This window comes from Patiria miniata, unplaced genomic scaffold, assembly GCF_015706575.1.
Source record: "Patiria miniata isolate m_02_andy unplaced genomic scaffold, ASM1570657v1 HiC_scaffold_17, whole genome shotgun sequence".
NCBI lineage: Eukaryota > Metazoa > Echinodermata > Asteroidea > Valvatida > Asterinidae > Patiria > Patiria miniata.
This window is the reverse complement of record NW_024037055.1, coordinates 4,460,705-4,561,798: the sequence shown is the minus strand read 5'-3', so window position 1 is coordinate 4,561,798 and position 101,094 is coordinate 4,460,705. Positions and strand designations below refer to the sequence as shown.

Here is a 101,094-nt window from a genome sequence, read left to right as displayed (position 1 = left end):
GATTCGCTCCTAAAAGGCCAACTTTCGTCAATAACACTGACTTCCATATTGGGGTTCAATCATTAAAAGAAACAAAAGATGCCTGATATATTGAAAGACAAAAGCAGTAAAATAAAAGCAATAAAAAAAGAACAAAAACACTGCGCCAAACTGCGCTATAACGATACACTATACATATTTATAAAACATCAACGGTCTAGAAGTATACCAAGTTACACTAAACACGAGTGTGGTTCTGTTTTTGTTGCATATGGGGGAACAAAAACAGCTCCAATTTTATAGCATGTCCTGTTGTAACTGGAAGAGTAACAACGTTCTGTTATTCTTTAAAAACAGAAGTGTTTAAACATTTTAATATATACATTAAAAAATGTAATAAAAAAAACCAGAAGAATGAAACAGAAAGGCTTTGATTCTTAAAATACAGAATAAAATTAGATGAAAAACAAATTGCAGCACCCTTGTTTGTGAACTTCTTGTTTTACATTCGCCACCAACCCTATCATCTTGAACATAACCAAGTTCATCTGGACTTTTTAAGTTCCTTTTTTGTGGCAAACATGTTGGTCTTGTACCCAACAGACACAGTGGTAAATGTTAGGATGTATGGCACCAGTCTTCTAGGTGTCAGACTTGCGTGGCCTCAGCCTCATTGTAAGTTAATGTGAAATTTAGGAGTGATTTTATTAAACTAAAAACAACAATCAAATTAAGTTTAAATAATATAAATTTGGCAGCCATTTTGGCACTTGGTTCCCTAGCAACCATTTCTCTTAACCCCCCTGGAGCCATCTTTGTTTTATTCTGTAAATATTACAAAATATGACAAAGCCAAGAGTGTGCGAAAATGCGGGCTGGTTCATAAAATGTGTTTCTGCACTTTGTGAATGACATGTCCTCGGGGTACAAGACAATGGCGCTTCTGCCTGTTATAACAATAGTTATAACAATATACATGTATAAGGGAGTACCCTATCCCCCTATTCCTCATTTCGACGGAGCAGGTTAACGCAAACATACGCAGTCTATAGCCAATTTCGTGGAATTCCAAGACCAAACCACCTTGCAGCTGAATACCAGCCACAAGCAGTTTGCATTACTTGTCCTTTTTGGCTGGTGACCCGTTTTGCCCAGCAAACGTGTGTACATTCAGCAGCATCATAAATCAGCTCTTGGCATAATATACTGGCTCACCACACACCTCTGCGATTGTGAGACAAACTACATGTACATGGCTGCTTTCGAGTGAGTCCGAGCACACAGACAGCAAGAGAATGACCCGTAGGTACGGGAGGGTTTACTCTCGGTCGGAGCGGGAGTACACTCCTGCAACCGGTGAAATCAGGTGATTTCAAGATGGCGGAAGGGTGAACATGATGTACAGTTGTTGTTTTTTCCTGATGAATTCTTGTTAAATTATTACGATAAATAACAAAAAATCTGAAACAGTATTCACATTTGTCCGAATTACAACTATGTTCTTTCACGAAGAATTAGTTTCCGCCATTCGTCAGCCATTTTGTGCATGTTTAAAAACATTAACCTTTTTGAGCAACGTGACCACGAGTGCAGTGCCCACGCAACATTTTCCTAGTCTCTCGAGTATCAAGAATGACCCACATGAACGCAGCAAAACTGACTGACCATAACTCCCTTGGCTATTTTTTTTCAATAGGATTCTTCCTGAATCCTACAAAATCCACGATTATGTGGGAAACCACTGGCACATTCTCTGTACACGTAAAAATGTACTTGAAACTTGCAAGAGACATCAACCCTCACATAATGCCATAGTGGCTGGGCTTTACCTTCCTCCACCCTGTAAAATCTTTCAAACCCTCTGATGGCTCTTGAAGGATCTGGTATGGGAGGGTTAGAGTCGGACATGGGAGAAGAGAGGGGTGGGGCTTGACAGAGAAAAAAGGGGAGGTTCCTACTACCAATTGCCGAGACCTGCTCGCAGTGTCAGGAAGTACACTTGAGAATTGGAGGGCCGAATCGAGGCAAAGAACACCTGTTGGGGAAAAAAAAAGGATGAATCAAATGCTGGCTTTATTGGATATTCGCACATGAAGAGGCGTCAGTGAAAAAAAAAGGTGACACTTGCATTTGAAAAGACAATCCAAGATGGTTTAAAGGGGGTAGGGGGTCGGTTAGGAGGTGGGAAGCCCCCCGTTATCGTTTCCTATCATAGGGGGGAGGGGGAGGGGGCGGATGGGGTAGGGGTGGCAGTAGGGGGTCGGTAAGGAAGTCGGGAGCCCTACCTTGTCATTGCGTTCACACAGGAACCTCAGCTGTTGGCTGCGTTTGTGCATGAAAACACCATCCAAGTGGCCGGTCTCTGCTGAGCGTATCTCAATGGCTTTGTTGCCCCAGCCCATGATCTGGCCCGTACTGATGTAAGCTGGCCAACGAACAAGAGAAAAGACAAGGTGTGTAACGTAACAATCAAGCTTGTATTTATTAATATCATTCAAGCTGACAAGGGGGTTCTCAATGTCTTGTTGTTTATGAGGGTTAGTGCTGCAGCCGAACCGCCGAACCGAACTTGGCCTTCCGAACCGCACTCAAACCGAACCCAAATGCACGTGTGGGAATATTTTATCATAGTTGCCGGGCCGGATAGGGCTGCGATAGGTAACACGGTAGCAATTAACGATGTTCATTTCTCAACGTCATCAAGTCAAATTATAACAGTATTTTGTTTACACAACAAAAATAAGATTCATCCTTCAACTTGTGTTGAATAGCATGTGGAAATTGTGGTGCCTATTTCTGTCAGACGTGCGCGGTACACACGTGTTTGTTCGAACAGGGGAACGGCTTTTCATTGTAGCCCAATACATTGTACCATGGACAAATGGACATGTACATTATGTATGCACTTCCGAAGCCGAACCGAACCGAACCGAAGTTCGGAGAAGAAAATAGAACAGCAACTGAACCGAACCGAACTTTGCAGCAGCACTAATGAGGGTCATCAGTTGTTTTCCTCAAGACGAGATTAAGATAAAGGATATTTTAAATCTTGGCTGTCTGAGTGTACTTTACAGTTGACGGTACCAGAATCAAACACAAGGTATCCAGTCTCTATTCAAGTCAAAAGTTATTCATTCAAATGAACTGTGACAAAAGCATTCTTTTGTCATTGTTTATCCCCTAAACTTGTGACGACTTGTTTATTTATGTATCAGATCCACTTCCAAAGTTTAAAAGAATGGGATCTGGTCATAATTTTCTCGAAATAGTTAGTGAACACAAATGCGGTGTAGGTTGTGGATCACAGCTTCTGCAATGAGCTGTCATAACAGAGCTGTAGAAATTGTTCAGTAATGGCAATTCATAAAATCTCTTTTCCGCGCAGGACACACTTTGATAACTGCAAGTTGAGAAATTAAAATAGTTTTGAGGTTGGAAGAGTGGAGTATCATCTAAAATTAGAACATTATCAAAAACAGTAGTGACAGACACCTCTAATCAAATCCCAAATGAGTGCTTAAACAAACAATGATTTGCCCCGACTTACCCACGGAAGTCGGCAGCTCTCCCCATTGCAGAGTCACGTCCTTGACTGCGGCACCGTTCGTATCGACAAACACTCCCTCATCTGTAAAAACATCACACAAGCATTCAAATCACATCTTTATATTTCCCACGGATACTTATGTCCCCACTCCATCAAAAGGAGGAATAAGAGGTTTAACTCATGTTTTGAATTGTGTATTAAAGGAAAAACACAACATTTGCAAACATCAAAAAATAAAACTACCAAATCATTTTGAAATACCTTGCTGGACTATTAGTGAATGACAGTGTAAAGCATCCTGTAAAATCATGGCACCTGGTATACTGCCATTTTCAAGAAAAGTGGTACTTTTGTATCAATTTCCAACACTGGTCGGCCGACCAGCGTTGGAAAAAACTGGCTTTTTTTCAAATACTGGCCCCAATTGACCATCGCACTTGTTTGCAATCGATTACACACCTATGGACGGGTACAAGCCAGCTAGACTGGTTCCCTGACCTTACAATTCCCCAATGTATGTAAACTGCTCTGTTTCTTCTTATATGGAGTCAGGGAACCAGACTACAGGAAAATGATTGTTTTTCTTGCTTTTTATAGCATTTTCGAACCCAAAACCTCAAAAAAGTCAGTGTAACTATGTTTGCTATATATTTCCAACCCCCCAATTCCATCCATTTCTGAAAATTACAGCAAAAGCAAATGATGTATATTCCCTTTAATACTAATACATTGATTTTCCGTTTTGCTTGTTATTATTCTTTTTTTTTTCAATTGTGGAAAAACTGAAAGTAGCGCTTGTCTTCCAAGTAACTATCCCCCAATTTGATAGAGCAAATTGCATTATTTTTATCATGAACTATTCTGCACAATTTCGTTTACATTTAAATCAATGTGTGCAAATTCGTTATCGATACGGATTTCTTATACATGTCCATGTAAGTACTGGCAATGTGAAAAGCATCGGTAAAAGTTAAAAAAAAGGATACAAATAATGAAAGCGACTTACTGTTGAAACATAGCAAGAGGTTCTTTCCTTGGTTGTTGGGCAAGATCACTATACAGTGGGGGATGATGGTTCCAATATCCTGGAGGGGGAAACACAAACCAACAATAAATATAAACTGAGAATAAAGCTAAAATTCTGTTCGAAATCGAGATTTTAATGATGCTGAATTGTGCGGGAGAGAGTTTACTCCTTTGCAAATGGTCATTCCATAAATTTGAGGTCCACTTTTTTTCCTGTTCCTGTTCCTTTGCAAATGGTCATTCCATAAATGTGAGGTCCACTTTTTTTCCTGTTCCTGTTCCTTTGCAAATGGTCATTCCATAAATTTGAGGTCCACTTTTTTTCCTGTTCCTGTTCCTTTGCAAATGGTCATTCCATAAATTTGAGGTCCACTTTTTTTCCTGTTCCTGTTCCAAGTGACATGTACGGAAAGAGAAGAGAAAAGCTATGCATATTTCTGCATGTTAGCAATGATAGAGTCAGACTTTTCTGTTTTGTTTTTATACTGCCAGAAATGAGTTCCAGAGGGCGCTAACACACAGGGAACCACCACTTACTAATGACGGGATGTGAATGTCCTGCACGGAGGCCGAGTCCAGGTCGATGGCATGGAAGCCAGCTGATGACCCGTAGATGACCTTTAACCTCTGGTTGTCCTCCACGGTCAGGTCCACGATCTGGGGCCGGTGGGTCAGGTTGGGAAACGTCTGGCAGGAGAAGACAGGGTACAAGACTTTGTGTAAGAGTGCCCTCAACTAGTATGCAATGCGCGAATATTACAATACATATTTGTTTGTCTACATGAGTTTTAAGTTAAAGGTAGAGCAGATCATTTGCAGTGATCCAAAGACAGTAACTGACAAAATTATTGTTGAAAAAGTTACTCGGTTTAAAGATAGTAATGGCACTAAACTCCCTGTGAAATAATTCTTTCTGGCATGCTCTCATTTGGAAGAAAACAATAAATCAACGCCATTTCTAAAGATGCGTTGAGTGACGCATTTTTGGAAATTTCTGTTAGTAGTTAAGAAATAATTTGGTAAATCCATCATAAGTATTCAATAAAATGGGGGGGGGGGGGGGGGGAGGGATGAACCCGTACCTTGAAAGCCATGAATTTGTGGTAGGGCTTGGGTGCCCATGCGTAGATCTCAATGCTCTCCTTCAGAGCGATCACCAGGAATTTGATCTTCTCGTACTTGACCACCTTGTAGTGAATACAACCCTCCAGATCGCCCACCGAGACAAAACCAATCTTACGCTTGTCCATCGTCTGCTGCTGTAGAATAAAGGTACATACAAGAATTTTAAACCATGTTCACACTTTTTTGGGTTGGTAAAACTCACCAAGACGGTGGTTACTTTTGCCATTTTAAGCCCAGTGCAAACAGCCCGAACAGTTTTCTCTCAATTTCTTTTCCCCATTTGTTGCTACTTTCACTGACCAAAATTTTGCTCAGGTAACATTGACTCGGTTAATTTTTCCAAGATGACAAATCCAGTGAAGACAGTGTGAGTCATAGAATCCAGCATCCAAACCACAGAACTACACGTAGTGACCACTAATAGCCCTTCTTCAATCCCAAAAAACAACAGAAAAGTGAAAATCGGAATTCAAAATAACACAACAGGCAAATGTTTGCATTCCACTTACGACATTGCTCCTGACCAAAATTTGACGAACATAATTTTTCAATGTATAGACTTGTCCAGTCTATATACCAGGCCAAAACCCTACAAGAAGAAAACCGAAAGTATGGCTGACAGATGATTTGCAAGATTTTCTGACTTACTGACTGGATGTGACTGTTGTCCTCGTTCTTTACGATCTTCTGTTTCAGCCATGACAAGAAATATGCACGTAGCTTAGCCTTCTTCCCTGAAATGATAAAGCATTAAAATTATGAGTGATGAGTTGCAGGGACTTGTGAGAAGTGGGGACTTGTGAGGACTTGCGATCACTACAGAGGAGTTGTGAGGACCTGTGAAGGCTAATAAGGACTTGTGAGTACTTTCCTTGATTGTGAGGACTTGTAAGGACTTGTGTGGCCTTGAGACGCCTTGAGAGGATTTACATGTATGGAGAAATGTCAGGACTTGTGAGGACTTATGAAAAATTGTGCCGACTGGTAAGGATTTTTAATGGCTTTTGAGGACCTCTGAGGACGTTTGAGGACTGTGATGGCTTGTGAGGACTTGTTATAACTTCAGGAGAGTTGTGATGGCTCATGAGGACTTGTACGGATTTGTGCGCACTTGTGAGACCTTGCAAGGCCTTTAGAAGACTTATGAGGTCTTGTCGGGATTTTTTAGGACTTACGAGGACTTATGAGAAATTGTTTAGACTTGTGAGGACGTTTGATGGCTTGCGAGGACAAATGAGGTTAAGTGAATATAACTCTGAACTCAAGACCATCATCTCTTACCTGATATGCAGACCAGTATGTTCTGGCTTTCCAGGACGTCCATCTGCTCAAATCGCTTGCGCGATAGCAGCGGATAGACCTTCCCTTCGCCCGACCTGTCCAACAACATCAGTCCGCTGTCGGTGCCTATTAAGAGATTTACACCTGGCGAGAGCAAAACCAAGAAACAACCCATTTTTAGTCTGGTTTTGTTCTTTGCTGGCGTTATTTTGTTTAATCACTGTACAGGGAATGCTGTCTGAGTGCTTGCAGCCTATTTTTATTTCTCTGTGACGTAAGTTGGTCAGCAACTTGGTCTATTGCAGGACGATAGGCTAACCCTTTACTTTCAACAAAATGACAAAATTTAGCTGAAGGGAAAAGTTGCCTGACTGCGTACAGCACTATTCCCCTCCATAAAATTACTTCGGCTAAATTGTTTGTTTTTAATTTCTTGGTACTTACCCCACAGTGACGCACACAGGATCTCTGAGTTGAACTTCTTGCGGTACTTGCGGATCTCCGGCATGTCGTTGAGGCTGTCCGGGGTGGTGGGCTTGACGTTGACCGAGATGTTGGAGCCTCGGCGCATGGGGACGAAGCCTGGCGCGGTGGGCGTGGTCGGGCTGGCCCCAAAGCCGAACGCAGAGAAGGAGGTCTGCTTGCGCATCGGGGATTTGACATTGCTGACAGGATTCTTGGGGTTATTGCTGATTGCTAGGCGATACTAGGGGAGGAGAAGGGAAGGGGGGGGGGAAGTCAGACTATTAAATTTGGTCTGGCTCTTGTCTCAACAAACGGTCAATTCAAACTCAACGTGGAACAATAAGCAGGAACAACAGCAGAGTTCTTCCCAGCACTTTATGACAATATTCCTTGAAGTTTTTCATGAAATTTCCCTGAGAAATTTCCAAAATTCCAGGAGAAAGATTTTCACTTTTGAAGTTGCTGGGAAGTCAAGAGGTGATGTAGCACAGCTAATTGTTATCGTCTGGAGAGGTGCGTTATATTAAGCCACCATAGCCAGTCAATGGCCATAACTGGGTCACATGGCACAAGACGCACATGCGCCAAACTGGGAAAACCCCTTCCCTTCTGGGTCACTGTCAAATTCCCTGAGTTTTGGTGTGTTTTTTTCCATCAAATTCTGTGAGTTTTCCCCGACTTGAAAATGGAAACTCATTTCGGTTTTCTCCGATTTCCAGAGTGGCTGGGAACCCAGAACAGAGAGGGCTGTGTGGCCTTCCCCTGAGATCCTCTAATGAACATGTGAATGACGCGTACATGCCGAGCCATTATTTCTACGTACTGTAGCAGATCCATAAGATGACACTACAGGGCCCAATTTCATAGCACTGCTTAACAGCCCACTTTGTGCTTACCGAGCCTCCATCTATTTCATAGGGACCGTTAAGCAGTAAGCACAGCAAAAGCACGCTTAACCACAAAAGAAAATTGTGCTTAAATCAGTGACGTAACAATAGAAATCTCCATGCGCGCAACCATTAACCCTCCCTTTGCTTAAGAGGTCACCAATGGTCAAAATTGTCTTCCTCACCTCCTGGCCTACTGTGTACAAACCAATGGGGGTCTTGACCAATATTGACCTAAGTAATAAGCAGGCAGACAATGCATGTTACCATAGGAGGGTTAATGAAAAAGTGCTTAAGCAGCAGTATAAATTTCTGCTATAGTAAGCACAACTTTTCTGCTTACTGTTAAGCAGTGCTATGAGATTGGGCCCATGTACTATCACGATTCCATATTTCTGCTACTTCAGCGGAATTCAGAGGAAAAATTAAAACAACACAAAACCTATGGACCAGCCAATGCAGCAAACACTTTTGGGGAGTTTTTCATAACATCATGGCTGGAAAACAAGCATCAAAACAGGAAAACTAAAACTGCTTATGCCTGAAAACAAATTTAAGCTCAAATCATTATGCTACTAAAGCTCTGTCAACGGAATCAGCCCAGTGTCTTATCACACACCACTGTAAAATTCAACATTGTGAATTAACAAAATACCACATCAAATTTGCAAGACAAAAGTTTCTTACAAGCCTTTTTTAAATATTTTTTTTTCAATTTCATCATGCTCCAGAGATAGCTGGCTCCACCCAAAATAGTTCTCGTTTGGATGCAACTGAACTCTGCCTCTGGAGCTACCCGTACCTCCGGAGCTATCCTAGCCCCCAAAATTTGTGGGGCTAGATCCACTTTCAGCTCAGCGGGGCTTCTTTTATGACCTGGCTCAAGCGTTATTTGTCATGTGGACGCAGCTGACCTAGCTCTACGCTGATGCATCTGTTCATTGATTATTTCTCTGACCAATATTGCGTAACCTATTTGGCGACCTTTTAGCTCCACTTTAACTCCAGCTCTGGAGATAATCATCATTGTATGAACGTGAGCACATTTTATTTATCACTAGCTCCACCGAACCCCCGTTGAGTTCATTAAATTTAAAAAGAGCTACATGTAGGTCCAGAACTGCCCTCCGTCTGAACATACCCAATGAAATGAACAATTTACAAATTTACGTTTAGATGTAGATCAACAAAAGAAAACTTAGACAAAGAAACTAATAAAACAAAAAGTCAAAAAAAAAAAATCATTTATGCTGATAAGTAAATCTGCAGTTTTGAACTAATAATAATCATAAGGGGAAAAAGCTCTGAAATAAAACAACCGTTTCATAAATTACGTTATACTTGTTAAAAAAAAAAAATCTACAGCTCTTCTGTAAATTATGCATAAATTGAATTAGTAAACTTAACGCAACAAATATTTAACATGCTTTGGAAACAAAATGAATCATATAGTTCAGGCAGATATCTTTATTAAATCAAATACATGGCAACGTGGTGGGAAAATATCTTCATCTACATTCTGTTAAGAATTGACATGCTCTATTTTGTATTAACAAAAAAACAAAATCATTGCAGTCGGGGGAAAAAAATAAACACTTGATGCAATTTCAGGGAGGAGTTGTCGGGATTAATGCCGGAGGAAATCTGGAGTCATACCTGGGCGTGAATTGAGCTCGACGAATCACTGACGCCCGTCTGGGCATGCTCAGTGAACACGTCGTCATCGGGCCCCTCAACCTACACACATACACACACACGCACAAATATATGAACGGCAGGGCACTGACGAATGCAGAAAGAACATGCCACACTAAGGTTACGCAAGCTACATTTTATGCCTGGTGCCCTCTGCCCACCTAGTCTTTCCAGTGATAAACCACTGGGTGTTCTGACTAATTTGGGTCATTCTAGAAATTTAGGGTCTATTTTTTCCGGTTCCTCCTGCACACATCTACCGGTATAATTCGGATGCACTCCTTAATGCAGTCGTCCTCCAAGAGTGATTATGAATAGCTAACTACCTACCCCACAAATAAAAAAATCTTGTGAGGTCATTCTTAATGATACTTGAATGGAAAACTACCAAGTACCAAGGTAACAGGGACAGGAAAAAGGTAACGCCTGGTTTAAAGTTGGTCGCGTGATGATAAACGCTGATGGTCGCTGAATGCTAAGCCCTTTTCGGAGAGTTCGTCGAGCGACGGTTGTAAGAATACGCGCTACGGTTGGAAGCATACGCACATCACAAACCCTACGCGCGCACAATTCAATTACCTACCGGTATGAAGTGTGACGATCAAGCATCCTAACAAAATTTCACCATTTCTCGCACCGGCAGTTGTTGTTTCATGTTACATTTGTTAAAAATGCAGATAAATAACAGTTTTTTAGTAGCGCGAACATCGCGCGACTGACTATCAACCGGGCTTAAATTTATTGAATGACTCTTATTGAAACCTTATCGTTTCCTTTAACCCAAACCCTCCCACACCTATCAAAAGCTGCCTGGATGTTTGAAGGACTGGGCAGGATTTAGTAAAATAGAGCACAGTCGACTTCACCTTATCTAACATGGGGCTTTATGCCCCTTCAAAGTTTAAGCACAAAGAATGTGCGATTAGCTTCTTGCAGGTTCTTGGGAGGATACGACAAGACGCCTTATAAAAATGCCTAGGGGGGGTAGGTTAACCCATCTGCAACTGTACTACATTGTATTACATATTGTGTTACATTGTATTACATATTGTGTTACATTGTATTACATTGTGTTTATTCGCTGAAGAATCAATAAAATCATGGAGAGCTCAGGCGGTTTGGGGCGCTACAGTGAGTAATAGGCAGGGCGGTTTCGGGCGCTACAGTAACTAAAGGGATAAATGATTTGCGGCTATAAGCCAAATCAGTATTCCAACTGCGCATGTACACAACAAGATTCCACGATTTTTACTTCGGAATAAACAAGGCAGATAAATACACACGAGTCTATCGGGGGCATGGTAGCCAAATCTGTATTCTGCAATTGTTCATACAATCAAACAGATGAAGTTGGGCATACAAAACAGCTAAAAACACTTCAATGTCCAAACTGTTTTGAAATTTTGTGCCTACTTTCGAACAAGACAATTTCTTAAATTTCCCGGTTCCCGTTATGATTTCGCTAGTACAGGGTGAATTGTTTATCCCGAAAGGAAAAACGTCAAATTTTGATGCGCACCTGTGCTGCTGGAACACCGAACTGGCTTATTCGCAAATCCTTGGTTTAAACTAAAGATTTTATGTCATCTCTTCAGAGAAATTCCCCCCAAAAAACTCACCTCATCTGAGGAAGCTTTGTCCTGCGGTGCCTGGGCCTTCCCGGCGCCGATAGGGCTCTGCTGCTGCATGAGAAGGTCTGGTAGGACATCGCTGCCAACTTCCAGATTGCTTGGTCGTGACTGGCCGTTAGAAATCTGATTGGGCAATCAGACAAAAACCAACAATTGGCATGAAATAGATTGCAGTTTGTCAGGTCCAGAGCGCTAACGGCAAAAATACATCGGTGCAGACGGCCCAATATTTATGGCACTGCTTCGCACACCGATTGCTCCTGATACAGCTTTCGTTCACTTCACGGAGAACGTAAGCAAGAAGTACAGGGTACCCAGCAATTCATGAAAACAAAATTCCCCAAATTTTCCCTGAATTTTTTTCCTAAGAAATTTCGAAATTCGATGAGATTTTTTCACTTTAACAAGGTTGCTTGGAAGCCAAGAGGTGGTTGCAGCAAAACAACTCAGATACTGATAATATTCACAATGCACATTCACTGGTTAGGGTTCGTGACTCATGATCAGAGGGTCCGGGGTTCGAATCCAGCCGCTGGTCATATATTGTGTCCTTGGGCAAGGCACTTCACCCCCACTTGATCCTCTCCACCCAGGAGTATAAATGGGTACAGGCATTAGCTGGGGAGTAACCTGCGATGGACTAGCATCCCATCCAGGGGGAGTAGAAATATTCTCAGTCGTTTCATGCTACTGAAACCGGAGATAAACGCCGGCCTGATGAGCCACATTGGCTCGGGACAGACTTTACTTTACTACATTCACTAAAAAGCCATCATATAACGTAGCCAGTCAGTCAAAAAACACAACTTGGACACATGACACAAGACGTAAACCCTTTCCGTTCTGGGTCAATGTCAAATTCCCTGAGTTACCGGCACCAGACAAAATCTTGTTACTGCCTGGGACCGATTCTCAGCTGATTTTTGCTTAGCACAAAAATCTGCTAAGCTGTATTGTTTTTGCTATTAAGTAGCAGCTTCGTGCAAGTGGGCCCTGGTCTTACCCTTCTCTGTTGGTTAGGGCTCTCCGTCTTCCTCTGGTTGGCCGGGGAGCCTGAGTGGGGTCTGCCTTGCCCGCTTCCCCCGGCCTGGTTGCTGGCTGGAGGAGCCCCTTGCCTGGTAGGACCCACGTCAATCTGAAAGGAAAGCACACGGTGGCCTCACAGTTCAAGAACTAACCATACCACCTCAAACTTCTCACTGTCCCTCTTGCTGTGTAGTCAATGCTTGGCTAAGCCAGCACATTTGTGACTCAAGCCAACCACAAGTCCAATTGTACAAGTACGTCAAATCACAAGTCATGTCACAGGTGCAGTGTAACAAGGGATGACCAATGACAAATGACGTAGAAATGCCCTTGTAACAGTTCATTTGCATGGGCAGTTACCGAACTTGGGACGGGACAACTAGTGGTTGACTTGTGAGGAATGACAGTACATTTTTCATTCCTCCATTAAAAAAAAATTAACCATCCTTTTTATTAAAAATCCTCTTGAACAACTCTTACCCATGACCCCTCTCATAAAAACCCTACTCCCTTTTTGTAACTTTCAACATCCATGAAGTTTTTAAAAGCCTCGTTCTGAGCCTCATAGACTTGTGTTAGTATATTAGCAAGGCAAACAGCAATGTCAGACGTCTCGTACCGGTACCTGTGTCCGCCCTGGTCCCGAGGGCTGCGGCACAAAGCTTGATGAGCTCTCGGAACTGATGTTACTCTCATTAGGATCTAGAAGAAGAAGACATAAAAAACAATGAAATATTTACTGTCAGCAACTTCAATCAGATTAACCCTAACGATCCCTATCCAGTCAAACTCCAACACCTGGGCCCAATTTCATAGAGCTGCTTAAGCAGAAAATTTGCTTAAGCACGAAAAAAAATTGCTTAGCAAAATTAGGTCACCGGCCAAAACTCCATGTGATGTACATTGCTTGTGACTGGTATTTAGCTGTTGTTTACTTAGCATAACAATCGCATGGAGTTTTGACCGGTAACCTGATTTTATTAAGCAAGACGTTTTTGTGCTTAAGCAAATTTTGTGCTTAAGCAGCTCTATGAAATTGGCCCCTGGGTTTGTTGGGATCTGTTAAGATGAGTACTGCACAAGTAAACTGATCATGCTTTACATGGGGTTAGGCAGACCACAAATAATCAGAGTCCAACTGTTTATGTGTACAGTTTACCAAATGGTGTTGGGATTTGCAAGGATGAGGAAGGTTCCTAGTAAATCACCCTAGGGCGTTAGGGTTAAAGATAATACTATCATTGCATAGAATTCTGCCATCAGCCCGGCACATAATTATTTTTTTTAACAAATTGATATTGGATATGTTTTTTCCTCACCTTCGTGGACTACAAATGTTGCTAAAGTATCTGCATCATATCCTTCTGGTTCGGGTCTGTGAAAGAAAAAACAACAAAGGGACAAACACTTTAAAGTGTGCAGACACCGAAACAGCAAAAAGAGTGATAAATTCATAATAAAATAAAACCTAACTTTGAAATTTTAAAATTTGTTGAAGAGAAGACCAACTTTAACTGGCACCTTTGAACTGTTTTCTTTATTCTGGTTCTGTGTGTCTTATGAGTGCTTTGCATTGTTGTTATTGTTACGACTTGATACTCACAGTGGCATGGGAGCATCTGAGGCCAGTACTGTGCCGTCAGCTCCACCCTCTGGCACCTCATCCTCCTCATCTTCATCATCCAGGCTACCTCCCTCGCTACCTCCGTCACCTTGACCTCCCATAGCGCTTAGCTGGGCTGCAAGGGCATCCAAGTCCTGCAACAAAAAGAATTACACCATGAATAATAATAATGATTTGGGAGGCTGATCACTGTAACTCGCAGCTGAGAATCTGAATTGCGAAGGACGTGGCTACATTGTGGTCGAGCCGCAGGCATGTATTCGCGCCTTTGGCAGCCGCCATACGACAAATATGTGACCAAAGAGCACCGCCAGAAAGCGATAGTGTTTTATTTCTTTGGAGGGTAGGAAAACAAGAGGGCCCGGAGACAAACTCTTGCAGCACAGGAGAGAACCAACGTACAACGCAACACTTCATATCCCTTCACCTGAAACTGACCTGCAGGGTTTGAAAGAGTTTGACATTATTGCTCTGAATACTGACTTCCCACGAGGAGGGTTAACACTGAATTTTATGTTAAGCACAGTCATAACATTGAGCCATTCTCACTAAGGCTGGCATGGGTACACAGGTACTTGTGACCTGTTCTGTCAAAAGCAGACGCTTCTGGGCAGAGGCTGAAATTGAGATATGGCCAAAACATGCTGTGGGGTGATTTTTTTGATTTTCAAATTTTTACATCTTTGTAATCCTGAACATGTCTAAAATATGCTATAAAAGTTTTTGACACCCTAATTTGAACTCTTAATATACTATTTTTGATGATTTGTAAAGGGATTTCAGTTAAAGAAATGTCTGTTTTGTGACGTTTGTGGCCATTTTCTCCGTTTTCTACTTTTCGACTCAATGAACTTCAAAATAGCATAACTCTGCCCAGGAATGACCGGTTTCAAAAATTAAACCACCTATTAAAATGAAAAAGAACGTATTTTAACAATATGCAAAAATCTCGTTTTTTACCTTATGCCCAGAAAAGTCTGATTTTGACAGAACAGGTATCCTGACTGAAGATGCTGGTTACCCAATACAATTTTTCAGTATTATTCACCAAGGCCGACAACAACTACCCGTAAAATCACACCACTGGTGCTCACGACGGAACTTACCGCCGGATTCTTGGGCCTTCCCTGGTTGTTGACCTGCTTGGGTGGTTGTTGTTGTTCCTTCCTGGCTGGGTCTACCCTCACCTCGCTAACCTGAGCTACTTGGGGTCGGTTGGCTGCAGCAAATCAAAATAAAAAATTCTTCAATTTTTAGAATTGTGGTTCACATTTTTCCTTTTTTTTTTCAGAGATGAATTGTGGAAATAAATACATCAGAGAAGTTTTCATTGCTGAACCATTTTGAATAAAAAGTGCATTTACTCTATTGCAAATTGAAAAAAAAAGCCAGATTCATACATTATGGGAATAAATCAGGCAAGTTATTCCGACGGAAAAAAAAACACCTCGGTGCATTTCTTTCACTAGAAATGGAAAGTAAGCCAGATTAAAATCTGAAGTGAATTTTAGTAAGGAGCCAACTGTTTAGATACAGCAATGGACAAGAACAGAGGAATGGAATTTATATGGCATTCTTGCACATGTTCATTTAGCAGGAAATGGCCTCTACTTTAATAAGCAAAAGGCTGAAATTATAGAGAACCGATCAAATTTGCCAACATCAAATGGAAGAGTCCGTAAAATACATGTCGTTTTAATACCAATCGACCATTATTTAACAATATACCGGTATTGTAACGAAAAAATACATTAAATGTGCGCGTACCGGTACATGTAAGAGCACATAGAGAAGATATGGCAATTACTGAAATATTATTAAATACGATTTGAAACTTTTAAAAACATTGCAAGAACAGTATTAGTAGTTTTGGTGCAAAAATGTTAGAATGTCAGTGTAGCTGTGAACACAAAATGAACGTTAATGAAACGGACAAAAACAAATAATACATGTAATTAGTGAAAAAAAGGTAGTTTTTCATAAGGTTGTTGTATTGGCATACATATACATGTAGTAATCAAACAGTATTTTTAAATTGAATGATCGAAATTTACAGACTTTCCATTGTTGAAATGATGTGCTATTACAATGTAATTTTGGGTAACATCAGCTGTAAGAAGAACTTAGAAAGAGGTTATATTTTTGAATGTGATAAGTTTTGCATTCATCCATTTGGACACAGCCCAACCTCTTGTGTTGATTTCAGTTTTCTTTTCATTACAAATAGAAATCCACCCTATACTTTTTAACATGAGGAGGTTCCATAGAGCTGGGGATTTCGTCATTCTGAAATAGACAATCCCTTCCTCTTGCAACAGTCCACGTAGAATAAAAAATCTTGTTGACGCACCCCTGAATCCTTGTGAGAAGTGAGAGAGTTCATCGACTGTGATTGAAAAGATGACAAGCTAATAATGACTGCACTACCAATAAATTTGGGGATATCGGAGGGTTCAAACTTTGAAACATGGCGGAAATCTCACTTAAAACTTTAATACTGATGCTCTTTGAAGTGATGTTGAGGGTCACTGTTGTTCCAATGAAAGTCTATGGAACCACCATGAAAACAAGCTGGTCGCGGGACAAAAATCACTTGTCATTCCAAGAGGTTTAATCTGTAAAGCTACTGAACTGCTAGCAGAGAAGCTGTTGCAAATGTTGCTGAAAAGTTGCGTTTACCTAAAAAGCTGATGTCCTGACCACAGCAAGTACATGAAAAAGCGTGGAGAACAATGATAGTGCTTTTGTTGTTGGACTATTTTTGAGATCGCACACTACAATGAGAGCTTTACAGTTGAAAGCATGAGAAGAAAAACTCTACAAGGAATTTCCAAACAAATGTAGCTTCAGAAAGAACAGGAATGAATACGTGTGTATATAGCAATTGGGGTAATATTTCCACACAGGGTAGCAGGATTGTTTAGTTTAGGTAGAGCCATCAATACATAATTTAGGTTAAGGCAGAAATAAATATATCACAGCAATTTTTAGGCTTCATGGAGTTACTTCAGGAACTTCAACGCGGTTGTCACTGCAAAGAAGTTACAGCAGCATCTGCATGTTATGCAAATCAACTGCAATTACAAGCATCAAGCGTGCTCAATATTAGTCTACATATAAGTTTGGGGGTAGGGGTGGGGGCGGGAAACGTAGTTTCGGATAGGGTGTTCCGTCAATAGCAGGGTGCAACTGCAATTTAGAGTGACTCCTACATTGAGAGAAATATGCATTGCTATTACTGCACCACACCAAGAAAGGACGTTGCTTCAAATGCACGGCACTTTGGAAAGATGCGTTGAAGTCCTCGCTAACTGCACTTGTAAACTGCATTTTCAACTGCAAATGCCAGCCGGCCAAGTCAGCAGAGGGCGCTATGCTACGGTAACTTTGGCAGTAAAAAGTAAGAGGGGCAAGAACTGCAAATCTGATGGATGCCAACAGGTATCGCAGCCTTTAGTAGATATGCTTGCAGATGGAGCAAAAGTTACACACAAGATCAGATACTGTATGTTACATTTTTTGTATGCTTCCCTCAGATGCAATTGGGGAAAATTCTGATTCAAAATTGGCCCACGTGTCTCAAAATGGATACCCACTTTTTGTGGGGGGGGGGGGGGGGGGGGGGGAGGGAGAGAGGGAGGGGAGGGGAGGGGGAGAAAGTGTACATGTATGCATATCTTGTACATGTACATGTACATGTATATATGTACGCATATCTTGTACATGTAGGTCTTCATATTTTGCTTTTTACAGTGAAACTTGGTCTAATCTTTTTATCGACGATCTGAATTACATCTGAAGTACTTTGTGGCTTCCTGGTTCCAATTTGAACATTACGGGCAGCTTGGACGATATTCAACCTACATGTACGTAAAATGTGCATTCATCTTTACAATCCCGGGTACATACATGTACCTTATTCAGAGTGGCCTTCTATCTACATGTACCATGCATGCATCCTAGGCCGAGTACCTACATGTACATGTAGTTTGGCCTCTAATCATGCTAATGTGGCCACTTGGGTACCTTAGATTTCCACCCAGTGTGGCCCCATGCGGTACATGTATATATACATGTACATGTACATGTATGTACATTGTGTATAATGTACATGTAGTCCATAAACATGGGTGGCCTTATGGATGTAACCACCAGAATTGGCCACCAAAAGTGGCCACCAAAATTGGCCACCAAAAGTGGCCTTCAAAGATTGCCAGCCATTTCGATCCATCCCCAACTCCACTTACCGTATCTACCGGTATTGTGGCCACCTAAACGCTGTGTACAAATCTTAATTTTCATGCAGCCGCTGTTTTCTTTAAACTTGGTTTGGCAGTAATTATGTAACCAAAGCAAAATAAAAGGACAGAAACTAAAGAAACCACAGTACGTTTCTATCAAATTTTTTAAGTTATCCCATCCCTACTATCTCAACCTAAGGTATACACACAATGGTTGATGGGCAAGCAGTGAAAGTGACAACTGAAGCAGAAACAGCGTATCATGCCACGCATGCTAAATATCCACATCACATGCATTTAAAGTTGGCCGCCAAAAAAAATAAATAAGATAAAAAGCATGCAGTAAAAGGTGCAGCTCTGCCAGGCCTCGGTAGACGGATTACAACCTCGACCCCAAATGTCTCCGTCCTCGTGATACTCACCCATGTGTTGCGTAATTACCGGCTGTGCCCTGGGGGCCTCGACCCTGACCGGAGTTTTGGGCGTAGGGGGCGGGGTATGCTCCTCTGCGTGTGGTGACAAGGCAAACGGGTCATGCACAACGAAATAAGTGGCACAACAACAAGACTCTTGTCTAAGATTTGAGGCTTTGCATGGTGGGGTATCGGTATCGTTTCGGTTTTGCGGTAACACCATGTGGTAATAACTACTGCTTAGAAGGTATTAGTTCTGAGAAGAACTTGTCCTGCTTATTATCAACTTGCTAAGTAGTTTTTGTTCTGTTTAGAACAGTCCTGCTGTAAGTTCTAAAAGAACTTGTCTTTGGTCTCAACGTTTCGACTAGCCTGCTCTAGTCATCGTCAGGAGACTGAAGATAGTTGGAGATGCTACTCCTTAAGTAGGATTTGTTAGGATTAGGAGTGCTTGCTGTTCTAAACAGAACAAAAACTACTTAGCAAGTTGATAATAAGCAGGACAAGTTCTTCTCAGAACTAATATCTTCTAAGACTCTTGTCACTGATACTTTTTTTGGGTCAAACCACAGACTGGTACAAGTCTAATTAAAAAAAAAAAAAAATGGCCGCCTAGCAACAACTTTCGGAGGTCTATGGAAGAGATTTTAAACAATGTCGGGCATGTGTTTGAAAAGGAATGGAAGAGTGGAATGCAACATTTGGAGTAGAAAATATGAAACTTATTCCGGAAGGAAAGGGTGTGAAAAAGGAAAAATATCTCATCAACTAATATTTGTAAACATAAATTTGAAGAAAAAAATGTGCGGAGTTAATTTTTAAATAGTCCATCACCAACCAATTTTTGTGAAAAGATACCTGAACAAAGTGAAATTAAAACAGCAATGTGGCAAAAACGGACAGTTTAAAAATAAATGAAAAGCATTCAAAAATACACCATACTGCACAACATGCTTATCAAATGCACAATTGCAGACAAGACCACATTGAACGTGGATAACTCTAAAAATGGAAAACAAAATGAGGACCACATTTTGTCGGATTCATTGCAGCGTTGAACTAACATGCCACAACAGATTCCTAAAATTTAACTAACTTTGCTACGGATGTGAACGCACACTTTAAAAATAAAATTGCCTCGCCCCGCCAACAATTGTCCCTCTCCTCTTCAAAGTTGCTTTGACAAACTTTTTTTTTTTTAAAACAGCATTGCAAACTTTCGCTGCAAAGATTAATTCATTGCATCACTGCAAAAAAAAGTTTTACCAACATCTGAAACCTTCCCATTTCCAATTGTTTTGAATAGGGTCGGGTTTTGGGGAAAATCTAGGGAAATCTTGCACTGATGTAATGAGGCGTGCTTATCATAATACATGTACATGTACATACGACAAACTGGCCCGAAAAAAAGGAGGCACTAAAATTACTGTATGCCAAATTTCTCAAACGGGACGCACAAATCTCAGTTTGAAAATAACAATGTACATTGGCTGGGTCTGAGGAAATATGCCAAGTGTCACATTTAAAATGATTTATTTGGTTACCGACGGTTTTTCATAATGGGATCTTTTCCCAAATCAGTATTGTTGTATGAAAGGGATAATAATAATTTCTGAATGAAATTGTATTTTGCGCTGATAAAGTTACCACCAAAAAAACCCAACTTTTAATTACAGTCCCCCTGTTAAGTCTCCCTTTTTCCTTTTTTTTTTCTTTATTGGACCCAGTCCTGTCTGTTCCCTGAGTTCTATGAAAACATATAGAAGGGGAAACAAACGTTTTCAGAACAAAACTAAACATCATCCCGTCAGTGCAACAAGGTTTATTTTATCTACACAATTCTGCATGTTTCACATCAATGAAACTTTGCACGGTGCCTCAAAAGTTTAACACTGGAATTACTTGAGATGAGAGAATTCCGAGTTACGACCTTGTTGCGCGAACGTGATGATATACGCACACTGCAACCTTGCTTCGAAACCTCATAACTGCTTTTTTTAGTTCAGTAATGAACTTCTACGGGCTTGATTATAGTAAATCTAATGAACACATAATGAATTGTAGAAAGAGTTTAGTAAAGTGAACGGACAAGTACACAAAATGTAGTAACTAAACCAGCAAACAGGACTCAAAAACTTGTGAAGCAATGAAAACAAATCATTCAGTCTGTTTTATTTTGTTTTTACTGATCTTTGTTGATTAACCAAAACCCTCCAAGATCATTGAAAATCCACCAGACGGTTTTGCAAGTAAAGTCTTAGTACGAGCAAAAAATGCGCCCTTGGGGTTTCTGCACTGTGGAGGATTTTTTGCCACAGCTGTTGTCGAGTCCATCACGAGTCAGACCCAAGTCAAATCCCAAATCAATCAAAAGTCACATGACGTGTCAGGTGGCAAGTAACAGGTGATGAACAAAGACAAGGTTTGTGTTGTTCATTTTTTTTGTTCAATTGAATAACTTTTTCAACTTGACGTTACACTGGAGGACTTGTGATTGCCATACGGTAGATTTGTAAGGACTGAACTTCAACTCTGTTTTTGGCGAATTTAAGAAGTTTCCCAGCAAAAAATGAAAAAAAAACAACAACAACAAAACCTGAAACAAACAAACAAACAAACATATTAGACCCTGGGCCACCAAAACCTTCCGTTACTCCCTGTACCACCCAAATCTGTCCCACTACTCTACGGTTTGATGGATTTATCAGGGCATAAATAGCATGTCAAAGAACGTAGTAAAGGTGCTGCTAATGGGTTAATGCTGCCATTTTGTCGTGCCTGAAAAGAGCGATTCAACTCACCCACGGCCTGGCTCAGCCTAGCCTGCTGCCTGTTCTGCACTGCGGCTTGCGGCAGTTGGGCGCTGAGCGGCCTGCCCTGCTGTCTCGGGGGCTGTTGCTGTGGCTGGGGCTGCCTGGCAGGGGGCTGATACTGTTGCTGTGGCTGTTGGGGCTGCCGGATTGGCTGGGGTGCCTGGTTGGGGATCGGGCGTAGGTTATCCGGGGGCCGGTAGCGGGGGGCGGGGGATTCCCGTCTCCGCCCCTCCTCTGCCTGCAGGCGCTGGAAGTTCTTGCGGAGGGTTGCCTCGCTCGGGCCCGGCAGCATGGAACTGAATTGGATTTACAAATTTGAATTTCATTTCCAGCCTGATCCACTTACCCTAAAGCATCCAATTTCTCCATGAACATGCTGAAAGCCAATACCTTATATTTTTCATGGGGAACCGCCAACATAGATTCCATAGATTCCGGTAGCTCAGTTGGTAGAGCACCGGAGCAGTGCTCCAGATCTCACAGCTTCAAACCCCTCAGCAGTCAAATTATTTGTTCAACTTTTGAATTAATTTGACAGACTGGGTAATGTGAGCTTCCTCACAATCTGGCCTTGAAGTCCTTATTCCTTCTATATAGAACATCAGGAAAGCGTTCAAATTGTGCAAATGTTGCCAACATTTGAATACATATATCAACATCCCTTACGGAACACATGCCAGTACTAAAAATGCTTACAAATGTTGGAAAGTTTGAATCGAATGCTGTTGAAAGTGAAGCATGCTAAATACATTTGTACATTTGTGCGAATAGGAAGATTGCCCACTGCATCACTATTTCAGGCAAATTCTGCCTCTCAAGTTCAAATGCATTTTGCTACGCTTATTGTTCACAGTCTTAGAGATAGAGGCTTAAGGCGGATTCATACTTCACGCAAATGCGACTGTGAAGCAACTTTGACTTCAGGGAAAGTTCACTACAAAATTCGCCAGAGTTTAAACATGTTTAACTTTTGCAACAGACTCAGTGACAGAGGCTTATCAAAGCCTCTTCACACTTCACACAAATGCAAATTTGTGAAGCCAAATTTGATGTCACGGAATATTCTCTGCGAAATTTGCCGGAGTTGAAACATGTTCAACGCCTGCAAATTTGCGGATGCTAGAAAATTTGCAGACGCTTACAGATTTGCAGCACGAATAACTTGCTATCGTGTCACAAATTTGCATAAATTTGCATTCACGAGTGGCACTGAGCATGAACAAGCCTTCAGCTTTTATAAGCAGACAATTGTGTGCTTAGGAATGCCAATAAAAACAAAAAGAAGGAATGGTCCCAGCTTAGCTTACTGAGTAAGTTGCTGGTTAATTAATTAGGTGACTGCAATTGCTAGTTACCTTGGTTCTCCTTCATCTTCGATCTCCCCGTCTTCCTCGCTCTCGTTACTGTTGTAGTCATAGTCAGTGGCTGAATCCTCCACTGGCAAAGTCATGGAGAGAAAACAAAACAATCTTGTAAATCTGAAGTCATTCTCATGTCTTCAATTTCAATTAAATCAAAGGAGGGGGGGGGGGTGTGATTACCAGATGACAAACGACATGTAAAATTCTTCAGTTTATTGTTCCCAGACTGAATAAACGGCAACCAATGCCCAAAAATCTGAATGTTATTTGAATAGATTATTTTTCACTTATTTGTGAGGTTTTGGAGTGCTTTTTTGTAATTCTGTCCAAAATCTCTCTGGGAATCTGCACAGATCAGGAGACAATAATTTCGGTTTCAACTCAGCAGGAAGAAGAAAAATCCTTGTAAAGAAACCACATGTACAATACATATAGCACAACATTTTATGTCATTTTTTTGTTAAAAACACTCATTCATGCTTGTACAGAAAGAAAACAGAATAAACAGAAACCAGACAACACACTGTAAAAATGTCAACAAGACAGGACTTTAAATATTCTTCTGAATCGGCGAACGTGTATCAAACACACATTTCATAAATACCTGGTACCTAAAGCCCGGTTCATACTCCATGCGAATGCGAATGCGAAGCGAATTTGTCGTCATGAAACATTCGCTGCGAAATTCGCCCGAGTTGAAATATGTTCAACTTTTACGAATTCGCAGTGCAAATACTTGCCACGCCGTCACAAATTTGAGTTCGCTTTCGCTTTCGCGCAGCGTATGAACCGGGCTTAAGACCGTTTACCCATTCCTATTGGTCGGGAGCCTGTCACGGGTGGGTGGCTTTAAACAGCTGATAAAACACCGACTGGTTTTAAACACTTTTTCCAACCGGCACCACTGCGTTCTGGCCCACATCACGCAGTATGCGCCACATGTGTGCCAATCTCCACATAAGGATAGTTTTAGCACTACGTTACTCGCGCGAGGCACATACCATAAACATAGATAGAGGGGTGTTTCACAAAACATGAAGTAAAACTGTTGAACAAAACCGTTGGAAATTTACATATTTTTGTTTACTTGTTTTGACTTTTTTGACCGAAAGGTATTTATGAATGGGAATAAATGTGTGCTTAATTGGCAGGTATTAAACAAGTACGTTTAAAACCGGCTAGGAGTCTGGACACGGATTAGCGTACAGGCTCCTATCCGGTTTCAAACTTGTTTAAAACAGGCCAAGCACATATTTATTCCCTTATTAACAGTCTGTGATACAACCAACATTACACATTCACAGAACCTCCCATGAACCCAAAAGGCAAGCATAAAAAGGATTTTTTTAAATTTTTTACTATAAATTAGACAATATAAAGGGGATAAAAAAAAATGGGTTCACATTCTTCCACCAATGGAGGATGACATGCAAAAATATTGAGGTAAGGAGAAAAATCTTAAAAGTAACTCATTTGGCAATATCAAACCAAAATGTGCAAAACTTTCATACAAAACTACACCAAAATGTGAAAATTATAAACTTCTTTAAATACTGGTAGCAAAAAGGTTGCAAAACGTAATTTTTCAACAAAATGTCCCCTTCAAAAGAATTTTTTTTCAGAAAGGGGAGATGAGTTGCATTTACCGTGTATAGGGACCGTGATACCCTGTCCTATGGCGGCAGGAAAATGTCATGACACAAAACGTTAGGCATGAAGAATCACAACACGATTGTTTTCTATTTTTGGATTGTGATTTGGAAAACATCTATCAGATTTGACTGACGTGGTCTTGACAAATATTTATGCAGGGTACAAAAGCAATCACCAAATTTCATTATGTGAAGGTTTTACACAAAACACATTACACATGTACATGTACATGAAAACTACTTCACCTGTGGTTGTCCAACTAGTCCGAGGATCAAATATTCACGTGTGCAGAGCCACGCAATGAACGTCTGGTATGGCCGAGCATGCGAATTTTATGCGACCCCGCATTTAGAAATGGTGACGTCATTTTGATCAGAAACGTACGTGGATTGGTCAATTTGGCTGCCATGTTTTTGTAATACAATAACGGGTTACGGGAGACCCGATAGAAGGGGCCCGCTGAATGGTCAGAATCTGGAGGTCAGGATGCAGTCTCTGCGCAAATACCGTATCATAGATGCTTGGTGCAAGCAGCCATTCCATAGACTACAGTCCAACCATGTCTTGGGAAGAAAATCTTTCTAGACCTTAAGCCAATACTTTGATTTTAGGTTATGACTTCATTTACATGTACATGTAAAGTGATAACAATTTCATTCACGTTTCTTTCCCAATTTTACTTCCATGTCACAGAGCACTGAGTCTTTAAAGAAGTGAGTTACAGGTGATTTAGAGAAATGGTTGAAATTTTGACGAAGCTTTCTCGAAGGGAACATGAACCCTAAAAAATTTCATGCCAAATGTTAATTTTCCTCAAAACCTCTCAGAGACAATAAACCTAAAATTTGTATTTAAGGTTCGCCACAATTTTTGTTTTCATTTTTGAAAACTTAATCATTCCTATATCAAAATATTCACTGTTGAAGTCTAGTCCATGACAAGTCCATCACAAATCCTCCCTTCTAAAGTCAAGTCACAAGTTATTCAAATGAACTGTGACAAAAGCAGTCCTCAGTTGTTGTTCATCCACTGTTTACTTACATGTAAGACTGGAATCACGACAGGTCTTGTGATTTACTTTTGACTAGACTTGTGATGGGCTTGATTACAACATGGACACTACAGATTTTTATGAATGACGGGGCCTTTTTATTCTTTTGTTCCCCCCCCCAAAAAAAAGGCACAAACTGGATTCTCACCTCTCTTCTTCTTGGTGCGGTCGATGTGGTCCTTGAGTTGAATTCGAACCTGCCTCTCATTGGGCAGGTCCTTGATGTAAGGGTGCTTCAGCAGCTGTGTGGTGTTGGGCCGATCGTGGTAGTTCTTCACCAGACACTTCTCCACAAAGTTGGAGAATTTCTTACTCCTGCGTTGAAGGGAGGGGGAAAATGAGATCACTCAGCCAGTTCAAAACAAAGTTTCAGAATAATTGTTTAAGTCAACATGTGTATGTTTCAGACAAGTGCATAATTTCCCAATTGCATTGCATATTTCTGCTGGACATCAATCAATGCTGTGGTTAGCCCAAAATAACAAATAGACGGCACATGGGGGGGGACACCTTTTCTACAACTGTATTTGCTTCTTTGGAAAGTATTTGTGCATTTCTGTTGGTCTCTACGCAAATGTAACATTGAAATTATGTAAAGATACCTATATTTTTCAAACAATTTTCTACCGTTGTTTCAAGTTTTTAAATGAAAACACTAGTGTTGAGAATATCCGTTTATTGCGGGAAAACATTATTTTGTCTGTGTACATTTTACAAACTTTTTATCAGATGGGGAGATGTTCATTTTACATTGGGTTTTGCCCTTTGCTGACATATTTATAAACAAAGTAAACTCAGTGTTGTCTGATGGCTTGTGAGAAAAAAATCACAAGCTTACTCGGGTGGGACTCGAACCCAGGACCTTCTGCTGACTAGTGTGGACATCTTGCCACACTCCACCACCAAGCCAGCGTCGGCAAAAGGCAAAGCCCAAAATAAAAGTTAACATTTTCCAAGTTGCAATGCTTTCTTCAGACAACCCTGTCTCTCACCATTTTTTGCTTTTCATCCTAGGTGGCGGATTCCGAGGGATGAGAAATAGCGCCCTCATGGGGTGCATGTCGCAAAGAGCTGCAAAAACAGATGGGGAAAAGAAAAACCACAATGTAAAAGTCGTTCCTCAAACAAAATAAGATGATCTGTGGAAATCAATCACACACTGAATGGTTGTGAATACAAGGTTTCCGTAACCACACAATGAAATTCATGAAAGTAAAACTATGATGGGTGTCTATATATACATGTACACTGCAGCATCATTTATTTTAATAACCTTGATTTGACAAAGAAGATTTGAAATTGAAAGTTTTTAATTCATATCACGACAAGGAAGTGAAGGTCGATGACATTTATAGGGAAAGTTAAAGAAGAGGAACAATAAGTAACGTGTCTGTGACACGTTGTACGTTGAACATGACTAGCACCGTCAGTCATTGCAACTTTTTTTTGCAAAGTTTTGCTTTTATTTTTGGGATATGAGTCTTATTAGCTTTCACTTGAGTCGAGTCGAGTTTTTTGATGAGGGACTCGAGTCAAGTCGAGTCACTTGCTCCCAGTGACTCCGTTGAGTCACTTGCTCGCAGTGACTCCAGTCGAGGTGAGTCATTTACCCATAGGAACTCGTGTCGAGTCGAGTCACCAAAAATTGTGACTCGAGTTGGACTCCAGTTGAGTCATTGACGCGAGTCATTACAAATCTTAGTGCGATACGGACCAATTACACCACACTGTTGTTGCCATGCATTGACCAATTAGGATCGAGAATTCAGGTTTGCTTGAAGATGAGATTTTATGCATTTACACATGCCGAAATTCCTCGCTAGCCTCTGCAATACATTTTCTGTTAACACAGAACTTTCTGATATTTAGTAGAAATTCTGCGCTTATGCTAAGAGGAGCAATGAAATGGACCCAGAGGATTTGTATAATCAGCTATTAAGGGACCTTCTCAATATCGTTTTGTTTTGGATATGCTTAATGACATCATGGTTTAATGCAGACTCTGAACTTACGAGGCTGTCCCTCAGCCATCTCCAGCGCGGTGATCCCCAGGGACCACAGGTCGCTGCGATTATCGTACGTCGCGTCGGGATTCTCGTCGCAGGCGATGACCTCGGGCGCCATCCAGTACGGGGTACCGATGAAGGTGTTACGGCGACCGATAGTCTTGTCCAGTTGGGCACTCACGCCGAAGTCAACTGGAGGAAGACATGTATGGACAAATTCATAAAGACTATGTATAGGGTGTAAGGTTAACTTACTGATGATATGTTACTAACCTAAATACTAAGGTCACGATATATGATAAAATGTATCACAATACATATCATAAATTTAAGGCATGATAATTTAGTTTTGATACATATGTACATGTACTGTTATATATCATTCATGAGTTGAAAGTTCTTAACTTTCTTTTTGGTGTCAAATCTTTCAATTAAACGTAAAGGTTGTGTAACATTTTGTACTTTACAAAAAAACAAAAAAATTCTGGTACCTGAAAAAGCTTCAAAGTCTGAATATGCATAACTCTAGTCAATTTTCACAAGTGCAGGGCCCAATTTCATAGCGCTGCTTAACAGTAAGCAGAAAAGTTGTGCTTACTATAGCAGAAAATCATGCTGCTGCTTAAGCACTATTTCATGCTAATGGTTGCGCGCGAATGAAGATTTCTATTGTTACGTCACTGATTTAAGCAAAGTTTTCTTCTGGGTTTAAGCGTGCTTTTGCTGTGCTTACTGCTTAACGGTCCCTGATGAAATAGATGGAGGCTCGGTAAGCACAAAGTCGGCTGTTAAGCAGCGCTATGAAATTGGGCCCAGATTGTACACTTGAAATATAACTTGATTTCAAGTGAAAGAGGCTGACCCAGTTTGACCTCTGCATCCTCTGTCAGCAAAACATTCTGCCCCCTTGATGTCTGCTCCCACATTCAACTAAACTGTGTCAAAGACTCTCCTTTCGCTGTTAAGTTGTGATTATGTTTATACAGTGTAATTTGAATTGTGATTCCCATTTTTTTCACTTATCATTTGAAAGGGAATTGAAATTTGTGATAGAAAGGACCATAGTTCGGAGCCCATGGGCTAACTTGTACACACTGGGGCGATAACCCATCCCAAGCACTAAAAATGACAACAGCAGATTATAAACTTGCAATATATAACTTAATTTCAAGTGAAAGAGGCTGACCTAGTTTGACCTCTGCATCCTCTGTCAGCAACACATTCTGCCCCTTGATGTCTCTGTGGATGACATGGTTGGCATGGAGATGACTTAGTCCCTGCAAGAGAAAAAAAACATGCGAACAATTACATGTATTAACAATTGAAATTGATCACACTTTTGAGGTCACAATGAAAAATTTGAACATTATTTTATTCAACCTTTTTTTCATCAGAGAGTAAAAATTGAAGGCAAAACGAGATTTGCACATTTTTATTTTTAAGACCGACAATCTAGTAGTCTGGTGGCAAGACTTATGGAGAGAATGTATGGAAAGAGAGACTTGTTCTTCTTGGATCCAGATGCTCCTTTTTATAACTTTTGTACTTGCAAATATTAAGTTGCAGTAATTATTATTAATCATTTTTGGTAATGAAACCAAGGCTTCCTCAAAAGCGCCCTAGTCACTGTAGCTCGCAAGCCTGAAGTAACCTGTGGAGAGAAGACAATGAGAAGAAATTACAGTTTTAGAGGTGGGAGGAAAAGCCCAGAAGAATATTCTGAGGAAAACCCACGGAATCAGGCAGGGACTGAAAACCCAATCCACATATTGGCCCAGGCGGGATTCGAACCCGGGTCACAGCGGTGGAAGGCGAGGAAAGTACCGCTACGCCAACCTGACTCCTAATGAAGTGGTGTTGGCCTGATTTGACATGCTTTCTTTTTTATAGTGCATATTGTCACTCCCTATCATATCAGCTATTGAACTTTCACATGTTGGACATTTTGTTGAGAATCCCGAAGTTTTTTTTTCAGAATTGCGCAACTCTAGCATGTGATGGGTTGTCACGATGGTGTAATGACCAAAACAACAAGAAAACAGTATTTTCCATAACATCCTCATTATGTGTACTGCCCATACTCTCACTCTTTCTTTTACTTTTGTAATTGTTTTAGTGTAAGAACTTAAAAACTAAACTGTACTCGTACCGAACAGAAACCGAAAACAGAAATTTGCACACGTACCAGTAGATGTCATGTTCTTGTGAGAAATATGTACATGTACACGTACACAAATACACATTTTGACAATGATAAACGAGCCAGTAGTCCTATAAAACTGCATGTAAGCCGATCACCACTGTCATCATACACGTAATCATTCACTGTGGCACAGTGTTTAATTTGTTGAATGCGTACATGTACATGCAGGCCCTTGTTTGATTCAAAACCTAAGAACGGCAACTTCAGCATTTTTCAAGATCGATTGATTTTTGGGGTCATCCGAAAACAATGCAATACAGGTACACTGCTTTCCTAACAATCACAGCTTTGCTGTTTACTTTCTTCATGATCAGAGCCCCAACAGAGGGCAAACTGCCTCCGGTTGAAAATATCAATGCAACAGAGGGAAGTGATGCCTCCTTTACATGTAACCGTTTATGCAAGAGTAAACGGAAACCCGCCAACGAGACTTCAAAGTGGTTCTCGATTTCCACAATCGGAGAGAAGTATCCAAGAAAGATTAGCAATGACACCGCGCACTTGATAACTTGGAACAAAAAATCCACAACTCTTCGCTTGTCCAACGTCACTCCGGACGATGCGGGTGTGTACTTGTACATGTACCAATGCAAAGCCCCAACACCAGTGAAGTACATGTACATGTATTACATCCTTCAAGTAGATGTGGTCAACCCTCCAAATGAAAAGCCTGGCATGATGCCCACAACAGAAGGTAGAACGCATAGAGCACAAGGTGAAGATTTGACCACGTCACCGCGGACTGCTCTTCCCAATGGACAGCCATGCCCAACAGCGCCAATAGGGCGTCCCGAAGATTCAATCCCTCCCACGGCAACTGATAATCGTTTCTCCGGGCAGCCGCATCTCGTGATTGGCATCTACGTGAGCCTTCTGCTTAATGTCATCATAACGCTGATGGTGGTCTATCTTTGCATCAAGAGAGGGAGCCCTACCAATACGCAGACATCCAACATCGCAGCAGTCTCACAAGAGGCGGAGCCTCCCGAAAACCAAGAGGATCTGGTGACACGGATGAGGAGGGATAAGGAGAATCCAGAACTAACCAGTGAGATCTGGATGGGATGACCATGCCCCATTACTACCGGTAGCAGACTTGATCATATTGGAATTTTTTTTTTTTTTTAGTAGTGATCAACATGCAAAATGACTCTATCCACAAAATTTGTGCTCAATATTGTCTGCTACTCTGTGCTAATCATGTCAGCACACTATCCTTAGTTGCAGGATATGTACAAATGCAAAGATTCTTCGCTTATGATAAACAGAGCCATTACTCAGTTTGCTATTTATTTTGGATGAAAGTGTGACTTGTGTGTATAATCCCATGCATCTGAGATAGTAAGCATGTATTTTATGGCCTATATACATACGTGTACATGTACCGGTAGATGCAACTCTTACCATAATTACTGAATAATCTGTTGTCTCCCTGGTTTTACGGCAAAAGATACTTAAATGTATGTGGGCAGTATATGGTACATGTACATCTTAAGGTTCACAAACTTTCAATGCAACTTCGTGGGCCCGTACATTGTAATGTCATATTATGGTTTCTATAGTCCGTAGCCCCTTTGAGTTTTTGTCTCAGGTGGTACGATACTGAATTGAAGAAGTACACATACCCGTACATTTGTACGTACATTGTACATACGCACAGAACAAAATGACTTGCATAGAACAACAAATAGGCAAATGAAACTATTAACGGGATTGCCAAAAGGATTAATATCAGTAAAAAAAATTCTTGTATTGCAAATTTACATATGTATGTATACACAATGCATACTAATACTGGTATGTGTACAAAGTGCATCCACTTTATATAAATTCAGGGACTACCGGTAATTTACAATGTAAGTAGCAAAAACTAAGACCGTCATATAAATAAGGGCTTCATCTCAATAAAAAAACCCACATCTGAGTAGACCAAATATATCCCCACTCAACATGCATGCACCTTCCAACACCTCCCATCAGTTCACACACCATAAGGAAGGCAAATCCAATCAGAGTTAACCCCCAACATTGTTCATGGTTCGCCGCTCCAAAGTTGTTCCTCTGTCCTCTGCCACCGCCTCAGCCCCTTTCTTTTGCTCCAGGGAAAGAAACCTTTTCACATCCAGCTTCTTTTCATTTCCTTGAAGCAGCAGCTGCAGGGAATAGATTACCACACGGTCGACCTGCATGCTTAACCGCTTGGAAACAAATGCCTCTGTTGCTGAGTATTCCAGAGCCAAAGTGGCCACAGGTAAAAAAAAAAAAAAAGACTGTAGACAAATGCAGATTATCCGGATTTCCAGCTCAAATAAAGATATTATAAGGGCCTGCAGGTTAAAAATAAGGGAAGTACAGTAGCAGTATTTAAATTCTTATGAAGGTTTTTTTTAACTTCAGCTGTATCATGGATTTTAATGATTTAAAGGTAATTTGCTTTTGCTGTAAATGTTCAGAAATGGATGGACTTGAGGGAAAGTATTAAACTATTATATACCGGTAGCAAATATTGTTACACTGACCTGTTTAAAGTTCGATTTGGTAATTTGGGGGCAGTCGAGTGTTTGAAAAAAAATCACCATTTTTTCCCAAAGATGGTCGGCTGACCATCGTTGGAAATTGATACAAAAATTCCACTTTTCTTGAAAATGAGAGCACACCAGGTGCCATGATTTCACAGGATGATTGAGACGTAACGTATATTTCATAATGATTTAGTAGTTTTGTTTTTAATGTTTGCAAATGTTGTATATTACAGATACCTTTAACTTGAGGTGTATCATGAATTTTAATGATTTACATGTAACTTCCAATTTTTGACATCAGCTTACTCCTTACACATTGTGTACATTAAAACTATTTTAAGCAATTATGATTATAAAGTGTCTGTTTAATGCTCTTACCGTACTTCAACTCTGAAATAAAAAAAGTGGGCCATATTTAATCATTTTAATAGCCAAGGCCAAAACAAAAGTTGTAAATAAATCTCAAAGAAGATGCAACACAGAAATTGTATACTGTACATACACATGTACATAGCCTCCTGTCATTTTCCATAAACTTTAGATGATTAAATATTTGTCTGTATGCATGAGCACCATTAAACATGATTGTACATGTTACAATCCAGGGCAGACATGTACATGTACATGTACTGGTATGTACACAAAATGTATGTAAATGCTGGCTCATACACATGTACATGTAGTCCACGCGAATGCAAATTTATGTGAAGCGAATATGTCATAAAACATTCGCTGCGAAGTTCCCCAGAGATGAAATGTGTTCAACGTTTGCAAATTCGCAGCGTGAAAGCATGCCGTACGTCATAAATGTGAGGCTATCTGGAAAAAGTGAGACAAAACTGAGCAGAAATTAAGATAATGCCTTACAATACTGTTTGATGCACTCCATTCGGACATTCCGTGGACAAGTTGTGGCTCTTTTAAACTTCGCATTTATTGGCATTTAAAAAAAAAAGTAATATACTGAGAAAAAAGCCTTTAAAGTTTGCGTTTTGTGGCCTTGAAAATGAAAGATGCCAATTTTGTTTCCCCTGAAGAACACTTTAATTCAACGATTTTTATACTATTTATATCAAAGGTTACAAATAGTAAAATTTGAAAATCGAAAAAAAAATCACCTCCATTCATTTTGTTTTCATTTTTGTCCACTAGGGCCTGTGCCAGGCCCGTCTCATTTTGGGGTACATATTGTACTACATGGATGTATTTGTGATGTCAGTTTACATATTTACCGGTATGTAATAATAATAATACCGAAGTCTTATATAGCGCACGTATCTACCAACAATTAGGTACTCAAGGCGCTGGAAATTATGTCTATTATTAGAGACAGGTAAATGAAGTATATGTACATGAGAAATATGAGAACCATTACATAGCACCTTTATAATGGTTTACAAGGTGCTGTGTACATGTACAAGTATTGACGTGCTTTTACTTGTAAAATTACAAATTATACACGGTAAGTGTTTGTTTGACCTCTTGTTATTTCAATCCTGTTCACAAGACCATAACAATAGACATGCAGAATTTGACCAGTCATGGGCTCGCCAAGTTGAACAATCAAAACACCTATTGGGTCAGTCACACAATTCACCATACATGTACTACTAGTATCTGACAGTGCAAATTCTTCCCAGTCTTTGCCTTCAGAGATCAGGCTACATGTATTTATGCTGACCTTTTCAACTCTAGTGTCCAGCTATTTTGATTGCAAGATCAACAAACGATAATATTTTTATAAGCTCTGTGAGGCATTTATGTACAGACTTGCACAAGTCATCAGATTTTCCTTCGTACTTTCTTTCCAAGTTTGACGAAGGTTGATGGCTTCTGCCATACGTGCATTAAAGGGAATGTACATCATTGGCTTTTGCTGAAATTTTCAGAAATTTGAGGGGTTAGTATAATATATCAAATATTGTTACACTGACAAGTTTGAAGTTTTGTGTTCGAAAATGCTGGAAAAACCAACAAAAACAAAAATGTTCAAGTAGTCTGGTTCCCTGACTCCACCAGAGATGAAATGAATCAATTTATAGATGCCGGAAAATTGTAAGGTAAGGAAACCAGTCTAGCTGGCCTGCACCCGTTCATGAACATGTAAATCAATAGCAAACAAAATTTGGACTGAAAAAAAAAAATGGTAAATTTGGAGCAGTAGTTGAAAAATAGTTAGGTTTTTCAAACGGTGGTCGGACGACCACTGTTGGAAATTTATACAAAATACCACTTTTCTTGAAAATGACTTCACACCAGGTGCCATAATTTTACAGGATGCTTTAGACTTTCATTTACCAACATCCTAGTAAGCTATTTCGTAAAAATTTGGTAGTTTTGTTTTCCAATGTTTGCAAATGTTGTATATTCCCTTTAATTGTACAAATGTACGTGCATGTTGCTGCGCGGTACAGAATTGTATACATTATGTGGCCATTGACATTATGTATGTGCGTATGCACACTGTAATGAATACATGTACCGGTATGTTCACAACATTTACGTGTACACACATAACCTCATTGTAAGAAATTGTACTTTCAGTTTGCCCGCAGGATCATGAGGTATGATTATTCAGGCAAACTGGTGTCAATGACCTCTACAATCTCCCCACAGTGGTCAATATGCATTTGTACAGTGAACAGTATGTATCCTACCGTCCATGAACAACTAAGTGCATGCATATGGTACAGTATGTACATTGTAAAACATGTGTGAGCATATCACAAGTGCGGTTTTGCTGAAATCTTAGGTGGGAAAAATAATTCTGATAGAAAAATATTTGACCCAAAGTTCAAATTGTTCAATATTTTTTTAAACATATTATTCTTTTAGAAATTTTCAAATGATTACCGGAAGGATTTCAAAATCCAACTGCCCCCACAAAAACCCCTTTCTGATAATTCTGATAGAAAAATATTTGACCCAAAGTTCAAATTGTTCAATATTTTGAAGATATTATTCTTTTAGAAATTTTCAAATGATTACTGGAAGGATTTCAAAATCCAACTGCCCCCACAAAAACCCCTTTCTGATAGAAAAATATTTGACCCAAAGTTCAAATTGTTCAATATTTTAAAGGTATTATTCTTTTAGAAATTTTCAAATGATTACTGGAAGGACTTCAAAATCCGACTGCCCCCACAAAAAAAACCTTTCTGCCCTTACACTAATCTCTCACATTGGTCACCCTGGTTAGTACTATCAATGCAAAAAACTGATTTCATTAAAAACTGCCTCAGTGTCAACAAGGTAGGTGTAGGTGTGAAAACGTAAAATTCTATTGCTCATAACTCCAATAAAAGTACCAGGTAATTTGCAATTTTTAAACACACATCCTGAATTACAATTATTAATACTTCCGGTGGTACAAACTCCATCCTTCAGGCCCCCCCCCCCCCCAAAAGTCTCCGGTTTCTGGTATGGAGCTTGCCCAAAAAGTGGTGCGGCGACGCAGCTTTTTTTTTTTTTTACCTGTTTTTTTTACTTCAAATGTCGGCTGATGACTGCAAATGGTGCCCGACTAAACTTACTGCCAATACGGTATTAAGGGAGACCAGGGCCAAATAAAGCTTATTCTCGATCATAACCCCATCTAAAAACACATTAAAATTGTGCAACAGCAGGATTCCAGTCAAACCAGTGAGTTTGGCGGTTTTGAGACATCATCTTTCATTGAAAAAAAAACTTTTTCATTTTGCCGACGCGCATGGCTACGGCGACGCGCGCGCATACCAGAAACCGGAGACTTTTTTTTTTTTGGCCTAACCTTCATATATTTTGTTGGAAATTCACATCTACCGGTAGAGATTTCCAAGTAAAATGGTTGAGTTCACATAACCCAATTATTTGTTAACGGGCAATATCCTCATTATTGTATTAATCTTCATATATAATTTGTCGGAAATTCACACCTTCACCTACAGTTTTCCAAGTAAATGGTTGAGTTCACAAAACCCCATGTTTTGTTAATGGACAATGTCCTGGGTTTTGTGTCAATCTCTGCTTTTGATACAGCCACTTGGGGTTTGCCAATGAAAAGGGAATTGTTTGATCTGTGTGTGAAAAACCACACAAAGTGTGAAAAGCAGGGAAGTCAATGAGTCACCCGTGGACCGGCCAAACAATAACTTGTGTGTACAATAAACTCAACCTACAAAGTGGGAACCAGTTCATGCATTCTCTTAGGCCAAAAAAAAAAGTCTCCAGTTTCTGGTATGGAACTTGCCCAAAAAGTGGTGCGGCGATGCGGCTTTTTTTACCTGATTTTTTTGCTTCAAATGTCGGCTGATGACTGCAAATGGTGCCCGACTAAACTTAGTGCAAATATATGGGCGTCCAGAGAGGCCACATAAAGCTTATTCTCGACCATAACCCAATCTAAAAACAGGTTCAAATTGTGCAGCAGCAGGATTCTAGTCAAACCAGTGAGTTTGGCGGTTTTGAGACATTATCTTTCATTGAAAAAAAAAAACTTTTTCATTTAGCCGACGCGCATGGCTACGGCGACGCACGCGCATACCAGAAACTTTTTTTTGGCCTTATAGTTGATCAGTACAGAAAATGAACATTTATTTTCTACAGCAATTTACATCAAATCATAGAGAATGGACATGTGTCACACTGAGAAAATTTGTAGCCCCTTTATGGTTCCAATGTTTATAAAACACAGAGGGCTTTGTAGGAAAAAAAATACTCTGTGTATATTTATTCTATCTGGGTATACTAGAAAACCAAATAAACTTGAAATCTGATAGGGGCCAATACAGTTTAATGTTCACTGTTCAGACAGCAGCGAGTGGTGATGTATGTACTCTGTTAACAGCCTGTGTATTTTTTTTCTTTTTGAATGTTTGTGTCCCATTGGCAAGCGGTATCAACAACCGGCAGTCTCACCAGGCACTTGCACTTCTTCCACACTTGTGGAAGAACTGAGAATGCTTCCATTGACACTGAACAAAAAAATGAAAAACTTTTTGCCACTTTGAAAATTAGTGCCATGCTCAAAATGAGTAGTGAGTTGCGTACATTGTACATGTATGTCACCACAATGCACAGAAAGTATTAAAAAAAAAAAACCATGATAATGTGATGGTGCTCGGAGTTCCTCCCTGCATTGGCCATACTCCATGTATGCAAGACCACGATTTTGTACCATGATGGAATACTGCAGCCGCATCTGGAGTGGTGCTCTGGCGTGTTACCTATCCCTCTTAGATAAAATTCAGCGACACATCTCCAAGCTGGTGGTTGAGGACCTGGCATCTTTCCCGGAACCTCTTCACGTCCAACGATCTGAAGCTTCTCTACATCCTTATTTTTTTTTAAGAAACCACCACGGGAGTGTTCCGGCGGCCTTTCTTGACCTGTTCCCCCTGACCGTTCTTTCTAGCAATCCATGCGCTTCGCTGCCTAATTCACACCCTTTTACTGCCATAGTTTCTAAGACTAGTTATGGAAAGTGCATGTATTCCTCTAGTTTCTTTTATGCTGCCTCTTTGCAACTCTTTACCAGAATCATGCTTCCTTTCTACATTCACTCTTTTAAGATACCTTCTTTCACTGTGACTTCTTTCTTTCTCTATTCTTTCTAGTTTGTAGCCCAAACCTTTGAGTGTCCTTCGCCTTAATGTTTAGGCGATACCCATTCAAAACAAACACAAACAAAAAACTCCTCCCCCCTGCATCTTGAACTTTGTTAAAAGCCGCCATTTTGAATTTCCCCCCCAACCCTGAATGAAAAACCCTGGTCAACCTGCCGAGGCTTTTTCCAGACTCACCCTCAGGATTTCTCTGCAGATGTACGCGATCCACTCTTCCTTCAGAGCGTTGCCCTTCGTGGCTTTGACCAGATCTGTCACGGATCCCGCTCCGCAAAACTCCATCACCAACTGCAAATGGGGATGTGAATTCACGCTACAATTGTAATTTGGTATTTAAACGTTCACTGAAACTTTCATGCAGGTGCCATTAAACAGTTGATACTTTACAAAAGCTGTCTCCTATCTCCTACATGTAAGGGTGTGCATCGAAACAAGATACCTGAGTACCAGACTGCAGACGTCAGGAACCAGTTCCAGATTATGGGATCGGGTACCCGTACCCAATTTTACAAATTTAACAACTTCTAAGACAAAAGCAAGATTTTGAATGTCATTTGTGGGGAATTTTCAAAATGAAGACCAGGCTGCATGGAAAACCAAAACAGATTTCACGTTTATGCGCATTTTAATGCATGACAGATGATGCTCGCAAAAGTTGCAGTTTACGGTACACTGCAAAGCTTCAGACGACTTCCGAGATTTGAACTTTGGGGTTGGGTTTCTTTTACGGGTACCCGGGTATCCGTGTTTTACTTCAATAGGGTAGCCGGTTCCCGGTTCCAGTACTTTTTTTTGCACACCTCTACTTTCTCCTGCACATGTTGCACATGTACATGCACACATACTGAAATTTGTATTCTTGTGGAGACATTTCTTTGTTCTCGTGTAGTAAAGTTTTCGAGTTTGAAAGTGAAGTTTCAAAATTTCCTTGGCTGAAATTCGGACTTAATATCCCTTTTCTAAAACTCTTCCATTTGCGACAGATCAACCCACCTTGGAAATTCCTAGTTTTTGAGTAAAATCCATTTATCTATTTCGTGAAAATCTTGTGGAGACGTATTCATCTATAGAAATTGTCCTGTGGAGACGTATACAATCTTTTGTTCCCTATTGTACACACGTCTCCAGAGGGCACGGTGTATCAGATCATACGTACATACATGTACCATGTGGGAAAGGCACAACAGAGACTACATGTACATACATAATCAAATAACAACATACATATTTTTAATGGGCAATTGTCTTGACTAATTCTTGTACATGTATGTATGCTGTCAGCATTATGGTGCAAATTCAGCTTGCATACGTACATGTACACATGTACATACCCATAATTGGTCGTCGGTCCCTCGTAGTCCTTTCTTGATGAACGCCCCGTAGTACGTGGCGATGTTTCTGTGATGTGAATACTGTGTGGTGAAAGAAAGGGGGAGCATTCGCATTATAAACCAATTAGGTTTAAATCCAAAAACAAACATTTTGTCTGCTGTATACATACATGGAGTGTCAGTAGAGAGATCAGGTGACTATTAGAATTCTGGCAATTATTATTGAGTATATTTTTACCCTTTAATTAATTATCACTTTGTTTATTTAACTTTGAAGGTTTATTTTTTAGTATAATAAATTTCTGATGTTTAAAATCTGAGGTTTAGTCTTAATCCTAACCCCTTGAGCACTTTTACTAGAAACTATCCTGAATCCGCCAAAAACCATCAATTTTGTCATGTAAAAGAATGTTGTCCTGAGTCCATCAGAATCCACCAGTGAGTCCATCAGAATCCACCAGTGTAGTACATACATGTACCGGTACCTCATACACACCAAACATATAGCCATGGAGTTAAACTGTTGAGATCCTGAATCCATCAAAGTCCCCCAACTGCTCAATATAGAGGTATCCTGAATCCATCAAAATCCTGCAGTACCACTAGGCTTACTGTCCTGAATCCATCAAAATCCCCCAACTTTTTCACAATGGAAGTACCCTCAATCCGCTGAAATCCTCCAGAACAGGGTGAGCATTTTGATGGATTCAGGTACCTTGTAATTGTACGCACTTTGAAATGTGCCATGTACACAAACTTGGAAAACTTGCCCAGGTTTTTTTTTAATAAAATAATTAATATTACATTAGTTATTTATTCAGTCTGAGATAATTACCCAAGCTAGAATGTTCCTGTAAGATTTAGAAGGATCCGGGAAAGTTATGTCAAATTCATTTTCTGCTCTCTTTCAAAGTGATCAAAAATCTAAAAGTTAATACATGTAAGTGACTTTCTCTCTTGCTATGTGTCAGCAGGTAACAATCATATTTTTTCTAATTTTTCCGAGAACCTTAAAGACGTTAAATACATTTGTACTTTTTTTTCTAATGCCAAACCATACACGATAACGAAAGGGAAAATGGAGTTTGGTTGTGACGCAAGTTTTCTTTGACTGACAGCAAACAGGCAAGAACTTCCTGCACAAACCAATGTCATTTCCTGTATTGATACCCGTTGCCATAGTTATTGGTAAATAGGAAACACTCAGAATAGGAAGCTATTCAGTTCAAAAAATTCAAACCAATGTAAATCTGATTTTTTTTTGCATGTGATAAGACGTTAGGCCTATGCAATGTGCACAGATTAAAATGGAAACACAGGGAATACATGCATGGGCAAATACGTTTGCCATTGGACACTCTACTGGTACACGAGTTGAGAAAACCTCCCAAATAACTATTATTTATCCACAATCAAACATTTTATTCATTTAAAAAAGTGCTGTGTCAAAATTGATAATTGTCAGCTACTGGTAGGATTCTTAGAGGATGAAAGTGTCTCACAATTTTTCATTTGTTTCATTGAAATTGCGCAATTAAACACATAATTATGAATTTTATTAGGATTTTGGTTGCCTATGCAATGTAAATAATGATTGATAACAATGAGAAAAAGGCCTTTAACCCAGATGCGAACATCCATTCTGTGCCAAGTCGTCCTTTCAGTCAAAATCAATCAAGTGACTGTTTTCGACAGTTAAGAGCTCCCAGCCTACCTGTACTTAAAGCAGGATTGACTGGCTGTGACTGTTAACATACCGGTACATGTAAATTCTATAGATGCTTGACTTAGGCGATTGATAAGTTATATGTAATCATGTTGTACTTTTGTTGGCCGAATAAATAATATTAATAATAATAATAATAATTAAAATAATGCTTGTGCCTCCCAAAATAATCAGACTACAGTACTAGTACTACAGTGCCCATTGCAACAGTGCCTGTTGTTACAGTAGAAAAAGGGTGGCCGTAAAAAAAATAAAATTACTAAGGATCAAGCACACTTGGGTTACAATAATACAAACAGCCTACTGTATATATGGCCTTTCCTGCCCACTTTACATCTACCGAAACTGACCTAAATGTACTACGGTAGCTCTCAACAACACCCACCCAGAATAAAAAAAGAAAGAAAGAAGCCAAGCTCAATCAGAGAGCCAAACCCATTAGTTATAATTAATAACCCTCCTTCTAATTCCAAAAGCCCTTTGAAGATTACGGGTATAAATCCTGCACTATTGACTCTGACCCTCCAACCACAATATTAATGTGTGTATACCCGTATATATCACTCATTGTTGTGACAGTGTGTGAGGTCAAGGGAGAAGTAATTGAAAATGTAACCAATGTAGTCAACACCATTAACATTTGTCCTTGTAAGTAAAATGCATCTTCAAAGGAATTTGAGCAAAATAACGTCTGATGGTTAACAAGTTTTGACTCGCGTTGATATAGTCGAGTTTAAATAGTTTTTTACTCAGGAAGGGGCAGGGTAATTTTGAAGAAAAACATGTTTTTTTCTGATAGTTCCTGATACCAGAATTGTTAAACCGTAGCAAGTACAACATTGATGCAATCAATAAGAAACCACTCACATTGTTCTAATTTAGAGATCAACTTTTCTGTACCAAAAGCCAAAAGCCATATTAATTAAACTTGTGAAAATGCAAAATTTAATTATTTACATGCAATTAATTTAATTTACAAATCAATAGCGTTTTGCTCACAAAATTATTAACTAGAATGTTTTCTTGAAATAAGGGGGGGGGGGGGGATCTAAACCGAGAAAAACAATATTCAGGACACTGACAAACTGCACTCTAATACTATTTGAATTGATGATAATATGCCTAAATGTTGCATAATATAATCATATTTATTACCTTTTTAAGAACATTGATCTCCAACTTGATTTCCTCTTCCTCTTCCTGCAAAAAAAGGAAAGAGGAAAAACAAAAAAAATTAAACAAATTGCACAAACGTAATGTTCAGAATTATTGATTGGCCGCTTGATCTCTACATTTTGTACCATACATGCTGCACAATTGACTTAAAAATATTATCCTTTATACAACACCTGAATAAATCCCCGTCATCTGATTGGAGGATCGTTGATCACATGTCATTGAATTATTCGTACCAACGCACGGCGCGCGCGTGGCGCGCAGCGCACAGTGCAATGGAAGTTCTATTGCACTGTGAATAGAACTTCCATTGCACGCTGTCACTGCTGCTGGTGGCGCTGTTTTAAATCGAGATAAATTGATAAATTGAATATGATTGTTCTCAACCTGTCGAATAGTTTGCATTAATATAAGTATGATGAACTTGTCGAACTTTTAAATAGTTTTCAACCTGAATAAATTGGCTATTAAAAGTCAACCAATCAGATGACAAGGATTTATACAGGTGTTATATAAAACAAATAATGAATGTTTCACATTCGTGCAATGGTAAGAATAATTTCATGAGGTGACAGATGAAATGTTCCATTCCACTCGGCTTCGCCTCGTGGAATGGAACATTTCATCTGTCACCTCATGAAATTATTCTTACCATTGCACTCACAAACATTCATTATTTGTATAATTGACAACTGGAGCACACATGAAACTGTTAAGAAAGTATTTGGTTCCATGTAGGAACTGTCTTCATAATAATTACAGGGTGTAACTGCAAACAGATAGTGATATCATGGAGCCCAATGGTAATATTAACCGGTAAACAAATTAAGGTCTGTTATTCTTGAGACATCTACAAGGGGAAATGGCATGATTAAATGTCAGTGTCGTACAGTGTAAGTGAAATACATACATGTACTGTTACATGAGTATAGGCAACGTGTGCACGCACACATTCTCAAATTTGTATCCTTGTGGAGACATTTCTTTGTTCTCGTGTAGTAAAGTTTTCGAGTTTGAAAGTGAAGTTTCAAAATGCTCTTATTTTAACCAGAATTAATTTCCTTGACTGAAATTCGGACTTAATATCCCTTTTCTAAAACTCTTCCATTTGCGACAGATCAACCCACAGGTCTTGGAAATTCCTAGTTTTTGAGTAAAATCCATATACATGTATCTATTTCGTGAAAACCTTGTGGAGACCTATTCATCTATAGAAATTGCCCTGTGGAGACCTATACAATCTTTTGTTCCCTATTGTGGAAATGTCTCCACAAGGATACAAATTTGCGCTCACACGTACAAGACATAATGTGTATTTTGTTCACACTTTTTTTTTGTACATGATCTTCATTTTCAGGTCACCGCTTATCTGCTCATAACATTCTTGTTGGCGTTCAACAACCCAAGAATTTCTCTTTAATATCGACTGCCTGGCAACTGCCCTTTGCCACGTGTGCGCAAAGCCTTCGATTAATTGACAATGTCTGTTGCGACACTCAATGTAGTAAATTACATTATTAACCACATCTCATCCCTCACCCCGACCTTGCAAGCAATGCAGGCAAATGCTCTGTCAAAATAGGAGCGTCGTCGCACTGCATGCTTCAGTACAAAGATGACGTGAAGACTGAAGAATTTTTTTTTTTTTACCCGAGACAGGCTTTTCTAGTCTATGGAATAGCCAATTCCACATTTTGAAGTATGATATTTGTGCAGATTTGGCAATGAATTATGAAAAACAAGACTGCGTCTGGACCTTTTTGAATACTTCACAGAACATGATTGCATGGAGAAAAATATTAAGTTCTTAAGAACAAGTTGTATTGATTTAATGAAACACTGAACAAACGTACTGCATTTGATCAAAACAAAAACTATCCAAAGAAATACCGGTACGTGGATAATTGATTCGCTTCACTTTGCTTGATCCTATCCCGGGCCATATGGGCAAAGGATTAGAGGAAACGACCCCAGATTGAACCCCGGAGAAAAGGGCAACCAACTTAATTTTGGATACCGGCCAAATTGCCTGCAATTTTCCAAATACGTGGGGCGGGCTTCAAATAGCTCAATCGTTTTTAAAATTAGACCCACTTCGGGCAGTAATGACTGGCACTGCATGGTACATTTTTGTGCATGTACATGTCCGGTACATAAAATACATATTCAAGGTACAATACACATGTACAGAATGTACATGTACATGGCAGAGTTGCTGAGTTAACGGTACAGCAACTTAAGTGTGTAAATTATAGTATTGCATGTAAATGATGTATGATGACAAATATTGTGCTGATGACGTGACCTAATGACGTGACCTAATGACGTCACGCTTTGTTTGTGCGCTTTCCTATGTGGTAGACGGTCCCTTCTTTGTCTGGCGTTCCGACTTCACTCCCATAAGAAAACCGCATACGATGTACGTAAACAAAGCCATTACGTCATTAGGTCTCAGGTCTATTACATAGGCCTACAAGTATACATTCAACATTTTAGCCAGCCCAACAAAAGGTTTTTAAGCTTTTGCTTTAAAATGAATGGTGCAAGTAAAACTTTGGAAAACTTAAATGAATGAAATCGTCTTCCATACATGTACAACCATACAACTTTAATACATGTACTATGTACTTACCGGTATTGTAAGTGACAGCGTTTGTAAGTACAATGTACATGTAAAATGTATGTTTTTAACACTGTTTTGTACAAGCTAGTGTGCAACATACCGGAACAAACACCCACTTTTTCATATTACATGCACATATAATTTCCCCTTTTATACTTGAACAAACAGCTGAAATATTTGTGTCTGGTGAATCTCCAAATGATGAGGTCACCATCTGTAACCACAGGGAGACTGCATATGGCACAGCATGTACGGGCAGACATGTCGACATGTACAGATCATGAACATCTCTTTGTACTGAAAGTGCTGACATACATTGTAGACTTGCTTTGTGAGAAATCAGTCTACAGCAATATAATGTGGTTCACTTCTGGAAAAATCAGCGACTAATTTAGCATTTAAGAGTCCCTTTTCACTATGATCAGACTAGTACTGGGTAACTGAAATGATTATCACCCAATAGGATCCGAGCATAATTAAAGCATTGTACATGTACATGTACATACCTTGTACTGTATACAATACTGCACATTATTTATCCACATACGATTATCCAGGTACCGGTACTGGTAACTGTTTTTCAACACTAAAATATTGTCAGTAAATCACTAAAAAAACCACTCCAGTATTTTGCATTTCATATTAAATATATAGTCCATCATTTGTAATTTGTGCATTTTGTTCGTTTGAAGCAATAAAAGAGTTCAAAATCTAATGAAGGATACTGAGCAACTAACCTGATGAACTTACAGCTCAGCTTCAGCTGTATATTCCGAGAAAACCAGCATTCTAGGATCTCAATTTCAAATCAAAAGTTGCCGAGTCACGTTTTGAATTGTTTTGAATTGCAGCTATACGCGATGTCGTGCACTGATCCGACGAATTATAGCAACCGCGCGCGCCTGTGCGTCGTGCCAATGCTTGCGCGCGCTGCGCTGAATAACAAAACGAACTACTAATTTAAATTTTCCTACGGTGCGTCTTAAGGCGCACCGTTGGAAAGGCGTTCTTTCGTTGATTACTTCAAAATGATAGCTTGCCAGAAAGATTAATTTCACAGGGAGTTTAGTCCACTTACTATCTTTCAACCAAGTATGTTTTTCAACAATAATACGCCATTAATTTTTCGGATGGCTGCAAATGATGGACTATAGCTTTAAACAAAAACCCTGTCCATGCAAGATCTATGAAAAATCACAGCTTGTTATACATGTAGCCATGCCTAGCTGTATGTACACATTTACAATGAACATACAAACATGATTCATGCGTCTCTTGCTCGCGCGTTATCGTGACCCAAATCTTGCAGACTAATCAACTGAAATTTCATCACTGCCAAAGCGCTCCGTTTACTTATTTCCCTGGGTACGCCAATCCTTCATGATCAGCCATACTGGCATAAGAATAACATTCTTTTTGGCCAAAAAAAAAAAAAAAAAGGAGAGAAAAATTGCAGTCTACTTTCCGACATGAATCATATGCCCTCTGGTGTTTATTCCATAAACAGCCCAGCTTAGATCAATCATGCAGTTTAGACTGATTGCCCTAAATTGCCTGATTTCTTTTCTTCTCTATTACTTTTTTTTGGCAAGGGGAATTGGGATCAGGGGAGGGGAAGTGGGATCAGGGGAGGGGGAGGAGGAGGAGTTGGGGGGGGGGGGAGTACATGTTACTTATACAGTACAAGGCAAAATAGACTCCTCTCATAGACAGCTATCTTCGTAGGAAAATTACAACTGCGTACACTCAATGCCATCAAGTATGTGAACGCGCAGTGTGCAAACTGTTTTTAACATGCACGCATGTTGCTCGAAACTTCTTCGAAATACGGCACAGACGATGCCGTCATGAAAAATTTGACTCCCAAAATGCAGATGAATGTGGCAATCTGTAGGCAGTGATGACATTTGAGAGAGATCTAGTATACACATGTACATATGTGGCAATGTGTGTAGAAATGCCCCGCAAATCAACGACGTAACAATGGAAGTACATATGTACCAGACGAATGTTGCAGAGCCACACAACAAATGTCTGCTCCATGCATGTAAAATTTATGCCATCCCGCACGCCAGCCAGTCGGAGCCGTCTTTAGAATTTGTGACATCACTTCCAGCAGAAATTCGGCAAAAGCTGTTGATTGGCCAATAGCTGCCATGTTTTTGTCATAAAACACTGAAGTTACCGAAGACACGATAGAAGGCGCCCGCTGAATGGTCAGAATCTGGAGGTCAAGATGCAGTATTTCTTTGCATATCAAAGACGCTAGCCATGCAAGCGTCTATTCCATAGACTACAACTGTAGCTCCTCACATCAAGCAGGGAAGCTGAAGGAAATGTAAGGTTCTGGTGTGATGATTTACCTTGTAATTCACAACATTTCTGTGTTTGCCTTAAAGAAAAGACATTTAACAGAAAATGTTGTTGAATGCAGCCATGTAGGACATAATAAACCCTGTGTTTACACTGAGTGTTTACAATGCGCGATGCATACATTTGTTTTGTAAATCGTGAACATTCATGCCTCAGGGTCATGATAAACTTAAGAGCTTATAGTGACCAGAGCAATTTTTCCAAATCACCTTGCAACAAGTTCATCACCTTAAGGAGCTTGGCTATGACTGAGTTCACCCAGTAAATCTCTCACTAATTTGCATAAATTGACATAATTTTCACCTTTTTCCCGTCATGGTCACTACTGGTACTGCTTGATAAGCCGCTTTTTGTTACCACTTCCTGTAACCATGCTTCTTTGTAAATTTGTATGTCATTAAAGTTTACAGACACACCACGTGAAGTGAATTTTTCTGGGAAATAAATTATTCGTAGAACAAGAGGTGTTAACTCGTCATTCCAATCAGTATACATTTGTATGCTCTGACAATCATCAGAATGCCTAGTGATGTACAAATTGTATGTTACAACTTACATGCATGCACAAAAATGAACTACATTCCCAATACGTATTTGTTTATGTACATACATACACATTCAGTAAATTCAAAGCATAATGCAATATATCAGAATGATTGATAACCAAGCACATGACCTGGACAGAGCAATCCATCAATATGGTTATCATGTCCAGTAAGACCACGCAGGAAATGAGAATGCACGGAGACTGCACTCTGATCTACCAGCATTGCCATTCTAACCTCATAACGACCTGAGGCTCATCAATAACTTAGTCTTGTTTACCCTCCCTTGCCATCAAAACAATGCATTGTGGATGGATTTTGTCCCACAAAAAAACACATGTACCGTATGTATTCAACCTCACTGATTCATGACTCAAACGTGCACTGGTACCACACTGGTACATGTACGGTACATGTGACACTGGGACAGCCAATAAAATACAAATGTAGTCTAGCTTATAACCCCTTGCTCAGCCCCACAATTAAAAAGGTCAATGGCATGGCTTAATCTCACACATGTACAGGTACATATGTACTGTACATGTATGCGTACGTGTTCTACATCCCTCCCCCTGTACATGCAAACATTGCATGTACAGCTTTAATCCTGCAAAATTCTCCAGCAATCACTGTCAATATGTTGAGGCAGAGCCAATGACATCCTGGAGCAGTGTGGATGATTTTAAATATAATCTTGGCCTAAATTTATGCACGGCTGGGCATAAACAACAGAAGGTCCGGCCCAATTAGAACATGATACAGTGCGTCCTCCAAAATCAGCCACACATTTGTAAGGTACCATGTAGCCTCAATCCTGCAAAATCCTCCATTCTACAAAGAGTATTTTGCCGGCTTTGGGAAGATTAAGGTTGACACATCAGTTAGTTCAGGCTAAAAAAAAAAAGTCTCTGGTTTCTGGTATGCGCGCGCGTCGCCGTAGCCATGCGGCAAAATGAAAGATGAAGCAAAATTTTTTTTTCAGTGAAAGATGATGTCTCAAAACCGCCAAACTCACTGGTTTGACTGGAATCCTGCTGCTGCACAATTTTAACGTGTTTTTAGATGGGGTTATGGTCAAGAAAAACAAGCTTTATGTGGCCTCTCTGGACTCCCATATATTTGCACTAAGTTTAGTCGGGCACCATTTGCAGTCATCAGCCGACATTTGAAGCAAAAAAATCAGGTAAAAAAAAAAAAAGCCGCGTCGCCGCACAACTTTTTGGGCAAGCTCCATACCAGAAACCGGAGGCTTTTTTTTATTGGCCTAACACATGCAGTACTGCATAGGTGTGTGCTGTGCCTGATCTTTGCATAATTTTCCTTTTAGCTCACCAGAATAATTTTCGAAATGTTAACAATCAACAAGACTTTTTTGTACAACTGGCCTTAGGATGCCACTGATGCTGTCTCCCCCCCCCCCCAAAAAAAAAACCTCAATGCCATTCACCTAATGACCATCATCGCAGTATAGATTACCAGCAAGTGTTGTTCTATGTGGATGACTCATAACTCGACTTCAACCCTAATGGGAAAAGCCTCCCTTAAACACAATGCATTTATATTGACATTTGAATATCGGCTACTGGTTTTAAAAACAACAACTGTGGTTGAAATTGGACTGGGTGATAAACATGAATTATCAGTGTTTATGTGAATAGTGCCTCATTGATGTCATTGACACCTGGTTCATGAAAGAGTCATCTCTGAAATATGTACCGGTTTTTTATGGCCTGAAAAGTGAATGAATTTTAGCCTCTGATTCCGTTGGGATTGAGAACATTTGGGCTTTTGGGGTTAGATGCAAATATGAGTCGGAATTTATTTAGTTGAAATGTGTATGTACACAGCCTTCTTAAAGGTGTCACTGTTGCACGTTTTCACATAATTACAACATCATATCTTATTGAACTATTACTTTACAATTTTGAATAACATGTAATGGCTGCAAGTGCCAGACAATAATTCCTTTCTCGCTGGGTAGGCTGGTTCCCGCCCCACAATCAGTATCAATACATACGTGTATGTACTGACAGGGAGCCAGTCTGCTCGTAAATATCTGTTTGTGTTCAAAACAAAACCTTTTTTCCCAGACGATGTAGACATCCAAACTAAGGGGGAAAAAAAGTGGGTTTTTTTTTGTTGGAATAAAACAATCAAGTTGGAAATCTCTTAATAGAATTATTTTTTTAATTTGTTGAAGAGCACTAGGGAATGCACCTTTAAGTGTCATGTACACGTACATGTACATTGTACAGTACATGTACATGTACATGTACGTGCACTCCCATGAAGACAAAATATACCACACTGCATATGGTACAGAAATCATAGCTCTGGGATCATGTACATGTAGAATTATTGATGGCTTTAACATTCATTTTGTCTGGGCCATGTTCCGGTGGCAAATCTTCTGTTCATTTCAACTGCCACGCTTGTCCATCACTCACTACATGAATGCGCTAGCTGGCAGTTTCCTCGCTTCTCTTGCAGTTGCAAAAAGCGTCTGATAATACTTGGGGGATATAAACACTTGCACGGTCCAGCGAAGCGAGACCCGTCCGCTATTAATGGAAAGGATCCTACCACAATGAATGGAAGGATTCAATGATTAAAACAAGAGTTGCTTATTAATAACTACTGGAATTAACTGAAATTTATAAGATGTTCATGTACATGTACATTAAGTACATTTTACATGTACACATGTATGATGTACATGTATATGTAATTTTTTTACATAAAAATTACATATATGTACATGTACATGTACAGTACATGTACTGTACATGTACTGTACATGTACATGTATTTGAATAAAATGTTCAGATTCGGTATTGTTCTAACTCTAAGCTGGCGTGCACACCTTTATGTGTACAGTCGAGTCTCGTTAATACAAACTCGTTCGGACCTAGCCAAATTGTTTGTTATATCAGAATTTTGTATTAAGAGGAACATCAGTCCCATTAATTGTGCACATACAGTCAGGACCAAGGCTTTATGTTTGTAATAACCAGAATTTGTCAGAGTTTGTACTAACGAGAGTCGACTGTATTTTGCAGTATAGGAAGCTACCGGAACATTCATAATGACCATCTGTGCAATAACAATGTGGGTCAGAATCAATCATTGCCCTTAACTATTTGTAACCCAATCCTGGGCTCTCTGCTAAGGCCCTTAATATTATGTAGGACAGCCTGTTCACTCTACATGTAATTCCCAGAACAACAGACAATAGCCTGAAGATGAATATTGCATGTGGTAGGGTACATGTAATTACTGCACAGATGCTTTGCATACGAATCATCTGGTACATGCACGTACGTTACATGTACGTATACCTGGTACAGTGCATTCGACTTTTCCTTGTGCCTTAGGCCCAATAAAAAAAAAACATGTTTCTCGTCCGGGTTTTTTTTAAAAAAGGAGGAAGCGGGGCTTTTTATTTTCTATTTTAAATTTTTTTTCAAGATGGCCGCCATTTTAAAATTTCCTTCAACCGTTGGTGTTCTACTGCTCAAAGACACTTTTAAAATGAAAGACAAGTTGGACAAGAGAACTGAACATATTTTCAGTGTCATTTAGAGTTGTATTGGTATTGGTATTTATTTTCCGATGAATTTGTGGACTTTTTCGGTGTTTTTTACTGCATTTTTGAAAAATAAAAAAATAATAAAAAATTCCAGGCGGCCTCCAAAAAGGAAGCGGGCGGGGACGAGAAACATGTTTTTTTTTTACTTCGCCTTACATGTACATTTACATGTACATGTACTGTATGTACAGTTTACATGCAAGTACGTACATGTACTGGTACTGTTATTGACCCCTTGACAAGGAGCCCCACTCATCGGATGAACTAAAAACATTTAAGTTGGATATCTGCACATGAACCCATACAAGGACATGTACGTGTACTGATCTTTGAGTTCACGATGGAACTCAGTCATCAGACGATGCCCAATTGTACATTTATGTACAGTGCATGAATTTTTGCAGACTTGTGGAAAATCTGCTCAGTACAAACATGTACCGGCATACATATCATCTTGTACATAATCATTTACATACATACATGTACACATACAAAACAGCGAGTTAGTCTGGCATCTGAGACCTGAGGTACGATCTTGTGTCATATCACATTCCAACGAAGGCATCAACTTTCTGGCTGCATTTCCTGTAACTATAGACCTTCCTTATTGCACTGGCAGTGATGCCGAGCTATTTTATCAGGGCAGAACAGACAACTCCTGTGTCGTATTAAAGTTCTGCGCTATCGCACCAGCCAATCAAAGAGCCACATTTAACTTTTTTAATAGGCCTGTCCCGAATATATACAGAATTTGGTTTGATTATTTGGGAATAAAAACTAAGCACACGACTGTGATGTTATTCTAATCGTTAAGTTGCAGCACTTTATTGTTTAAGTACTTGACAGAAAAATACTTAGGCATACATGTACTGCAGAACACTCTAGTCTCTAGCGGCCGACAGCATCGATTGTGGCACACAAATTTTAACTGGCGCGCTTTACATGCAACTTTTCACCGGTGCGGCACAGCACGCTGTTGCAGCTGGCACATGTAGCCTAAAACTTGGTCGGCGAGTTTTGAACACTCGAAGATTTGGTCAAACGCCACTACTGGGTCTGTTTTGAATAATGGTATACTAAATTATTTGGAAGTGGACAGCCAGGTACACACGTACCAGTACTTTTTAATAATTTTTAATCACCAAAAGTACTATCCACTCCGTTCTCAAGTACCCCCTCACCGGCAAAGAGAGAACAGTTGGGGGTGACCAACCGACGCCATCTTGCCTGACAAGCTCAGCCACTGTGTGGACATAGTACAAATCCCCTGGTGTACGTGCGTCACACACAAGGAACAATGCGCATTAACCAGCGAAATGTCCCACCCATGGGACGTTGTTGCTAGGTAAAAGGGCGCCCTCTTTCGTCGGCGCACAGAGCCCATAGCTGTCCTAACGTTTCGGTCTTAAAATTTAAAGCAAGTTTTAATGTTTGATATTGCCTTTCCAAAGTTTGTAACACTAACAGCACTGTGTTGACATACAGTGCCCATCCAGGGGAACCTGATGACCTCTCATGACCCAACATGACCTTGGCTGACCCACCCATTGTTTTGACTGGGTCTCTCCCATCCATCAACAGGAAATTCCAGGAGCTGGGGAGACCCAAGGTCACAGCACATGTGTGGGCTACTGCAGGAAGATCCCCTAGGTGAAGGAACTTCTGTGCCAATCTTTTGGCTGTCAGCCAGATCGTGGCCAGATAAAACATTTGTGGGCCTTCAATGTGGAGTGCAAAAAGACTCCAAATGGAGCGATTTGGAGGATGCTCATTTGCTTATCAGAGGATTTGCATTCTTTAGTGCTGCTGCTTACCCCACATGCCGCAGTCGTAATATCCATGCAGTACAGTGAACATAGACAAAGCGAATATTGACTGTTTTGTAGTGAGCAGAAAGCTTAAAGTGCAACCTTTGAGCTGCTTTGCGATAATGACCTGGATGTACATGTACATGTAATCAGCTATGCACAAAACAATTGCCAAGCACACATGTACGGTACATGTACGTGTACATGTAAGCACACCATTTTCTGAGCCTCCATCTACTTCACGGAGACCATAAGCAGTATAAACACAGCAAAAGGCATGCTTGAAGGTATCTCAGAGGAAAAGTTGCTTAAAATTTAAGCAACTATTGCATCGAAGATTAAACTTAAATCGTCGATGCAACAATGGAAATCTCCATGCACGCAGCAACTGTTAGTACCGTACATGATCCACGCCATGAAATGGTGCTAGGTTAGCACAATTTTCTGCTATGCACATGTAGCTCAACTATACTGTTAAGCAGCATCATGAAATTGGTCACCAGCCAAAAAGTCATAGGGCAAATGCTGTGTGTGACTGGTTCCCACACAAATTTGTTAAGCACAAAAACGCTCTGCTCAGCAATAACAGCTTCACACCAACGTGCACAGACCTGTCACTGCTGTTTTGCAAATTCCAGCTGCCGTAAGGCCTAGGCCGGTTCATATTATAATTCACACGCAAATCTCAGTGCGAAGTGACTTCGTTTGGGTAACGGCAAATGTCACAATGTTGACTTCATGAAATTCGCTTCGCTTTTGCTTGAAGTGCATACCGGTAGGAACCAGTCTCCAATCTTGCCAAAAACAAATTCTCAGCAATATAATTTATAAAGAGCAGCCCTGCCTTGTTTTGTCTATTGTTTAAATTATGCCCCCTCCTGGACCAGCTCCAAAAATGGAGTCCCCTGTTCCACCGAGCCAACAATTTCAAATTGCCTTTTTCCTCCAGAACAATGCAAACTTGCTAACCACAATGATGAATGAAAAAAAAAAAATTGGCTCCACCTTCAACAACCTTGGAAACTTTCCCAATTGTTATCCAACAATCAAACACATGTGTCATCAAACTCAGCTATGGGTATTTTTCCCAGACTGACTACATGTACATGTACATGATCCACTGCACAAGGGCCAATGGGTTACATCAAGAACTAGTCCGAAAATTTGGGACTCTCAATACTGTGTATGAGAGTCCCAAAACTTAAGGTACTGGAAACATGCAAAACAAGAAAATAGACTGGCGCCTAAAACAACCAACTGGTCCAACACAGCTTCAGTACTGCATCAATCAACCATGCCAAAAGAATTTAAGAAACCTGTGGCATGAAGTGGGAACTAGTCTCAATTTACTACACATTTCTCCATAGTTAAGCCACCAGACTATTGACACTGAAAAGAAGTCAGTCTTTTCAAATAGTTGGACCATGGTTGGACATGTACAAGTCTAGTATTTAGCCCCATTTTGAAATCACTTGACTTCCCTCTCATGTGCAAAATATTGAAGAAAAGTCTCCTTTAAAAATTGAATTGAGTCTGCAAACTTGGTTGGTGAAATACTGAGGACATATTGTGTAGGCCTTATGTCTTTGCCCCAGTGGAATTTTTTGAGAAATTTGCTGGCTAAACTGTGAGTAAAGTGGGCCTGATTTAGTTTTGCACGTTTCAGAGCACTCCAGAGCCCTGTCTGATCAAGAACATGCAATCATTTCCCTTAAACTAGACAACCGGGAGGTATTGAACCACACCACAAATGCAACATTGCATTTGACCCACCTCTGTGACATCCATGACCTTGATTGCTGCCAGTTGACCTGTCTTGACATGGCGACCCTGGGAAAGACAAACAAAGAATCACACACAATCAGTACATTATAAAATATACAGCGTAGGGTATGCAGTTTACTTGTTTAAAGGGAATGTACATCGTTGGCTTTTGCTTTAATTTTCAGAAATGAACTATTTGAGGGGTTAGTATAATAGATCAAATTATTGTTACACTGACATGTTTGAAGTTTTGTTTTCGAAAATGCTGCAAAAACCAAGAAAAACAAAATTTTTTCAAGTAGTCTGGTTCCCTGACTCCACTAAAGATGAAATAGATCAATATTTATAGATGCCGGAAAATTGTAAGGTAAGGGAACCAGTCTAGCCTGCCTGCACCCGTTCATGAACATGTAACCAATAGCAAACAAAATTTGGACTAAAAAATGGTAAATTTGGATCAGTAGTTGAAAAATAGTTAGGTTTTCCAACGGTGGTCGGCCGACCACCGTTGGAAATGTATACAAAAATAAAATTTTCTTGAAAATGACTTCACACCAGGTGCCATAATTTTACAGGATGCTTGAGACTGTCATTTACCAACATCCTAGTAAAGTACTTCTTAAAACTTGGCAGTTTTATTTTTCGATGTTTGCAAATGTTGTATATTCCCTTTAAAACCTAGGCTACATTTATACTTTTTTTTGTCTGTTTCCAACTTCTTGAAACAGTAAAGGGGAATTTGTATACTGTTTCAAATTAAAACTGATGTTTGTGTTCAGCCATTAGGCCAAGCATGCCATGTTTGGCCTGAACTTAAGTTTAAACTAATTCTGGCAAATGTAGCACGATATGAGAATGAGGGACCCCCCCCCCTCCTTTGTGTTGGTCATTGTGTTACCACAATCTCAGAAATTCTGTTGAGATATCTAGGGGGCACCAGTATGCATTAGGTAACATTAGTCTAGGGTTTGCATGGGGTATAGCGAGATTGGGGGGGGGGGTACCCCTTTGTCTCAAATTGTGCTGGGTATAATTTCTGGTTCAGGAAAGGGCTCTGGAAAAACACTATGGAATACTTATTTCTGCATTTGATTTTAAAAGAATGCAGAATAAAAAAAAATAGAATATTTTGAGTTGGGGAGGGGCAGGGTGGGGGGGGGGGGGGGGGGGTGCGTGCGCACCTCTTATAATATCCATTGTAATAACACCACACTGTAAATGCACACCTCATACTGTGATGTTCTTCTAGTATTTGACCCTAACAAGCTGATGTTGTGTTGTCATTATTCTCACACTCTGTTGCGATTTCCATTTAATCCTTCATGGCGTGTTAGCCCAGGGTCAGACTTGTGTTGTCTGCAAACACCCTTGTTAGACTAATGCTGTATTGTTATGATACAATGCAATTGCCCCTTGCACACACATGTACATGTACAGTACATGTAGCGATGTGCCATCATTCCTTTCTACCACCACAGCTGCACTCTGAGTGCTAACACAAAACATACATAATGTACATGTACCGGTAGGCCTACATTTGTATTTGTCACAGGGATGACATTGTCAATTTCAAAAAAAGTCTGAAAATTGGGTGAAGGGTCTGAATGATGTTTTTCTATACTGTCTTTCTCTCAGATTCCAAAAAAATCTGAATTCAGACAAAAGACTGAAAAATCTCGTGCCTGCTGTCACCAAATTATCAAACCAAATTATCTATCCACTAGGCTAGGTCTCAGGGTTGCAACTTACAAACCTTTTGTAGGGGAGGGGGGCAAACCACATGTATGACACAATAACTCACTGTTGTCAAGGCACCCCCCCCCCCCATCACAGCTTGATGACATTTAAACCCACCACAATTATCATCCAGGTAACACAAAGCTCCTGCTGCCTGTTCAGTGTTAACACAATTTCCGATCCAAGGCACGTAGCAGATTTTTTTTTTTATCCATGAAAGGGTTCTTTCACGACTTCCCTTCCACGTACAAAAAAATCCCCTGCCTGGAATATAACGCAGTACACTTACACATGTCAAAGGGATTTGGAAAATGTTGACCTCTCGTAAACCCAGATGTGTGTGTATTTCATGCAGGAATTTAAAAGTACTGTCAACACCGCCAAAAAAGAAGAAGAAAAGTCCCCCACACTCATTGGAGGGGTCATTTTTTTAAACTCTAATTGTCTTATAACATCATGTAGAATGTTGTGCTCTACATTTTGATACCGTTTGCTACATGTACCAAAGACTGTAAATCGTCCAACATTGACAACATTGAAATATGATGCAGTTTGAAAAGTTGCAATTTTTAAAGAGTGCGCGAGTGGAAATTGCTGTGTGACAACGTCACGTTGTCTGCAACCAATGTCAGGGAATATCGATGGCACATTTATGCGAAATTGAATAACCCGCGCTTTGTTTGGGCATTGTGCAGTCAATAGGGGTCAATTACGGGCATGTGTGTTTGCGCTAAGCAATTTCTCCTCAAGTAATCTTTAAATTTACAACCTTTCAAAGCGCATCATTTTTCATATAAACCATTGTCAATCTTGGACAAAAGTACCGGTGCGGTACATCCCATGTCACAAGTTATGGGGCAGTATCGAATGGTTCACTCTTTATTCTGATTCAGATCAACCCTACTATTTTTTCCCCAATTTTTTACTAGCTGACACCAGGTGAAACCAAGTTCCCACCAGATGACAATGGCTCCGTGTGGTAAAAGATGGAATAACAATGCAAATTGCAAAATGCATACAAACGGATTCTGTTGCAACAAAAATGCTTTCAACCCGTACCGTACATGTCCACCATTTTGACCTTGCATGGATTGGGAACCCACCATAATCTTTTGTGCTCGCCTAAGGGATGACGACTACCAATTATATTTATCAAATTTTACGGGTGGGTTTATAACGTGTATGAAGAAGAGCAACAAAAGAGGCATGCATTGTCAGCAGCTGTTGGATAGCTTGAGCAAAGATTTAAGGCTCAGAGACTAAAGGCCTTAGTGAGGCCAGCAGACATGTTAAGCATTTGGCATGTTTATGATGTTGTACACCTATGTATCAAAGGGCTTATTGTCTGGTTGTTAGCTGTACAATATTTATGATGAATTTGTACATGATCCGTGTACATGTGTACAAATGTACAAATGTACAAATGTACACTGTATGTATATAATTGTGATGCGAGCTGTTTTTAAATGTACCTTTCACTCATGTTCTTTCTCAATACAGTGTACATGTACATGAATACAAGTATGTCATTGTGGGTACCGTGTATGTGCTGAACTAATTTAGTGCAAAATTAATTGTTTGGCTACAGAATAAGCTGCATTACATTGAACTTGTACCGGAACATTGTAAACAGAAAGGCAATGAAAGTGATAGGCATCAGTTCATTATAAACTATCATAGGACAATGCACAATGCAAAGGGTTAACATTCTCATGTGTTTGTGTACATCAGAGTTGATAGAGTACGGGCCTGACTAAATTGTGAATTCCCATTGCAGTTTTGGGGTTTTTTTTTCTGTATTTTGTTTTTGCTAGACCCTGCTGAATACAGCAAAATCTTACAAATTTATGTAAGTGTGGAAGCCAGCTGAATTTTGTGGAACATGGCGACTATTTACTGCCCACTGTTGGTTGTGTATTGTTTTAGGAGGATTGGGGGGGGGGACCCAAATATTTAGTAAATTGAAGTCCCCTTTCATGTATCCACTTTAACTTCCTTGCACACTGTACATGAGGAAATGGGGTGATGATTCAAAGCAAATCATTGATCCCAAGTGGAATCTGAAACCCCTCATTGGAAAATAATTGAACTTTGCCTCTGGGCCACACAAAGGGATACTTTACACAGGGTTTGTTGTTTGCACTCATGTCAAGTTGGGTTTCAATATCTGGACTTCATCACGTAAAATAGGGGCCAGATTACTACATGTTACTTGCAGAGTTTGTTTATTGACCCAAATCACAGCACCCCAGACTTGCTATTGTCTGCTAATCTTTACAGATTTGTAGCTGACAACACAAGCTTGCCAAAAAAAGAAGGTTAAACACAAAGTTATTAAGGGGCAGAGAGTACAATTTTAAGCACATACATACGTGTACACACCCATGTTTGTTTTACATACGCTATGTGGACATTCCTTTGTTTTCGTGTAGTTAAGAAAACTCGCTACAAAAAATAACTTTACTTAAACTGTGAAAACTCTTTCAACCCAATTTTTTTCTATGATTCCCTATAGTGTTTCTCTTCATTCTGCAACAGATAAACCTAACCCAATAATGCCTCTAAACCTGTTTTTCAGAGAGGGCGAAACGTTATGTGGACACGGCTTAGTCCACATAACATCAACACAACCTGCACTATGTGGACATCTTTTGTTCACAAGTCCACATAGTGAATGTAATGCCTACCCACTGGTACATGTAATGGAAGGTAACATACTGGTACACACATGTACTTCACATTTAGGCCCTGTGCGTATTGTCATGCAACATTAATGTTCACATGATGCGCCAAGAATTTGACACAGAGAATTTGGATGAGTCATATATGTACTTGTATGTGCCTTTTTTACTTTCGACTTGTGTGGAGATGGCGTCTGAAGGGTCACAAACTACCAGTAACGGTACATCATGTCTTCACGTATGTACAAATGTACTGTACATTGTCCCGGTATGTCAATCCACGTTGAAAATCATTGAAACAGTGACATGACATGTACACAGAGCTCTGTGAATAGAATCATTTGAAACTCCAGGCTCGTACAGTATCCCAAGTGTTTCAGTCTGTAAATTTCACAAAAAGGCAGGCCTCCTTGTCATGCTTGTTGTCAAACATGTCCCGTACATTGTACATGTGACCTGGCATATCCTGAGCTACAAATGTCACACACCTTCAGTTCCTGTGGCCAGGATATCCCAAGCCAGTGTGGATAACGCATGCCGGAAATGTGGGCATCTGACACTAGTCAACTGTTTTGTTATGATGTACACTGTCCACAATGTACATTGTTGTGTACATGTACATATATATATGTATGTAATTCTGAATCTTGTTCTGTGACTGTGATTTACACACAATTGAAACCTATACAGGCAGAATTTCGCTACACATGTAGAACATCTACCGTTACCGTTGTGGAGTGTCATGGCCTAGCGGTTGAGAACACCGGACTCATGCCCTGGTGTTTCAGAGGCAACAGTGGCGTGGGTTCAAGCCCGGGCCCGGACACTTGTGCCCTTAAGCAAGGCACTTAACCATTATTGCTTCGTCTTTCGGATGGGACGTTAAGCCGGAGGTCCCGTGTGTGTTGTATAAGGCCTAACGCACATAAAAGAACCCAGTAACACTCATCGCTTAGAGAAGGGGTTTGCCCGGTGTTTCTGACCTCCTAGTTATACTCCCTTGTGGAAGTTTTTAGGAGAAGAACCAACCAAGTACCAAGTAACAGTGCTACCGTACCTTTCTGAATCCTACCAAATCCCCTGTCGAATATTTTATGTGTACCAAATGTACTACATGTACAATACATTTACATGTGCTTTCATTTGGCCTCCACTCTCCAGTGCGTTGTGATACGTGGCTGGGCTGTGCAGTACAAAACCTTTTGGCTGATTTTGAAGTATCTAGGATGGGTAGCAGCCATCTTAGAGGGCAATGCCTTTGTTTTTTCTGGAATTTGCATGAGTGAACCTTTTGCACATTTATTGTTACTGAATAAAAATAACAAGATGCCCTCTAAAATGGCCACTTTGTATGAAAGGTCTATTGTAAATTATGCTCGCCTGTTTTTTGGGCTGAAAATCTTCCTACCGGTCGGTATATCATTAACCCTAACTCCCTAGGCCTTTTTGCTAGGATGTTGCCTCAATCCTGCAAAATCCTCCAATTGGCCTCATGGAAAAATAACATATAGCCTGAATCCTGCAAAATCCTCCGGCTATGACTGTCAATAGGCTGAGGCAGAGGCAGTGACATCCTGGAGCAGTGCGGAGGATGTCAAGTATAATCAAGGGCTAAATTTATACACGGCTGAGCATAAACAACACAAGGTCCGGCCCAAGACCTTGACACAGTGCGTACTCCGAAATCAGCAACCCACTTTTGCCATGTACATGTAACCTCAATCCTGCAAATTCCTCCAATTTGCAAAAATGATTTTGGAGGATTCAGGGCGGTTAGGGTTAAGTACCGGTACATACCGGTACATACATGTATACTTATGTGGGTTTGAAGCCCATGCTCGTGAGCATGCAAGCACACGAGGACCCCATCCTGTAAAATCTCCCAAAACCTTAGTGGATTTTGCAGGATAATGGGCAGTCCAGTAAACATTCCTGCATGTGCGTGCATGCATTCACTGCCATCATCTCACTTCCTGCACACACCGAGGGGGAAATACCCAAGGGTGTGAACCCAAAGTGAGATTTTATTTGCCCTCGGATCTGGAGGCAGTGGAGTGTGTTTGCTGGAGAAACACAAGGCCGCGGAACGCATCACATCCAGGCAAAACTGGTTGTGATTGGATGACAGGGTGCCATCCGGGAAGAAAAAACGGGAAGCTGTATTGAATGTGTGAAGAAAAAAAATTGTCCTAGAAATTCAAGTACACGCCTTTGTGTGCATGTATGTACTTAAAGGGGCATGCAGCTGTTAGGCAGGGTTCGACTTTAGCGGTAGCCCGCTAGCCAAATGCTAGTCAAAACAGCGGTGGGCTAGTCAAACTATTCCTTAAGTAGCCCGGCTGGCGAGTCAAAAATGATTGGGCTACGGCAAAGATGAAAGGACAGGAAGAAATAAATCATGAAATTCAGAAAGCAAACCAAGCGAAATCGTCCTTCCGTGACAAAGACTGAACATTGCCTTACCGTGTGATAAGTATTCACATATCAAGCTTTCTTGAACATGTTGAAATCTGCTTTTACGCCAAATCTGGCATTTAAACGAAATTCGAGGTAAAATCTGGCAAGATCTCAACGTCCTGCAACCTCCTCCTGATGCATGTGATTTACTACGTGATAAATGCTGCGGATAATTTGGTATCGCACTGACGCTCCGGGCATTCCTTTTGTCCGGATCATAAGTGCGATTCCAAATTATTAGCTGCGTTTATCACGTGGTCTCGTTATTGCCCAATCAGACGCCCCCTATCATATGCGCCACATGAAGCAGACGGGTAGCTCGGAGGGCTCCGATAATTTTGCACGCAAATGACCCTGGGTACTCGTCCAGGGTCATTTGTCAGGGTCACTTGTCAGGTTAAAATCTAATTTCTACACGTTCGTATGGGTCTTCATTGATGGCAAGTTTCGTCGAAATGACACATCCTGAACACGCGGACAGGCACATTTAGATTTCTAGGTGAGTACTCAACATCCATACGGAATTATGTATGGCAGATCGATTTCGAAGGTTTGAAAATACACAACAGCGTGGCGTTGTATACAACGCCACGTTCACGGGTCTACATATATGGTAAACTGTACACATACATGTAAACAGTTGGACTCTGTTTATTTGTGGTATTCCTAACCCAATGTGAAGCATAATTTAGTTTACTAGTGCAGTACATGTACTCATCCTAACAGATTCCAACAAAGCCTGATGTTGGAGTCTGGCTGGTTAGGGATCGTTAGGATTAAAGATGAACAGTAATTGGGTAAAAAAAGCCTACAGCACAGCACAGCACAAAGCTTGATCGATGTGTTTCAACTAATCATTTGACTGAAACCAAGTTAGAAATACATACAAAATTATTTGAAAGTGCGCAGTCCTAGATCCAATTTTCATTTTCCAAAGCACAGGCATATTTGTGCCATACTCACCTTGTATACTTGGCCGTAGGTTCCATTGCCAACAACTTCCATCAAATCAAAGATTCCGGCAGGATCCTGGGGTTTAAAAAGATCAAAAATGTCGCTGAAATTAGTAAAGGATCGTCCGATTGAAAGATTGATTACTCACGACTAATAAAGCAATACGTTAAAAGGTATGTGGCTACAATGAAACACGTATGACTGAAAAGTATTTAATAATAATAATAATGAAGTCTTATATAGCGCACGTATCTACCAACAATTACGGTACTCAAGGCGCTGGAAATTATGTGTATCATTAAGGAAAGGTAAATAAAGTTTATGAGAAATATGAGACCCATTATGTAGCACCTAATAAGGGTTTACAAGGTGCTGAGAAAGTATGTACTGATACTGATGTACTCACATTAAACAAGCGCACTTTCTCCCTTAACTTTTGATTATTGTTGGACATGTATACCAACAATAAAAAAAATTATTCAACATTTTATCAAAAACATGAATGGAAAGACTGTGGATATCGTCTGACCCCTTTAAAAAGTATGTGACCCTACATCTACATGTAAGCACTCACTTTTAATTTGGGTTTGACAACGTGCGTGTGTTGCAAAGCCTTAGGGCTTTAGGCCTAATTTTCTGCGCCGATTTAGGAAGTCGAGGATAGGGCCTACCTTTATTTTTACTTCATTTAGCATGATACGATTGTGAATATTAATAGCCTACAGTCATGACAGTACAAACTACATGTATATTGAATTATATTTATATTTAAAAAACAAACAAACAAACAAACATTTCCAAAAGGGAAAATGCAATCTATCTGTGTATGACTATGACTATGTGATGAGTATGATATGAGATTCACACTTGCAGACTTTACTCTTTTGTCTTCTACAATGTATGTGTTGCACTGAAGTCTGCAACTGCTTGTTCATCCCATTGTTCAATAAGCACACATTGTACAACACAGATACACATTGTACTGACATACTTTGACCATGATGCAAACACATGCAGTATATCAATGATCTAGTTGGCATGGTTGGGTAGACCACTTCATTCCATTATTTACTAAGGGGAAAAAAATCAAAATACATTATTTCCTGGGAACGTCAATTGATGTGAAACAAAATCTTACCCTCAAGCTTGACAGATCAATGTCGTCCAAACTTCGCATCGACGCCATGGCTAATAAAAAAGGTAATTTTTTTTAACAGATTCTGCGAGTTCTTCAAGTGACGACCATTGCCTTATTTTGTACACTAAGCAGCGGAGGTCCGGACCTTTCCAAGATCATTAACAATATTCGTGGTATCCCTCTGCTCTTGATAATCTTCGATCGCTCTCCCAGCCTGCTTACAAATCCATCAACACGACAAAGTCGCCAACAAGCGAATGTGTACTCTAGCCCGAAAGTGGGCCAGCTTTTTCGGGGGTGACTAACCATCCACTTCCGCTTAGGAATTCCGATCGAATCCAGAGTGATTCACGGCAAAAAATTCTCCGTGGCCAACACAGTAAACCATTATTGCATTGTGCGATCGTCGTACAGTAGTCAGTACATGTCGTTGAAAAGAATATAATGATGCATGTAAATATTGACGGTCGACACTGGTACCCGGCTATGCCGTCGTGTACGTTAACTGTTTACACGCCCCAAAAGGGAACCGCTGCTTCTGGATTGAGGGCGGGCTTTACTAAGTTCGGATCACCATTGCTTGCCAAAGAATCGTTTAGGGGTGCAGACCAGTAAATCGGTCCGAAATTGCCTATACTACATGGATTTTTAGAGAAAAATAAATCCTCATTTTTCACCGATTTCACCCCAAATGTTCGTCCAAATTTCATTTTGAAAAGCACATCTGTCCAGAAATCGAATGGAAATGTGTTCTAGGGTCCTATGGGCATCTTTCCAGCAAGTTTGAAGAAATTTGATTTTTTGGCCAAAATTGGAAAAAATGCAGCTGCGGCTGTTTTAAGGGTTGAGGCAGTAAAATGGGTCCGAAGTAGCATGCGCCGGCCAAATCACGATTTGCATGCCCTCAAAATCTTCAGTATTTCAGCATGCTGTGGGCCATGAACTTGAGGGTTTGTAAAAAATATGGGTGGAAGCCGTGCACAGGACTGGGAACAAACATATCCAGCTAGTTTGCAGGCCTTCACACAGTTTGAAAAGTTGGTTTTAAATTGCGCGCTCCAGTTTTGAAATTGCGCACACTATTCAAAACGAATAAGGATCCGAGCATCACTCTCTTAATTCGAAAATCCAAATTAATTAATTGTCTATGAACCAAAAAAATCAGCTCATGTCGATGTCAAGTATTAAAAAGTATTAATATTCATAGATTCACGACGTATACCTTTGATTCCTTTTTAAATACTACCGGAGACCTGCCGGGCAGATGTAAATATCCAACTAAAGCAAAGTTAAAAAAAAAAAAAAAAAAAAAAAAGATTTAAAAAAAATCAAAAAGTTATGTGCTAGCCAAGCTTTCAGGGATCGGTCTGAGCCATAACAATGCCCCAGCCAACCCCTTAGTTCTCTTCCAGTGTCTCGGCGTCCCCGACCAATACACACTTCCTTCCCTGTCCATCCATGTAACCCCGGAGGGCCAGGCACCATGTAAAAGCAAAGAGCTAAGGGAGGAACAGGGCGGCACCCTAAGCCCTGATCCTCCGAGTGGACCACATGCCCTTAACCTGTACGAAGACGCCAACCTGGAGCTCACGGACAGTACCAGCCGCAGAGCTTACCGATTAAGCTAAGGTACCGTTGGTATTTGACGACGGGAAATTAAACATCTTGTGCTTAAATGTACTTAGAGTTACGCAACAGTGAACACTATTATTATGCAGGCTTTTTTGTGCTATCGGGTGCGTTCAGGGGCGGATCCAGGATTTTTTGCGGGGGATGTCCGGGCACCTTAGATATTTAAATCCGATTATTGAGGACAGGCGGACCGTGTCATTATTATATTTGATTAAAAATTATTTATTTTTCGTGTGTGTCTGACCGGTGGGGGGGGGGGGGGGGGGGGTGTTTCGTCTCCCTCTGGATCCGCGCCTGACTTCTACTATTTGTATTTGGACAGCTACCGATTTTCAACTCCGTCACTACTATTTCAACATTATCACGTCTTTAGAAAATGAAACGATAATTTGTTTTTACGGATTTGTTTCCTCAAAAATAATGTGAACAGTACGTTCTCATCCTTAATTCTATAAACAACCAAAAACAAACATTTAAACGTAGATGAAAACAACATTAACCAGGACACCACATTACACTGGGGGGCCCTGTTCATGACGTCCATATTTTATGTTTCGTACAATAACGCTTCGCTCGTAACCCCGCCCTGCAAGCAGGGGCTAGGGCGCTGAGCCGGGAATTAAGGGCTGATGCCATTCACAGAATCTTGTGAAGGAAGTGGGGATGGCATTCTGGGTAACATATCATGACCTACATAGCCTTACTTTTTTGATGAACTAATTGGCCAAAAAATGACTTTTCTCAAAACGATGCAAACATTTCTTTAGAGGTAAGAGGAGTATTAATCAACCTTCAAACACCCAATATTTTGCAGATTTGGGCAAAAATCATGGATATTTAGAGAAAAAAATCCGCTAATTTTTAACCGATTTCACCCCAAATTTTCGCCCAAATTTCATTTTGAAAAGCACATCTTTCCAGCAAGTTTGAAGAAATTTGATTTTTTTGGGCCAAACTTGGAAAAAATGCAAGGGTTAAAAGACAAAATTATAGCTGCGGCTGTTTAAAGGGTTGAGGCAGTAAAATGGGTCCGAAGTAGCATACGCCGGCCAAATCACGATTTGCATGCCCTCAAATTCTTAAGTACTTGAGCATATTGTGGGCCATGCACTTGAGGGTTCGTAAACAGTGAGGATGGAAGCCGTGCACAGGAACGTGAGCTTGTATTTCTGTGCAATTCGCATGAAATTGGGGCTGTAAAAGCGCTCTATTTTGCATTTGGAGTGTAGGCGTCGTTTTTCAAAATGGCGATGGGTGATCATATTCGGATGGAAATTTCTCCCAACTTACAATCAGATTACCACCAAAAAATTGAGGAAAAATAGAAAGACGATTAAACTAAGCTTTAATTTTAATGGCTGAGAGATGGTCAAAATAACCCGGCCCTTTTAGGGTTAACAAACATATTTTGAGACACTTTTTTTAAAATTCTTTCTTTTCCATCTCTTTCATTTCTTGAAACCTTATTTCCATCGTCGGAAAAAAAATACAATTGAACTGCTTGAGCTTGCATATTCAATGGTCATTGAGGAACTTTACCCATTGAATTACCCTACATCTTTTCCCAGCTTTCGAGACAGAAAAGTTGACAATTACACACCAAACACATTGGTGGCGCTGTTCACGGTCTCCAATGACATCAAAAAAAATCACAACCCTCTGTTTCCTACCTATACCTCCATGCTCTACCGTACCGGTGGTAGTTGAGTCTCTTTAACGTTAGTTGAGGAAACCTTGTCTCAGTAATTTAGGAAAGTGTTTGTCCTACTCCCATTACCTTGAGAGTATTTGGAATAAGTAGAACAATCATCAGCAACAACAACACTTTGAAGTCATCGTGACAAGCTGTGAGTGTGAGTAGATTACAGCATTTGTTTTGCTCTGTTTGTACACTACACGGCCGGACGCCGCCTAGTTTTTTTTAGTTTGCCTGTGCATACTTGATGATTATCGTGCGCGTGCTTGACTTCACGGCATCCATTGAAAGGTCAATCGAACATGTCGGCGGGCACTTCTGTATTTCCATTAATATCACATTTCCATTAATATCACCCTGTTGACCGTGTCCATGTAGGCCAGGGTGTCGTGACCAAAAGTATTTTCCAACAAAATCTGAAATGTTTAAACTAATATTATAAACTGAATATAAGCGTGATCGATGGCCTATTGTAGTTCTTATTTTTTTTTTTTGGGGGGGGGGGAATTCATGACTGAATGTTCATCATTTTGGGGGATATTGATATGGTGAAAAAAGTGGTTTGTAAATTGTAGGGTTCTGTGTTCTTTCCACGTAATAACTCATCACAAATGTTGCATTGGATGGTTTTTAAAACCAAAACAATTGCATGAAGGGGAGCATTTTTTGGGGGGAGGGGGGTAGATGGTTGGGTGGATTGCAATTTCGTACAATTTAACATAAAACTTTAAGACCAAAGTGTTGGGCTATTACAATTACAATTAGGTGCTGTTCAACAAGTTCATTTTTTCTCCTAACAAATGTCCTATTACTATTTATAGGCCCTATTTGTTTTAGGCCTTATATAAAAAAATTAGTTTCTCACCTGGGCTTTTTTTTAATGAAGGAGGGGGGTAATTTTTAATTTTTTGTTTCCAATATGGCAGATTTTCCTAGATGGCGGATGTACCGGCATTCTTCCCTTTTCTCAACTTTTTTGCTGATAAATATACAATTTATGTCCAATGGAGCCATAGGCCTAACCCTTTCTACATCTAACACTACAATACTGACACTATATATATTTACAAAGTATATTACAAACATGTAAGAAATGAAAAAAAACAGGAGCCGGAAAGATTTCCATACGAAGTTCACTCAACACCCTATGTACAAACCCTATGAGATTGGACTGAAAAATTCTAAGTGTTTTCTAAGAAAATGTTTGTATTTTCTCACTGCTCAAATTGACTTTGATGACATGAAATTGCTATCTGGGGGCTTGTTAGTCAATACAGAGGAAAATTAGTGAACTTCTTATATGGAAATCTTTCCCAGGAGCCGGGCAGGCAGGGATGAGAAACTTGGCCTTATATTGCTACCTCGCCTGTTAGCTATAAAATCTATGCTGCATTTGTGCCACTTTTTAAACCAAAAAATTCAATTATTTTGCGTAGGCCTAAAGCCAAAAATATTTTGTACAAATTTGTCAGGAAACAATTTTACTTAGGCCAAGGAAAAAAAAACCCAAAACACCAAGTTTCTCGTCTGGACTCGAGGGAAGAGGAGGCCGTGTTGTTATTGTTTTTTTTTTCTTCAAGATGTTATGATTCAAATGAGCCATAACGCCTTAAAACAGATCCTAAACTTGCATACATGTAATGTACGCAAAGCTACAATTTTGCTGGAGGGACTTGTATACAAAAAAAAATGTATATTGCCAATGATTTAATTAAAATTTAAAAAAAAAAGGAGACAGCCGGGAAAAAAGGCAGTGGGTAAGTTGAGAAACGGGTTTATTTTTGTACTTGGCCTTTAACTGAAACTGCAAGATTTTTTTTTCATTCTATGTCTCATTCAAAGGTGAATAAACTTTTGTGTTAGCTAGAAAAATAGCAATCCACATTTTTGCAAAATATTTTTTGGGGTAGAAAGCATGGGGAGAATTACTTCTAGACTGGTGCAGCCTTAAATTCACTGGTCGGCCATATTAATTTGAAAGCGATTTAAAATCTCAATTTTTGGAACTTGCGAATAGAAATGAAAGCAGTGACGTAAAGTTAATTACAAATTAATATCAGTCTGCTCTGATGAATAATTTAAAATGATTAATTAATTATGCTATTCTCTAATGCATTTTTACAAAAATGGAAAGTGAGGTTTGGAACGCAAAGTCTGGCACAATCCTATTTGCGCATCATGTTTGTATACATGTTTTTGTCGTAACGACTATATTGCCCAGCATGGGGTGTTGATCTGATACACCGTGCCCTCTGGAGACGTGCGCACAATAGGGAACAAAAGATTGTATACGTCTGAGTGCTCTCCACAGGGCAATTTCTATAGATGAATAGGTCTCCACAAAATAGATTTCGTTTTCACGAAATAGATGGATTTTACTCAAAAACTAGGAATTTCCAAGGTGGGTTGATCTGTCGCAAATATTTTACAAAAGGGAAATTAAGTCCAAATTTCAGCCAAGGAAATTAATTCTGGTTAAAATAAGAGCATTTTGAAACTTCACTTTCACACTCGAAAACTTTACTACACGAGAACAAAGAAATGTCTCCACAGTGATACAAATTTCAGTATGCGTGTAAGAATATATGTTGCGGAATTTTTGAAATTAGCGCAATTTAACATGTTTAAGTCGCAAGACTGTGTCGCCTTATACATGTATGTAAACGCGCTCTTTTTTTTGTGCATATAAATACGCGCGACAGTATTGTGCGACAAAATTGCGTAGGTGTTTCAGGGAACACGATAAAAAATGTCTTCCCTGTGAACAAGGCCTATTGATAAAATTTGCTCTTTGCTTTGAAGTTTTATTCTTTACTCTATGATTGATGTTAATTGAATGCATAGCACTTTGGCTTATTGCATCTTAAGTTGAAAACAAATGAGAGTACACTTCTTGGCTGTACGCGGTAATTCAAGGGGACATATGCAGCATAGCACGATGGAGTTATAAATGGATTTTTGCAGGATGGAGTTAATGTGTAATATTAATAATGGAACATGCTGATGGTCGTAATGTATATTTTACATAATTCCTTTCCTTCGTTACCATTCATTACAAGTGTTTACTCGGGTGTACAAGTGACGCACAATGTAATTGATTGTTCATGCATCGTTGCCCAACCATAAAATCCCTGAAAAAAAAAGTTGTTTAAGCCAAAAAAAAAAAAAAGCTTTGTTTCCGGTAAGCCAAGTTTACCCGACTGACCCTAAAATTGTAGGTGTACGTAAGATCGGCAGTTGAATTTTTTGTTTCAATTTTGTAATTAATATAAAAAAAAAAAATTGTATGTTTTTTGGGAAGTAAAAAAATACCCCAAATACAAGCCTGATATATTTTTTTTAAAGTAGGCCCCTATGCAAGTACCGATGTAGCATGAATTTAGGTTTTATGAAATACGGACTCATTGGTGGTATTGCGCATGCTCATGCATAGATAATTAGGAGAGGGACCGGTCACGTGAGAAGGTTTAACCAATAAAAGAGTCCGATTTTCATATGAGTCCGATTTTCATACGACACCGGTATACATCTACTTGTCCAATTGACCCTCAAATTGGCATTGTGCTAAGTAGTTGCCAAGCCTACTGGTATACGTACAAGTTGAAGGCAGGTGGCACACAGAGATTTTTGTATGCACAGCCTTATAGCAAATACATCAACTTGGTTAAAATGCACCCCGAGTATAATTAATTTCCCGTATCTGGACCCAAGCCATTAGCAAAATTGGGCCATTAATCTGGAGAAGTCACAAAGACCATAATTTGTGTGGATAGTTACGGTAAAAGGCCATGCCACACAAGGCTAGGAAGTACCGTAATCATGGAATTTCAGAGAGAATGGGCCAAGTTGATCATGAATTTTTCATAAACTTTTAATAGTAGAATTGTTCTGTACGTCTGTGTCCATGGCCGTTCGTTTGGAGACTTTATTGACCATGCTCTTGCTTGCCAAACGAGTTTTTTTTTTTATAGATATCTGCCTGTTTAGAATAATGTTGGCATATCAGTTTCAGACTTAAATTATCGTGCTGGACTTTCGGCCTTGCATGTACATTGTACAATGTACATTTGCCAGGCTATCCCCAATTAAAACTAAAATGTCAACGGTTTGGTTCCCATGGCAATATTTCGTGAATCCTTGAGAGAGAATTGTGCTCAGACTTAAATTATCACTAAACTTTTGGCCTTGCATACATTTGCCAAGCTATCCTCAATTAAAACTAAACTCCCTCTGTTGAGCAAGGAACAATCTGTGCCGTTACGCAAACGGTCAACGGTTTGGTTACCATGGCAATATTCGGGGAATCCTTGAGAGAGAACTGCGCTCACCTGTTTACCGTACCCTTGCTCAGCGTGATTGCTGAAGTTGGACAGTTCGCAATCAAAGTGAGTCGGTGTGTGTTAATAATGCGGTCTCTTCCAGTACATTAGACAATATCATATTGCTTCTGTTGAAGCATGTACACGGAACCATGTACACAGAAGGGGGGGGGGGGGGGGGGGTGGTGGTGGTATCTGTTGCACAAGCATGACGGTATTGGTGGGGGGGGGGGGGGAAAGACCTTCACATCCAGCCCCAACTCCACCAGTGGCAGTGTCCGTTTCAGTACATAGTGTACATGTACACATATCACACATATTTCCTTCACCCAAAAATATGTATGTACCGGTACAGGTAATTCAAACTGGACAAAGATAATTTACTTCGTAGTTCAACCGTCCCCCCCCCCCCCCCCCAAAAAAAAAAAAAAAAAAATAGAAGGTAACACAGCCACTCTTGTTAAAATATAAATTTAGCAGGAACTTGATAACCACTTGGAATGGAGGACAAATCACAAATTGTTACCACACCGGTGTCATATGAAAATCGAACTCGTATGAAAATCAGATTCTTTTCCCCTTTTATTGGTTAAACCCTCTCACGTGACCGGTCCCTCTCCTAATTATAGATGCATGAGCATACATACCACTAATGAGTCCGTATTTCATAAAACCTAAATTTATGCTACGGCGGTACTACAAAAGTTAACAAATAACATACACTTTTAGTGTACACAAAACAAACTTAGTAATGCACCAAATGTCTGTTTAATAATAATACTATCGGAGTCTTTAAAGCGCACGTATCTACCAACTATAAGGTACTCAAGGCGCTGGAGATATGTCTATTATTAAAGAAAGGTAAATAAAGTTTATGAGAGATATGAGACCCATTATGTAGCACCTTATAAGGGTGTACTAAGGTGCTGTTTTTGCTGTTTTTGTACTCCCACAACTCTTATTGGGGCAGGACAATAATATTGTACATTTTGAATTGTACATTTTGAATAAAATATTTCTTGAATAAAACACTGTAGGCCCTAATTAATGTATCCCTAACAGTCCTGAATCCTCCAATTCTAATACAATTTTGCACACCCCCTAGGGAGTTGGGGTTGTAAAATACAATTTTTTTTACAATTTTCTTTTTTTGGCCACTCCATGCTCCTCTTTTAGGAAATTAGGTTGTACCGTGGTTGCACTTATTTAAATTTGTATTTGACGTTGATTCCATTAAGTGAAGTGCTGATGTACGAGTACATTTGCACTCTAGTACAAGTCCGAGCCCCAGCCAAACCACTTCCCTCACTTGCAAATTTGTCGTCCGATGATCCCAACAAAGTAACATTGCCACTTAAATTTATTGCAATGTGACCAACAATACAAAAATGGAAACCTTTTTTCCATAATTGATTTGGCCCGCAACCTTTGCCACTTAGATTTATTGCAATGTGACCAACAATACAAAATGGAAAGCTTTTCTCCATAATTTATTGGCCCGCAACCTTTTGTAGACCGTGCGCGCAAATAAATTTAACATTTGTGATGATCAATGCACAATAGTGAGGCCTAAACATATCAGACCGCCACTATGTTATTCCAGTTCCAGCTGTGCAATTATCGAAATGTCATTGGGCCTGTCTTTGTTATCACAGGGATAACGACAGTCACGGGAGAGAGAGTGCTCTTTTTGAAGCCAAACGGAACCCAATTAAGCAACTGCCATCCTTTGAAGAGTTTGCAAGTGGATAGTCCAACTGCGAACTGCAATACTGCATGTCACCTGCCAGAAAAAAAATTCCCCTCGGAAGATATGTTGAAAGGCTTTTATATTGAACGTCAGCCACCAGAAATGTTTTAAGGTAAGTTACCGGTACATGTACCGTAGCTGTTCATTCCCATTGAATTAAATTTGGTAAATTTGGGGCAGAATTTGAAGGAGAAAAAAGTCACTTGTTTTCCAACGATTGTCAGACAACCATCATTGAAAATTGATACAAAAATTCAAATTTTCTTGAAAATGACAGCACACAACGTGCCATGATTTCACAGGATGCTTGAGACTATTATTCACTTACAGTCAAGCAAGGTATTTCATAATAATTTGGTAGTTATTATTTTTTGATGTTTGCAACTGTTGTATGCATGTACCTTTAAATTCCAAGGTTGACAAGTTATAGCTGTTCATTCCCCGTGAATTATTAACTAATACGAAGGGCCCGCACAGTTGCCTGCTAAGAAATGCCGTTTGCTTGGATGATATGCGGAAAGGAGGATGTATTGCGTGTGCCTAAAGGCTGAAACTAGCCACCAGAAACAAATATAGGCTGGGAAGTTAGACGTTCGTGTCTGTTGAATGATTAACTACTACGAAGGGCCCTCGCGCTGATCAATTCACATGGGTGGCACGCGTGGCGCTTTTGATATGTACACAAGTATACAAAGCCAGCAGTCGATAGTCACACTGAGCAAGGTCTAACTCGGTTGTAGCAAGACTTAACGAGCCTTTGGAAAATTGTAATGTGCAGCAAAGCAGCATTTATTGCAAAAAGTCTTTTACATTTGTTGTACATGAACATCAGGGAGTTTTTTGAGGGGGCACATTTTTTTTTATGAAGGCATTGAAACGACACATCAGTGACAACATGAGAAAACATGAAATGGCAACAGACACTGATAATGTTGTGAAGATAGCTTTTATCAGCAGCATACATAGCATACATTATGGCAAGGTCTGCAAAGAGCTATTATTTGATTTGCTGTTAAAGTTAAATAAAGAATGAGTACCTTACATGTACATTTAAGTAAATAAAGTTAGATCACAAAAGTTTGAACGCAAGTTTCATAAGAAATTATATTTTACCTTCTTGAAGGCATTGTGTCCCCCTAAGAAAGGTTTTCAAAGGCAAAATAAATTAGTTGGAAAAAAACCTTCCAAGATAATGATGGCCGATTTAGGCAAATACAGTGAGTGACCCCACCCCCTTGATTTGCATTGCAAATTGCATTGCAGTTTTAACTTTGTGCTGCACAGAATTTCACAGATTACTATAAAAATGTACTTTTGCTATGCAAAGTAGGCTATGCAGAGCTGTTAATTTTTACCTAAAGCTCTCATTCAAAATAAAAACTGTTAAACAAACATTTGTAATTTGTAACCTGATTTGGGAGCATTACAACAACCATTTTTTTCGTAGCTATCAAGATTAAATCTGATAAAACAGAAACCCTGTGACCCAATTGATAAACCACCATAAGTATGTTGTCATCCTCAGAAGTTAAATACTAAAACTGATGAAACGATCGTAACCCGGGTTGAAGTGAAGATGATCGCCACGTCTACTTGCCTATCAACTGTGTCATTGAAACAGATTGTAGAATTGTTGGGATTTTATCGGCGATTGTTTACTGATCATAACAATACCTTGTATTGACTGCTTTTGTCAACAGCTTGACCGATGGAACAGTGCTTGTCCATCACTAGGTGAATGGGACCGGTCCATCACTACAGAGGTTTGTGCAGCTCGCTGTCATTAGCTGTTGGGAACTACAGGGCTCTGGAAGCTCCGAGATGGGGGACCGTCGGTATTTTGTCGGCCGTAGTCCAGATGATCAGTTGAGGGAGAAAGCCCGGGCCTTACAGCTTCTGAGGGAGACTAATCCGGAGTTCAGCCCCAGAAAACAGGTCTGTATACATGTAGACTTGCTATACGTGAACTGCATGAGGTCAAAACACATGTTCAGAGTCGAGTTGTGCCCAGCCAAATTATACCAAAGATTTGGATTAGGAACATAATAATAATATGTTACCCTGGATTGGACATTTGGGAGACATCCCCGTAGACTTGTGCACACAATTTTTCAAACTTCAATGTGCCCTAACCCAATATTCCCTTGTCCTTTTTCCACGAATTTCGGTATGTTTACTAATTACACCACTCGTAATTGCGACCATAAAATTGTGCCTCTAAAGGGGGGCTGTAACATTAGGGAGACATGAAAATGTCTCCCTAATGACCGATGTCTCCCATCGTTCGAAGAAATTACGATACCGTGTCTTCTTAATGGTACCATTACACGTATAATAAATTTGGGAAGCTAATCAGCCTAACTGGCAGCTGAGAAGCAGAATTGCGAATGCGAAGGATGTGGCTACAACGTGGTCGAGCCGTACTTAATACCAGTACTTCATGCGCAGGTTGTCAAAGAATCAACTGTTAAGACTCAATTTAGGACAATTTTCGTTAGAACAAGTTCATTTCTAATTTGGCGAAGCTGTGAGTGGGTGCACGCAAGCATTGAAACAAGCACACGTACGCGCGTGTGGCTTCGAATTTGAAACAAGCACACGCGCGTGTGGCTGCTATGATTCGTTGGATCACTGTGTGTGACATCGCGTAGCTGCAATCGGCTGAATTTAGAACGTGTCCCGTAAGTTGATTTCGGGCGCAGTTCAAAACGTGACCTTGCAACTTTTGAATTGAAATCAAGATCCTAGAAATTTGTTCACTGAGCTAACACTTGTTAAGCACCCGCCTTTAAATTTTAAACCCCTTGTTGCTTCAAACGGAAAAAAAATGCACAAATGACAAACAAAACCTTTAATTGAACCGCATACATCGTAGGGCAAAAGGCATTCCCTTTTCATTTTTTGTCCCCCCCCCCCCCTTGCTACTTATGATCTGACAGCTCATTACAACTTTGGAAGCTGCAGCCCCCCCCCCCCCCACCACCACAAGTGTCTCTTCCATAATGTAGGACTAGGTCATCAAACCTCAGTTTGCAGAATTCTCAATAACACACACTTGGTGTGTTTCTCCATGGACGCCGGTTGCCACTTCATCACACAGATCAATAAACAAGGGCAGCCGCTGATTGCTTGTTGGCCTAAATCACCCAGCACATCGATCTTAGGCAGGTTGCAGCCACCACAGCCGACAATATGTACAGCCGAGCTCTCAATCGATATCCCATTGTTGATGAGAACCCTCCACGGAAATCAGATAGTACGGCCTGATATTAAGACAACCCTTGTGCAGCAAATGCTTATTGTGTAGAGAGTCAACAACTGCGCTGCTATTTATAGTTTGATTTAGGGCATCAAAATAAACACATTTGTTGAACAGAGCTCTGTTTATTTTGAGCTGTTTAAAGCTATTTTTTGAAGACTCTGTGGGGAATTTTTCAAGGTATAAGCTCCTAGAATGCATTTTATGGAAGCTGAAACAGCTGTGTACAGAATGCACAGTGTGCTGTGGAGGTGTTTCGAAAAATGATGCCTTGGTGGAGACTAGGGTATAATACGGAACAAAAGATTGTAAGGGTCTCCACATGGCAATCTCTAAAGGTGAATATGTCTCCACCAGGATTTCACGAAATATTTGGATTTAACTCCAAAACTAGGAATTTCGAAGGTACATGTACATTTGATCATGTACAATATATACTCATCCGTTGCAAATTAAAATATTTTATGTAAAGGATATTTTGTCGGAATTCCAACTTTTTAGGTTATTGTTTTTATTTACGTCCATGACCAAAACAAATTCTTCAGAATAACAGAAATGTCTTCTTTTTTTGGCAGATGTACATATGTAATTTATAAATTGTTTAATTTATTACAAAATTTCATGCTCAATTATAAATGGTTGATTAAGATTTTAACAGAAAGATTTCCTTCCAATGTTTAGAAGATTGCAGGTTTAAATGTTTGTAAAGCAAGCCTTAATTTGGATGACCCTTTTGATCTGAAGTTGATTAAAACCTTCGGCTGTTTCTATTTTTACATGATCTATCTAGGGTTACAGCAGTCCTGCGTCCATCAAGCATAATGACATCCTCACCAAACCTTACTCCCCTGCAAGCCAGGGTCCTCCCCAGAGACTAACGTGGTCTCAGGAGAGACACCGACTGGCCAGGGAGAAACAGAAACTACAGGAAGAGCAAGAGAGAGTCATGCAGGCCAAGAAAAGATGGAGCATACCGTCACATTATAATGTGTTAGGTAAGGAAAGGAATGAATAGAAAAAACTAACAGACTGACAGACAGCTGGCCTAACCATGCTAACTGACAAACAAACAGACTGACCAAGGAGAAACAGAAACTACAGGAAGAGCAAGATAGAGTCATGCAGGCCAAGAAAAGATGGAGCATACCGTCACATTGTAATGTGTTAGGTAAGGAATAGTCGGGTCAAAGACTGACTGAATTTGGATATTTGCTTCCTAATGCATTTTTGCTCCCTAAAACCAGTTCCGTTTTTCCAGTCCGAACTCGGAAATTTGGGAAAAACATAAAACTTTTGGGCCAAGACTATGGTAGGTTAGGAAAGGCATGGGGAGAAATATGAACAGACAGAAAGACAGCTGGCCTTTCTGACAAACTGACAGACAGAATGGTCAAGAAGTAAGTCGGTATAGGCCAAGTCGTAGACAATATAGGTATGCTGGTAGAAAAAAAAAAATATACGTGTACCGTACATATTTGTTTTACAGACACAGTTACATGTACACGTAGTGTGAAGTTGTTGTGTTGTGTAGAAAAATGTTAACTAGATGTGGACAAAAACGCAAGAAAACGAAATTTTTTCAACAATTTTTTTTATTGATACCGAAGTGTAATTTTGAAACCAGCAGACTTTCTGTCGTTTTTGTTGTTCCTCCAGATCCTATAGAGAAGCGACCCCACAGTAACGAGGAACGTTGGAAGTCGGACATTGCCGACCTCATCCTGAAAACACAGGAGCAGATACCACAGATGATAGTCAACCTGCAGAAGATGAAGTAAGCCTAGGATACAAGGAATCGTGAATGATAGACCATCAGCTTGTTTTCAAGCCTCCAGTACAGTACTCCCACGAGGATGGTTTTTTTGGAGGTATATTCTACCAGGTACAATTCGGGTGTGGTTTGCAAGATTCAATGTCACCAACTCTTATGTTGTTTGTTATCTTACTTGAAGGGAGGAGCTTGACAAGGACAAGAAGGCAGTGGAAAATCACGACTTTCTCCTGGCAGCACCCAAATCTTACAAACCCTGGCAGATGGCTGATTATTACCTGGTAAGATGGAGTTTTTGGAATCACATGTCCATGAGAGTCAGTGGTTGTCATGAAAGTTTGCTCTTGTGGCCGCTACCGTTGCCATTTTAACAGGCTTTCTCCCTAGTTTTCCCAGTTTTTTTTACCTTCCTCCTATTTTTCCTATTTTTTTCTTCAAATTCCCAATTTTTCCTACTTGTTTTGTCTCTCAATTCTGAAAAAAATGAAAGCGCATCGAATACTTTTCGTAAAAATGTAAATCACACAATGAAGAGCTTGGGCGCAGGAGTACTGCAACTGTACTTCCAACAGCTTAGTTGAGGATGGAGCACATGTGTGGTGAGTACAGAACATGCAAAATGAGGCTTATGATGCTGCGGACATGGGCGAGTATCAACGAAAACTACTCCTGAAAGCCCGCAAAAGTCCTACTTTTGTCCTGATTTTGTCCTCCACAAGGTCCTACTTTTTTCTTCTTTTTTTTTGGATCCTCCTACTTTTTCACCTGGGTCTGCATTTTTTTGTACCACTTCAACAGGTGAGGGATGTGTTGTTGGATCTTGTCGATGATGCGGTGGAGATAAGCGAGAGCAAACCCAAGCCCCAGCCCTTCCAAGACAAACTCCAAGAGTATCCTCTGATGAGTCGAAAAAAATGTGTCTAGATTACTTGGCCGTGGCCAAAGCCGCTAGCCCCAGTAACAGTTATAATAATATTAATTAATATACAATTATTGCCTTTGTTCATCAGGCCATGAGACCATCTTTTCTGCATCAGCTCGAGATCTGTGCAGTCAGGTCTCTAACTTCACAGGTACCCATTTATACTCCTGTGTGGAGAGAGGCAATTGTAGTAAAGTGTCTTGCCCAAGAACACAAGCACCATGTTCCCTCCCAGGATATATACCGTGTACTGTAATACAGATTTCAGCCTCGGGGCTTGTTCATTCTGGGCGGATTTGTGATGATGTCACGTCAAGATTTTTTGCACTGTGAATTCATAAGGGTTGAACTCGGGCAAGGTTTCTAGCCTAAATTGTACAATAGAAGCTGCCAGAAAGGGGCTCATGGTGGATATAAGTTCAGTACATAATACCATGCATGCACATATCACCACTGAATTATTAAACAGCATGTGGGCTCTTTGTGCGAACAAGACGGGACACTTTTTGAGGATTTCATTCACCAGCCCCGTGGGCGGGACACACTGGGTACGTGTGCGTCCTGGTTCTTACGCGTATGGGGCGAAGTCTGCATGATTAATTTTATTCTAAATGTGCACAAAGGCATAGCGTCATCGTGTGAACGCCAGGCGTTATCGGCAAAGCTTTCAATGTCCTTCCGGTAGTCTCTCCAACTCTTCCTTTATTACCATTGAGGAGCCCACACGCAGATTTATTTATATCCTGCGGGCTTATCTAACACAATTTACATCTGGTGCTCATTTTCCGGTCGGAAACACTTCTGCCCCTGACCTTTAGAAAATCAAGGTTTAGCAGTTAGCACTAATCAATCCTATTCACCAGAAATGAAAACGGATCAATAAAGAGGCTTTTCTCGCTCTGACCACTGCCTGCAATAGCTCACACAAATATAGAGTCAAAGAACGCCAGGCACATTATTGTGTTTATGGCCTGATAAAGAGTTAACTAATTTAATGTTTTTATGCATGTACAAATCGACACTGTGTGCTCCATGTGTGTGTTTATTTGAGAACTAGGTCAATTAGACTACGGACAAGGTGAACCGTAAAGATGGTTTCGCAAACTATAGTTTTAGAGGCTCACATTCGTGAATCTACAGTTGTAGCCTAATATGAACATAATAGCAGAAATAATGCTCGGAAATTATGCTGAGCAAAAATCAGCTGGGAAATGATCACCAGCAATACTCATAGCATGACATTTTGACTAGTAACCTTTTAGCTCATCAAGCCTTTTCTTTGCAATTTTAATTGGAAAACTTAAAAAAAAACCAAAACAACAATAAGCCCTGCATGAAGTGCTTCCCATGTCACACGAGCGAGTTTGCGTTCATTAGCTAGGCCCTGAAAATGTACCAAACCGCAAATGGAACCACAATGTCATCCGAAAAATTGTTGTTTGGCAAAATGGTGGCACCCATATGTCAGTCGTATAAGTGTCACTGCTTTGAAATCCTCATAAATTAATTGCGACTGGAATTGAATTTTTCCAGTATATGAACTTACTTGGGATGTTGAAAACAGAAAGTTACAGCTCAGACAGAACTTAATTTATAGTTTGTGTCTGCCGGTTTTTTTGGAAACAAATATTTTCGGCTTTGTTTTCGCCCACTTGTTGGAACCTGGCAAACGTTGGCAAATGATATAACATTGTTCACGTAAGTGGAACACACAAGTTATTCTCTAGGTATGGGCTATCCTTGTGTCTTCAGTCGTTTAACTTCTTTCATCCTCTCAAGGTGACTAATTAGTGTTGCAATATAATTTGGCATTTGTTTTCCTGAGCCGATATTTTGTTATCCAGTCAAGTTGTCTCAGCAGCTATGCGAGAAGTGGATGCGGTTCGGCAGCAACAGTGTCAGGAGAGGGCGGTACAACTGCTCGCAGAGGAACTTATTTTGGAGGTACAGCCAAAACTTAGTGCATTTTTTTTTCGAACCATTTTCTTCAAAATTCAAAACATCTTTTCAAAAAAATTGGTCTTAATTTTTTTTATTGGAATTTTACCCGTTAGGATAAAATTCAATAAGCCAGTTTTGTATTTGTCTAGGTCAAAGGTCATTTTGGATAAAAATTAATCGCTGACGTGATGTTACACATTGTTACACAATGTCTTGTGAACGCATGTTCTGCTTAACACGCAAGCGTCGTGCGCCCGTCTCCCAGCACGATCATGCGCCTTCGATGAGCGTTCGATCAGCCCGTATGACCCTTGACCCATACCGTTGTGCACATACACAGTTGAAACACCGAACTAGCTTATTATTGTGGCATTGAATTTAAATGAAACAAATTGAATAGAAGTACCTTTGAAAATTGAGAATGTATTAAAAAATGTTTTAAAAACAATTTATGTTTTTTGAAATTGTTCCTCCCCTTTCTGTTTTAGATGACCAATGTTGTAGCCAGACAAACAGCAGAGGAATACCTCAGCATAGAGCACTATGCATTAAGCCTGAAGCAACAACTTGTCATGCGGTCAGCAGAGGTCGGTTGAAAATTAACTTTTGGGCATTTTAATATTCATTTATTATTAGCTTATTTGTGGCACAGATTCAGTCTCATGGTTGGTATCAGCACATATGCGCTGTTTCCCTGTCATTTTCCTTCGCACTCCCAAAGCAGTATACGTTACTGGCCCTGTTCTGAAAAGTGGAGTGAAATATATCAAAGTAAAATGCCTTGCTCAAGGACAGGCAGCAAGCATTGTTTTCCACACTGATTCCAACCCTCATTCACGAAGCCACAACTAGAAGTTCTGCATACAAGGTGGGAAAGTGATTAGCTCACCCGGGTCGACTCTGGTTAGCCCCATGCCGTTCGATTAGCTCTGACGTCATTATCGGGGCTCACCAGGGTCAGCCACCACAGACCCTGCTTGTGGAGCAGAGTCGGTGTTGGAAATACGTCACATGCACCCGATGTTCTTTCAAAGAAATGGACAAATATGGCAGCCGGACAGCGGAAAAGATCAAGTGGACCCCAAAAAATCAACTTTATTTGAAGTCTAAACATAATTATTTATTGATCTCACCGCGACTTTAGAGGCCGCTAATTCCAGCCTGACTTGGCAGAGAAGCAGTAAATCACAAAGTAAAGGCCATGAAGGAAGGAATGGTAAAACTCAGTCCAAAAAGGGTGTTTTTGTTAATGGATACGGCCGCGGCCACGGACATCACGTGGGAATCATAATGGCCGGCATTTGAGCGTTCGATAAGGCGCGGCTCTCGTGGCTAACCCATCTGCCTTTTCCAGAGTCGATCCGGGTGATCTACTCGAACGCACCCTAAGAAGCATACAGCAATCATATAAACATCAGCAGGGGCACTTCTTTGTTGTATTTCTGTAATGTTGTTTTGTTTCTTTTAAGGCTGCAGCAACAGGGACTCCTACGGGGAGAACTGAAGAGGACCCAGCATACGATCTTGTCACGGACACTTACAATCAGATGACCAAAGATAGGAGCCAGAATAGGTAACATTAAATATCTTCCATGGTTCAACAAATTAATTGAAATGGCGCACTGATGTGAAGGAGTGTAATAACAAATAAAAACTCAGTCATGGTGACTGATTCGCTGGAAGTTATTGACACGTTTAAATAAGGCAAAACCGAGTCCGTGTGAAGACTGGAAAATGAGCCACTTCAATGCAAATGTGATGCGATCAAGCTAAATGAGTCGTTTGTCGACCCCGGTCGAATTCTTTTTATTACAGATTTGAAAAGAGCACAATCTCAGCATTAATGTTCTGAAATTGCATGCTGATACCATCTTTAGTTTAAAAATTATGGAAGTCGGAACACCAAGAGATGTGATGAAGTGAATGATGAAGTGGCCCTATTTTGGCCTGTATCTCCAAATGAAAATTCCCGACAAACGACTCATGTAGCTTGATCGCATCACAAATGGCATAACTCCTCACCACAGCCACTTATTTGAAAAATTCAAAATTCCTGTGGAAGACAAGGTAATGACCATCCATATGAAACACTCAATTTTTTTTCTCAATATACTCTAATTGCCACAAAAAAAATGGTGAACTTGGGTCCAGATCGTTCTGACTCACCCTGTATATACAGCTATTAAAGTAACGTTAAAGGTATAGTCCATCATTTGTAATTTGTGCATTTTGTTCGTTTGAAGCAACAAAAGTGCTCAAAATCTGAAGTAGGGTTCTGAACAACTAACCTGATGAAGTTTCTGCTCAGCTTCAGCTGTATATTTCAAGAAAAACAGCATTTTAGGATCTCGATTTCAAATCAAAAGTTGCTGGATCATGTTTTGAATTGGGCCTGAATTCAGCGTCCGAGACACGTTCTTACTGAGCCGAATGCAGCTTACGCGATGTCGGGCACTGATATCCGACGAATTATAGATGTGCATCGTGTCAACGCTTGCGCGCGCATCGCTGAATAAAGAAACGAACTACTAACAGAAATTTCCAACGGTGCGTCTTAAGAAGCACTGTTGGAAAAGCTTTCTTACGTTGATTTCTTGAAAATGACAGCATGTCAGAAAGAATAATTTCACAGGGAGTTTAGTCCCCTTACTATCTTTTAGCCCAGTATGTTTTTCAACAATAATTACGCCAGTTACTTTTTGGATATCTGCAAATGATGGACTCTGGCTTTAAGCCTATTTTCAGAGAATGACTGAAGTCTTGTTGCTTTGCAGGAAAGACACGTGGGCCCACAGCCAGAGACTGCACCTCCTACCAACACAGTCCAATCCAGACCAGAGTGTGGTGTAAGTCCTTAGAGAGTTCATTTAAAAAGTTTTTCTCTTTTAACAGATGTTGCCTGAAAAGAGGTCAAAACTTTATTGTCAGGTTTTGATCTTCAGTAACGTAAACTGTCATTTTTGTTACTTTTTTTTTTAATCTGTAAAACATCTCATTTTAAAAAGCGATTGTTTTGCTCTTTTTAAAAAAAATCTGAGATTGAGACCGGAAAAATAGTTAAAGCAAGAAGAAATTTCTGATATTAAGAAATTTAAGAAACTCAAGTTTTTTTTCTATTGTGGAAAGTCTGGCTCCGGAAGATTCCCCTCCACTGAACCTGCTGCATCTTCCAGTCAGGGTGGGCCGGCCACCAGTCCAGAGCCCCGAAATGAAGCATTTCAGGGAACAAGAGAGTGCTTACTGGAAGGTAAGGGATTGCAACAAGTGAAGCCACTTTGAATAACTTTTATGGGCCTCCAATATGGCCGCCGCTATGTGTAACTGAGACCACAGTATATGACATGACGACAAAGATCAACATTTAACGCACGGACCTGGATATGTTTTGGCCTCCAAAGATGGCTCCCTAGTGACTTCAGCCTGAGATCTTGATGCGATATCCAAGTATGTTGTAGTGACGGGTTTGTAATTTTTACTATCCGTGTGTGTGTGGCATGAATGGCTACTACGTAAAAGCGCTCGCCTCTCACCACTTTGGCCCTAGTTTGTTCCAGGCTAGGACCGTGTTTGAGTAGAGTTGTTGGTTCTTTCCTGTGCCACAAGGGTTTTTCTCCGGGCCCACCCTCCGGTTTTCCTCTCTCAGAACAAAATCAAACACTTTCTATCTCTGGCTGTGCTCTATGGTCATATATTGGTCGTATGGCTGGCTGCCGAAGGCGCCTTTACAAGCCTGCAGTTCAACCATGTTGTAGCTGCCTCCTTCACAATTCAGCTTCTCAGCTGCGAGTAAGGATGATTAGCCTTCCAAATTATAATCAGAAAATCTAAAAGCACTTTAGATATAATCTCATGCAGCTTGAAATAAATTGTATTTCTTGTTGTTTCACAGTTGCATACCTTATTAAGAGCCCATGTTACAAGTTGTTTGGAACAAAATTGTGATTTTTGGTGTTCTCTATAGATGTTTTCCACGGAGCAAGAATCCATTGTATTGACCAAGAAGGTACAGGGCGTAGCGACTGCCGCAATATCGCCACACCATAGATTCCTGGCACTCGGGTGTGTGCGTGGTAAGATCAGAATAAAAAATAGATCCACTTGTCTAATAATTTGTTCAGGAAGTGACTGTCAGTTTTGAAACGTAGCTCGATTGCATATTTGTGACCTGTTCTGTCAAAAGCAGACGCTTCTGGGCAGAGGTTGAAATGAAGATAAGGCCAAAAAAACGCTGTGGGGGTGATTTTTTTTCGATTTTCAAATTTTTGCATATTTGTAATCCTGAACATGTCTAAAATATACTATAAACGTTTGAAACCCTAATTTGAGCTCTAAATATAGTATTTTTGATGATTTGTTAAGGCGTATCAGTTAAAGATATTTCTGTTTTGTGACGTTCATGGCCATTTTCTCAGTTTTCTACTTTTCAACACAATAAACTTCAAAATAGCATAACTCTGCCCAGGAATGACTGGTTTTCAAAAATTAAACCACCTATTAAAAGGAAAAAGAACATATTTTAACAATATGCAAAAATCTCATTTTTGACCTTATGCCCAGAAGAGTCTGATTTTGACAGAACAGGTCACATTTGTGTATGGAGTCCATCTGTCATTGCTGTGCTTCACTTCATCAGTCAATGCTCTTTGTTTTGTGCAGGGGATGTGTTGGTTTACAACCTGAGTACTAGCCAGTTTCTTCCCATTCGCTGCATACAGAACGAGAGTGCACAGATGGATGCCGTCATACACATAGCGTGGAGTATGGATAGCAGTCGATTGATTACTGTCAACGAAACGGTGAGACCAACCAACAGATTGTACTCAACGCCCACCTCCCTCATTCTCCTTAGGTAATACGCATGCACTGGTTTGCAAGGATATGAAATGAATCAAAGTAAAATGCCTTGCTCAAGGACATGCAGCCAGCATTGTTTTCAACACTGATTCCAACCCTCATTCTCCAAGCCACAACTGGAAGTTCTGCTTACAGATTGTACTCAACCCCCCCCCCCCCCATTCTCCTTAGGTAATACGCATACACTGGTTTGCAAGGATATGAAATAAATCAAAGTAAAATGCCTTGCTCCAGGACATACACTCATTCTCCTTAGGTAATACGCATACACTGGTTTGCAAGGATATGAAATAAATCAAAGTAAAATGCCTTGCTCAAGGACATACACTCATTCTCCTTAGGTAATACGCATACACTGGTTTGCAAGGATATGAAATAAATCAAAGTAAAATGCCTTGCTCAAGGACATACACTCGTTCTTCTTAGGTAATATGCATACACTGGTTTGCAAGGATATGAAATAAATCAAAGTAAAAGGCCTTGCTCAAGGACATACACTCATTCTCCCTAGGTAATACGCATACACTGGTTTGCAAGGATATGAAATCAATCAAAGTAAAATGCCTTGCTCAAGGACATACACTCATTCTCCTTAGGTAATACGCATACACCGGTTTGCAAGGATATGAAATAAATCAAAGTAAAATGCCTTGCTCAAGGACATACACTGGTTTGCAAGGATATGTTGTAAAGTACACACATTCAGTTTCTTCTGAATGTGTGTTAACTGTAAAGCTTCACTTTTCAGACCTCCTCTAACTATCCTTCCCCAATCTCCGCAGGGCATCCTGCAAGTCTGGTCCATGTCTTCCGGGGGCGTCTCCCAGAAGGACATCAGGGACCTAGAGCTCAAGACTCAGCCAGGGATGGCCGCTGCCTGCCAGCTGACTCAACTCCTGGCCCTCGATGCTGACAAGTCCGACTTCAACTTCAAGGAAGGTAAAAAAAAACCTGGATTTGTGACTGTTTATCGAATATGGCATACAGGAGAATTAAATTTTAAAAGTGTTCTCCCTGTGCTCTTCAACAACAATGCAAGTGTTTAATTTTCATATTTTCCCGTTTTTTTGCAACCTATCTAAACTATCTTTTTTGCAACTTATCATTTTGGACAAACACCTAAGCATCCTATGGAAATGAAAGTGGATTTCAATTAATGTTGCAGGGCCTTTGCGAGAGACAGGAGCACAAACGTCTTCAGTCAGTCCAGAGATATCTGTCTTCCATCCAACTCACACATTGCTTGCCACACAGGTACAGAATATTGTCCACTTAATTTTGTTCAAGTTTTTTCTTTTGTGGATTTCCCTCTTTCTTTGATGACCGTGGATTTTATATAGGAAATAAAGATGGCTGTTTCATTTCGAGTGCTTTGATTTTTAGTAGTAGTATGTGTTTTTTTGTTTTGTTTAAATTGTTATACATTTTTATTCCATGGCAACAGAATTCTATCGTAGTTGGTCTTGAGAATGGTGATATTCTGAAATGCAACAGCGCATCGACTGATGCTGACCAACCAAATATGGAAACAGCTTCGCATTCTCAAGTAAGTTTCACTTATTGTACTGGCCTAAACACCCCGTGAAATTGGTCCGTCTGGCTTGTTGTCATTGGGAAGAAACATGATTCTACCGCGATTGTTAAATTGCAATCCATAAGCAATAAAGATTGTTGCGTTAGGATGGATTTAGAGAAGTGCTGAAAGATAATTTTTTTTCTTTTCTTATTTTTCCAATAATTACAGGTGAATCAAGATGCTCAGGTGAATTTCATTGGTGAGAAAGTTCCCGCCGAGCTGTGTCGCTTCCACAAGTCTCCACTCATCTTCCTTGGCTTTGTGGGTTGCCATGGTGACATGGTTTCCATGGATACCAGCGGGATGGTCTGTGAGTGGCAGTGCAGCAGGTGAGATAAAAAAATCTGAAATAAAGAAATATATTTCAAGTAGAGTAAACTAAGCATCCAGACTTTTAGAAATGTCATGTTTTAATTTGAATTGTTTTATGTGGTATAATCAAATATGCTTACTGTGCTGTCTGCCAGAATTAAGATATTCACATGTGGCTCAGTTTGAAAGTCTGTTTTTATATCAAATATTTGTTTTTGTTTTTCATCCAGTTTATGTTGTTGTTTTTGTTTTCTTTTAAATTTTGTTGTGGAATTTTGTGAAACAAAAATGAAATTTAACAGAAAATGCGTATGCTGTGTAGTTTTGATAACTGGTCAGAATTTGTGAAGTTTTCGTCATTGTGATTTTCTTTGCCACAGAGATACGTTCAGTCATTTTGGCTGGTACGAACCCAGTGCCAAGTACCAGTTCGAGCTGGCGGAGAGGGTGTACGCGCCACGGCCGGACGATGTCCCAAAGGTACACAACAGTTTTTTGGGTTTTTTATTTTCGGAGTGGGAAGAATCAAGCGTGTCCTGAAAAAGGATCATGCACATTTAGAGGAGACAAGTTTGGTGTGGTACTTTCCTTGTTTCTGGAGTTTGAATCCTTCCTCGGCCATATGTGGATTGGGTTTTCAGTCCCAGCCTGATTGCATAGACTTTCCTAGAATGCCATTCCACGTTTTTGTTTACCTGAAACTATGAAATGGAGCGTTTTCTACACATGTGGATCGTCTTCTCTGTGCAGGTTTTTTTCAGGCTTCAGAGCCTTTAGAGGCTTCAAATTTCTGTGAAATATTTAGGAGCCTTTGTTTCTTTACCATTAAGAGCCTTTGTTTCTTTACCAGAAAGAATCTGAACAAGTTATAGATTAAAAGAAAGCAAAAGAAATTTGTGTGCCTTCCCTTTCGAAAAAAAATTCTCATTTCTATCTATACTTGTTTTGGAAGCATAAAAAAAGGTCAATGAATGATATTTTTGTCTGAAATCTTCTCTCTGTAGAATGTCTCTCATCTTGGGAAATCTATGAATGTGGAATTTACCAACTGATGGCTTTTAATGTTTTTTTTGCATCTGTTCACTGTAACAGATCCATTTTAGCGACGATGCGCTCACTGAGAAGAAGGTGAGCCGACAGGAGAGGCTTGCTGCGAGAGAGAAGGCCCAGCAGAGACTGGACAAGATACAGATGGAGGTTCTGTGGCACAGGGAAATGAATACAAGCTCCACAGTGGTAAGAGAAGCAGACAGTGAGACAAACAAACAGACAGAACAATATGTAGGCCATCAGCCTGGGGGTTTGGCCAGTATCAAATCAGGGCATCAATGATTACAGTGCGCATGTGCAAGGTATACCGTTCCTAGAGTGGTAACAAGCATTTTGATGGACATTTTGAAAAAAAGGGTGATAACACCCAAAAAGCTGCCACCGCTGCAATGCTATCACATATTTTCCAACTCTGGAGGTGTATACCTTGCCAAAAATGGCTATGACGATTATTCCCCTCATTTGATACCGGTGGCCAAAATTTTGGACCAAGGCTGATGGCCTAATGCAAAAGATGCCGACAGCCAAAACATAAAAAACCCAAAGAATCAGTGTTGTAATGAGTCGAGTCATTTTAAGGCAATGACTTGAGTTGAGTCATTCCAAGGCAGAAATATGATTCAGATCAAGGCCAAAACAGAGTTGCAATCAAGTGTGAAAGTGTTTTCTAGTGGTTAGGGTTCATAATTCGTGATCAGAGGGTCAGGGGTTCGAATGCAGCTGCTGGCCAAATATTGTGTCCTTGGGCAAGCCACTTGACCCAACTTGCCTCTCTGCACCCTGGTCAGAGATGAAACTTTTTCGATTTTAATCGGAAACCGACTTTAAGTTGACTTTTCCAACGAAATATCTGATTTTCTTACAATGTGTCCTACAAAAGTTGATTTTGTAACAATTTTTCCACAAAATGTGATTTTTTTTTAAAGCTATAATTTTGAAAAAAGGCGATGAAAAGTAGATGAAAACGGCACGTAAAAATAATCGCGAGCGTAGTTTTAATCTCTTTCACCAGTCGCAAATTGAGTGTTTCTAAGGTAGAAACACCTAGGCCAACGCTAATCGGACCCTTTTCCGGCTGGAGAAAAGGGTAAACAGTCAACTCACAAGCAATTTAAATGAACTTGAACAAATGCGTTCCATTCGTTGCCCACACATGCAAAATTGACGAGGCTTAAAACCAAATCCATGATGTTTTTCTTTGCGATTTCAGCTGCAGGTCTACATGCCTAGTAAGGTGCAGCAGGCGGGCAGTGTCTTCCATGGGATTGTCAGACACGCAACTATGGATCAGCTGCTCAAGCATTACACATACTTCTGCCGACCCGCTAAGGTAGGTGACACCTATTTCAGTGTGTCATTCCAGAGTTGTACTGAACTAAAATCATACAAAAGATTTGTGTTGAGTTTGATGTTTGAAACAATTAGGAGCAACTACACTTGAACGATCAACTGTCACAGTCATTCAAAATGACCTAAAAGTCCAGTTAAAGGGGCACTAGGTCCTGAAATCCCCGAAAATTTCATGTTTTGGATTGTTTACTTATCCTATTTCAAACATGTGGTTGAAAGGAAACCACCCTAATGTCTTACCGTTCCCGAGAAAAGACGAAAAAACCCGGTTGTTTACATCGGACACGACGGAGTACGAATACGTTTTTCGTGTCGTTCTCATACAGTGTACGATGTACACGTTGTGTGTCTTGGGAACAGCGGTGACCAATCACCAATGCAAAAAAAAAAGTGTGGTTCTTCAACGTCCGCAAAAGGTGATCACTTTTGCGCGTACGAATGAAATCACAACTAGCATCCAAACAGCTCGAATTCATGGGGTCGCAAAAGTGGACCCCGAAATTCGTTCTCGCACGCATAATACAGGAATAACACAAAAACGCCCAGCTTTTAAAGGATAGTTGTGTGGATGTTTCTATCCTAGTTTTAAATGTTCTTTCCGGTTAACATAGTCTCGTTCAAAGCGCGTTTTGTAGCCCAATTGGGCTGTTCCAGGACCTAGTGTCCCTTTAATGTAAATGTCTTAATCATAGGTTTTATGCGTGGGATACCCTTCCATTTTGTCATGTTTCAGGTTGAAACTGCACAGTAACAGACGGATCTTGTTACTGGGGCTTGTGCTTGGCTATGAAATTCTGGGTCAATCAAGTTTAAAGATGCTTGCTTATCTTATTTACCTTTGTTTGACTGAGGCAATTGTGAAATATGAATTTTATACCCAGACATTTCGGAGTAATTGATATATTATGTAACGTGTGCTGCCAAAAAAAAAAAAACGTCAATGAAGTAAGGGTTAAACCCAACTCTATATTTGTGGAGGACTTGTGATGGACTTGTCTACAATACTCGTGCACATATCTGTGTATGTAAAAAAGGCTTTATTTGTGTACTTGACGTTTCAGAATTTCTGCAGCCGTGTTCTGAAGGTTCACCAATCCCCCTGCGGCATGAAGCTAGTTCTCATGGTTCTCTTCCCTGCATTTTCCCCAAAAGGTGGGTCAGAAAAGCAAAAGCAGCATTGGTGAACAGTATTTATAGTAACCAGTATCAATATATCCCAAGTTAAAGGTATAGTCCATCATTTGTATTTTGTGCATTTTGTTCGTTTGAAGCAACAAAAGTGCTCAAGATCTAAAGAAGGGTGCTGAACAACTAACCTGATGAAGTTTCAGCTCGGCTTCAGCTGTATATTTCGAGAAAAACAATATTCTAGGATCTCGATTTCAAATCAAAAGTTGCTGAATTATGTTTTGAATTGGGCTGAATTCAACATCCGAGACACGAACTCACTGAGCTGATTGCAGTTACACGATGTCACGCACTGATCCGACGAATTATAGCAACCGCGCGTGTGTGCGTCGTGCCAATGCTTACGCGCGCTTCGCCGAATAACAAAACGAACTAATAATTTGAATTTCCTACGGTGCCTCTTAAGAAGCACCGTTAAAAAGGCCTTCTTTTGTTGATTTCTTCAAAAAGACAGCTTGCCAGAAAGAATAATTTCACAGGGAGTTTAGTCCCCTTACTATCTTTCAACCAAGTATGTTTTTCAACAATAATATGCCAGTTACTTTTTGGATAGCTGCAAATGATGGACTCTGGCTTTAAGTTATGGGTTTTAAAATTCTGTCCCAAGCGACGTCATAGCTATCAAAATGAACACTAATAAAAAGCACTTGTTTGTCCCTGTTCATTTTCTGTTTACTTTTGGCCTGACTCGTGACTTATTTAGTTTTGAACTACTCGCTTAACAACTGCATAAGCAAACCAAATTGCAACTTGGAAATCGGTACAATTCATTTGGATAGTTCTAGGTATTTTTATGTATCTTCTTCCTCTAGGTCCGCACATCTCGTTTGTGGAACTGAACTTGAAGGAAATGCGCGTCGGCGAGATGCGCATTGATGTGAGCCTCAGCGAGGAGGAGTATGAGAGATGTCTCAATGATGAAGTCTGCAGCTTTGGGGTGCGTCTTCAGTTGATGTTATTTCTGTTTTGTCTTTATCCAGTAGCCTTTAAAATCATGACATCCCCCTTGCAGTACACTTGTACTTTTCCCATGGAAGCCAGGTGAGAACACACAGTCGTTTTTTGCTATGCTTCCGAGGATTGGCTTTGTGTTTTCCTTTGTCCCTGTAATATAACACTCTCCCATAGACTAAGCACACAAACCTGCGTTCGAGGACAATAGGCACCTTCCTTCGAGGATCAATGGCCCCTTTGTGCTCCTTTTGTTGTCTGTCCTCAGGCGTAATGCCATGCAGGAACAGGAGATCTTATAATTATGTCATCTCCAACCTGGCTCCCATAGAAATACAAACATATAAACAAAGCATGCTTTCAGTTATGCCTCAGAGGCCACATAGAGTGCCGTGGCCTCGTGGTCTGGAGCATTGAATTAATTCTGCAGGTTGTGGGTTCGATTCCAGCCTGGGGTTGTGGTACGTGTGTCCTTGCGCAAGGCACTTTGTGTTGAACTTCTCTCTTATGGACTCCGTGCACAAGTACCTCATCAACGGCCAGAAAAAGGAGAGTTGGGGAGACCTAGACTGGTTCCCGATCCATCCACTGCCTATTTTGAATGTATCCAAATTATTGGGGCGGGGAATAGTCTCATAGACCATCGCAAGTTGAATTCGAACATATTCACGCGCTGACCATGCCTGGCGCTCACGCGAAGATACGCCGATGACGCCTGACGCTCACGCAAAGTCTCGGTGGCTATATAACTTTTGCACATTCAGGAAGTCGTGCGTACTTTGCACGCAAACTAGTACACCCCAGTACGTGCACACTGTGTGTCCCATCCACAGAGCTCTCAAAAGAGGTTCAAACGCGCCCTCGTTTGTTGGCGCACGGAGCCCGGAGCCCATAATGTGATCTAGGGTTGTATGAGTTGCAGATGCAACACATACGAATGACACTTTGGAAATAAAATTGAATGTAATAATTATCAATTGTATAAAAATTGAACTCGCAAAGTTTCTGTCTGTAGATGTCGCCAGTAGTAGCAGTCACCGGTACCTCGTACCTGGTGGCCTGCATCCTGGGCACGGTGCGCGTTTACTCCACGGAGACGACCTTTCAGATCATGGCAACCACCTTGGATAGCCAGAGCGGGTCAAAGATCAAGAGGGCATTCGCGGAGAGGTCATCTGTGCTGGTGTCTATGTCCAACGGAAACATCAACATAATAACTTATGCAGCGGTGAGCGTCTTTAATTTTTTCGATCGGAGAGGGGAGTGATTTCGGGGAAGGTTTTGATTTCACGTACAATTTAAAACATGACATGATCCTAGAATATTGTTTTCTCAGAATATACATGTACAGCAGTCACTGAGCTAAAATTTCAGCAGATAAGTTATAAACCAGTTCGCGCCGGATGACACATACGCGCGTGTATGCGGTATTCGGAGTGGATGATAATGTGGATGACAATGGCTCCCTGTTGCTGACCGGATTAAGTACAAACTGTTACTGCTTGTTTTTCATTGCCTTCATGATTCAGCTCCTGAATACAACATAGACCTATTAACTCCATATAATCCATCCAGGCGATTGAGATCTTCTGATGCTTCTTTGCTGGTTGTCCCTCACACTCACAAATCTTGGGGAGATCGATCATTTTCTTACGCAGGTCCTCATCTTTGGAACAGACTACCCCTCGCCATTCGCAATATCTCATCGCTTTCTGAATTTAAAGTTGCCCTGAAGACCTATTTGTTTCAGACCACTCAGAATATTCTTGTTTAGTTAAATTTAATTGTTTTGTTATTTCTGATTTGATATAATTTTTGTTTGCGCCATGAGCGTCATTTATGGCGGATAATGGCGCGGTATAAATTACCGTTATTATTATTATTATTATTATTATTATTAAGACGGATAAACACGCAGGGAGTGAGACTGGAAATATCTGTCAGTGCCCGCTGGCAACGAGCAAGGCCAGAAATATAAGTGTGCTGCCTGATGGTGATGGCTTCAACCCGCCTGGCTTGAGAAGTTGAGGTCGAGCGAAAAGTAATCCCGCGCCTTGTTCCATTCTTTTCAATTTAGTCCCAGCGTGAACTGCTTAATGTTGTCTTTTTTTCCCTTAAGAAATACAACTCAGTTGACGTCTTGCAATTGGGTGACAAGAACACTGTGAAGGCAAGACGTCGGGTCTATGAGTCGTTCTTGAATTGGTGAGTGGTTTTTCTTTTTACTTTATACTTGAAAAGTTTTATTGCAGGGGATGGGAAATTGATTGGACCTTAACCCTCACATGTAGGTGATCAGTTGGGAAAAAAATTGTAACAATTTTTTTAATGCTTTTGATTTAAATGAATACTTACATTTTTGGTGAGTCCAGATACCACCCATTTCAGAAGATCAGATTGTTGGCTAGTTGACTAATAGTGCTTGTTGTGAGATCCAGAAATGGGCCTGGACCCCATTTGATGCTAGGGACACTCTTTCCCCCCCCCCCTTTTCCATTTATCTATTACATGTATTATTATTTATATCAGACTTCCAGTGGTAAAAATAAATCAGCATGTTGTATGTTTCGTAAAAAGTACCCGGAAGACTGCAGTAACTTTGCATTCTCCTATTCACAAACGGTCATCTTCTCTACTTCTTTAATTTAACCATAAAAAACAAATCAGCCTCTTTTCTGTATGGAGCCAGTGATCAAATCCCATCTACTCCACAAAATAAAACAGGAAGAAGAAAAAATCCGAGGTTCCCCCTGAGCAGCAGCTCCGGCGTGGCGTCTGGACCATGGACGGCGACACGGACCGTAACGTGGAGCTGTTTGCCCGCAGAATGGTACTGCAGCTGGCCGACGTGGCAGTCTACATATCCGAGGACTTGGATGTGGACTCCAACCGATTGAAGCAGTTTTGGATCGAGGACAAGAACAAAGCTGAGAGCAATCTGCTGCAGAGAATTTTGGTGAGAGAAAACCTGTAAATCTCTTGGAGTCAGCGTGTATGGGCCTTTACTCGTATCTACTACTCTATCAATGGATGCCAGTTCTCTATAATTAATGTGCAATATCATTGTGTTGATTTTGGCCAAGTAAAAGTGTAGGTTAAATAGGTCCAGCCTTGTGACCACACATTGGATGACCCAGATCGTGCTGCGTCGTTATCGATAGACAAACCACACGAAATATAGATTTGTTACACAAAGTTACACAATTGAGTGGTTTATTGTTATTATGTTTATCTTTAGAGCAGACACTGTTAGGTAAGAACAACATGAATTCTGAGTAAAATGATGATTTTTGACGAAAAAAAAAACACTGTTAGTTTGAAACAAAAAGAAGGAAAGTGTGCCAGATAACGTCTCCATTTCAAAGCCGGGCATAGCGAGTTACGGTGAAGCCATTCATGTACAAACATGCACGCGTAGATGGCATGACTAGAAAAATCAAGAACCTTGCTCAACTCGAACTCAGGATACCTCAAATGTTGTATCCATTCCCTTGAGATTTGACTTAACGAGAGTTTACTGTATGTGGAAATGCTTTTAGGGGATGCCACGCCATGAAAAATACTTTAATATTTCTCTTGAGACTTTCACAAATGAATAAATTATGTGGAAATGCGTAGGCGACGTGACACCCTGAAAAATGTATTTCCAGATTGAGTATATTCCCATGAGACTTTGGGGGGAAATCCACCCGCCATAAGAAACAGTGCTACTATATGTTTCGGGCGTAGCACATATTGAAAAATATATCTGGAAACCCCAACACTGAGTGTAGAATGAACTAATTATTTTTTTTTGGTTAAGAAAGTTTTCTTCCAAAATCTTTCAGCAGGGGAAAACCTGTTGAATGGGTTTATTTTTCCAGCAGAGCACAGACATGCATAGTCTGAGTATCACCCGCTTTTTTCAACGGAGTCCTAGCCCTCTACGTAACCAACGTCTGATCTATGTGAGCAATGCAAATTTTATGCGACCCCACTGCGTGCGCCCGCCTATCAGAGTTGATTGTAGAAATTGTGACGTCATTTCGACCAATTAAGCTGTTGATTGGTCAATTTGGCTGCCATGTTTTTGTAATACATTCACGGAATACCTGATAAAAGGCGCCCACTGAATGGTCAGAATCTCGAGGTCACGATGCAGTCTTGTTTTGCATAATTAATTGCCGAATCTGCTCGCATATTCATTGACCCTTGCTGTGCAAGGGGATATTTCACAGACTCGGACATACAAGTTTTACGCATGGTAACTTTGCTCATATAACTTGGATATTTTCAGGAGCAAAGGAGACAGAACTCGGCTAGCGGAAGTGATCCCCAGAGGTGAAGGACTTCAATCAGCTCTGTCAAAGTGCTGCTCCAGCCTCATCAAGACTGGCTCAGAGCCTCATATTGGGAGATCAGAGACCAGACTCCAAGGGAGTAAGATGTGGTGTGATGTACTTGTGTGCCTGATTAACAAGGGAGCTGGTAAATGTAAACTGCTCCATCAAAGTGAGGAATAAGTCCCTCAGCCTGTTTGTGTTAACAGTTGCTCAATGCAAATGTAACTCTCTAACTCGGTCAAATGCAAATGTAACTCTTGTACATTATGTAAAGAGAAAAACAGCACGTAAGATTAAACAGTTGACTGTATAGTGTTTCACTTGGTCTTGTTTAAATTGAAGGCTACACACTGGACAAGGCCCTCATGCATTCATGCACGAAGGCAATACCGCATGTACGTTTTTATATCTGTCAGGACTTTCAAGGTAGGGTAGATCGATTGCCATTTGTGCATTTTTTTCGTTTGAAGCAACAAAGGTCCTCAAAATCTAAAGAAGGGTGCTTAACAACTGACCTGATGAAGTTTTAGCTCAGTGAAAGCTGTGTATTCCGAGAAAACAATATTCTAGGATTTCAATTTCAATTTCAATTCAAAAGTTGCAGAGTCATGTTTTGGTTTTTGCCCCAAATCAGCTCATTCAATCAATTGCAGCTACGTGATGTCACGCACTGAACCGAATAATAGCAACCACGCGCGCGTGTGCGTCGTGTCAGCGCCCCCATTCACAGATTGGCCGAATTACAAACCCAACTACATGTACTAACGGATATTTCTTTAAAAAAAGGCGTCACTTGACGCATCTTTGGAAATTGCCTTCTTGTATTGTTTTCTTCGAAATGACAGTATGCCAGAAAGAATAATTTTGCAGGGAATTTTTGGCCATTGCTATCTTTAAACCAAGTAAGTTTTTTTCAACAATAATGTTGTCAGTTACTTTTCAGATAGCTGCACGCAAATGATCTACTCTACCTTTAATTCCACTGCAGGTTTATTGTTGGATGTGGTGAAGAAATTTTCACTTTGTGGAAACTAAGTTTGGGTTCATTTTGTTTCTGGGTTAAAGTTTCCCTCCCCAGGCTAAATCGGGAACGGAAGTGTCACTTCCTTATGACCTCAGAGGTCAGCCCAGGTCACAGTACCAGACTCAAAAACGATCAACCACCCCCAAAAACTGTTTGTAAGTTTTGAGTTCAAATTTAGCAACTGTTTACTGAAAGGTTGACCTCTTTCAATTTGTGAAAAAAATTATTTTTGTTACGGTCCGTAAATCTGGAAAACTCATTGGCAATATGTACCACAACTCATCTGTACATGTATTTCATGGGCAAGTGCCAATAGAGGGCGCTATTACAGCAGCTTGTGAAGTTCACTTAGAATTTCTCACTTTTGGGGGGGGGGGATAAACTACACCGAACTAAAAAAACGCTGCTTTTGCATTTGACAGAAAGGTCTGTCTGATTATGTGATTCGTGTCTCTTATTTTCACACACATTAGAAATTAAAGCAACTGAATCTAGTAAAGTTTTCATGTTTAAAATGTAAAAAGAATGAATTAACTTTTTTTCCAAATTATTTTTGAATTTGATTCTGAAATGAAATTATTTTTTCATATATTTTAAAGAAAACAATATTTTTCAGTTTTCATTGTATATTAAATAAGTCACGTTCAGGTTCCTAGATTTACTTCCATATGAACTTATTCCATCCATTGTTTGTGCAAATTTTAGTGCATTCTTCACCTTAAAAACACAGACAATATTTCCAGCAGAGAGCAAAAAGCTTTATCACTTTATATTTTTTTTTGGGGGGGGGGCAACTTATTTAGTTTGGCTATTGAAGATTAGATGTTTATATTTTTCGTGACTTATATTTACTTTTTTGTACCGTCCCTGTAGTTGTATTGTTTATTTTCATTCAATTAGGCTAAGCCCTTGATACTGTATATACCATTTTATTAAAGAAAGATAGAATGGCACTATTTGTGTTCTAGTCACGCTCATTGTCTGCAGATTGGATTTATTCCCCCATCACCCAGACATTAATTATAGAACACAACCACCCCCCCCCCTCCGTTTCCCAGCCGCCAGCGAATCTTTCCAGACATGTTCAGACGTGTCTTATCCCATGTCTTTTGTATTATGTTCCTTATTATTCCTACACTCACAACTCGATATCCAGCATCCTCTATTCTCTGCACCTGGCTGTACAATGTGAGCAACTCAAAAACAGAATGTTGTTTGTTGTGTCTTGTATGAAGTACATTTCCCCCTATATCATGATTTAGTGATATTATTGAAGACGGTCAGAGCATACTGACCGGAACGTCGAGTGTATACCTCTGGTTCTTTTCGGAACCATTCTCTTTAGTTGAGAAATTATTCGCACGTGGTGTTTCCGCACACCTTACATTATTTAGTATCTCCACCATGCAAAGCCTCAAATCTTACTTATGATTTAGTGAGTTATGTACATATGCTGTTCATGCATTTTTGTTCGTTTCCAATAATAACACCACTCAAAATCCAAAGTAAAATGTTCAAAACCTATCTTTTGAAGTTACTATTTTCGAGAAAAACTGTGAAAAAAAACCCATGCACAACCTTCTGCTCAAAAACATTCTTTGGACTGAACATTGGAAATCACCTACATTTCTTGATTTCTTTCTAACTGACAGCGAGCCAGATGGAGTAATTTCACGGGGTATTTAGTACCGGTTCAATTTTTAATGCAATTATTCTTTTCGATAATAATTAGGACGGTTACTTTGAGGAAAAATGAAAATGATCCTATATAATGCATATAAGTCATGTTTGTGTTCCATTTTCAGTACTGCCTTTTTATATTCAATTCGATTGCTTTTATTTCAAGTGTTTGTCAATACAGTATTGAGTCCGTTGATAACTAATAACGGTTCTGAAAAAGCCACCACTAAAGCTATAATCATATTGAATTATTAAAATCTGGCACATTTTAAATTCCCTCGATAAAATATTTGAATGCCATGTCCATACAACAACAAAATTAACTGAGCTTCATGTTAAAAATTGTTATAAACCTTTACTTATAGCTTTGCATTTGGACTTGGAGATTCAGCTATCAGCTTTCGCCGATCGAAAAAGTTCAGTGAGGTTGAATTTGAAAGAGATTGACTAAAGCTGCATTCGAGCAACGTCTATTCTGTCCACATCAGATTGAGTCCAGACAGAGAAACAAGATGTTGCAAAGCTTCGGCTCGGGCATGTTATCACCTTTCCCTATCATCATTGTGCTGCTCGGAAGAAAGAGGAAGAATGTGTAGCCGCGAGGCAGGAAACATGTCGTCGTCTCTTCTGTCAGATGGGGTGCGATTGCCGCGCAATGTTTTCAAGCATCGGCGAATTTTACAGGTAGTGCTGATTAAATCCTGTGATTAAATTCCCCATTCCTCCATGCTGTAATCGAGGGTCCAGCCCAGCTGTTTTCAATTTTGATTATTTGAATGTCGCTGTTGTTGCTGATATATTGTTAAAGCATAAAGCATGTAAACTGAGGGTGGGGGAGGGGTAGGTTATTAATATGAACACCCCCCCCCCCGATACCCCTATAGTTCCGCCCCCTCATTTTAGGGATACCGTCGAGGGTTGATTTATAAAGACTCGTCGAATAGACCCGTTGCATAGAGCGCCCAATGAGGACAGAGATTAGGTGTCTGTTTCTCTGTGATACGCATAAGTACACATTACACTTACATTGTCGCTGAAAAAAAATGAGAAAACCTGTCCTCAGTAAAGGTACAACCAGGAACATTTGTTCTGCGAACTGGACTTTTCTTTGGGTCCTTGCTATATGCATGATCTATGCATTGACAAGGTGATGGAACCTGAATTTAAACCTTTGTTACCATGAAAAAAAAGGCTTCACTTTGATGAGACAGTCTGGATTGAGTTATCGCATTACTTAAGTGACTTAATTAGCAGATGACGTCAAAATGCGGTCCAGCAGTACACCGGACACTTTCAACGTGCTTTCAGTGTGTTTTATTTCTCCATGCTATAAAATCAGGTATATGAAGTTATGAACACATTGAAATTCCATCTTCTTTCGTTCTCATGTGCTATATCTTTCTTAAAGTCTTGAAGTCAAAAGTAATGTGTCGTCGAGGTGTT

At 40.1% G+C, this 101,094-nt stretch overlaps 2 protein-coding genes across 7 annotated transcripts; one reads left to right on the top strand and one right to left on the bottom strand.

Annotated features, from left to right (window-relative positions):
* Window positions 1-1,397: 1,397 nt before the first annotated feature.
* On the bottom strand, window positions 1,398-64,486 carry LOC119723555 (mitogen-activated protein kinase kinase kinase kinase 4-like). Of its 4 annotated transcripts, none has more exons than XM_038194267.1 (29): window positions 64,055-64,486; window positions 62,926-62,991; window positions 55,097-55,153; window positions 42,365-42,409; window positions 39,484-39,564; window positions 38,330-38,440; window positions 29,011-29,101; window positions 27,831-28,016; window positions 26,811-26,889; window positions 25,967-26,133; window positions 23,109-23,190; window positions 21,742-22,049; window positions 18,950-19,033; window positions 15,393-15,505; window positions 14,266-14,420; window positions 13,982-14,037; window positions 13,282-13,364; window positions 12,640-12,771; window positions 11,625-11,759; window positions 9,967-10,047; window positions 7,403-7,664; window positions 6,959-7,102; window positions 6,326-6,411; window positions 5,635-5,811; window positions 5,090-5,239; window positions 4,533-4,611; window positions 3,527-3,607; window positions 2,265-2,404; window positions 1,398-2,014 (listed from the first exon to the last, which is right to left on the bottom strand). In XM_038194267.1, the coding sequence occupies exons 1-29, from the start codon at window positions 64,100-64,102 to the stop codon at window positions 1,937-1,939; spliced, it is 3,357 nt and encodes a 1,118-aa protein (XP_038050195.1). In that variant the 5' UTR covers window positions 64,103-64,486; the 3' UTR covers window positions 1,398-1,936. The 4 variants fall into 4 exon arrangements, with proteins under 4 accessions (XP_038050195.1, XP_038050196.1, XP_038050197.1 ...); XM_038194268.1 differs by having other exon boundaries at window positions 13,288-13,364; XM_038194269.1 differs by lacking the exon at window positions 9,967-10,047.
* A 2,839-nt stretch (window positions 64,487-67,325) lies between these two features.
* On the top strand, window positions 67,326-97,376 carry LOC119723554. Of its 3 annotated transcripts, none has more exons than XM_038194265.1 (27): window positions 67,326-67,533; window positions 73,357-73,563; window positions 75,152-75,386; window positions 77,501-77,705; window positions 78,367-78,484; window positions 78,663-78,762; window positions 79,280-79,371; window positions 81,248-81,347; window positions 81,833-81,931; window positions 82,814-82,917; window positions 84,119-84,190; window positions 84,471-84,591; window positions 85,306-85,414; window positions 86,001-86,140; window positions 86,981-87,137; window positions 87,364-87,452; window positions 87,643-87,744; window positions 87,943-88,103; window positions 88,467-88,566; window positions 89,179-89,322; window positions 90,347-90,466; window positions 91,548-91,638; window positions 92,487-92,611; window positions 93,641-93,853; window positions 94,745-94,830; window positions 95,350-95,581; window positions 96,902-97,376. In XM_038194265.1, exons 3-27 carry the CDS (start codon window positions 75,273-75,275, stop codon window positions 96,947-96,949), a joined length of 3,042 nt encoding a protein of 1,013 aa, XP_038050193.1. In that variant the 5' UTR covers window positions 67,326-67,533; window positions 73,357-73,563; window positions 75,152-75,272; the 3' UTR covers window positions 96,950-97,376. The 3 variants fall into 3 exon arrangements, with proteins under 3 accessions (XP_038050193.1, XP_038050192.1, XP_038050194.1); XM_038194264.1 differs by having other exon boundaries at window positions 67,326-67,539; XM_038194266.1 differs by lacking the exon at window positions 73,357-73,563 and having other exon boundaries at window positions 67,326-67,539.
* Window positions 97,377-101,094: the final 3,718 nt, after the last annotated feature.

Excerpts from the sequence above, each read along its gene's own strand:
- LOC119723555 (XM_038194267.1), bottom strand. The coding sequence starts at position 64,102 with ATGGCGTCGATGCGAAGTTTGGACGACATTGATCTGTCAAGCTTGAGG. Across the intron at positions 29,102-38,329 it reads TCTGCAGAGAAATCCTGAGG|GGACTAAGTCATCTCCATGC; the intron begins GTGAGTCTGGAA and ends TTTCTCTTGCAG. Across the intron at positions 14,038-14,265 it reads TCAGATGCTCCCATGCCACT|ACCCGAACCAGAAGGATATG; the intron begins GTGAGTATCAAG and ends TTTCTTTCACAG.
- LOC119723554 (XM_038194265.1), top strand. The coding sequence starts at position 75,273 with ATGGGGGACCGTCGGTATTTTGTCGGCCGTAGTCCAGATGATCAGTTG. Across the intron at positions 78,485-78,662 it reads GTCAACCTGCAGAAGATGAA|GGAGGAGCTTGACAAGGACA; the intron begins GTAAGCCTAGGA and ends TCTTACTTGAAG. Across the intron at positions 85,415-86,000 it reads GGCACTCGGGTGTGTGCGTG|GGGATGTGTTGGTTTACAAC; the intron begins GTAAGATCAGAA and ends TGTTTTGTGCAG.